The sequence below is a fragment of the Manacus vitellinus genome, unplaced genomic scaffold, assembly GCF_001715985.3.
Source record: "Manacus vitellinus isolate BGI_N305 unplaced genomic scaffold, ASM171598v3 scaffold_8_pilon, whole genome shotgun sequence".
NCBI lineage: Eukaryota > Metazoa > Chordata > Aves > Passeriformes > Pipridae > Manacus > Manacus vitellinus.
Window position 1 is genome coordinate 1,906,038 of NW_021940864.1, and position 129,190 is coordinate 2,035,227.

At 39.7% G+C, this 129,190-nt stretch overlaps 1 protein-coding gene across 1 annotated transcript; it reads left to right on the top strand.

Moving 5' to 3' along the window:
* Positions 1 to 36,398: 36,398 nt before the first annotated feature.
* LOC103767611 (follicle-stimulating hormone receptor) lies at positions 36,399 to 121,636 on the top strand. Its single transcript, XM_008934785.2, has 10 exons — positions 36,399 to 36,583; positions 69,345 to 69,416; positions 94,771 to 94,845; positions 95,236 to 95,310; positions 102,893 to 102,964; positions 105,119 to 105,196; positions 108,928 to 108,996; positions 109,115 to 109,189; positions 113,750 to 113,935; positions 119,930 to 121,636. The coding sequence occupies exons 1-10, from the start codon at positions 36,399 to 36,401 to the stop codon at positions 121,155 to 121,157; spliced, it is 2,115 nt and encodes a 704-aa protein (XP_008933033.2). The 3' UTR covers positions 121,158 to 121,636.
* Positions 121,637 to 129,190: the final 7,554 nt, after the last annotated feature.

The window sequence follows — 129,190 nt, forward strand, 5'->3', positions numbered from 1 at the left end:
TTGGACTCTAATTAATCTCTGTTGAGGTTAGCTGTCAGGTGACTTTTTAACATACTGCCTAAGTTTACTCACACAGATGTATTGCTTTTCAGAATATTCCCCTCCTGTCACTCCGGTAACGCAGATGGTGAATGGTGGCCCATACGCTTTATGTCCCAGATTTTTCAAGCCATTAAAACCTCACACCCATAACTGTTGCAGGATCTAAACGAGTTCAAACACTGAATCTCTTCAAAAATTGGTTTAGACCATGAGGAGCCTCTGAATGGGCTTGCATTGCTAGGCAGGGCTGCTTTCAGCGTGTTTCTCTTCCTGGTGAATGTTGATATGTCAATAAGTATTTTCATTCTGTTTAAAATAAATAAGAAAAGCAAATCATTAAAACTTCACATGAAGCGCATTGCCCAGCCCACCCCCGCCAAAAAAAAGAACAACAAAGCAGAGATTCTGAAATATGGAAATTTCCTGCACTATTTCATGGCATATCACTCTGAGTATAGACACCATGCATTACCTCAACAGGGTAAAAGTAACAATTTTCTTTCAGGTTTTGTTTTAATATCATTAAGGACGCTGCAGCTGCAGCTATTAGGGAGGATTCACTGTGATTTTGGTTTGGGGAATCAGAGGTTTGGGGTTTTTATGTTAAGTTGTCTCTACCTGTGCTGTATGTTTGAGATTTTAAATACTTGCTATTTGAACATTTCTAAAGTAGAAGATAAAAAATTCATATTACTAGTCTGAGTTTGATATAACTTTGGCATATGCATAATAATGTAAAAGTAAACAGAAAATATGTGAACCAGCATCTATAAATTTGAAATAATTTCCAAAGGAATTTGTTAACAGGCATTTTAAAATGTTCAAGGTAAAGAAGATATATTCTAGTGGCAGAGTTTGACCAAAAAACACAGTCCCTCTCAATCTAAGCATCTGGCACATAATTCATAACAAGGTATGTCATCATGATCAAAGACACCTCAGAATTTTTCTCTGCTTCATACTGAAGAATAAATTAACTTTGTGTATGTTTTAAAAGTAGGTCTTTGGGTGTATTTCATCAGCAAGAAACAGATGAAAATATAGTTTGCAGAGCATCTCTTTTAGTTTACCCTAATAGTTTACAAACAGCATGTGAACAGCATGCTTTTGAGTTAAGTTTTCCTTTTCTAATGGGAGATGTGCTCTTAGAAAATGACAATTCATTTGCATGCAATTTGCACTCTGCATTTTTGCAAGAATAAATTTGATATTTTGCACTTTTCTCTGGTGGTTGCATTTAATTTTCTTAGTGCAGAATAGAAGTGTTAAGATCAGATTTTAAAAGACAGACCCTACATAGACAAGAACATTATTTGCAAAGAAGGCAGGGCGCTCTTTCCAGCTCTCTTCTGCATGTTGTGTAAAATCTAATAATTTTTTTTTCTGTTATCAAATCATGTATGTGTTTCTTTCTCCTTTGTACCATCCACCAGACACTGTTGAATCTTCCATAAAGTTCTTGTATCATTATTGAGAGGTAGGGAAAGCAGAGCTATTTCTGAGGCAATAATCCTTGCTTTTATGGTCTATTCTCCTTCACATTGATTGCTTGAATTTGAAACTCTCATGACATTTTGCAGGCAATAAAAACCAGAGAAAGAATGTGTTTCTTTTCGGTAGTGTATTATTATTAAGCCAGGCAGAGCTGCTTACAAACTTGGTGCAGTCATTGTCACCAAATTCAGGAAAATGAAGAAAAAGAGCAATTTCCATGAAGGATGGAGCTGGAGCTTCCTTCATCTGTTTCACAGGTATCCTTTGCTTTTTTTTCAGCTCAATTTGGCTTCATTCTGTTTGAAATTTCAATGAACTTGAATAGATGAAATTCACTTGGGAGAAAAAATACCATCATTCTCGTCTCTCAAACTAGGCACTAAACAAATATTCTAAAGCCTACTGCAGTTTACAAAGGTACTGGGATAACTAAAGACTCTCTGCCCCTCCATGTGTATCAGGATATGTTACACTCTAATGGACATTTTTGAGGTCCTGCTGGACCTACGACATTTCTTCACACTAAAATAGTCAAGTAAAAAGTGCAGAATGTTGTGTATTGATAAGAGGAGCAGAGTCAAACTTATGATTCAATTTTCAGGCATATTTCTTCAACAGGGTTAAGATCCTTGTTGCATGTAGCATATTCATTCAATTTCTTTCTATACATTATGTATATAAATATACATCTATATATATATACATTGTAGATTCAGGTAAATATAGCAACATGCAGAGGATCTTATAGGTGAGCACCACTATGACATCTTCTTTTCATCAAACCTGAATCATTATTTTAGTTACATTTAGAGGTTCCAGTCAGCATTTCAATCCCTCTGGTTCTTGCATTGTGAAATCATACTTTAAATAGACTACTCAACTTATTTAGCCTTTCTCAACTGGGAAAGGGAAGATCTCAGTGTGAGCAAAGTGATCAAGGCTTATTAAGAAGAAGCAGTTGGGTTTATGACACCATGACAGGCTGGGAATGTCAGAAATTTCAGACCCTGAATCACCACCAAACTGAGCAATTTTGATTAGATTTATATAATCCTGAGAGATGGCCCGTTAAAAACTCTTACTTACTAGGAGACCTTTTTCTTCAATACCATATCCAGCTGTCCAGAGCACTTAGCATAAGAAGGTGCTACTTATTCATAAGCATGAGGTCTAAATAGAATAGGAAAACCATCACAACATGGATGAAAGTGACAAAGAAGTGCAGTGTTATATGTGATAGATCCAAAGTACCAAATGAACGAGATATAAATGCCTTAATAGACAGGAGACAAAACCAAGGAAAGTTAGTAAAAATAAAATTAAGATATCCAAACCAAGACCTGATTGTTCTTTTGTTAAGTCTATGCCTGTTCTCTTGGTGTTCCTCATGGCCAACCATTTTGCAGACAAGGAACACAAGAATGTCTCTTACTGGGAGTGACCAGTGGTCCATGTAGCTCTTTGTCTTGTTTCTAATATTGATCAGGAGAAGATATTTATGAAAAGAACATGAGAGCAGAGAGAGTACATGGTTGCACTTCTCCCAGCACTTCCCCAACTTCTGTCAATCTGTGCCTACAGATAAAGCTCGCTGCTTTAGTCACACTTCTCAGGCTGTTACAGGTTATTCCTTCCATTAATTTATGTATTGTTTATGTGGTGGTGGGTTGTTTCTTTTTTTTTTTACACCTGTTTAGATGGTGGCTCCTACAGTGTCCTTGGCAATTAATTTTGATATTTGAGTTATAGATTGTGGTTAAAAAAGATAAATTTGCTTCCTTTTCCTAGTTTTAATCTGCTGCATGATAATACAGAAATTAAGAAGCGTCAAATCAAACTGGGGAATAATGAATAACTTGTTCCCTAAACTCTTTGCAACGATATTCCTTATTTTTTCATGATTCTATCCTATCTTTCCTTGATCATTATTTTCCAAGTTTAGAAAACCTTAGTTTGTATGATCTTTCTTTGTATGGATACTGTATTTTTTCCTTGGATCATTTGGTTGTCTTAATCTCTTTTATTCTGCTGTTCTATCCTTTTAGAGGTGGGGTGCCTAGAAAGTATCCTAACTGTGGAGACACCATGGGTTTATAAAGTGGCATAATGATGTTTTTGATGTTGTTTTTCATCCTTCATTAATGATTCTTGCCATTCTGTTTTCCTTGCTTACTGCTCCTGTGCCGTGAACTGATGTTTTCAAAGAACTATCCATCATGACTCCAAGATATTTCCTGAATGTTGAGAGGTAATTTAGAGTACATTAATATATATATTTAGATCATTTTTCCCTCAAATGCTATACTTTAAATTTCACCTGACATTGATTGATTGTGTCTTCATTCAGTACTGTGAGATCACTCTGCTACTTCTTGTAATCAGTTTTCATTTTTAGTACCCTGAATAATTTTGAATCATAAAGACACTCTGTTACCTATTTATTCCTTTCCTGAGCTTTAAGTACATTGAGGAGGACTCATATGGGCCCACAGTTTAACTTCCCTATGTTATAAAACATGACTATTCTTATGTTTTACATTTTATCTTTTAATAAACCATTTATCCTGTAAAGGACTTTCCTTGTACTTCCATAAAATTAAATCTTTTAAGACCCTTTGGTGAGAAACCCTGTCAAAGCCTCATTGGAAATCCAAGTATAGAAGATCAATCGAAATGGCCTCATACCCATTTATCATCTCTTTCCTGAATACCCTCATGAGACATGGCTTTGTGTCTTGGCTTTCCTATGCTATATCTGTTTGTCTGTGTTCTACTTCTTTCTTTATTACAATTTTTATCATTGGTATAAAAAGTTATATTTGATGGTCTGAACTTGCCCTAGTTTTTCATTGATCCATTAAAGAAAAACACAGAATTCCATATGTCTCTACTGAAACCTGTTTAAGTGATAAGTGTTCCATGTATAATTCATTTTAGGATTCTTACTGGAATACTACTGCTTACTCTTTTCTGATCTTAAACCTTTCTTATTTACATTTCAGTTTGAGGCACTTGCTCTGGCTTTTTTCCTGTAGAGAAACTATATGTCACCTCTCAATTATTTCCTAACAAACACTGAATGCATTGATTTCACTTCTCTAATAAAGCACAATCCTTTTGACTAATTGTTGCTCCTAGACACTCTTTGGCAGACACTCTACTATTGATATATTATTTTGGAAAAAATCTTTGCTTTTTATAAATTGATCCTTAAAATCTCTTTTGCCTGTCCATAATATGATTTTCAGATTTGACTTCCTAACATACCCTTTACCATTTTCTTCAGCTAAGTACAGCTTCCAGTTCTTGATTTGCTGAGTTTGCTGGAAGCTAGAAAGTAGATTCCAATGTGATTTGTTATCCTCCTTCCCTTCCTTCGTAAGAAAAAATGAAATGGTTAACAGTATTGACGTGTGAATTATCTCTGCAAGGCACTCAAATCAATTCTGTGCTGAGGGATTTCGTATCCCCCACTGCTCCAGAGACTGATGAAACATGAGGATAAATGAAGACACAGCAGTGTGGGCTTCAGTATGTTGCTAATGCGTTGCTGGCTGAAGTCAGTGCTGCTGTACCTTCAGTGCTAACACTGCTGGAGAAGGGTAGATTAAAGCTCAGTAGCTTTGCAGTGCAGTCATTACTCAAGCATTGCCTGCAACAGCACTTTTTGCCACCTCAGGTGTCCGAGACATGTCACCTTAGACGGACACCAATTTCAAACCCAAACACAGTGTTCATAGTTCACTTTGTGTACCTGGTTTGCACCAAATATCTGCTTTATGTTCTGAAGTCACTGTACCATGAAAGCAACTCCATGAAGACACTTGTTTCTAATGTGCCTTGTTCGTTCTGCTGTTAATATGCCCAGTGTTGCTACTGACATCAGTAAAATGTCTTGCAAAGGAGATGCTTCTTTAAAAGGAGGTTCTGCATGCTGGTTCATCTTGGAAATGCCAAGGAGGAAAGCTGTAGGTACAATCTCTAACTGTACAGAGGTCTTGTTCTTCAATTCTGAGGTGGGGGAAGGGAATATCTTGGTCAGAGCAAGGGCAACAACAGGTGGGGGAAGGGAAGTGAGGGAATGTTTCTAAAGCAGAAGGCTTTGTTGGCGGGAAGCAGATTTGAGTTTGCACTTACAGCTGGTTTATGAAAAAAAAACCCAACACCAAAACCTAAAAAACTCCTCCCCAAACCAGGCTTCATCTTGAAGATATCTAAGGATATAAAAAATATTGAGCTTCTCTGATTGGGGTACTCTCTCTGCATGTATTTAAGGTTTGCTTCATCTACTCTAAGAGCTAGCAAGTGCTTTTTAGATAGATCATTCTGCTGGATGTTGTAACATCTTTCTGAGGAGGTACCCTGCTGCCTACCGAGTCAGCAAACCCGGACCTTAGAGCATTTAAACTTCAGTTTCATATTCTAAGTACAGAGACTATCTCTACATAGCTTAATTTGCCTCTGATTTAGAAAACACAGGAGTTGCTAAGTTCATGAAGAAACATATATGTTATTCAGGCAAACTAAACTTTGTGAAAAAAGCCTTTCCATAAAGACATCTAGTTTAAGAATCTTGCAATGCTGAACAAGGCATTTAGGCAACAATATTGTAAAACTTTTAAAAATATGGTGTCTGACTAAATTCGGACTTTGTGCTAGTGAAATCGTGCATAACTGCCACGATGCTTGTAAGAGCAGTATTTCAGTTTTCAAGATCTTGTTCTCTGAAAATACTCTTTATTTAATGACTGTGAATTTGAAGTTTTCCAAAGCTTTTTAGGAACTTGTCCTGTACTTCTGTCTGACAATAAGGCCAGTTGTTTTTAAAATGGTTAAACAATCCTTACTAATGAGTTCTGGTAGTCTTGGTTTTGCATCAGCATTGATATCTTTCCTTTTTACACTAATGACATTTGTTAGCCTATGTATCAGTCTTTATCAGTTCTTCCTATTCACTTCAGTTTCATTTTTACATGTGAAATACTATTAGGGTTGGAAGAAATCTCTAATAGCTTATTTAATCTCCTTTTAACTCTAATAAAAGTAATTTCCCTACTGTAGACCATCTCTAATCCATGGATATCTCAGTCTAGGATATTACCAGGATATCACTAAGATGCATGATACGTTATTCCTAATGCTGTGTGTTGCTGTCCTTATTTCACTGTATCCCTTCACAATTTTGACAACATGGTGACTATGGGTGCTTATACGTCTGGTCATATACTTTCTCCTGAACGAACAGGTTGGAATTTAATATTTTTCATAGTGCTTTAAGCACCTTTTTGGGGTTTTTTTTGGCACATCAGACAGTTTTAGTCTAGTCTTTGGACTGGAACACTGGCTTGTGTTTACTGTTGGCCTTGAAGATAACTTTTATTCCTTATCCTATTTGCACCTTCAAAAGTTGGTCCACCTCTTCTCAAAATGTATTCATTTCTCATAGTTTCAATATTTATAGGCCAAACATTAAGTATGGAGTAAGAAAAAGGGGATTATTCTTACTTTAAATATTCTTTTCAAATATCTTTTCTTTCAACTTCATTTCTGCAGGTCTCTTACATATTTATACACAATAATCAAATATGTTTTTGAAATGTAAAATACTTTCACATAACTTTGAAATGATTTCCTATTACATTAAGGTATGTGGAACAGCTATCACTTGTGTTTTACTCAGCCAGGGTCTTTCTCACATCTGAAAGGCAGAACTTTGATACTCTTCTTTTGCTACATCTAAAGTAGCTCTCTGTCCATACACCAGTAGAGCAGTAGAAGAATATAAATGTAGAGATCTGTGATGCAAATGTCAGAGAAAAATTTGCACTAAAAGCTAGTAAAAAGCTACAGGAGCTCTAGAAATTTTCCAGTAATATATATTAATAATCTACCTTTGTGGGTAATTAAGCAGTTATCCTGTCATTTTGATATAAAAATTCTTCAGCAATTTGCGTCTTGTCCCTTATCCATAAGAAACATAATACAAACAATGATTTAAAGGCTTATCTTAGGATGGTAATGTTTCTAGTATTGTACCGTTTTCCACAAAGTTAGCAGGAACTTTTCTGAATCTGGAGTTCTCCACAATTAATTTAATCACTATACAAATAAGCATTATGATTCAACCCCATTCAGGAAAAGAAAAGCAGACAGGCTATGCTTGCTTTTTTTTTCTCTGTCGGGAATACAGAGCAGGTTGGTTGCCCTTCTTTTTTCTAAAATAAGCCCAAATTTCTGTGTAATGCTGAATTCAAGGTTTGCTGAGAGCATTCACATACAGCAGAACAAGCATTGTGTATTTCAGAAAGCTGTAAATCCTGGTGCTGGACTGAAAAGCATCCCAGGGGAATGTGGCCTTGGCAGTGTCTCTTCAGGCTGACAGTTCCTCTTCTCAGAGAGGAGAAAGCAGCTTCCCATGTTTCTCCTCTGATTGTAAACTGTGGAGTTAGTTAGCATGCTGCAACTGTGCAGATTTTCATTTCTGATAAAACTTAGCCTGAGAGGTATTTGTTGATGATTGTCAACAATCAGATGAATTATAGATGATGTTGGTAAACAAAATGCTGCCTTGATGAATGATGAGTTGGCTATACTATGACATGACTGCTAAGTCATTCAAAGCACTGATTAAACCCATTACAGTAAAATAATCACCATCCATTACCTTTAATGTCGTGAACTGACAACCTAGTTAAGGCAGCTGATGCTGTCAGCAAAATGATTTGTTGGTCCTCATGTCCAATGACAATAAATCACTTCAATAAATCAATGAACAGTAGCAATAAAACAATATATTTTCATTTTTCTTGACATTCAATTACAGAGTGTGTTTACAGACTTATTCTTAAACATTCAGTGATATGGCAGGATTCAGCATCCACCAGCAACTAATACATACAGTTGTTGAGATCTTGTTTGTCCAATCACATCTTACCCTTGGTTTTGCTTTTTGCTGCATCTGCTGTTGTGATGCATGACTTGTCTTACAGAACTAGAATCATTCTCAGGTATAAAGGCAGAATTTTTATTATATGGTTTTTTTTACTTCATCTGAAGAAGTTTATTCTTCTAAATAGGTTTCTATAGGTATGGTATTTTTTGCAAGGATAATGGTCACATTCCTGTTTTTTCACTTTTCTAGTATCACCTCTAGGCTAATAAAGTCTATAATTTGGCTTTTACAGTAAATAAAAAGTGAACTTGAGCATTTGATCAGCCAGAACTGAGCCAAGGCTCCTGTGCTGCTCAGGAATGAGCAGTCAATGACACTGCTAAAACCCAACTCAGCCAATAGGCATCATCTTTTGTCTGTTCTGGTGTTATCTGGACTGTGCTGAATAACAGCCCTGACAGACAAACAACAGGTTTGGGAGCGCTGGATTTTGTTTTAGAAGTATACATCTGTATCTACCTTTTTCTCTCTCTTGTCATAGATATGTTCATCTGTGGGTGTGTAGTTATCAAATTTTGGGCATGCATAGAATTACCAGTCCCTAGAAATCAATCCTTGGAAATTATGAAAGGCAAGGCAAGACACCTCCCAAATACTTGAAATTATAACGTATTTTTTTAATTTAAGGTCTTAAACTTTTTATCCAAAGATTAGCCACCTCAAAATCTTTTTTTTTCTTTTCTTTTGGCTAAAGAAAAAGTTCAGAATATTAAAACATTTTTCTCTGTATTCTTTCCTCTGCCCCACCCATGTGCACACATTTCCCCAGACTCTTAAAATAGTCTGAGGAATTCACAGGGCATAGTTTTTTTAACGTAATTCAGGTTACCTATTATCCACATGGGTAAGAAGAAGACAGAGATGGAAACCAGATCACTGTGGATTCTCTGTACTGCACCTTCTTACCATTTGTGTGCCCCAAGTACCTATTTGCTTGGACTTGATTTGTTTGTGTCACACTTGCATTGTAAGAAGTTTACCATCAGCGGGAACAGGTATCTTCCACATATATGTAAAGAGAAGAAGAAGGATCTGTGGTGGTTTTTTCCCAGTACAGTCCCAGAGGTTGAAAGGAAGAGCTCTGGCTGAGGAAGGGAGTAACACACGTCACATCTGCATTGACTGATGCTGACAGCTACACCATAAGTGACTTCAGCATATAGAGCCTTGCCTTTAATGGCTATGTTAACTAAAGTAAGAAGTTTTAAATATATGCATCAACTGTTACATTGCTAATCTTTTTTTTACTGATCCAAGTTTGAAAATCATGTCCAGTGGGTTTTTCTGCACCACTAGCCTGAGAGGTCACCAGCCAGGCACATGGGGTTGGATGGGTTCCCAGTGCCAGCTCCTGTGCAGAACACCACCAAGCCTCCTCTGAAAATAACATTCAGTTTTGGTTTGCTCCTGGTAGTGACTTTACCTGGGATCCATTTCCTTGAGCACTTGCCTGCTGGAGACAGAAAGACTGTCACTGAGATGAAACTTTTTCCATGTGGCTACATTGCATGGCGTATGAAAGATTTTCTCATTTCTTTCTAAAAATGGATCTGTCAGTAGAGAATGATGGGTCTCACTGGACATATGGGCAGTTAGAACTAGGAAAGCTGAATGTCACTAAGGGATGGTAAAAATGAAATGTTTGACTATAAATTATTTTTTATGTCATATTTAGATTACAATATAGAAAATGCAAGTAGTCAATATGAGTTATGTAGCAGACACCAGAATGTGTCAAGAAATGCTCCATTTTTGATGAAAATAAACTATGATGGAGACTCACAGTGACTTTGCAGGAGACATAAGTTGTTGATCCTTATTCCAAAAGTAATATCTGCAGCAAATACTTCTGAAATGACGACTTTCAGAACATTTTGAGGTATTTGCTGTGTAAGGGTTATTAAGAGGTCATTTGAGATAAAAATCTTCAATTTGGTTCTGCAAAACCTCAGCAATTGCTCAGAAGACAGGCAGTAAAGCAGACTACTGTCCTGTATCGAATCGTCTGCCTGTGAGATCTGTGCAAGCAGTTATAGTTTGTAAAAGGAGGAATGCACAGAGCTTTTATGAAAAAAGTTGAGTATGTTCGGTTTGTATTAAATGCAAGGGATTATTTGTGTTATCATCAGTGAGAACTGGATTCTTTCTTGTAGCAGTGATTCATTTAGCTGATTATATCTCACCCTCCAAACTCTGTGCGTTCAACCTCATGGCCTTTTCCAGGAACTTCTTGGCACGTTGGTTCTTGCCTTGCAAAGTAGAACCTGTGCCTTTAATCATCAGGTGTGATTTTGCCTAGGAATTTCTATCTTTCAGCCCTATTTAGCTGGTTCATACTTCATCTTAGTTTATTGAGTCAGCTTCAAAATGGTCAGAATGGGGCTGGGAGCATGGCCTGGAGACTGAGCTTCCTTCCCTGCTGGCACTGGATCACATCCTCCCCGCATCATGATGCTGTCACTCCTGCTGTTGAAAGGAGAGGAGGGGAACAGGCTTTCCACCAGCGCTTTCTTCTGTTGACTAAAGTTTGGACCAAATCCCCTGTGAGAGGAGGCTCAGGTGTTCTTCATTCCAGCATTACCTGAAACACAATGCCAGTGGCCTCTGGCAAGGTAGTTCCTATTCAAGTCAGGGCTGCAATCAAAAGATTCTACAAGTGTTGAGACGAGCTTTAGAGTCCTCACCAGAGGCTGACAGTGCCGGTTTCCTCAGTTCTGGAGCAAAGAGGGAATTTCATTATAATCTGAATCAGTCTGGCCATCTCTAACTTTGATTAGGCTATGTGGAATTTTGGTTGGTAGAGACACAGACTATTTATTAGGCAGTCTGCCTGTGGAGAATGAGAGCACCTATAAAGCATTTTTCAGGATACGCTGTTCCGTACTTTGCTAAAACTGCAAAGGACAATAAGAAAATGGGTGATGCACAGTAGATGAACCTTAAAAATAACATTCAGCTCATAATTCTTTATAGGGCCCTGACTCTGAGGGGTTGTGTAATTCTTTTTTTTTTTTAAATGATGCAGTTATTTTTTCTATTTTCAATAGCTAAATTATGAGATTCTTGTACTATAGTATACTTACTGAACCTTTGGAAAGCATTCAACACTGGGTACTGGCAGCATCTGAGAACATATACCTGAAATGATGGCTTGAATGAGGCAAAGAGACAAGTTGTTATGAAATTTGCTCTTCTACTTTCATTTTAAAATTTCTGGTGAACACACTTCAATATTCCTGTTATCATTGCCTCAAGATTAACAGGAATATGACACAAAATATTGATTTAAAATGTGTATTTTTACTTAGGTATTAGCATTTTATATAGTTTTAAAGTTTTCTATAAAATTACTTTTATTCAGTATATATGAGGAGATCCTATTACATGATAGTCTGTGGTCCTCCTTGGCTCAGAATAAGATGAATGCATTAACCTTTTTCAAATGTCATCTATAAAATCTATGCAATGAAATAGTTAAGCACATAAGCTCCAACCCAATCAATATTTATTTCTTGGAGAAAACGGACTCTGCAGCATATCTTTTCCATCTCTATAAACATTTATACAGCAACCTTAACAATTGTGTCTGTTTCCTTTCAAAGCTGATGTCAAATTTCTGAAGGTGTCCTAATTTGATAATGGCATAAATATTGGAAGTTGACCCTAAAGTTTCTTTCTCAAAGTCCTTCTGTGCTTGCTTATGGTGGCAGGAAATGAAAAATTAAAGACTGAGAACACACAGATCCTGCAAAATCCTTGAAAGCTATAACAAACCCTGGCAACACCTGCAATGCATCATTCAGTACTGCTGCATGGGGCACAGAGAAAACTGGGCAGATTCAGTTCATTCTGGCAAGTACAATTTGAAGGAATGCTCTGAAATGGGGAGAGAAAAAGGAAATAATGCAAGCACCATCAGCAGGTGGGTAGATGATTAAAAAAAAAAAAGGCAGTGGAGAGCTTCTGAAATTTAGCTAGTATTACCTTTTTGGTCACATTTTATCTCTACATGGCCCACTGTCACCATCAGAGCAGCAGCGTGTGGGGTGACTTGTGCCACAGCTGGCAGTCAGCAGTGCCTCAGGGCTCAGGCCAGCAGGGACATTGGATACTGAAGCATCCTCTGCTCCTCAGAGAACGTGCATCTCCATGGCCCAGGATAAAGATCAGTATAAGGGCAGAGAGGAGAGAGAAAGGTGGGAGAGGAGGAGTACAAGCATATCCAATTTTTATAACTCTCACAGTGCTTCCCCTTTGTCTTTGACACCTGCCCTGGAGCACATGAAGCACACTGCTAAATAACACCTTGTCTCAAGGACCAAAGCCATGATTACACTATGACGAGGTTAATAAGGCAATTTTATTTCACACTAGTAAATTACACTAAGAAACCACATGGCAAAGATGATCTTCTGGGAGGAAGAGAAAGAGAGGTTTTTTAAATTGTCCATTTTTTTTAATACCTTGCCACTGAAACCACCAGAGTGCCATACTATATTCATATAATAAAAAAAAAACCAAACCAAAAAAACAACCCAAAAAGCAAAACAGCTAAAAAGCCCTAAACATAGCAATAAAAAAGCCCCCACCTTTCTCTTTTCTACTTTGTCAGCCCAGCGTAAGATGTTCAGAACCTGATTTGTTTGCTTGTTTTGGTAGGGGCTGTGATAGCAGGGTGTAAACAGCTATTAAAAGCATGCTTCCCATGACTTGCTGGGAAAAAGAAGTAAAACTTATATTTCATCATTAACTTTGCTGTTTCGATTAAAATGTAAAAGTTGTTCACTTTATTACCTTGTAAGGCTCCCCCAATTGCCAATAATCTCAATTTATGCCTTCATTTCTCCCTAAGAAGAATGTATTTAGGACTTGGAATTCGATATATAATGAGACTATAGTTGTATTTGAATTTTATATTGGAAAATTACAAAAAATTTACCAAAATATTATCAAGATTCAGAGCAAATCAATGACAAAGTGAAAATACTGGGTTAAGCAAATACATGTATATGTACACCGTGTCTTGCAGAATGTCCTCCAGAATAGCTTTTAGATTAGATCTCTATTGGAATATCTCTATTAATGGAGCTTAAGAGTACATTTACCTTTCTCACAGCTGTAGCCAGTAGTCTCTGTGAAGTAAATTACATTCTCATTATTTGCACTAGTTCTGGCAGCAAGACACCACTTACTTTGAAGGCAGAAGAGGGGAAAAGGAGTGAGCTCTCTGAAAAACATCCTCCAGCAAATCCATCTGTATCTGTGCAAGATGCTCCTGGCATCGCCTGATCCTGAGTAGCTGTGTGCCTGGCCAATGTGACTTAGACATCTCAAACTTGCATTTCATGCATCTCTTGACCTTTGTTGTTGTTGTGAATTTAAACTCATCAGTAAGTTAATAAACCAGTGCTGCTGTGGCACAGACACGTGTCCCACTGAGCCACCTTGTTTCTGGTTATTCGCTTTGGTAGGAGAGACACTTGTGTGGAATCTTCAGCCAGTCAGGTTCATTTAGCAGAGCCTGGAGCCTGTCGTAACTCTGGCTCAGTCCTCAGGAATATGATTTCTGTGGCAGAGTATAATGAACAGCTGTTACCAGTGTGGTTGCACCACAAGGCTCTGCTTACAACCTGTGGTTACAGAAAACATTTTGCTGACTTTAAACAAATTGACGAAAGAAAAAGACTGACAACTATTTTGTTGTCTGAGGAAGGAATCTGGTTTCCCTTGTCTGAAAAAGACTGTGATCAGCAGAAGATTCTGTCAATATAAAGAAGTGCATCGGTAATTTCTTTATTTTTATGTTAACCAGAAAACAAAAATATCGTTTGGTTTATTGAGGTTTTTTTCCTGACAACTGAATTTCCAGTAGTTTTTACCTAAATAATCAGCATGAGTTACAGTATTTGTGTTATTACATCATTCCTTGCATGGCCTTGTCCAGTTGAAAGATTTGCAAATGTTATCAAACACAGGGGCTCTCAAGGCAAAGGTTTATTTTTACAGGGAGCCACATTTTCTGTCTAAATTGGCACAGGTTATGTTTTCTTTTTCCTGGTGACCATTCTGTCATACCACTCCAACAACAGGAAGTAGCAGTCAAAGCAAATGGCTCACAGATTAAACACAGGTCCTCTTCTAATGTATTTTTTTCCAAGGTACCTGACAAATATTTGCAAACACACTCAAGGACAGTCAGGCTTGATTAGGAAAACTGGTGGTGTCCAGACTCTGACGTGCTGTGTTTGAGGGCTGGCAAATGCAATACAGATGTGGCTAGATATCCAGCAGGTGTGTTTGATGATCAAAATCTCTAGTCTTTTGCTTCTTTTTTTTTTGTTTTTGTTTAATGATTATGAACTGCATTAGCACAAAGAGAAGTTGATTGCAATCCCTTCACTTCATCTGATCTGTTTCTGCAATAAGAGAATTTTTCAGATAAGTATTTAAATGCATTCATGGCAGAAAAGAAGCATAGTGGTCGAGGAGAGTCAAAGAGTTTGATTGTTTTGTTTTGTTTTTATGGATAGCATGGATTATTCGTTATGTGCTTTGCTCTGGTGGTTAATGAGACATACTGAGCTCCAAGGAGCATCATGGGAGTAAACTGATTTGTCAATGGCATCCTTAGTTCTCATGAGCCAGGAGTAGTCCTTAGGTCTCCATGCAGAACACCTCCCCAGGCAATAGAATTTCATTTTTCTTCATATATATTTGTTTCATATTGTTGTGTCATATACATTTGAATTCCTCATTGTGCTAATACTCGATTATTGAGGGTTACTGTGTTCAGCTAGGAAGGAGAGCTCTTGGGAACTGAATTTTAAAGATGTTTCTGTTGCAACTGCTAGGAACAAGTCACTGCATGGTAATGAGAGTGGCAGGTTACACCACGAGGAGGAGTTCAAAGTCAGTGAGGAGCAAAGCAGATTCCTGCAAGACTCTCGGCTTCACATAGTTCTCTGAAATCTCTCCTGCCACACAAAAGAGACGGTGTGATACCCAGGCAGCACTGCTTCATTGTGTTGATGTAATGATTTAAAACAGGAGTCTGTGATCTGGTAAACTAGTTTAAACCAATCTGTAGTGTGCAAACATAAAATGTGATGTAAAGCCAAAGTAAAATGGATTTTAATTCAAACACATACCCTCAAAGCAAACTCATGAATATTGTGATTGAAGGTGTTTATCTTGCTATCTTGAAAGACACCTTAGAGTTTATGAACTATCACAATAGTGACACTAGAATGGGCTGAATCCTACTTCAGAAATTGCAAAGGTGCTGGAGCAAACTGGTAGCATTATTTATGCTTGTACATACTAGATTGTGGTTACACATACTGTCTTTATCATTACTTTTAAGTTTTGTAGTCTCTTTGATCTAAGTAAATCAGTGAAGTACTTTCACCATGCTCCTTCTATGCCTCCACACTAGGTCCCATTTGCATTTGAAATCTAATGAGTGGTCCCCTTAATTAATCATTCTGTGAAAGGCCTGTAGCTTAGTTGTTTCTTATGCATACGGTTCCTGTGGTTCTCAATCAACTAAGAGATAAATCTGAAAATAAATAAATAAATAAAATGAAAAAGAAAAAATTTTCTGCAATTATAATTTGTAAGTGAGGCAGTCAAAAAGACAATGAATACTAGAAGAAACTTTATTATGTATTGTCAATAAATACAACAATAAAACTTTTAAATCTCTGGAATCCAACTAAGATTACATCCTCTTCCATAATAAAAGGGATTTATTATCAGTGTACATCCTGTATACATTGCAAAATGATGCTGCCTTCATGCAAGATGGATGTGCAGTATCAGCAGTGAGCACTCCCACACTATTTAGGAGTCACATGGTTTGTAGGCTTGTAAAACTAAACGACTTGTTTGTGAAGAAATCTCTTTGTAAAGGTGCCACAACTGTAGTAAGTCAGCCTACCAGTGGCTCTGATGCCTCTTCTGGTTCCTCCAGGAAACCCCTACAGCAAACTGTTGCAACATGCTCCTTACTCTGCTACATCTTTTCTTTTTCCCCATAGGAATCTTTGTAAATTTGGGGTCAGCTTTTCCCTGCCTTTTCCTAATTGCTGATGTGAGCATTACTAGTTCCTAGGCTGTGCTATGGACACAGCCTTTTTGGCACACCTTTACATGCCAATATCTCTTAATCCTGTGATGTCAGCAGGTACTTCTGCACAGCAAACGAGTAGGAACACTGCCTTGTCCTTTGGCAGTGTCTTTTTGGTCCTCTGGATTGTTCACATCCTTTTGTAGTAATTCCTATATCCAGGTTTAAGCTTTTCCATGTTTTCTTGCCACTGGTGACATTTGTTTAAATATTTAGGGAGACTGCAGTTCTAAAGCCTCCACTCTGCTCGAAGTCCATACCTGCCTTATACAGACCAGTCCCATGGTAGTTTACCTTTTACCTTTGTTTCTAGCAGCTATTTGGATCAGACCTGAGCTCTTTGCAGTGTCCCCAGTCATTGACACCTCTATAGCAAGCTGCTTGCTTTATACCATACTCCTGTAAACTAGTGTAAACTCTAAACATGATCAGATTTCGTTTTGTGCAGCTTTTAGCCCCAGCCTGCTGCTGCCAGCTGGCCGCGGAAGACTTATTTTCGATCACCTGCAGTTGGTCACACTTGCCCAGTCTAAGATTGCTGCTTATCATTGTTGTTTTAACGATATTGCATCTGGCACCACAACCCAGCTGGAATTATAACATTCATTCAATAGTACAGCTGCAAATATGGCAGCTGAGTGACAGGTGACTGGCTTTGGCTGTGCATAAACTTTAAGAGTCCTTGCTTTTACTGGAATTGCACTACAGACATCAGCCTCTGAACGACAGCCCTCTGCATCCTTTGACTGTGTACACACTGCTCACTCCTTTCTTCCCGAAATAGCTGCAGCACTGGGGATTACAGATGGCTCTATTTCATATTCTCCTTGTACCTCTTCTTTTCTCACTCTTCATGGCTGTCTTTAGTTTAAACCTATTTCTTTGTGTGTGTGTGTGTGGAGGTTGTGGGTTTGATTCTATTTGGTTGGGTGGGTGGGGTTTTGTTGTTGTTTTTGGGTAGGGGGGGTTGTCTTGTTGGGGTTTTTTTGGGATTTGGTTATTTTTCTTTTTAAGTTTGGGATTTATTTTTTTGGTTGGTTGGTTGGTTGGTTTGGTTTTGGCGTGGGTTTTTTGGAGGTTTTTTGTTCCCCAGATGTGATTTTGCTGGTTTTTTTCAATTCACTTGAGTGGCCCAAGTGGTTTGGTCATATTTGGAGGTGCCTGTCTGGAGAGAAAGCAATGCTCTCTCAGCAAAATCTCCTGTCGCTGGGATCCTAGGCTAGTAGTGAGTCATCTCCAAAACTATAAGTAAATGAGAAAGTTTTCACTTCTAAATTTAAAATTCTTGCTACTTGTTTTTGTGTAAGTACATGGTAGGTCTCTTTTGGCTAAATTTGTTTGGGATCACAGTGCTTATGCAACACTTCTATTGGGCCTCTGGTGTTTCAGTTATTGTTCTTGGCAATGGTATTATTCTACTTTTCCTTTTTTTTTTTCCCAGTGTGATGGATAATATCCCCCTCCTTCCAGTTCTTCGTCTTTTAGCAGCTGTCACTAGTTGGGTGTACAGACTTTGTTTTCCTCGAATTTATGCTTGTGCCAGATTCTTTGTTAGAAATTCAGCATGGCCAATGATCTGAGTCACTCTATGCTAATCACCTTCTCTGCCTTGCTGTGTATCTCACTAGACTGCCTTCACCACACTTCACATACCACACGTTGGCTCATAAAACTGGAGGGTTTCATGCTGGTAAATCTAAGTTGCTCTGTATTTAGCAGCTTACTTCAGAGGTGCTGCAAATGTAGCATAAACTCCTCCTACAATATATAGGTGGATGTCATGGTTCTTCCTGCAGATCCTTCCTCCTTTTGCATTTTATGCACTTCTGGTCTGAACAGGGAGGATATGTCTAGGACAGAGACAGTAGTTTAAGCTCTGTTTTCCATGAATGTTTAGTACTTTTTCAAACAGCATTCTTCCTCTTTCTAGGAAAGGCAGTTTGCTATGCACCCAGACAACAGTCTGAAGCTATGCCAGACAGGCTGTCTTCTAGAGTTGTCTTTGTATCATTTCTCTGTTCTGGGAAAAAATTTCTCTTTTTTTCACCTACTGAAAAAAACTCCATCTTTTTGACAGGAATGGGATTTTAAAGTCTGTTTGGTAAGAGGAAGTTGGGATGCTGGTCTGGGATGTAGAATGCCTGGGTTTAGTCCCCAGAGCTGCTGCAGAACTTCAGTGACCTAGTCCAAGACATGTATAATCACCACTTACCAGTGTAATGTGATTTCTACACCTCATTATCCATCACCTATCATAAGTAGTTTGGATTAGATGTTATTATTCTTTGGGTACTAGAGTAGCAAAGTCTCAATACGGATCCTTCCAGCTTGGTGTAAAATGTGCCCATGTCAATAAAAAGTCAACCCAGACTGAGGAGGGAACAGGTTTTTCAGGTGGAGTTGGAGTTTAATAGAACTCAAGGGACTGAGCTTGCCCCACGGAGAAATTTTCTGTAGCCACAGGTTGTGAAAAAATGATGACTGCTCATTTGACCTTGTTTACTTTTACGCATCAGTGCAGCTTTCCTCAGCTTCGAAGGTGAATGCAGAAAATATAGAACTGTATTTTCAAAATGCACTTTTAATATCAGAGAATATAGCAAAGCTTGAGAGATCCACAAGGCCAAAAATGTTTGAATAATTTAACGTATTGAACTTCTAAGCCACAAGTTTCAAGAGTGCAGTTAATACACAATTTTGATATTTACTTTATGTATGAGATGTAATATTCACTGATCTCAGGGCTTCAATAAATGAGTGTCACACAATCAAAAAATCTATTTTGTGGTAGTCCTGTGAATTAGCAGTACTTTTCTCACCATTTTAAGGCACTTAAGGAAGTTAAGGTACATGTGCATGTGGAGGTTATGCAGAAAGTCTGTGACAGATTTATTATTCTGCACCTGACTCAGAAATCTAAGCCAAAAGGAAGGAAAGGGAGAAACAAAAACACAATATGATGGCTTGAGAACTGTTAATAGAAACCAAATACTTAAAAATTTCTTTTTTTTTTTAGTCTAAATGGGGAATTTAGTTTCATTACCTGAACATTTTTTTTAATTGTATTTGTAGAGTTTATGTATACTTTAAAGTGAGAAATTTAAAAGAGGATGGACCAAAATGGCAGAGTTGTTGACTTTTTGACTATATATATTTTGTATTCAGTTAAGTTGTCTGTGTTTAGTTATTTGCATCTTTTATTTGATTGCCTGGAGAATTCTCATATCTTATTCAACCTTTTACTCTGGGTTGTTTTTCTTTTTTGTTTTGACTATTAAAAAACTTTTGATACTGCTATCACAGAAATAGATGTAATATAACAATATATAAAATTACAAATTGTACCAAAGTAGCACAAAATGTCAGGCTGGGAATAGGTCTGACAAAAAAGAGGAGGAGTGGGTGTAGCCATATGTAGAGAGCTGCTCAGAATTCATCATCTTCAGCAATCCAAATCATTATTCCTCATTGTGGATAATCAAGGGGGGGGGGGAATTAAATATGCAGTTTTATTTAACAGAAATGTTTTGAAGATGTATGGAATTCTTTGTGAATAATTCATGTTCTTTAAGATCAGAAACGCTGAAACAAAAAAAAAGGTGGGCACTTCTGCTGGGATGTGCCAGTTTAGAAACAAAGCAGCACTCTTGCCACATGTAAATACAGCTGAAACAGGATGGCTGTAACATAATGGAAAAAAAATTCTTTGCTAAAAAGTCTGCAGCGATATAGATGATCTCTTCTTCAGAAAGTAAATTATTCATTTTGTCCTTGATCAATTCCAGTTAACATGTATTTGTGGCTCACAACTCTTTTCTCTAAAACATAAAAGTGACTCACAGGGGGAAAAAAGTCATACTTGGGGAAAAGAGCATCAAGGAAACCATGCCACAATGTAGCCTTCTCCATCTTACGCCCCTACCAGGCATCTCTGATTAAATAACCCTTTCAATGACTTTGGCACTAACAAGTTATTTAAATTTTTCTTGCCTCTTCCAGTACATTGTTCTACTTATTTTTCTACAAGGTTAGACACAAAATTGAAATTAAAAAGGAAAAGAAATATTGGAATGTGCTTTCAGTTTGGGGCAGTTGAACAGCAGCAGGTGTAGTGTGGGCTGTAGGATGAAGCCTGTGAGGGACAGGTGACAGCTCTGTCACCTCATGTAAACTTTCGTGTGTTCCCTTCTGTGAGCCTGCACCAGCACAGTAATATAGGTATTAACCTTTTTTTCTGTGTCTGCACGTAGAATCCCTAGTTTTGCAGTCCAAAGTAAAGTAATGGGAATCTGCTGGTGCTTAAAAATCGTTGCTTCTTGTTTGAAGAAAGCTGTGACTTTGTGGCATATGCAAATTGACTGCCCCATGCTCCCTGCAGGGTATGCTGAGCAGCTGAGTCACTACTGGGGAGCCCCTATCAGTGGACAACCTTTGAGCCTTCTTCAATTCATCACATTCTGGCAACACATTCTGTCCTTCCCATTGCAGGGGATGCATGAAGCAAAGCGTTCTCCGGGGTTGATATTTCTGTTTGTTTTTGTCAGTACTTTGGTGCCTTCTGGATGATCTGTAGATCTATTTTATCTAACATTTTAAACTTCTTGGAAAACTGGATGCAAACTGTTTGTGTTCAGCATTCAAAAGCTGAAATACTTCTGAAAATGTTCCTATATACAAGCAGAGTCCTTCTTACCACACGTGTGCAGGCTGTTAGCATATCTCCTCTTGTTTTCAGTGATGAGCACCTTTGAACACTCAGGACAGGACAATTTTGGCTACAAAGACATGGGTTAGGTAGAAGCATAGTGTGTCCAGTCCTAATGCCAGTACATTTTCACTACCTAGGTTACAAAATGATACTTGTCTGGAGAAACCAAACAGAACAGAAATGTGCCAGTCTTTTAAAATGTTGGTTTAGCACCTCTTTGCTACTTTTTCCAGACATAGATAAATAGAACTATAGTTTGGTGGTAAGGTTCCTCCAAATCAAACTGAACAATGAGTCATTTTCAGAACTGTCACAGGGTACCCTGTACCACTTCTTTTCCATTTTACATGCATGCAGAGAAGGTCAAGCAGTGAATTAGCAGACACCTTTGATGGTGCCAAAGACAACAACCTGCTTCAATACATTATCAAATAATAGACTATAAATTATGTAAGCACTGAAATGCCAAGCAGCAAGCAGCATTTTCACTGCTAAATAGAATCACTGAATTCATTAGAAACTGCCAACCTGATGATGTAATTTTTTGAGGAGTCTGAATGTTAACTCTTTGTCACCAACCTTCCTTTTCTTTCTGCCTCTCTATCAAATGCAGTCTTTTTTTATCACATTCCCTTATTATAGGATCCTCCATCAAGCCCTGCCTCCAGTATGCAGACACTGTGTTTCAATTCATGTTCAGAGCAACTGCATAAGTTCAGCGCTGGAGGGGCACCACATAGGAATAAAATATTGAGTATGAAAAGCTAGGGAGTAAAGTGCCTGAAAATGGAGCTGGCAACACAGAGCTCCGATCCTTTGTGTGCTACTGAGCTCAACACTTTCCATAAGCAGATGATGGAGACGTGACAAATCCAAAGGCTGTGCATGCATCAGTGTGGTACCTCCTGAGACAGGTCCTGTAGCCTCTGGGAGATGGAAACCACAGCTGACCAGGGCTTTAAGCATCCATGGTAGTGAGAAGGTCTCAAAGGAAATGGAAAACAAAAAAAAATTGAAGATGTAAAAGGCAGATTTTATTAAAAATTGAACTATGATTTTTTTATTATTATTTCTTTTAAATAGAGAAACATCAGCATTAATAGGATAGACAGAAAAGTATTGAGCACCTTGGTTTCAGGGAACAAAACCACCTCGTTGGTAAGAGTTTGATGTATCCAAATCAAGGGAGTCTTCTAAAAGCTAAAGCATCCTTGGGAAGGGAAGTAAAAATTAGGCTAAAACAAAACAAAAAAAAAACCAAGATAAATATTAATGAACAGAAAGTCCATAGTCTAGCATGATACTTGGTCCCTATTGAAGTTCAACAAAAGACATGATCACTGGGTACATAGCGGGACTCACAGGCAATTGCAGAGCTCTACAGGGAAATGTAGTAGTTCACATACTCTTTCAATACAGACTGCTGTCAGTGCATTATTTTGGGAAGCCACTAAAATTCGGTGAATCGTTAATGAAGGATAAATACATAACGTTAAAATACAGCAGAAGTACCAAATCAAGGCATTTGGCTCTGAACATTTTACTTGCTAAGTTCTTTTCTGTCAGGGAACTCTGTAGTTCCTAAAAACATCTCTCCCCTTTTCATGACTACATATAGCTCTTAGGGAAAAAAAAAAAAAAAAGACATCTTTCTTTTTGCATTTTATCTCACTATTTCACTGAACATTGAAATTTTGTTAAAGCCTCCAAAGCAAAGACAATTTGAAAATTAATTTCTCTACCACTCTGAAAAAAAGAAACCACCAAAAGACCATGCCATGTCCTATGGTACTGTGTTTCTGTGAGAAAGCCTAGGGGAGGGAACACATAGAATTATGTGTTTCAGAACTGAATTTTACTCTGATGATTTCCGTACTTGTGATAATTTGCTAGTAATACCACTTAAGTCAGAGCTGTAGTTGTTCTACATCTTAGTTCAGATGGTCTTTCTTCCTTTTGCAAGTAGACTTGAAGAAAGGATAAGAGAAACATTTTTTTCCCCTTGTTTACTCCTTGCACCAAAAGATCAGATGTTTCTTGGTGCTCAGAAGTTGATTAACTTAATAAAGGAGAAGCAAAAATAATTTACTTTGATGCATTTCTTCAGAACAGGGCAAGCTGTCCTTTGGCAGTGGAATTCCCTAACCAAGGAATATTTTCAAGCTAGTATCCAAGTTTAAGCATGAGTTGTGATTTTGGTATGCATGAAACAATTCAAATTCATAAAATTAGACATGTACTTGGCAAGAAATGATTTCAACTCTCTGTAATGAGCCACTGTCCTTACATGAATCTGGAGGCAGTAAGGATATATGACTCAAGAGCTCACTGCTAGGAAGTGTCTCCCATTTCCAGAATTATCAATACCGGTATATTTCAGTGCTATACTTCTATACAAGACAGTGAGTGTGTTGAAGAGAAAACGTCACAGATTAACATAAATAAAGTATTTCAATTAACATAGTAGAAGGTCTTCAGCTACTGTAGAAAGCTAATTCTCCTAAAGTCAGGATTGGCCATTGTAGGGTCTCAAATGCCTAAAGCTGGTGACAATATTCACACCAAGGTTTTGCTATTCTGTCTCCAGAAGTGGTCATAAATGGATACCTAAAGCAGTCAGACATGTAATACCTTCCCCTAGTATTCTGTCAGCCTCCAGCTTCATACATATCTGGAGATTTCCTAAGTCTCTTGTGTCTTGTTCATTTAGCAACCCAAAATCATCTCTCTTTGAGTTAATCATAGAATTTTTCCTTGAATCAGTGTCCGCTGTTGCAGCCCTAATATACCTTAAGAAGGAATTACACAGATCTGCTATCTGTTGTGTTAAACAACTCTCCTGACTTCATTTGATGACCCACAGTTCTTGGAATGAAAGAGATATTGAAAAAGTTCATTCCAAACCATCACTTCGATGCCATTCCTTATTTTGTAGACTTGTACCAAATTCTTCTAAATCAGCTATTTTTTTCAACATCTTCAGTGTGACCCCTGTGTCCTATCTATTTTTTGTTTTCCCCAAGTCAGAACTGTCCCTTTTCCCCCTGACCTATTAAACTTTGATAAAGAATTCTGTCAAAACCTTTTGGAGATACAAACAGGCTGTATCAATTAGATCCCCTTTTTTTGCAAGGATCTGTAAGGCAGGATTTCCCTCAGCAGTTTCTCACAAATCTGGCATTTATTCATGCTCTGTAGCTACATTCTTTGTTACAATTTCTGCTAATTTGCCCAGTGTTGTCATGATTACAGACTTGTGATTCCCCAGATCTCCCTGGAACCTTTTTTTAAGTATTGATATTACACCCATTCTTTAGATTGGAGGACATTTTAAGTAGTTAATATGCTTACATATCACCATTAGTAACTCAACTACCTGATTTGAGGTGTGTTAGACCTCCTAGGTGACTGGTTTTTGCAATAGGTTACTGCTCATCTGGAGCTGAAGTTGAACAGTGTAATTGTATTATCTGCCCTCACTGGCTCTCTGATTCCTCTCAGCACAGAGCAGTCCCTGTCACCAGCTTCCTAAGGGATATCCTTACCACTCGATGGATGTATCTCTGTGTGATCATGTGCCCCTCTTCCTGTTCTAATGATGTTTCTGGAGTTAATCATCCTCTACAAGCTTCCCCATCCTCTTCCTGGTGAGATGCACTGAAAAATAGATGGAAGAAAAGTTGAATGCTGGACCTTTCTCTGCATCCAGCCTGCTTCTGCCCTGTGCTGTGCCATAGTCAGTTCCTTTTGAAGGTGGCATCTGGCTTCAGAATTAGGTTGAGCTGAGAAGTCAAGTACGGTTGGGACTGTGGGATCTATTGTTTCAACCTTTTTGCAGAATGGGGTGGATTCAGAGTTTTGCATCTGGGAAATGCTTGATTTTTCTTTAATGAATCTGGAACTCTAATCTCACCATGGGATCTGAAGACTAAGCAGGATCAAATAGTATTTACTTCTCTGCCTCGGCCTGCTGTCAGAAATGTCAGTTGAAGACAAAGAAGAAAAGGGATGAAACAGAAGCTGTTTACAGATGCTTAACTTTGGTGCTGTCACCTTCATACATGGCAGAAATATGTCACCTTCTCCTACACACTTTGGAGAATGCTCCTTACAACAGCTGTGGTCTGTCAGCGATGCAAGTCAGAGTTTGTGGTAGGATGTGAAAGTGTGAATATTGGCCACAGTCAGCCTTGGGAATGTTTTCCTGCTGCAGCAGGCGTACTTTCTGCCCAGAAGCTGGATGACTTTCTGCTGCTCTGTCAGCTGACACTAGCTTTAGATTTGGCCGAATTTTCTATCTGAAGGGTATATTTGATCTGGGTTTCTGTTTCCCCCAAAACTTTATAGACCTTTACAGTGGATCATGTACCTTGACTATTACTCATCCTTTTTTTTCTTTAGCCATGGGATTATGGCAGTACAGTAAGGTTGCATAACAACATGCAGAGACTAAAGTTGTTAATTTCTTAATTTTTTTTCCTAAGAGAGTCTTTTTAGGTCATTTTATTCCTCATTCAAAATTCAATCCTTTTCCCACAGTTCAGTGTCACTGCTAGCATTTGGTAAAATCACTCCTATAATGAATTTGAATTGAGATCTATTAGGGTGACCAGTGGCTTAATGGCTCAACTGTAACTACTCCTTGAATCAGCTCCTGGGTAATAAGCGAGGCAAGAATAGCTCCTCATCTTGTGTGCTGCACTACCTGAGGTTCCTGCAGGCAATCATTATTACCTGCTACTTCATACACTGTTTGGCCAGATAATGTCTTGCAATTAGGCCTTAAGAGCAAGCGATGGAAAGCTCTCCATAAAAGCTGATTATATGGGAGCCCAGCAGCACATCCCTACCACCATTCTCTGAGATTTATTGCCTTTTTGATGTCTCGCTGTTGCTGCTCAGATCCAGAGACAAGCTGTTTATCCAGACTGCTGCAGTCCAAATCTTCAGCAGTGGTGCTCTGGCACTGCTGCACTGAAGCCAAGGACAATATGGACTATGTGCTTCTCTCTTATATCCCTTCATATCCCATAATGTTAGCTGTATCCTGTTGGTACTTTTCTGCTTCTTTTATTGTCACACTCATTTTCAGCTGGTATAAATAGCATGTTGACATTTACCGAATGGATCCATTGTTGGAATCAGGCTTGCTTCATGGTTTTTGCATAGATGTTGAAATGTTTATGAGGACTGCGGGAGCACAAACACAGAAATCCTTGAAAGTTTGGTGAATGTCAACACAGTTTGTGAATAAATCTTCACTGACCCTTATGGTTACACTGCCACGCACGGAAGGGTTGGACAGATTAAAATGGTCCCAAGAGTAGCACAATATCCTGAGTAGATACAAACTGCTTTGCTTGTGCAGAGCAGCAAACAAGCACAGCTGGCTCATGAGGACAGCACTGCAAGCACTGATTTAACAGATTATTCTGCAATCCAGAATCTATAAGGAAATTTTCAGCCTTCCTGCATTCTGAAGAGGGCATCCATATTTGGTCAAGGAGCCTTCTTTTCACTTCCCAGAGCTGCTGTGGTTTGGGAGGGTGTAAAGCACTATCCTCTAGCTTTGTATTTAGACAAGCAAGAGTGATCTCCCTGAGCCTGGCTACGTGGCACTCTTTCTCCAAGGGTACACCACACACTACTCTGCAAGCAGAGGCAAAGTCACTTTACCCACATGCCAGGCCAATCAGGAGTTAGAATGTGTAAGATTGGTTAGCACTGAGCATGAACTAATGAGCCGTAATGAGATTTCTGCTCAGCTTGGAACACACGCGAAACACACTTGCAAAATATCACAGAGATACTTTTTAATAGACAGTAAAAAAACCTCCCTTGAGAGCTCTTCAGTTTCCAGGTATTTTGAACTTCACATGGACAAGCAAAAATTAGCCAAGATGTGGTCTTCATTACTTTGGCACCATTTAACAGATTGTGCTTTGCCTTTGCACTCCACCTTAAAAACAGCAAAGAAAGGTGACCATGAAAGGTAAAATGCACCCTTCCACAGACAGTTTTGTTTGGGTTGTTATGCCCAAATTGTGGTCAGCTTAGTTCAAAAGATATTTGAGGTTGTAACACAACAGGATATGTCATTTCTTGATAAATTATATCATGCTAAACCCTGTCATGTGAGTCAAAAGGGTAAGGAAAATTGTAGTAGAGGTAGGAAAAATGAAATATGTTGGTGGAGCATGACTTTTCTTTCTGCTTTGAGTTTACAGTATTCAATAGATTTAAATCTTTTTTCAATATCTAAAATTTTTCTTCTCTAACCCATCAGTGAACCATATCCCAGCATCGTCACAAGGGTGGCAGCAGCCAGAAGAGCCTTTCTGAGTGAAAGACATGCAATCTGTCAGGGTGGGCAGGCTAACACAAATCTGTTAGCACTTTCTTTTCCTACGCAGGTCAGTCTTCTGGTACACTGGCCGGATTTCAATTTGGGTAGCTGTACATCTGTCGGGACTTCAACTGTGGCTTGTAAAGTTTGTTTGAATCCTTTGAATAGCAAGTAAGTCCTATGTAAATGTCAGGTGTGACAGAGGAATTTGAGGTCTTGACTGGGATGTGAGGGAGAACCACAGTGCATCTCTGTCCTTCCCCATGCTCGTTCTTATGGATGCCAGTGAGTTTCCTGGACTGCAGGCAGCAGTGATGCTTCTCCGTTGCCAGGTCACAGCTGGATGTGTAGAGAAGCACAGTGCAGATGCCAAAAGTGGCTGCAGCTGAGCCAGGGGAAGGTCAGAAGTCCTGTGTGTGGGTTTGAGTGTAGGGCCCATAAGCACAGCTTCCTGTCTTGGGCACATCACTATGGGGATATACTTGTGCACAAACCTGCATCTCCCTGGGGTTTCTGCTCTGCACCTCTGTGAATCTACCCACCACCAGGCTGCAGACATGCCATTAGTTTCCCTGACATCATCTGTAAAATGATGTTAGAGGTCTTTCTGTGCTATAGAAGTGGGGATAAAAATGAGCATTAGAACCACGAGGCACTTTGAGAACATGGTAATGAGGACTATAAAGCACCTGAGAGAGATGGACAAGCTTCTTTTTCATCATCTGCAGAATCTCATTAGTCTACCTGCCATTCCTTTCTTTGCCTTAAGAGCAATGTCAGGATCTTATTCTTCTCCTCCTTTTGCAGAGAACTGTGACTGACCTGCTCCCTCTGTGCTGAGAGCACTGGCAGGCAGATCAAGCATTGGAGGCTCCTCTTTGTCGCCTTCCATGCAATAACCTGCTTCCTGGCAGAAAAAGTGTCAAAGGAAAAATATTCCAAGGAGGAATATATCACTGGACAGTCTTATAGCACTAATTCGAGCTTGCTGAAGCAAGTTGGAGCTGCTCTTTTTCATTTTTCCAGGGCTCCAGCTGCATAAAGACTTAGACATGCCCAGCTTTCCTTTCAGTGCTCATTTGCTTACTTTTAAGTGCATGTGTCATTTTTCATTATTTTATATGCTAAGGGACAGATCCTGAATTTTTTAGTCATGTTTGGCAGAACCTTGTTCCATAAATAATCCTATTAACTGCAGTGGATCTGTTTGTGGCAAACAGTGCTGTTCAGCAGCAACTGAGGAGTCCCAGCAGGAAGCGCAGGGAAGAGTGGAAGAGGAAAATGACTGCTGGAGATCGGAACAGTATTTATGTTTTAATGTAGCTCCATATCAGTCACTGAATGAAATAAAATAATTTTTTTACTTTGCTGTAAAAGCTTCAGCAAAAGTAGGCAAAACCTCAAATGCCCTTTGAGGGACGCTTTAAAATGAACGTGCAATATTCATTCTCACTGTATTGTGCTAAAAAAAGACTCGGTGACTCTTGGGCTCCTAATTGTCACCTCAGGCAGCTTATTTAGCCTACCTGTCATGAAGGTAAGAAATATACAACACACTGTAACTCTTGCAAAGTAAATGAGCCACTTTTTTTAGCCTTCCTCTGTCAATATTAATAACCCACACTAATTGCACAATGCTTCTTTTTTTCTTTTCTCCTTTTTTTCTTCAATCTGCTACAGGGATTAGTTAGTTACTTGCATCTTCTTTAGAGATCTTAACAAATGTTAATTTGTCCTTCTTACCTTTATTTTTTTTTAAGTGTCAGAATGAAATTAATTTCCCGGAAGGATATTTAGTGTCTTTCATGTATCAATCACGGCTGAGTTCTTCCTTTTCTCATGCAGAGATGGTTTCTCCTAAGCTGTAGGAGGCCAAGAAAAGATACAGTTTTACACATTGCAGAGTATCTTGATAGTGTTTAGGGACCTATGGTATGCTGTAAAGGTATTTCCATTTCAGACCTCTTTTATGTATTCAATGCTGGAAATTCTCATCCAACCTGAGTGAATTTCAGCAAACTTAATTGCTCTGGCCAAACAACAGGTTAGCACTGTCTATGGGCTGATTGGAAGTACTAGAAGAATTAAGCAAGTTTTCTCTTTACAGAAATCTCAGTATTTCATCCTTTGAAATTCCTCACGTATGCTCTGCCAGGCAGCTCTCTTTCTTTAATATGAGACGATAATTATGGCATGTTGTGGAGGCATCATTAAAGTTTCTTTAACTCATTTTATGTCATAATAAATTGTACTTGAACGAATTAATAGCCTCTTGAATGTCAATGAGTAAGAAGTTCAGGTTTGTTGCTAAACTGCATAGCTTCCTGAATGGCAGGCTCATGAACTTTGAAATGGTGGACAGGAGGCATTGCTAGCCTATTTTTTTCATGCTGATGAACATTTTTCCTTTATTTATGGATTAAAGACTAATAGCTGAGTAGTATATTTTAACCATGCTCAAAAGCAATCAGACCAAGTAAGTCCCTGAACAATCCAGTTTGACCTCACACTGGTCCCATAAACCTCCATGACCTGTCTAGAAGTCTGTGCCACTGCTTGTCTTCTGTCCTTAAGGTGAAAAATTATCTCCTTGTAACCAACCTGAATGTCACTTGTTTCAACTTGTGTCTGTTACTTTTTCTTCTCCCACCCTACACTTTGAAATAAACCTGGTCCACTTCTTAATCACCATCCCGCTGGTGCTGGGGACTGCTTTTCTGAGTCCACAGGCCATCACTTCATAGGTAGCAGGGGCTACTTTTAGGTTCCCACAGGCCATCCCTCCCCTAGGCTGAACAAACCCTGGTCTTTCAGCTTCAGCTCACAAAGTGCTCCTACCCTGACCATCTTGGTGGCCTACCCTGAACTCCCTCCATTAAATGATGTCTTTCTTCTACTGGGCATCACAGAATGGATGCAGTGCTGCCAGTGTGGTCTAACAAGTCCTGAATAAAGGGGAATAATCACTTCTCTCAGTTTACTGGCAGATCTGCTCCCTGAACAGGCAAAGCCCACTCTGCCTCGCTGAGAGGAGTTTGTCCTCCGCAGGTTTGGGTCTTTGCATTTGTCCATGTTGGATTTCATGAGGTTCTACTGCTGCCAATGTGAACAGTGTATGGTTATTGATGTCTGTAGGCAGGTCTCCTTGACATTACAGTTAGGCAAGGTTTCTCCTGCCTCTCATCTCTGACCTTCAGATACCCTTTTCTGGCTGGGAAAGGTGGCAGGGAAGAATATATGATGCAAAGTGCGATTCTAGGCAGGCTTTGGTGTCTCTTGTGCATTATTTTGGTCTAGTCAAACCCACTCATGGACAGTGGAAAGAAAAAGTACTTCTATAACTGTGCTTCTACAGACATGTGATAGAAGCCTAGCAGATGGGCTGCGTCTTTTATTATCAACTGGGGATGAACAGACCTGAACCCGAGGAGCAGTACTAGATGGAGTGGCAAAGATTATTCTCTGATTTCACTGTTGTCTCTTGCATATGTCTCCTGTGGTCTGAAAATACATGAGGTGATATATCCTCAGATTGCCTCAGAAAAATCATATAGATAAAGGGCTGAGTGGGAGTTTGTCAGCCATCAAAGCCACGGAAGTATTGGGGCAGAGTGAAATAAAGAAAGTCAAAATTCCCCTGCACAAGCACATGCTCATTGCTGAGAAATGTCAGCAGAAGCATTAGAAGTGTCCAAGACCCTTCTGTGCTGGGCAGTGTCCTTCCTGTGCTAAACAAACAGGCAGGACCGTTTACAGCAGTTTCTAACTCGCTTTTAAGGAGGGGGAGGTGGCTAAGAGGAGCGAAGCAAGAGACACAGTGTAGTCGATTATTGCTGCTCCGCAGTCTGCAGAGGTACGATTTAATAAGGGGACAACTTATCACAGCCAAGTTTTGAAGTCAAGAGTCAGGCAGTCACAGGAAATCTGTGTGAGCATAATTCCACAAAACTTCTAATCCTCTCCTTACACTAGTGTGTGTTGTCTTCCCGAGTCAATGCACTCCCTCTGGTGGCAAATTTACTGTCTCAGTTTCACTCTTTTTTTGCAGTTAAGGTTGCATATGAGCAGATGGCTAAAAAAAACGAGAGAGCAAGAAGCTACTGCTTTTATTAGGCTACTTTATCGTTTTATATTCTCGACACTGAGGGCACAGATAAAGTCTGTCCATTCAAATGTATTTAAAAATAATCTTCATACGTAGAAAAAGAGGAAGCTAAAAATATTCTGTTCAGAAAGGCTAATTCTGGAAAGAGCCTAAAACATTATATTTTTATCAGGTCAACGGTCTGTTGGCCTCAGTGATCTGCTGTTTTAAAACCCATGTCGGTCATTCACAAAAGGTAAATCAATGATGTGTTGAAGTCCCTTTTAGTACTTTCCTCTAGTTTCTTCTTAGGTGTCTATCTGTTCAATCTCACACTGCAAGCTTTCCTAAATAAAAAACATCTTTTTCTGCTCATTGCATGGTAGTCAGGATAATAGGTGCTACTGCTGCCTGTAAAGTATAGAGAGAAACTATGTGATGGAAATCATCAAAAGAGCAAGAAATCTCCACTCTGACAGATGAACTTTTTTTGGGTGTGGTTTTTATATCATTTGTTCATACAAGTGATTTATTTGCCTACACATTTTTAGAGAACGCTTATTGTTAAGCAAAGCCAGTATTAAAGTGGTATTCGGTAATTAAACACTATTCTAAGACTGGGAAACATCAGTGGAAACAGTATTTACTTAATTAGCTGTCATGTTGTGTTTCGAAAGACAGAAACAAAAGCAGACACTGCTGTGAACTTGCTTGCCTGTAGGTTGATACACTCCAGCACCTGGTGAGCTTCCTGCCTTAAGAAGAAGAGCTGTTCGCACACCTCCGACAGCTGGATTTAGATGCTGAGCTGACCACGTCTGCACTGTAGTGGAAGGACTTAGAGTTGTATTTGGAGCAGGTTTATTGAGGGCAAGAGAGAGAGAGAGAGCGGGGATGGCTCATTTTAATTTCCACTGTAACCTCACTAATCTGGGTGACAGAGTGGCCTGGGACAGGCACTGCTGCTTGGGCAGAGTTTGTAGAACCCTTTTATTCCTCTGGCTTAGTGCTCACAGAATTAGACCAAAGCTAATTTTAGAGCCCAATGTTGATGTTAGAGGCCAGTCCTATCAACCAGACTCTATTATCACTGTCTTAAAAAAAGATTCCTTGGTGACTATATAACCTTGAATTAACTGTCTGTCCCAGATGCCATCTAATTTCATAATCTGTAATGTCATCATTGAATATCTGTCATAATTCACTTAATTGCATGTCTGTTGCTACAGTACTTCAATTTGGGCAAATTTCTGTTTTCTTACTCAGGAAAACAGTTTACACTCTCAAGACCAATTTGCCAGCTGGAGCACAGTTCTTCTGCAAATGGATGCAAAGATAAGGCTCTTGTAAATATCTGAAAGCACCATCATCTCTGCATTTACACATTCAACAGTAAGAATCTCAAAGACGGTGCATCCCAGCCATCTCCATGAGATAGGTCCTTGCTCCCAGCACATGATGCTCTGAAGGTGTCAACGTGTGTAGCTGGGGCAGGTATGAGTCTGCCACCTGCATTGCTTTCAAGAAGCTAATGAGGAAGAAGTATGAAACCCTGTGATGGCACAAGGATGTGGGGCATATTTAGGACTAGCTTTAAGTGACTGTCACGGATCATCTGCAACAGGTCCCTTGGGTTTTCAGGCATGGTTGTAGCTGCAATCATGACACTCAAGAAGGACTTGTGAGTGCAACCTCCCCAGAAAGAGACCAGGAAGTGGTTTTTTCCCCCTCTTTTACATGGATGTTCTTCCTGAGAGGACACAACTGTGCTCCTGAACTGGTAGTTAGAGAATCATCACCTGATTAATCCATCCAGGGGACTGTAATGATGTAACTGTGTGCCATTTGATAGTAGTGTAAAGAAATTAGGAGAGACATTCACAGGTCAAAACATTAATAGACACCAGAGTCTGTTCTTTAAGACCTTGGATCATATGTATAAAACAATTCAGACAACCTTCTGAATCTTCATTTATTCTCAGATAGTTTTAGTGTGGTGTTGAATTAGTGCTTGCTCCAGTATGAATGAAATGTCAGTTCTGTTTAGCATACTAGTCTGGTTTTATTGAATGTAATGATAACTACATATTTCCTTCAAAGTCTTATCTCCACAGTATTAAAAGAGAAACTTCTGGTCTGAGAGGGAGTTTTTTATGACTTAATAATTTTCATCTCATTCTTAACTGTTGTAAATGAAAATGTATATGTACTGTACTGATAAAATGGCCTCTCCAATCAAAAATGGGAAGGATTGAATTTTTTTTCATTAAGCTCATGATTTGCTACTGAACCTGACCTGATGTTTTAGAACATCTATGTTTTACTAGTTTTATTAAATTAAAGTATATTTGTTATAGTTTTGGAAGTCACTAATAATTGCAAAGACATCTTGTAGCCCCGGTGGTATTTTTTGATCTCCTTACTTTTGCATATGGAAGAATTATTACTATCATCTGAAACAAATTTTGTGGTTTGATATATAAAACCCAGAGTTAATCAAATTGCAATGTCTTCATATCAGTGAAAACTATTTTGACATTCAGAGAATGTTACCACTTTTTAAACTATGTCATAAATATTACTATCCATTTCATCAGTATAACATGACCATTTATATGGATGTATTTCAGGATGAAGAGATATGGCTTAAATTCCTCTGTAATTAAATATTCTTGTGCTTTGTACATTTCTCAGGCTTCACCTTTCATATTTTGGGGGGCGGCGGAGGGAATTCCAGTCTGCTTTTAGACTACAACTGTAGAAGCTAGAGACTTCTGTTGAAAAGACAAAACCCCAAAAGCCTCAAATGAATTGTCTTCCTGGCATTTGCTTAAATCCTGAAGTGTTCCAACTTGCTATGGGCTACAGCAAAATTTTACTAAATGGGAATTTGTTTGATCATAGGGTACAATTCTGCATTTTATATCATTTTGAGTATGAAGGCAACCAAGAATTTACTTATTTCAGAAGATCTTGTAGGTTTAAAATCTTTCAAAGGAAAGGGCATAGAGATATATGAGAAAAAAAGTCACTAATGTTTTAGAAATTCTTTTTTTTGGCAGTCACTGTCATTAGCAAAATGGACTGTTTTACACAGACAATTAAAGGAATACTATTACAATTCATTATAAGCTTACCATTGTTAAAAAGAGATTGTCATGATTTTGTCTTACTTTTTTTTTTTTGAATATTGCTCTTCTCATCTTGAGTAACTTTAAATGGCTGGGGGGAAAATAACAAATATTTAGTGATGTTTGGTAAAATTGGGATAGCTTTTAAGATAACTTGAAAAATTACTTTAATTCCTTTTAAAATCTTAATTAGCTCCCTTCAGAAACATCTACATTATGAGGCTTATTTTAAAGGTGAGAAGGATGGAATCTTTTGGTCAGCACGCTTCAGAGAAAAGGTGATGTCTTCTGTCTCATTACATGTGTTTATGCTTTTTGATTATGGAAGAAGAAAACAAAACCAGCCATTAAAAGAAAAAAAAAGAAAAAGAAAAAGAAAAACAAGTTAACAGCAGATTTTAACAAGATTAAGAAATGTGAGTCAAGCTCAGGAGAATCACCTGTGGCTCCCTCACTTACTTAAAATGCGTACGATTTATAAGAGCTGTGTATCTGAAACAGCTATTTACAGTTTAAAAGAAAAACAAACAAACCAAACCATGAAACCAAACAAACAAACCTCACTTTTCTGTCAAAATGCTCTCTTCAGGCATCTTGTAGAGTAACCCTGGTTCCAGACAATACCCTGGCGCAGCGACAGCAAAGAGTTCACAAGGTCCCTTTCTCAAGGATTAATATTTGTAACAAGATATTTTAGCTCAGTCAAATAGTAAACATAACAAATAAGGACTCAAAGAGTCCTTAGAATTCAACATGCGGGCCTTCTGATGATATTCTTGAAGCTGTTTTGCTCCTGTTGTGTTACAAATAGTCATTTGGCATATTTCTGGGATTTCTTTTCCAGATGATGAAATTAGTTTGCCAGTCCACAGAGATTATTGGGATTGTAACATCTTCTTCTGCTTGGGTTCCTATAAAGGTACCAAAGAAAAAAGGAGATGAATCAACAAGTGCATAAAGAATAATCACAGCTGAAAAAAAGGCATGTTATTTAGCTCTGGTTTGAGGATTGTAGAGCTTTTAATCTATGAAATAGATTATATGCCATGTAAAAAATAACACACATCTTTTGCCTAGGAGGAATACAAAAACAGGGGCTCTTGGATCCATGAAGGGGAGCAATAAATAGAGTGTTTCTCCTTCAGGGACAAAAGGGTCTGGGCTGTATAAAGTAAAAATGCTTTGTTGTCCCTTTTGTCCTTACCAAAAAATACATGTGGCTGAGGAGGAAGGACCTTTTCCCAGGGCAGATATCCACTGCATTAAAAGAGCCCTGGTTAATACAGCTGGGCCCCATGATTTCAACACTACTTTAAATATAAAATACTTGTGTCATGGAAAATCAGCATTCCTCATCCCTATTCCTACTCTAAGGGCACAAAGAATCTGGGGTCATGAAGTGAAACTTGCTGAGGATTCATCCCCCAAGAGCCACATGGTTTGTCCCAGCTTTTGAGGCGGATCTTCTATCCAGGGAGTTGGTCTGGGAGGTCTCTGCGTTCCTCCCTTTGATATGAAGGAGACGGGCACAGATGTGAAGGCAGAGATGTCTTCAGTCCTTGCCTGTTTGCTGTTTTTCCTGGCAGGCTGCTTGGGATGCCAGCACCACGCCTGTCACTGCATGGGAAGGGTCTTCATTTGTGAGGAAAGCAAGGTGGTCCATGTTCCCCGGGACATCCCTGCCAACATCACCGAACTGTAAGTAGGGAAAGGGGATGGTTCTCAGCAGCAGCCTTGTTGCTGGCTCACAAAACAAACTGCTGCTTAGCAAGCCAAAGGTCAGGTTTATAGGGAGTATCTTGGAAGACTTAATGCTGGATGTTTGCAAAGCAAAGCCCTTCCTTCAATGCTCAGTTAATTACATCTTGAAGCTCCTCTCCATTTCTCTGATTGTGCTCATTTTAAGAACTGTGTTAAGAAACAATATAGCATGTTATAATGCGAAGTGCAGACCAAATTTTGAACAAGCTTCCTTGGTGCTGTGACACTAATTTGAAGCATAAAGTCTAAGCTTTCTTTACAGCTTGCTTTAGTGTTGTCGGAACGTGTAGTGCAACTTGTCTGCCCTAAACAACTTGATGATGAGCGCTTGTGTTTGTACTGCAGGAGGTTTCTGAAGGTTTGTGCTCATTTACCAAGAAGAAACTTAATGTTTTCTTTTTGAAATCACAAAGGCATTGCAGAAAGGATTCTGATGAACAGAGAGCAATCCTCCTCCATCAGGAGCAGCACGACTGCAGTTGGAGGGAGTGAACAGTGTGAAGATACCATACTGAGTTACTTGAGAATGGGTTTTATCTATCTTAAAGTTGCTCTTTGTTTTCCATAAAGTAGTGTGAACAATAGTGTATGGCAGCTGTTTTCTGTGTAAGTAGCACAGGCGAGCAAACCCCTTTACAGAAAGGCAAATATGTAACAGTGCAAGCGACTGTTTTCACTTTAATTTTTTTTTAAAACAAATTATATCACCCCTTGCCTACACCCACAGCTGTCTTACATCGTTACGACCTAAAGCAAAAACAAAAGGATAGTCCTGGATAAAGCCTTTGATTAATGTCGAGTAGCAAGTTTGGAGGGAGGATACAATGAAGAATGACATGTCACTAGTTGGAAAAATATACCCCTCTCCCAATTTTACACATAGTTACTATGCCACAGTTTTCCTAGGGCAGAAGTTTTGTTTTATACAGAAGGAGGAGTCATTATGCTCATTGAGTAAGCAGACTGCAGTGAAAACTTGAGAGAAATGTCTGAGTTAACCACAAAAGGTCAGTAAAAGTTTAAATCATTCTCACAACTAGAGGGAAAAATAATCCATCTGTGATGCAGGTCATCTAAATCCTGAGTGAACTGTGCTCCAGGCATATACTGCTAATTTTGTTTAATTTTGCTTTGATTGTTTCTTTAGATTACGCAGTTAAGGTCTGCCTTCTAGGGATTAAGCAAAAGCATTTTTTTAATTATTTCTGCAAAGAAGTAGAGTATCACTGAATAGCACCTGTTAGCAAAATGGGGTTTGTTCTCTCCTTGTTAACTTCTCAAGGGTTTGTTGAGGATGCTAATTTGTGGGTTCTTCAGCATAAGTATGTATTCTCTGAAACAGGCAGACATTACTGTGACTGAAAACAGGAAACAAATGCTTTCTTCTGGCAGTGCTGTGCAAATATTGGAGTTAGAATCTCTCAACTTGGCTCTCTTCTCACTTTCTCACAAAATAAACCAGCTTTTGGTTCTTCAGGAAGCAATTCTGATCCCATTCAATCAGTATAGCCCTAGGACTGATTTCAGCATGGCTTAAAAATCTGAAAACTGCCTAGGGTTGCTTTGAATATACCAAACCTTAGAATTAGTAATACGTTCAGATACGTTACCTGAACAGCTAAGTGACAGATAAATGTTAGATTTTTCCTTCAGGATCAAAGTGGAACTCTAGAAAAGCGTTTTCCTCTGCATCTCTCTGTTGAGTGCCCAGTGGGGTGATTCAGGTGACTAAAATAGGTTTTACTGCTTCAGATGATGGTGAAGGCGCACTCTTGGTAACAGAAAAAGCTTGCTTTATGTTTCTTCAAAAAGTCTCAGTGACTGAAAAGGGTTTTAAAATCAGTGTAGCAAATTGAGCACAGAAGGCCACAGTGTCTAAGAACCCTGTACAGGGCACAAGCAGTGATTTCTTGGTACGTAGATCTCCTGCAAGGTACTTTTTTCACTTAAGAGATCATTGTGGAAGTGCTGAATGCAGTCTGTTTTTGTTTGATGTAAAGGAGAGGGGTTTCTTCAGCACACTAAAAGCTCCTCACCTTCCTCTACGTGACCTTGATAGCTTTCCTAAGTTATGCTAGAGTCCTTCCCTAGTGCCTTTAAAATGTTGAATAACATGCTGGTGAATACTTTGGACTGAGAACAGGAGCCTGATAAGCCTCACTTGTTGCTCTGTGTTTCTATTTCACTACAGCTGTTTCTGAAGTAGGGACACTGGCATGTGGCAGCCAGCTCTGTCACTTGCTAGGAAATCTAAGGAAACAGATAAAAATATGGCCCTCACTAACCATTGCTGATTTTTAATTGTTATTATTATCTTTTAGTGTTTGAGGGTTGGTCACTGTCATGTGCTGCTGTGATGGGTTTCTTTCTCCCATCAGTGAGAGCTCTACACTCCACAGTTATAGTTCACAACAGTGAACATGAGCTCTGCAGCGTGGTACATGAGACAGGGTTTTCCTCCTGGTTGGATTAGCATCTCCCTTAGCAAAGTTACTGCAAAGGGGAAGGCTGGTAGCCTCTTACAGTGAGTGATTTCGTTTTGTACTTACCATGTGGAAACAGAGCAGGGATCAGAATCCATAGGGTTTCATTACTCTTCTTGCTGCTGCATCTACTTTTTCACTTACGGGCCAAAATCTCATGAGGGGATAGTTACAACTTGGTTTGTACGTTACTTTTTGCAGACTTGCAAGCACTCTGCAGCCGGAGTGCTCTCAATGTTTGCAGAGGAGTCTGTGGTTATTAGCTGTTTTGCTTTTGTTCTATCTTTGGCTGGATAGAAGAATTTTTGGGGGGTTTCTTATAGATACCAAAATACCTAAGAGAATTGGAGTAAATCCATTAGAAACCAGAGGCCAAAGGTTCAGGTGGGAAATGTATGTTCCTCTGCGTCAAAGTACTGTTAATTGCCTCTGGGGAAGAGGGGAGGGATGATTCAGTAGTAACCGAAGGCAGTTTGCTCCTTGAAGATTTATACCAGTTTTAAAATGTAATGTCAAGCTTTGTAATCCGTCATCAGTATTCACTAAGATTTCATTTTAGTTATTAGAGGTTTTGCTTTGAGATTGTAGTGCAAACAAAAAACTGATTCTCAGAAGGGATCCTTCTTAAGATTTAACAAACTACTTTCAGCAGAAATATTTGAGTATCATCAAATAACAGGATAGGAGGAAATGACCTCAAGTTGTGCCAGGGGCATTTTGGACTGAATATTAGGAAAAATATCTTAACTGAAAGGGTGGTCAAGCACTGGAATACGCTGCCCAGGGAAGTGATGGAATCACCATCCCTATAAGTGTTCAAAAGACACTTGGATGTGGCACTTGGGGACATAATTTAGTGGTGAACATGATGGTGCTGGATTAATCTTTGGACTCAGGGATCTCAGAGTTCTTTTCCAACCTTAATGATTCCATGATTCTATGGTTCTGTGAGGCAGTTTAGCCACTGTCAGAGCAGTTTAGAAGTATATTATATAGAGTGTTTGCTCCCAAGCATCTGCAAACTATAAACAGCGGGGTTTTTACTTGCTTGCTGCATAGGTGTTTTTGTACAATTGCTCAAGGATATTTATTTTAGATTATCAAGTCAAGGCTGAGTAGGTGTCTGAGCACTAAAACATTGGCTGCCTTGAAATAGCAAGTTCTGTGTTATGTACGGGGTGAGTCAGATGTGCTTCCCAGCGACAGAAGCTGCAAATTATGTGAACAATACCTGCAGCACTGTCACTGACAGCTGCAATTAGGAATTTTTTTATTCTTTCACACTTAAAGTTGAAATTACACTGAAACCTGCGAACAACTATGGTTTTGCTCAGGTGTTTATATGGGCAGACTGAACTTAACCTAAGAAAGACAAGGTGCAGAGAGGATAAAGTAAGCTAAGGAAATGAAGACCCATGAAACTTTGAATTCCCTGTGTTATGGAGGTTAGTCATAGAGTTCATCAATAAATCCACATATTTTCAGAATGGGATGAGAATTTTTTCACAGCAGAGCATATGGAGAACATACTACATGCTAGCTAAAGCCTTTTTTAATTTTATTCGTTTTTAATTCAAACCAATTTTGCATCTCTTAGGGTTACATTCTTCTCACCCTGAATTTATGATCAATTCATACTTTGAAGCAGAAAGCTATAGCGGTGCTGTACAATTGCTGTCTGTATATCGGTGGAGTGATCCAACACTTACTCTGGACTCTGACATTTTAATTGGGAGGATAAAAAGAAATAAGCAGATCATAAAAGAGAAAAAGAAGAAAAGGAAGAAAATTACACAAAAGGATAATAAACTCTGCAGGACAGATCCTCACCTAGTATAAATGATGAAATATATATCTTTATAGAAACATTCAGTTCCTAAAGCTTCAGGAGCTTTTGAACATGAGGAGGTATGCTGCACACAATAGGAGCTGCTTTGCAGTGCAGTACTCTGCTGGCTTGCTCATGGTGCTATAAATAAATACATGCACATGACTGTCACCTTACTAGTATGGTCTGCAGCTTGATGCATGTATGTTCAAGTCTGAAGATGTATAGATGTCTGCATATACATATAATGTATCTTTGAAATGAAAACGCATTCACTTAAAACTTAATGGCAAGACATACTTGTTAAATCACTGAGCTCTTTGCAGGGAAACAGTGAAAGCCAAGACTTGATTTTGTTTTTATGCTGCATTGGGAGAGTACCGAGTTGAAGCCCTTCACTGGGTCCAGCTGCAGACAGATTCTCCCAGTGTATAATCCCTGGCTTTTCCAGCTCTTTCTGTCTCTCACAAACACACACACATACACACACACACATACAAACCAGCCTGTAACACATCCTCACACATCTGATACCAGGCAGAATGGGTTCCTAGACTGGTCATCTCCATGTCCTGAAACAAAGACTCCCTGTTAGATATTTTAGCTTTGATCTGCTTCGTTTCCTACAAAGAATCAAAACATGATTGTTGAATGGGATAATAATCAATATTTTTCTAAAGTGTTTGGAAGATTAAACTGATCATTTGTAGGTGTTACATTTTCTTGTCTCAAATGTGGTGTCTTCATTTGGATGTCTCCCCATTCAAGTCATGGATATAGCTAAAACCTAGGAGAGCTTGACAGTAATGTTATTCATGAGATGCGAGCTTGTTAATAGGAAGGTTTAGTGTAGAGGCACAGCAGGAAAGAAAAGCCCCAGTAAGATCTGAAATAAGTAGTTTTAAATGAAAATGTGGTCCAAATTGAGAAGTTAGTAAGCCTAGAGCACATTACAAAGTAGGATGGAGGTCTGTCTTTTACTTTTCCGACAACAACATGCATCACAAAGCAGATTTGAGGACTCATGAATTCACTGGTGTCATGCAGCAGTTAATTTCCTTTGCTCTGAATGGTATGTCAGGCTAAACACTTCAACACTATGGATGATTTCCTATCTTTATTTACTCCCCTTACAACAGTTTCTCGCAACTCATCAGTTTTCACTCCACAGAACTCAAACGCTGTATTTCAGACTTTGTTGCCTTTTCTTGTCTAGTATTAAAATGTATTAAATTCATCTGTCATTCCATGTAGGGACACTGGTACAGGAAATCCTATTGATACTCAAAGATGATTATGGCTAGCTGGGAGAGCAGAGCACAGACAGAGCTCTAGGGAAAAGTTTTGAAGGGTGCTTTTATGAGTTTGAATGACACTAAAGTGCTTATGTGTGTCTGCCTCAGCTTCACTGTTTCCTTCCCATCCCTTAAATAGGGAGCTCAGGGTATTCGTGCAGAGAGGGATGCAGAAAGGGGGATGTGTGTGTGTATTCCTCATGCTCTGGCCCAGCAGGGTACAAGCTCCTGTAGTGTAAGAGCCATCAAGCCAGGACAGCTCATCTGTTATCCCTGTATCTGCATTTGTCCATGCAATACGCTTTCAGCTTCTCACTCAGGTTTATAAATGGCAGCTTGGAAATTTGAATTAATCAGTTTCTGGATCAGGCCCTTAATGGATTCATATCAGAATTGCAGTCCTGAAGAATAAAGCTTATTATCTCCTTCAATATTCCAGGCCATGCCACTTTAAAAAAAATAAAATTTTTAAAAAGCTTCTCAAATACTTGATAATCCCAGAAATATTTCTGAGGTGATTTCTGGAGATCTCCAGTGGGAGGTATCTTGAAAAGCTCCAAATCACATTCCTCTGGAAGAGTATCAACCACAAAATGTTAAACCTGATAAGCCAGCAGGAGAAAGTCTGCTGTGCAGCTCCAGGGTTTCCTTTGCAGATGCCAAAGTGGTCTCATTGGGCTGACATGTCATTGAAAATACTGCTTATGTGAAAGTTTAACAAGAGTGAAAGAAGAGAGTGGTTGAGAAATACCGCAAAAACCGGGAAAAGAGTTGCACAGAGGAGAGATGCTAAGTGAATATACATCCTGAAGGGGACAGCAGTTTGTATGCAGGAGGGGGTCCTGCAAAGCCAAACAGAATTATTTGCCAAAGAAAAATAAACAAACCTGTTAGACATCCAACTGAGGAGCGAAAGAAATCCATGCAGTGTTCATGCCTCACTCTCTTCTGTCTTGATGGCATTTTAGTTAGTTCTGCTTAACTTTCCCAAGTTCTTGTGCAGGCAAGTTAAAAGATAATTGGGGTAGGTTCACAGTTAATTTAAATTGTCATAGCTTCATTAACTTCAGTGGAAAGAACTCGGTTCATTTTCACTGTCTGGCAATGGGGACCTCTGTCAGCCACGTGTTGTTCATCTTGGCAGCAGCTGATTGGTAACGACTGTGTGTGTGTGGTGTGTGTGTGTTTGGTAAACAAGATACTTTGGGCACAAAAGACAGGTATTATTTTTCATAGCAGTCTATTAGTTTTACACAGTGAGGGGCAAGCACTTTGGTAGGAAAAGTCACTTTTCTTTGTTTAAGACCTTGACCTTTTCAGACAAAACCTGTAAATTATTTCACACACTTTGTCTGTAGTTTGATTGGACTGCTCTTATTAGCAGTGAAATTTAAGTCATTAAAATGAAGCTTATTTCAAATTATAGGTCAGAGTCAAGCCTGGATTTCACATAAGAGCACAGAAAATTATTTCTTCTAATTGTCTTCTTCCACACACTATAATACGGAGACAAATTTCTGCCTTTTTCTCAGATGCAGTTTCTTAGCTTTTGAGGGTCTAGAGTCAGGAAATCTTGTGATTTGTTTACTTTTGCTCAGTGTTTTCCTCCAACTATCCTTAGGTGTTTCGGCTCAGCCTGGAAGGTATGGATGGTTCTTATCTCCCACTACCTTATCAAGCCACTCAGATGCATTTGCTCCTTGTTAGCTAGAGGAGAATTTACAGACTGTTATTATATGCAGAGAGAAATACATGTCTGAGTGGAATGAAAACAGCCTCTAACCCAACTCAGCTGAATGAGTCTTTGTTTTTCATAAGTATATTGAGCTTGCTGAGCCTCTGTCTTTGCCTGGACTAGCTGAATAATGCTGTATCCTTAAATGTAACGTATTTAGAGTGTGGTATGGACAAGACAGCCTCAATTTTAAATATATACCTGCTAGGTGAGCTGCAGGATGAAGCTTTCACCTCTGTCTGCTCTCTTATCTACTCAAGAATGAGTTTACTAGTCAGTATTTTAGCATATTTGCCTGGAAATCCTGTTTTGTGAACTTCCATGTAGCATTATTCCGGTAAAGGTCCTATTGACATAAAGTTTCCCCATATCTACATACATGAGGATGTACTTTCTGATATGAATCCTTGTCCAAATACAGTCAGTTAATTGGAATTAATTAGCAAATATTTGTTTGTCAGAAATCTGTGAATCTTCAGTGGTTTCCTAAAAACACTATGTGCATAAGCATGCAGTGGGGAAAACTTCCAAGTTTTCAATGTTTGATTCATCTTTTGTTTGAGAGCAGAGCAAAGAGGGAATATACATTCTTAATTTGAAATAGTAGCATGCAATGAAGAACTGGATTGACGGTGTGAAGACTGGAAAAGAAAGTGGCGCTTGTTTTCTCAGGAGAGTTTCTGGTGTACCGTATTTATGTTCTAATCATAAAATTTTAGGATGCAGTGGGATATTCACAAAGCTATCTTCCCTCATCCTTACCCCAAAACAAGATCCTAGCCCAAGAAGTGAACAGCATGTGTGCACACACCTGTGAATATGCACAGGGTGTCTGTGTTTAACTTCTTCCTCCATGAGTCTGGCTCCAGGCAAAGAATATGACATTGGAAAACAGTAGCACATATATATAGCTGCAACTGTTAAGGTGGCCCAGGCTTAGGTGGAAGAGAGTAACAATGGAAGGAAGGACTGTCTGCCTGTGCTTTTTTTACTAAAACCAGGAGCATGGGATGGAAAGAAGTGATATATAGTTATTTGAGGTTGATTTTCTTCACTGAAAAGGATTGTCACATAGGCAGACTAAGAATTATAATGGTATTCTTTACACACCTTCTGAAAGCCTTTCAATGGTTTACATTCTCTTCAACACCTTGTGCTTCGAAATGATCCCTGGTGTAACACCCCTGCCTATCCTTGGCTTTGAGAGGTTTGGAATTCAGTGCTTACCTTCAGAATGTCTTTCTTCACTTGTACCATCACATGATGTAAATATATTAGTCTATTGCCTTTACTAGCCCAACAGGCATTTTTGAGGACAGACCCTTTGTAAGTGAGCAATGAGAAGCACTCATGCCTGTGAGAGCCACAGACACTCACCAAGGTAGGAAAGCACATCTGTCTCCAGCAGTGGAAGCACCACCTGTGCTGCTTGCTCTGGCAGATCCAGTCTCTCCATGGGTTTTAAAAAAAGGAACACACATCAGCCAAGTCCATTTTTTCCTTCTTGATAACTTCTGGGAAGCAATCAATTCTGAAGAGTCTTTCCTTGGAGTCCAGTCTCCCAGCAAGAATATATATACACACACATAAATTTCTGAACAAGCAAGGTATAAGAAGAGAGGCTATAAACCCCACATGCTCTGGAAAGACAGCGTGTTGATGCTAAAAATCTTGTCTTGTCCCCAAGGTTTTCCTTGGCTTATGTGGAAATTTTTTGCTTTTCTTGTTTTGGCAAGCGGAGAGTCATAAAAGAAGTATAAACTGTGTCAGAAAATGACAGCAAACCCAGAAATGCCCTGGCAGAACAACTCTCTCTAGGTGGAATTACTGGTTGGGGGAAATACTCACTGTATCCGAATCCCATGAGCTGTAATTTCCTATCTGCAGTATATTGTTGCCATGGCAGATGAAGCCCAGACCTCATTCTTCAGTCCTTTGAAATCAGCGTTAGTAGCCCCTGTGAGGGAATACCCTGCAAGAAAATTCAGGGTTTGATTCCTCTGGCATCCATACACATCCTAATTGCTTGCCCACACAGCTCCACTGCCTCCCAGTGGGACAAATCGCAGGTGTGAAACTGCCCATCTGCACGTATTTGCAGATTCAGGACTTTGTGCTATCGTGGTAGACAGAAAACCACTGTGGGGAAAAATAAAGTGGATGTGGAAAGCACAAATGAAATAGGTAAACAACTGCTTAAATTTATTTAAAATTATTAGGGAAGACTTTAACTGTTTTAACAGACCACGTGGAAATGATAAGACTTTCTTAGGGCTCATGAAGTTTCCTATAAATACTAACAGACTTCACAACATTCCTGTTAAGTATATAAACATAATTTTAGCCATTACAGAAACAGCAAAGCTACGGGTTGGAAGAGACAAGCAATTTCCCAAGAGTGCAAGGTAACAAATCAGTGGCTTAGCCCCTTCAGGACATTTTTCATCACCAGACTGTACTCCTATGGCAGTGTGTTTCTTTTTTCCAAATAACAAATTTAAAAAAATTACCTCTTGCACATTCATATTTCTGTCTAATAGCTATTTCTCAGCAGATAAAGTCATAACTCTACTATTTTTTAATGTTCAAGTGATGCATATAGTTTCAGGGTTTTTTCTCTCAAATGCGTTTTTATTGACCTGGTTCCTCTGCATCATCACCTTTTCCACTTTCTCCATTTCTGTACTTTTTTTGTTTCAGTCTCTGTATTAGAAGAGCAGCATTTCACAGTAGTGTTACAGTCAGTAATTTAAAGATAGCTGAGGTGGAGATTTTTGTGGGCATTTCAATTATGGCTAACTGTTGGCTTAGTTATGGTCAGTAGGGCTGCTTATGGAGCACTAATTGGGAGGGTTTCACCCTTTATGAGTTTAATTATCTGTATATTTCTCCTTAGCTAAAGCCTTTTGCAAATACATGAATGTTGCACCTACAGGAATTTTTTATATATATACAATATTCATATAGAAAACCATATTACTTTCAATTCCTTCATTTCTCTATGTTATTGCTGTGTTATATCAGTGTGGCTGAGGGCACTGCATGGGCCCACAACCCAGAAATCAGGTTGGTTTTTGAACACTTTACCCCAGAAGTTGGAGCACGTCCATCCTGGGCTTTTAGGAGCACTGTATGGGTTGGATGTGGAGTCACGAGTCTCCACAAAGTTCCCATTGAAGAGTGCTTGCCCTTGCAGGCACTGATGCCCTGGTCTGGTGGGGACAGCAAGGGCTTTGCCATTTTGTTTGTCTGTCAAAAGCATGAACACTGTCTGGAAGAGACGCTCCAGCAGCACTGGAAACGGGGAGACTGTCTCTTTGTTCAAGGCTTTGAAAAACTTTATTTTTATTTCCCCCTCTGTGTCAGGCTGCCAAGGGGCAGCCTTGGTTCTAGGTATAGATTAATCTATTTAGTGCCCTCCAAGCTGAATGCACGTAGTAGTGGTTATCAGCTAAAGTAGGGAATGAGGCAGGGGGTGCTTCAGAAGTTCCTGCTTGCGTCTCCTTGAAGATTTTCTGCATTCCACAGAAAGCTTGTTAACGTCTGAGTTGGTTGGATGGCAGACTGCTATTTTTATTAGCAGTGCCTGACTTGCCAGTTAGAATACACCTCTACAGTGTTCATTGTATAAAGGAGTTTATACGTTTCTGTAAAGCACCACGTCCTAGTATCCTGCTTTTATGAACAACAGCTTTGGGCTTCAGCCTGTGTTGTGTAGCAGTGCTCAGGGCTTTGTTAGTCTGAACTCAAGTAATTCAGGTTTGTTCTCAATCTTACAAGCCCACGAGCCCCAGAAGCCTTAAGCTTCAGTATGATGTCAATTGCTTTTCTTAAAATGGTCCAAAGAAGGAAAAACCCAGAATTATATGGAGGTCTAAATTTCACCTTCATCACCAAGTATACCATCAGTGTAGGAGTTTCCGTGGCTTTGAGTTCCCCCTACTGGAAAGTCTTTTCAACCTCAGTGTCTGTATTTCAGCAGCTGCTGTAATAGAAGCTAATGCCCATGCTTCCTCTGCTAGCCTGCCTAAGAGCATGCTTCCAAGCTATTCTTGGCTTGCATGGTCATCTGAATGTTGTTCCCTCCTGTTGATCTTACTGAAAAAGCGATGATGGAAAATACTTTCCAGAAAAAAAACAGTGTCAAACCAATCACTAATCATGCCCTGCTATCTCAATGCTGAAATAGCAATACTCACTAAATCAGAGGCTACTTCTGCCAGATAAACGATAATCAGCTAAAACATCTGTGTGTTTTGAAAGATTACGCTTGAATGAAGGAGGCAGGAAAATCAAAAAGCATACACAGAGGCAGAAAGTATGTTAGTTGTGGCTTTCCATACTTTCATTGCATGTTATATAGAATGAGGAAAAGGCTGAGGTGCTTACTGCCTTCTTTGCCTCAGTCGTCAATAGTAAGACCAGTTACCCTCAGGGCAACCAGCCCCTGAGCTGGTAGACAGGGATGGAGAGCAGAATAGACCTCTTATAGTCCAGGAGGGGGTAGGTAGTGACCTACTGTGCCACTTAGAGGTTCACAAGTCCATGGCACCAGATTGGATCCATCCTGGGGTGCTGAGGGAGATGACAGAAGAGCTTGCTAAGCTGCTCTGTGTCATTTATTGTCAGTTCTGCTTAACCAGGGAGGTCCCAGATGAGTGGAGGCTGGCTAACGGGACATCCATCTACAAGAAGAGCTGGAAGAAGTATCTGGGGAACAACTAGGCCTGTCAGCCTAACCTCAGTGTCCAAGAAGGTTATGGAATCGATCATCTTGAGTGCAATCACTAGTGATCACAGTGTGAGCACATCCAAGACAACCAAGGAATCAGGCCCAGCCAGGATGGATTTAGGAATGGTATGTCCCATCTCATTAACCTGATCTCCTTTTATGGCCAGGTAACCCACCTAGTGGATGAGGGAAAGGGGGAAAGGCTGTGGATGCAGTCTACCTGGACTTCAGTAAAGCCTTTGACTCCATCTCCGACAGCATTCTCCTGGAAAAGCTGGCAGACCACGGCTTGGAGAGCTGCACTCTTTGCTGGGTTAAGAACTGACTGGATGACTGGGCCCAGAGAGTGGAGGTGAATGGTACCAGTGGGTGGCTGGTCACTAGATGTGTCCCCCAGGGATCGCTGTTGGGTCCAGTCCTGTTCAATATCTTCATTGATGATCTAGATGAGGGGATCAAGTGTACCCCCACTAAATTTGCAGACAGAACCAAGTTGGGTGGGAGTGTTGATCTGCTGGAGGCTAGGAAGGCTCTGCATAGGGATGTGGGCAGGCTGGATCAATGGACCAAGGCCAGTGCTATAAGGTTCAACAAGACCAAACTCCAGGTCCTACACTTTGACCACAACAACCCCAGGCAGTGCTATAGGCTGGGGGTTAGAGTGGCTGGAAAACCCCAGTGGGAAAGGACCTGGGGGTGCTGGTTTACAGCTGTCTGAATGTGAGCCGGCAGTGTGTCCAGGTGACTTGAATAAGCAATAGTGTGACCAGCAGGACTAGGGAAGTGATTGTCCCCTTGTACTCGGCACTGGTGAGGCCACACCTCCAGTGCTGTGTCCAGTTCTGGGCCCCTCACTACAGGAAAGATATTGAAGTGCTGGAGCGAGTCCAGAGATGGCCAACAGAGCTGGGTGAGGATTAGAGAGTAGGTCTTATGATGAGGGGCTGAGGGAGTCAGGGTTGTTTAGCCTGGAGAAGAGGAGGCTCAGAGGAGACCTTATCACTTTCTACAGCTACCTGAAAGGAGGCTGGAGCCAGGTGTGGTTTGATCTCTTCTCTCAGGCAATCAGTGACAGGACGAGAGGACATAGCCTCAAGCTGTGCCAGAAGAGGTTCAGGTTGGACATCATCACAGAAAGGGTGATTAGACATTGGAATGGACTGCCTAGGGAGGTGGTGGATTCACTGTCCCTGGAGGTGTTTAAGAAAAGACTGGACATGGCACTTAGTACCACAGTCTAGTTGATGTGGTGGTTCTGTCAAAGGTTGGACTCGATAATCTGGGAGGGTCCCTTCCAAGATCTCAGAGATCTTTTCCAACCTAATCAGTTCTGTGATTCTGTGATCTGCTCTTCAGTAACTCAATATGTGATCCCTTGGTACTGTGTTCAGTAACAGTAATAACAGTAGCACTTACACAGACTGCAACCTTTCCCAAAAGCAACACTACAGTCTTACAAACAAAGCCATGGAAAAAAAACATCCTTTACAACTGTCAGCTCAGAACAAATGTTCATTTTCTCATTGTCAAAAGAATTCCTTACTATGAGAAAGTGAGAGAGAATGACTGCTATCATACCTCCTCTTTGAACAATCTATTTGCAAGAATAGATATGGACATTACATTTTTTTAAAAAAAAGTGGTTGGCTAACGTGATGAAATAATCAAAAAGACTGACATATCAATCACTGCATCTAACCCAACAGCTCAAAGGGTATAAATTAGTGGCACATTTTCTTAACAAAGTAATCAGCTGCAAAATTCGTGCATTCTCTCATTTTTTTTGCAAAGCCATCTCACCTTTAAAACCTGAAAGACTTTTTGCCATGTAAAACAGAGAAAAAAGATAGGAGATCCTGCAAGGAAGCTACAATTAGAATAAAGTAACGATGCAGATTTTTGAAATAACTCTGATGGGAAAAACGTAATGATTCTGGAAGGGTATATGTGAAACTTCACAATGACATTTCAGGTTTGGTGGTTGATTCTGACTGTCATTTTTGCTTGTCCTTAAGCTAAACCAAACATGGTTAACCAAGCCTCTTGCAGCAAATTCTATCAGCTAGATAAGATGTGCAGCACTTAATGTACGGTACATTGGCTGATTGTGGATGTCGCCAGAGAAGAACATGAGGCCAACTTATTTTTTGTTACAAACTGTGATCAGGACAATTCCATCTCAGCATGTAGAGATTATCACTGTGGTGCTGATTGGTTAACCTCTGTTCCCATTATTCAGGCTTTTGCATGCAATAAAAGGTCTATCCAATACATATTGAAAAATCAGGGGAAGAATTCCTATTGATTTCCATTAGACTGTGCCATAATATTGGCCCAGTCTTTTATTCCATTGCTTTAGCACTTGGTCATCAGTACTAAGTGTCAGCTAGCAGAAACCGAGGAGTCATGGCAACTTTTTTCTCGTATGACTCATGAATAGGTGTTTATATAAAATGAGAGCATTAGGCAAAGCCAAGTTCTTGTACAATTTATACCCCTTTAATTATCTTCTGTCACAGCAAGTTATCATTGTTTTTAATTAAGCAGACATCCTCAGACTGGCAAGATGTGCTGTTTCATCCCTGCTGGAAATGTTTATTTCTGTTTTGAAATTTTAATATGGAATATCAAGGAGGTGGAAGGAGAACAGAGGTTTCAAGTACCCAGATATCCAGTACTACATCTTATGTTTCCCTAACTCTCTCTTCAAGGTGAGCAGTCAAGATAAGCCAGTGATCTGCAGCCCATCTAATTTGTTTTTCCGTCATTTTCTTAAGTTGTCTTATGTGCAATAATCATTACAGTGTAAGCGACACTGCTGGGAAAATCAATTCTTCCTCACTGAATAGAAAATAAATTACACTACACTTGAATCATAATTGGTATTTTCTTTATTTTGTTGGACTTGAAGTTAACCACTGAGTACTTTGCCCAAGAAAGTTCTGTGTCTTCTGGCAAAGGCACTGCTTGCTATAAAACATTAAGAAATCTAATTCTGATCAAAATGTAATAAAAAATGCTTATGGATCTACACTGAATTTTCTGTCAGATGTTCAATATTACGTCCTTGAAGACTATAAAGTCTCTGAATATTTATTAGCAAGATGGAAGTCTATTCCAGATAAGGCTTTGAACCATGCTCATCACTGGAACATGTGAATGACTTTCAGTAGTACATCTGTCATATATTCTATTATTACAAGATTACTATTCGTCTTCTGCTGTTTATCTATAATTCAACCACAGCAATGAAAAAGACTCTTCTGTGCTATATGTGAGCACAAAGCCCATGTAAGTGATGCCAGCTTTTCAGCCTGAGGATGAATGGGAGTTAGCAGAGGTTATCAGCACCAAGCATTGTTCTCACACCTCTAGAGTGTCACATGGTATGCCAAAAGCCTCTTCGGTTTTGCTGTATTTGAATGTATAAATTCAGGACTGGTAGTTTGTACTTGGCTTACATTCAACAAAAGGCTCTATTGGAGGGGTAGAAAAAAAGGGGGGGAGGGGTTTAAGTGCTTTAGTTTCCTGCATAGGGTTGGTTCTTCAGAGCTAGTGGTCAGGGCATGTAGGATAGAACCCCAGAGATGAAAGGGGAGCTCATGATGGCATCCTGGTGAGGAACAAAACATGCAGAACCAGGGCTGGTGACCTGGAGTTCAACCAAGACTTGAAAAGCTGTTTGGAGCTTCAATATGCTTTTCCTTGGTTTCATTACTGGGGGAGAAGTCCACTATTAATCAAAATGAGCTTGTCTGAAGCAGAGTCATCCCCATATTACCCTGAGTAAGGAACCGTGTAGGATTTTCTACTTTATCCTACCCCTGCAGGTGGTATGTGGTGTTGCAGACAGTTTGTGTGCAGTTCCCTTACATTGCTGTGACTGACCTAGAGCCCGGCTCTTGTCGTAACACCTGTCCAGCTGTGTGCCCTGGCAATGGTGTCCTGTGTAGAGTGAGGACTCAACTGCTGGCACATTCCTGCTCTGCTCCTTAGTGACCAGGCCCCCTGCTAGTAAGACACTGCAGCTTCCCCAGAGCAAATCCCTTTGGGGATGAAGAACCCAACAACACAAAGCATAAAGAGGTAAATGAGGTGCCTGTATGCAACTATCCCCTCCCATTGCCAAAAGCTTGATTGAAGTTAATGACATCCCCTTGCTCCCCTCCAGTGGATAATCCTTGACTGACTACTCGGGGTAGAGAGAAATTCTGAATGATCTCCAACACCCTTGCCTAACCTAATATGTGGAAAGACACTTTTCCAGTGATTTGACCAAGAATCTCTTCACCTGAGCATTAAATCCTATATATAATGCAGAATACTTTGTGTTTCTTCGTCTATTTAGTTCTGTCCTCTCTGTAAATTCCTGCATTTATCTTCAGGACAAAGGATTAGTTTTCTGATTTACTTATTATTCTTTTAGGATTATTTTTCCTTCTGGGGAATGGAAAAGGAGGGGAAGTCTGTGTTTGTGTTCGGATAACCAGGAGTATTTTCAGGCTCTCTGTCCAACTCTGTGTACAGCTGTTCTGGGAGAGATACTGAAAAGCTGCAAGTGGATTCTTGTGTCACCTTATCACATTCATACAAGAGAAGACACCCCTTGGCTTATAACGATAAGCTACAGCCTTGATCGATTTGATCTGTACTTTTGTTCTTTTTCATAATTTGAGCTATTGATTCTATTTATTAAAACTAATTTAAAAAACACAAGCCCTGAGTGCTCTGCTGTTCCAGATCAGGCTGCTCCGGGCAGTCTGATCTGAAGCTAATCCATTCATTGCTGATTTATTTTCACTCTGTTTTCAAGCAGAGTTCTGTTCTGTGTTTCATTTTTTTTGTTCCCTGTTTCTCTCAGGGAAAAATAAGGCATTTTATTTCACACCTCCAGTGCAAGCAGGGGGGTTTAGATTCCTTTTTCTGATATATGAAGTGAACTCAGGAAAGTTTACCTGACTAGTTTTCATGCAGGGTTTGTTCAGATTGTGGCCTACAGTGTATTGTTCTCTGTTGTCTTAAATCAAAGCACTACCTTTATGCTACGAAAGAAAGTATTTGCTTACATGTGCTCATCTTGCCATCCTGGAGTTAATGTGACTTGCTGTGTTCCTGAATTAAGGACCAGCAGAGGAAGTCCTTTCTCTACTACTTCCTGGCAAGCACAGGTTTGTCTAGGAGCTGGTTGATTGTTCTCTGAAAATAAATACTTTTATTCAGACTTAGATAAATCAAATCAAGTCTTTATACTAAAAATGGATTAAAAATAGAGCCTTAAGGAAGTAGACACCTTTTAGCACCAAGCTGAATTTGAGTTTCTGGGCAAGGATCAGCATTTATTGACTTAATGGTATTTATTTACTGTCAATACATGTTACCAGTGATACTACTGTAGCCTTCTTTCCCTCAGTTCAACAATATTATTGAAATCTTCAACCTCAAAATTCTTCAGCTGGTTAAAAGCTCTCTGTGTCCTGCTTGTGCAGGGACTGTGTATCACGGCTACTGCATCTTTCAGTGTTTGTGGCTGTATGTGTTCTTTCCACAATAAAAAAACTCGTAGTCTCTTCCTAATTTATCGTGAGGTCTGCTTGGTCATCCTCACAGTCTAAAGCCTGTGATTTCCTCTGCAATATGTCAGAACTATCTGCTGAACTCAATCAGGCAAAACATAAGCTTTGATATTGTCATGAAGGAAACAGGCATAGGGTAGTACAAAGTAATATCCTCCAGTGCCTTTGTCTGTTTTTAAAAACATTGTGCTTTACTTCAAAAACAATATGGTCACAGAAAGATGGAGTTGGTGTTACTGAATATTTCTTTGTAGGTTAGAAATGCTTTATGTGGTGCATTAGGAAGATATCTTGTTTTGACTTGAGAGTCACAGGTAGAATATTGATAGGATACTTGCTACAAGCAACATTTAAGCAAAACCACAGCTGTCCAGGTACAGTAAGAAAGCAAATCCATGCAGCTTGTTTATGATGTGATCTTGCCCCAAACCTTCACAGAGATGTTGTATATCCCAGAAATGATCTGCTGTGAGTGGTCAGCAGCTCAAATTTGACCCATCAGCACCAACTAAGGGCATGCTAGATCCAGTTTCAACGATCTGCTTCCTTGCCCCCAGGTGTCCAGGCAGAGTTATAGCCCAGCAAAGGTAGATTATGATAAGTTTTTCTTCTGTGGGAAGGGACCCTGTCTTTGTCTACTCTCTCTCTGCAATATAAGCTATGGCTATGGTAAACTGAATCAAGAATCCTATGCACAACAGGGATTATTGGGAGCTGCAAAGGGTAGCTTAAGAATAGTGCAACACAATACTTCTTCAACCTCCAAATAATTCCTGTCCGGAGGTTGCCTGAAATTCTTGTTTGTTTAGTAATCCTAATTTATCTGTCCTCAAATTACTTGTACATTTTATGTCAGTCCACATCACCTTAGCCCTGCACAGGACCATCCCCAAAAGTCAATCATGTGCCTGAGGGTATCATCCAAACACCTCTTAAACTCTGTCAGGCTTGGTGCTGTGACCACTTCCCTGGGAAGCCTGCTCTAGCACCTATCCACCTTCTGGGTGAAGTACCTCTTTCTAATATCTAAACCTCCTCTGACTTCTAGTCATTCCCTCAGGTCCTGTCAGTGGTCACCACAGAGAAAAGATCAGTGCCTGCCCCTTTTCCCCTCACAAGGAGGTTGTAACTGCAATGAGGTCTCCCCTCAGTCTCCTCTTCTCTAGGCTGAGCAGACCAAGGTACCTCAGCCACTCCTCATATGGCTTCCCCTCAAGGCCCTTCACCATCTTCATTGCCCTCCTTTGGACACTCTCTAATAGCTTAATATCCTTGTTATATTGTGATACCCAAAACTGCACACCATATTCAAGGTGGGGCCACACCAGTGCAGAGCTGAGCAGGACAATCCCCTCCCTTGACCAGCTGGCGATGCTTTGCCTGATGCCCCCCAGGACACAGTTGGCCCTCCTGGCTGCCAGGGCACTGCTGACTCATATTCAACTTGCCATTGACCAGGATCCACAGGTCCCTTTCCATGGCACTGCTTTCCAGCACCTCACTCCCCAGTCTGTACATACAGCCAGGACTTCCCCATCCCAGGTGCACAATCCAGGACTTTCCCTTGTTAAACTGCATCCAAGTCATTTAAGAAGATGTTGAAGAGCATTGGGCCCCAGACAGAGCCCTGAGGAACCCCACTAGTGACAGGTCACCAGTCTGATGTCCCCATTCACTATTACCCTCTGTGCTCGACCATGAGCCAATTGCTCACCCACCACATGATGTGTTTATCCAGCTGCGTGCTGGACATTTTGTCCAGAAAGATCCTGGGAGAGACAGTATTGAAAGCTTTACTGAAATCCAAAAAGGTTACATCAGTTGGCTTCTCTTGACCACCTAGTTGGCTTATCTTGTCATAAAAGGAAATCAGGTTTGATAAGCAAAACTTTCCTCTCATAAAGCTGTGCTGGCTTGACCAGTGACTGCATTGTCTTTTCACTGTGTTTCTCAATACTTCCAGAATAATCTTGTCCATAACCTTACCAGGCACTGAAGTGGACTGACAGGCCTGTAGTTGACAGGATGCTCCTTCTTGCCCTTCTTGAAAATCGAGACAATGTTCACCAGCTTCCAGTCAGCTGGGACCTCTTTGGATTCCCAAGACCACTCAAAAATCATTGAGAGAGGTTTTGTGATGATATCAGCTAGATCTTTGAGGATTCTGGGATGAATCCCATCAGGCCCCATAGCTTTTTATAAGGATCCAGCTGGAGCAGCAGATGCCTCACAATTTCAGGATTGACTGGAAGTTGATCGTTCTCACAGTCGTGGTCGTCCAGCTCAGGGCGCTGAGACCCCCTTGGTCTGTCATCCATGTGGAAGACAGAGGCAAAGAAAGTGTCAAACACCTCTGCCTTGTCTCTGTCTCCGTTTGTGAGGTGACCAGGCTGGTGTATTAGGAGCCTCAGTCTGCCCTATAGTCCACCTCCCAAAGAGAGAGCTGGGTGAAGAGTAAGGGACAACTCGAGACTTGCAGTGGGAGTGCAATTTGCCTGCTTTTACAAAGATTATCAAAATGACCTAGCAAAAGAATTCGTAGCGAGTCGAGACATTCTTTTAATATTTTTATTATTAAAGAATGCTGAAGTGTTCTTGTCACATTTATTTTTGGAAGTGTCTTGTAAAGCCAATTCTGCGTAATGAAATAGGAGTCTGAACAAGGTGCTGAAAATATTACCCCTGATTGAGTTGTACTCTTTAATCTTCTGCCTGAGGAGCAATCCCTTCTTTTGCAGCATAAGAAAACTTGCAGTAGCTCTAAATATTGAAGAACACTTCAACACTTCAATCCAGATACCACCTGTTTCAAAGAGTGCCAGAATAGGTGGTGTTTGGTCATGCTGATCTAGGTATGTCCCCCTATTTTGGCTGAACTGTCTCAGGCTGGCTGCAGTGCAGGTTCTTTGCCTCTCTGATGTGTATCTCAGCAGAGAGATGTGTACCTCTCTAGCTCTGCCTGGTTCAGGTATATCTTGAGTAAAGGGATATCTTGGTAGTCAACCCTCTTCACGTCTTTTGCTTTCATGTATTTATCCATTTCTATTGAATGTCTGCCATCCACAATGTCCTGTAGCAAGGAGGTCATAGTGTTGAACTACGTGCTGTGTGAAGACTGGACTCCTCCTTCTTTGCAAATCTTCTCACCCAGATCTTGTCTTACTACCCTGGTCATCACACATATTTGTCACCTTGCTCCTTACCCCCCTTTCAGATCACCTATAACTATTGTATCCAGGCCCCATGCTGGTCTCTGTGGGATGCCATTTATGACCTTCCTTCAATGAGATGGCTGTTAACATCTAATTCTTCCAGTGAGGTTTTCATGGAATTATAGAATCATTAAAGTTGGAAAAGACTTCCAAGGTCACTGAGTCCAAACGTTAATCTAGTACCACTGTGTTCACCACTAAATCATATCTCCAAGTGCCACATCCACATGCCTTTTTTTTATCCAATTTAATGCAAGGAGATGCCTATCACAGTCATTTAGAGCTGATGACACAGTCATCGTTCAAGGAAGATGGTGGAAGTGTGTGTAGGAAGGTAGCAGAAGCCTAGGTTTTATTCACTGTGGTTAGGTGTTGCAAAGAATATATTTTCACAGGCATAACTGCTAAGCTTTTTCTTAGAATTCTTCCGTAATCTGCAGCTGTGCCATGGTCAGGTCAATTTTCTCCCATTTCTATTTCACTCTTCTGTCGCCCTTTTTAAGAGGACTGTGTATGTTTATTAAGTGCTACATAGAGGGTTCATGTTTGAGAAGCACTGTGAAGGTGGAAGCATATCTTTATTCTGAACATAAGGTAGTATTTCAGTTGCCAGTGGGTCAAGCTGGCCTCTTTCCGAAACAATAATACTCACTTTCAAATGCAGTAAAGATCCATGCTTGACACCATTGCAAGCTTTGCCCTGTGTGTTACTGAGAAGAGACCCATTAGTCTTAAAAGACATAAAGTACAGTTAATATTTTTAAGGATACTGGTACACTCGCTACCATGTTATATTTAGTCAGGAACATCATTTTATTTTGTGAAAATAAATTCATGGCTAGTGGAAGGTAGATGGATAAATTCAGTAGTTGCAGTGGCAAAGTAATTCTTGCTGAAATAAAAGGAAAACATAATTATTTATTTATTTTTGCACAAGGAGAAGTAATGAGAATTCCTTGTTTTTTCATTCCCTGTCAAATTGGTGATGTCTGTGGGGGAGAGATCTCAATAACAGAGAAAGACTGCGAGAGAGAAGAGATGCTCTCAGGAGAGTGCAGGCTGAAATTGAAAGAGTCCAGGCACCTGCAGTTGATATCCCTGTGATTGTTTCCCTCAGCAATCTCTAATAGATGAGCTGAGAAAAGTTCTTGGCATGGAAACTCTGACTAGGAAGAGGACCAGTGATGTAGAATGTGTGGTGAGCAGTGGCAATAAGCAGAAGACTTGAATAAAACGTGCGAAGTGCACTACAGTGCAAGGACTATAATCTCTTTTACATATATGCATATAAGCTCTTTTACAAGTACCTGTTTCTCACAATAATCTCATAGGTACTTTCATTCTCAATGTGCTTTGTGGTTCATCCTCTTGCACAGCCAGCAGCAATTCCAGAACCCAGCTTCCATCCGCCTGAAGGAGTCAGAAGAAACATTCATATTAGAGGAAGACGTGACCAGAGGGAGATCCCTTTTTCACATGGTGAAAACTAAAGTTGTGGGGTTTTAACTTTTGTCACTTTTAGTGTTGTTTCAAGACCTAAGTATTTAAAATTTAAATGTGGGCTTCAGTACGTAAAAAGAAGTAAACACTCCACTCACCACTGTTGGGGAGAAGTGGGAATGTATGGCATAGGCCCAGCTCATTTCTGTATTTCAAGTTAGTTATGTTAGCACAAGTCTAGCTGGTGCCCTGAGAACAGCAGAGTACATGCTGTTTGCATCTGGGACCTCTCCTTCTGGAGATGCTGTTTTCCCGAGTCTGCCAGCTGAGTTAGCTGTGTTTGGCACTCACACTGCTTTTGGAAAATACAGCACGTATTAGATAGCAGAGAGAATATTTACTTTTACAAAGCTCATATTCAGATACAGAGGAAAAAAGAGTGCAATCAAATCTCCAAGTGCTGTTTCTTAAGCGGTTTCTGACTGCTCTGGGATCAGGAGTATCTGATATCTCATTACAACTTCAAACAAGCCTTTGGATGTATCCAAATTAATCCAAATATTTGGTGGGGACCTGTTACTTATTAGGCTGTGTGTGCTAATTAGGGAGTGTAACAGTGAGTGTCTTTCTTTTCATTTTATTAATATTCTGATATATTTCAGCTGTTTCCTGTTAAGCAGCATAGGTATAGTGCCTGTGAAGACATGGACGAGAAAGAAGATAAAAAGAACACTAGCTGTTTCTAGTGAATTTACCAAGCAAGATAAAGTGAGAGAAGTTATTTGGTGTTTTGCTGTACAGCAATGGTTCAGCAAAAAGTTTTGCAGAAAAGCTTTCTTTTTCTCTTTTACCTTTACTAAGGTGTCCAACCCAGAACTTAACAGATTTCATCCCTGGAGAATTTGTCTCACTCAATAAAAATAGCATCATGTATGGTGGGCCTGCCAACATAGAAAGTACCAAGGTCTTAGAGGTAGAAACACACAAAGAACACTTGTCCCCTTTCTGCTATGACCTCAGACAATGAATTGTTCTTTCCCTGCTGTGAAATAAGCTCTTTTTTGACACATTCTTGAGACAGGAAAAGAGTCTAAGTGACTGGCTGTGTGTGAGCAGGATGGCTATTCTTGCACTGAATCAAAAGAGGGGAAGAAAGTTCTGAAGACAATACCTAAAAAGCCTCCCATGTGGTTGGACTGTGGACATTTTCTAGAACCCTGTTTGCCTTGACAAGTTGCTCATGGGAAAGAACACAAAGTAAAACACTTTCTTTGCAAGAAGGAAATACCCAGTACTTGTACAATGCTCCTTTTGTTAAGAAAATATGCAGAGATATTAATATAAATAGATGCAAGACCATGATTGTGCTCGGAGTGAATGAAACTTTAATGTCTCCTTACCATAAAGATGGTTGCATATATCAAGGTCAGATTTTAAGGAAGTTGCACATTTATCACATGCTGTACATTTCTCAAAGGCCCGCCTGAGTAAGCTGTGAGGAACAAGGATGTGCTCTTCGAAAAGTAGTGTAGTGTCTTACAAGATAATCAATACTAATAAAAGTATAGCTATTTGTAAAAATAAAGTAATCACTATTTCCTGGTTCTCTGTAACCAAGATGGGATAACTTCATTCACTTGTGTTATTTATCTTACACAGAACACTTTTCACAGCATGCCTTTGACATTAATAGAAGCAATTTTAACTGTGCTTTCAAGCTTACTGCTGGCCTTTTTTGTGGGTAACTCATTCCAAGCAGTTAAACCCTTACCAGATGCGAACATGATAACTGTGATTCTGCTCATAGGCCTAAAGAAGACTTGTTTGTTGCAATTTGTACTCGGCAGCAAACCCTTTTTCTCCTTGTGTACTTAATATAGAGGAATCCAGAGCTCAAGCTTTGTTTTGCTCCAGCTCTGGGCAAGCTTAAAGGGAGATGATCCCTCCTGCCAAGACAGCATTGCTTTACCTGCTGCAAGAGTGCAGGATGCACATTTTGACCTTCGACTTGCAGCCACCTGGATCTACTGAAGTGACCAAGGTTCTTGTATGAGAGGGTGCTCTGCCCACGGCAGGTTTCATTTGCGTTTGTGGCATATCTTGTGCGTGGCTGCTACTTGCACATAAATCTTCAACAAAATTGTTTCTCAGAGACTTTCTGAGTTAACATACACAGACAGCTCATCTGAATAGTCACAACTCTGTTCCTCTCCACCTTCACCTTAATATAAAGTAACCCAACCTAAATTCACTGAAACAACTACACTAAGTGTAGAGCATTAAATATCTCAGAATGACTAAAAGTCCTAGTGTTGCATTTCTTTCTCTGACTGGGAATTTTGCTGTCTTCTCTTTTTCCCTTGTCCTCCATCTTGTTTTGTTCTTTTTTTTTTTTTTTTAATGCCCCATCTCTAGATTCATCCCACCTTATCCAAGCAGAGCTATTTAAAAGCATCTTGGAGATTTATTTTTAACTGCCTGCACGTGTGACCTCAGAAAGAAACTATCTGCAGCATCGTGGGGGGATATAGCAGTGTTACTGAGGACAGCCCGTGCTTTGTCCAGAAATGAAAAGGGTATCAGTGCTGAGACTAAACATGCCATGGTTTTGGAAAACTAAGGAAGGGAGGAGGGAGAGTAAGCTTTACAAGCGCATTGCTTGACCTATTTTACAATCTTTCAGATGCTTGCTTTTTTTTTTCCTCACGACAATTTTCTGTCCTTCCTTATCTCTCCTTATCAGCTGTTAGCTGCTGAGGGGCACTGTGTGCAACTTATTAGCTGACCTAAGCAAGGTCCTCTGGGAAAAACAAATCCCACAGCTAATTTGCTGTGTGCCTATGTGAGCACCATCACAGCTCTGACCGGGAAACAGGAATTTTGTTGTCCATATTATGATGTTGTGGGCACTCTGCAAGTGAAATGCCAACAGGACATTGGGTGGTGTTGAAATGCTTCCCTTCAGCTTTTTGTGGCTGGGAGGCATTATTACGCTGGGCAAGTGTTCACTAGATTTAGAATACGAATGCCATCAGTACTAATCATTATCCTTTTGATCTAATTCAAAAAGAAAAGGAAATTGATTTCTAAGGGAGACCACTGGTAAAGATTAAGGGGCGACCCTTCATGAGCTGCTGCACATATTGCCTTTTAGATTCAGACCTGTAAAGCAGATGAGCATCTTTATAAACACGTTTTTAATTGTATTTACTTTGTCTGTACATTACTTTTTTTATTAGCTCAGAAACCAAAATATTTTCTTTCTCATAGATGCTCTTTATATCACGCCCAGACCTGAAGGGATTCCCAGGTAGCATACCTGAAAGGAGGACGTGTGCCCTCCCAGATTAATCCTACATTTTTCAGTCATATAGAAGAATGGTTTCCCCTTGTGTTGCTGAGCATGATGGTATATGGTGTGGCATGATGTTATATGGTATGGAATATCTCCCTGCTTAGTTTGGGTCACATGCCAGATGTGTCCCCCCAGCCTTTAGCCTACCCCCCAAAGTCTTCATTGCAGGGGCAAAGTGAGAAACAAAGGCAGACTCAGTGCTGTGCACAGTTCAGCAAAAGCTGGAAGATTAGTGTGTTATCAGTACAGTTTTGGTTAAAGGTCTAAACCACAGCACCCTGTAAGCTGCTGTGAAGGAAATTCACTCTCTCCTAGTCACTCCCAGCACAACCTGAAAGACAGAAGGGTATTTCTGTCTTCTCCATAAAATGTATATTGTCTATGTTTTCCTTGGAATACTCACCTTTACCAGCTTTTATCATCCCACGAAAGGGAGAAACCAGCTGCACAGTCAAGATAACTTGTCCTTTTGCAAGCACTTGAAAGGGATGAGCAGCTGACTTAAGCACATTAGGTGGCTGCAGTGATCATATGCTTCAATCCAGATTGTGCATGTTAGCACGGGATTATGGTCTTTCTCTCATAAATCCATTTACATCTGTGTGACGTAAGGCCTCTAAGACTGGATCATATCTCAGTTGAACAAATGAATTGCAAAGCTCTTCCTCCATTATTGAAGTGTGCCTGTGCTATCAGGGTACACTTTTTGAAATGAATCTATACTTACATGGATAGTCATTATTAAAAAAATATTCTGCTTGGCTTTGGTTTTCTCTTAAGATAATGCCGTTGCTCTCTGGAAAGAGAAGCCAGCAGGATGGTGGGAGACATTTTTTGTCACTGCAGGTGCCAGTCCTCATGATCCCGTCAGCCTTACAAAGTCCCTACTTTGGCATCTCATGGAATTGAGGTGACTAATATAAATCTTTCTCTGTTCTTAAATTAAAGCCTCGTGAGTGTTGAAAATAGCTTTGCAGCATGATATGAATGCACTCTAAAGACTTTAAAGCCAAAAAAGCAAATTAAACCAAGCTTTTCGCATTTAGCTCGATGGTTTTTGAAACCTGATGTTTTAGTATCCGATTTACAACTTTTGTACTCCTCTCTTCCTGCTGTTAGGAAAGGGAAAACATAGCTATGACTGAAAGTAACTACAAGCTACTTAATAGATTACAGAGATTTTCCACCTAGGCAACTGATTAGGAAAAATACTTTCATGTTCGCGTATATCTACATATGCCCCTTCCCTTCTGGTTTGCTAGAACCAGACCCTAGTCATAGTGAAGTCATATGGCAATGTGAACCCATTCCAGTCAGCTGCAGGCTTACAAATGTTCTTCATAAATTTAAATTAAATTGCATTTAGCTCAAAGGAATCTCATGATTCATTCCAATGAGAATTAGGACAAAAGTTTAGGGCCAAGGTGACACAGCTCAACTGATTTACGCCATCTGGGATGTGGTCTGCAGTATCTATTTGTCTCCTATTATGGCATGAAAAGCAAAACAGTCCTTCACTGTTGCATTAACTAATCAAGCAAAAACTGAAAAAAAAAAACCCAGGGTGCAGGTTTGTGTTGATTTGTGCATTTAATCAAGAGCACATTAAATAGGTCATAGCATCATTTTGTCTTTTTCTGATGTAAAGCAAAGACTCATCTGTTGCTTGTGCTATAACCTCCAGTCCCTTTCCAAAGCAAGAAGCAAAAACAAAGAAACAACCAAAAAGAATTACAGATAGTAAGATAAATTTAATTGTTAATCTTTTTGTGACAAAATGCACATTGCTGCAGAGGATTAGAAGGTGATAGCATCAGTGTATTAGCTCAGAGATTAAAGTAAAATGTTCTTCAAAATCCTATCACATTTATTTCTTTGGAACCAAATTTGGTGATTTAGTATTATGGCCACTGAATCTTTTTATTTTATTTTCCTTTGGTCCTTAAGTTATAAAGTTTATAGTATCTGCTTGATATAGTTCATTTTAGCATCATGAATTTGCAATTTACATGAGCCAGGGAAGATAATTCTACAATGCACACACTTTTCTGATTAACTGTGTGTGACTTAAGTAGATCTGAGAAATGAGTTTTAAGGAGTGTTTTGAAAGACCTAAATTCAGCCAGGTTTTATGAAGCAGAAGTTATTTTATTTTTTTTAAGCAGTCTAATTTCTGATAATCAGTGCATTCCTTTGTTGTGCCAGATTATTGCCGGTGGTGGTGGGGAGGCGTCTGGCAAGGAAGGGGGCTGGGAGGAGGCAACACTAAAGCAGAGCAGGAGAAAGCTCTGATGGAAAATTTCTACCAAAAAGCATCTTAATAATTGTTCAAGAAAAACTTGTGTAACCAGGGTCTGAAAATTCATTTGCTGAATATGTAAAATACATAATTTTTCACTTAAATGGCTAACCTCACAAATACCACACAAATGTGTCTTTACATTGATTTGCTTAGTGTGCACACTTCACAGGTTTCCTATGCACTTATTTTCAGAGACATTTAGCAGAAACCTATATGGGCCCACTTTTTTAACTTCTAATTTACCAAGTTCTTTTCATCACCCATACCTTGGGCACCAGATACTTGACTAACGACATCCAGTCCTCCATCCTTTTATGATGAGGTCAATCTCTTTTCTGTCACTGGATTCATGTGGGGCTGGATAGGAGAACATTAATTTTTCTGGAGGGTTTTTTTTTTCCTTCATGTCTTATATTCTGCCTGTCTCAACTACTTCAGCTGAAGAAGACTATTTTAGGAAAAGATCAATAAATCTTTTCATAACTAGAAATGTTAGAGGTTTATTCAGGAACATTTTAGCAGTACCTGCTGATTTCTGTTCTTTGCATCATGTCCTCTATAGGCTTTAAGTGGCACTATGATATTTCTCTTATACTAGACACAACCATACAGAAACAAGATGTATTTGTGTTGTTTGCTCTTCATAGTGATATAAAGTGTATGTTATCTATGTTACTGGCTTCATATTAACTGAGACCCCACTGCTCTAAATAACCAGGTTTATGTGTCTCTGTATAAATAAACAAAACAGTAGGAGATAGTTCTGCCCTAGTCCTGACAGGTCTAGCTTTAAGTAGCAACATTTTTTTAGTAGCTTCATAATAGAGGAATTTACTCACACGCATTCATGAGACAAATAAAAATTATATAATAAACAGGCATAAAAAACACTTAAAAATTAAAAGTAGAAAAAGCTGTGGGAATTTTGCATGTTCAGTCCAGAGGAATATATAAAGTATAAGTGTGATTGTACAACTAGAGCAGACAGTATCTATCAACAAACTGTCTAAGAATCACTTTCAACAGATATATTTAAGTCAGGATTTAGAGACCTCTCCTGGATATCAGGGCATGTATAGGAGCAACGGGCCACATTTACATCTATATTATAGTTCTGTACATAGCGAATAACATTAGTTAATATTGTCATTCTTCTATTTCCAGCTATGTATATTGCCTTCACAAGATGTAGGATAACCATCTGATGTGTGACCAACTGGGGCTTGTTTCCTTTCCTCTGATTTCTGCTCTCGCGTTTGTTAAGTTTTTGGTGGGTCCTACACTGGAGTCCTTTCTAGGACTTCTGGGACCTACTGTAGCCCAAATAAGATTAGCATCACTAAACTCTGGACTTAAAAAGTGTAATTATCAATTTTATAATTTGTCTGAGGGAAACCAGCTCTAATTGTAGGGCCTCTAGAGAGGGTGGTAAGTTCCCCCTTGTCTTCTTTAGTGGCAGAAGAAGTCTAGCCCTGGCTGCATGATGCTTGAGCCTGGACAGGGAGAGGTCCCTTGGCCACTGAGCACCCTCCCGAGGCATGAAATTCAGATGGCTGTAGCACTCAGTGTAAGGGAAGACTTGAAGAGAGGACTCCCATTCCATATCTCTGCTCTGGCTGCCAGGGCTGCATTGAGGGACAACAACGCTTCCCTCATGGCAAAGCCTGATGCGAGTGGGGGTCCTTGTGTGTGATGAGGCTGGTGCTGAAAGCCCTGGGAGATGAGATTTGATGTTTCCTGGAAGCTAACTTTGCATATGGATTTTTGGGTCACCCAACCTTCAGTCTAACCTTTCTAATGCCTTATGTTGGGCACCTGGCTCTGGCTCTGGGTTTTTAATTCCACACCATTCACTGAAGAGAGCTTTTCACTGAGAGCTTTTCAGTGCTCTCCTTACTGGTGTCTAAGGGCTAACATAAATTTTTAGGACCAAATACTGCTTATCTCTCTTACATGCATGTTTTCCAAAGGAAACTTTTTTTTAACTGTTTGTTGTGACATGAAACATGCTTGAAAAAGGTGGGCTGTATTCATTTCTTTAACCCTAAAATAGTGCCAGCAACAAAACCAAGGAAAGGCTTTTCAATTATTTTCTCCATGTACTTCAGAAAGAGTTGCTACTGAACAGTCAGTATCTCAAGTTAAGTACAGATTGATTCTTGGAGACTAATTGGTGAGATTTATTGACAATACAGCATTTGGCTAGTTATAATAGACTCCTATTCATTATATAGTTGATAATTCAACAAATAGCTGATTCTAATTTTCAATGTTCGTTATACCATTAACGCTGACTTTATTAGCCTACTCAGAGATGTTTAAAAACAATTAACCTTAATTTTTTTAAGTGAAATGTGAGATTTCAGCTATTAAATTTCAATTCTATTTTAACTGCCTCAAGGCATTAGACACGTGGCTCCTGAATTCTGGTGCCTTATTAATGCAGGATATCAGGGTCTTCAACAAAGAAACTCAAGGTCTGATTTTTAATTCTATGCAGATGTGTCTTTTCTCATATAAGTAACCCCATCTATGAATGAGGTTCCCTTCCTTCCATTAGTTTCTGTATCAGAATGTAATTTCTTGTTGTGGTGAAGGATGGCATAGGCCAGTATTTAATTAAAAAATTGCAAATGTCCTGATGACCTAAGCATGCAGAGAGAGGATTCATTTTAGCACAGTGCCATAAAAAAATGATAGGTGGCTTTTCAGACAAAGCCTGCTTTCTAGGGCTCAGAAATTAGGCGTGCATTTCTACAAAGCAGAGTTTGAGAAAGATTTCAAAGCAGATCAAAGTTAAAGAGCTTCCTGATGGTTCAGCTTTGTAGCACTAAGCCTGCTGGGTGTTCTGCAAGGATCCATTGTGTCTAACTGCTCCGAAAGCACAGCCGAAAGCACAGCCGTAGCTTTGCATGCATTACACCAGCCCTGTTTTCAGTAGGGTTTTACAAATTGCCTAATCCTGGATAGGCCTTTTCTGGGAAGCTCTTTTATCCTTCTAACATTTGCATAATGATCTCAATACTGTAATTCTTGTGTGACAGTATGTTGAAGCTCTTTCTGATTTACATTAATGATAGTACAAGAATAATGAAATACCAAATTGACTTCATCGTCTTTCAGGACTGAGAATACCATAAATTTCAATGTTTAAAAAAAGTGTGGGGCCAAGTTCACTCCTGGTATAATCACAGTGACATCTCTAGAGCTAGGTGAGCTGTGCATTGACTTTGTCCTGCTTAAGTAAATGCTAACTCATGAGGGGGTAGATTCTACTAAAGACCTACAATTAAAAAATGGGAACCTTTCACATTGGTACTCTGTCAGAGTAATACTTTTTCCCCTAGAACTTTGATTAAAACTTGATAATTTCCCATGAAAATTCTAAGCTAATCATTTGAAATAAAACATAGATGAGGATTGCATGAATACTTTATGTGAACAGTAAGAAAGTCTCTTGTTTTGAGCATTGTGTTAAAATTTGCAGGACTGCACAGCAGGCTGTACCAGGCTCAGTTCCCCTTTCTGTCCTCCTGCAGACCTTACAATGAGGCAGCACAGACAGGAGATGAAAGGCAATCCCAAACAGCCATGCAAAAACAGTTCTGAGACAATAACAATTTGGAGTGATCTGGAAGATATGCTCACTGAAAAAAAGACTTCCATAGTAATTCAGAAAAAAAAATCATTTCCATTTCTGTGGGAAAATAGACTAAGAAGGTGAATCACAGAGTGTGATGTGTGTATGTATGTATGTATGTATGTAACGTGTTCATGTATGTAACAAAGGTGGGTTTGTTGGTTTTTTTAAGAAAAAAAACATTTTTTAACAACTGTCAGTCAATGCAACCAGTGTTATATGATGTCTTGCAATGAGCAGGTCATGTTAATATATACAATTGTTTGTCCTCACTACCTATGAATGATTAAATGTGTGAAAGAAGACAATTACCCAGATAACACCTTATTTCTTCGTAGAGTAGTAGAAACCCTACCTTTCATTTGTTAAGTGCCATCAGAAGTTTTCTAGTCCTCTTTGTTTACTGTCATTAAAGGAGATAAGTCCAATTTAACAAAAAGGTTTATATGATATTTTAAACGATTTTTCTTCATCAAGCATGTTATGTGACCTTTAAAAATGATAAAAATGTAGTCCTGGAGCATTTATGATCGAGTTGTGTACTCCAAAGTCCCAATTTTGGTGCACATTATCAACTAATTAGAAGAGAGACTGTGAGAAGCAATAAAGTTAATAAAGTTGCACTGATGGGAGATAGTAGCTGACTTCTTAAATTATCTGTGCAGCAGGTTAAGGTTCATCCTGCATGAGCGTGGATGTACCACCTTATAGTCTTGTAGGCAACTCACCTCCTTCTGGGTCCACAGGGAGCCTTCATCCTATGCTTGAGCATCACTCAAAAGAGCACTCGAGATGAGAAAGGCACTGTTCACTCCCAGCACACAGAGGAGCTGCAGGTCTGGATTTCTCACTGAAACAAACAGGGAAGTGGCAACTACTGATGGATGCTTTTTCCCCTGAGGAGCCCCAGTGGTCATCCAATTTCGGTCAGGGCAGCTGGGGTCCCACAGATGCTTTGAATGTTACAGCTGTATTTAGATGCCAAAGCTTTCAGCCCAGAGACTATCCTTGTACCAGTGATAAAGGCCTCCTGTGCTACCAAGGCTACTGTGCAGTCCTGTGCTGTGAATAGAGAATAATCACCCCATTTTCTCTGTTTTCAGGAGATTTGTCCTCACCAAGATGAGAGTCGTTCCAAAAGGAGCTTTTGCAGGACTTCTTGACCTAGAGAAAATGTACGTATTATGTCAACAACTATTTTACTCCAAGCAGCAGTTTCTGGTTGCAGCTCCCTATCTCTGAGCTTCATGTATTTCATCTTTGGGTTTAAAAAAAAAATAGAAACTTTTTCAATTAACACCACATATTTCAGAACAATGTTGTCATAAATACATTTTCATATCAGCAAATGGGCAGTCTTCAGTCAAAGGACTGGTTGAACATGGAGTGTCATTGCAGTTAATAAATACAGTACCATAACAGAAGTTCACAGGAAACTGATTATTTTGAGAGTTTTGGAATGAAACAGTGGAAAGATTAGGGAGGAAAGCACTCCTGTTAAGAACAGGTCAGCCAATTCCTTTTTCACTAATGAATAAATAAGATTGTTTTGTGCATGTTCAGAGTCAGCTGGCAAGATGTGTGAGAGAAATTTCTTATGGGTGATAGATCCAAAAATTTTAGCACACAAAGGGTGTAAGCACCTAATTTCTGTGAATTTTAGTGATAATCTTGGAGATACAATTATGAGCACCTCTGATGAGCCAGATGTATTGTACCTTCATTAGTACGCTACTGTGGATGTGTTGCAGCTCTACTACTAGAAGGATTATTACCTTATTTTTTAATATTATTACCCTTATTAATATGTTTTTTCCAGCTGTTCTTTAACAACAGAAAATCTATGGGTTATGTGGTGCTAGCACCAGAAATTATAACCATCACTGTCCAACCTGAACTATTCTTGGGCATGTATGATTTTTCTGAATTATTTCATATATGGGCAAATAACATTTTGCTTAGAAACAGAGCCAGTACTTGCACTGTGAGAGGAGAGGATCACAAACAGGCTGTTCACCCAAGAGGAGTCTGGGTGGGAGTGGGGCATATAAAATTCAGTGTCCTTTTCAGTGCTGTGTGTATAATGGCAAAGGTCAAAAGGACAGTTCTCTGCACCTTTTCTACCCTTTTCCCTCGTACTCTTGTATAAGTAAGGAATTTACCAAGAAAGTGAACACACCAGAAGGTATGGCCAAGAAAGTGAAAGGATTTTGAACTTGGAGAAGGATGGATGGATGGATGGATGGATGAATGGATGGAGGATGAACAAACAGTGAACATGCAAGGATTGAAGAGCTGCTATCAGTAGCAAGTAGTAAAGCTCAGATGGTATTTGGCCTTTTCTGAAATAGGAGATCCATTTCAGAGTATCACTGTAGGTTCAGGAGTCTTCTCTCAGCATGTACAAACTAAAAATCTTCCCACTTATGGATCCAGCCTCTCATAAACCCAGCAAGCACCACTGTAAAAGGTAATTTTTCTTGAAAAAAAAAAAAAGTCCTAGTTAGGGCTAAGATCACCTCTGTGTTGCCAGTTTTGTTGGCACTTGTTTCTCCCCAGTCCTGTGGAGTTCCTTTTAGCCCAGTCCTTATGGAAAATCATTGAGCTCTCTGGTGTATGAATTGAGTTGCAAAGTGCATTGTGAGCTGCTTCTGTTATCTTTAATTACTCAGAAACCATATGTCAGATAGGTATGAAGGCATTGAATAGATTGTCTCTAAGTGGTGATCTATTGTTAACCAAAAAATTTATATATGGTAATGGGCTCAATTTGAAAATACATCCACCTGCTAGTAGTACATGGAGGAGAAATGGGGACAGACAGTTTATAGCAAAACATCCTTGAAAATAAAATTGTGATAAATATGTAAATGAGACCAATCAACATCAACAAAGATGCAGTATTTGCAGATGATATGGCAAACAGATAAATTTGAAATAGCTCGCAAATCCTAAACCTAACCCATAAAACATTCATCAGAAATATTCATGATAATGTAGGGACAAAAAAGTGGGTAATCAAATAATAGATTTGCATATAAAAACGCAGCCTTTGTATGAAAGCCTTTTTACTCTTGCAAGATCATGCACAGAAAGAAAGATTAAGCAAACTGTAGCCTATTTAAGGAAAACAGATATTAATATTGTGGTACCTCCACGTGGTAAAATGTAGATAGCCTGATGTACACAAATTAGATACTTCAACATAGTATATGTATGTGCTCACCTAGAACTAAATAGAATAAAAATGAAGTGACAATATTTCATGAATGCATTACTGAAGAAACATTAATGAAGAAAAACCAGTATCTTGTGCAGTCCAACATATCTCTACACACAATTTTTTTTGCTAATAAATCATTCCTAAGTGTGTTTCTGAGAACAGGGTAGGTTTTAAAGCCCAGAATTTGGAGGGAAATGGTGGTCTTTGAAATCATTTTTTGGGGATGAGCTGGTTGATTACAAGTTGGAACATGGTAGTCAGAGGCTGTCCTGGGCATAGTGACCATGAAATTATAGAGTTTTCAATTTTCGGTGAAGCATGGAAGGAGGTGAACAAAACCACTACCTTGGACTTTGGGAGGGCAGAATTTGGCCTGTTTAGGACACTGGTTCAGAAAGTCCCTCAGGAAGCAGTCCTTAATAGCAAAGGGGTCCTGGAAGGCTGGACATACTTTAAGAAGGAAATCTTAAAGGCACAGGAGCAGACCATCCCTGTGGGTCAAAAGACAAGCTGTCAGGGAAGAAGACCTGCCTGGCTGAATAGGGAGCTTTCACAGGAACCCAGGGAAAAAACAGAGTTTGTGACCTCTGAAAGAAGGGGCAGGCAACTCAGGAAGAATACAAAGATGTTGTTAGGGCATGTAGAAAGAAAATTAGAAAGGTGAAAGCTCAGGTAGAACTCAATCTGGCTACTGCTATGAAAGACAATAAAAAGTATTTTTATAAATACATTAACAACAAAAGTAGGGCCAAGGAAAATCTCCATCCTTTATTGGATACAAGATGGGAACATTGTCACCAAGGATGAGGAAAACACTGACATACTTAATGCCTTCTTTGCCTCAGTCTTTAACTGAAAGACAGGTTATGCTCAGGGTAACCAGCCCTGAGGGGGTAGAAAGGGATGGGGAGCAAAATAAACTCCCTGAAATCCAGGAAGGAGTCATTAGTGACCGGCTGAGCCAGTCAGAAGTCAATGGGGACAGATGGTATTCACCTGAGGGTGCTGATGGAGCTGGTGGAAGAGCTTGAAAAGCCATTCTCCATCATTTATCATCAGCCCTGGTTAACCAGGGAGGTCTCAGGTGACTGAAAGTTGACCAGTGTGAGACCCATCAACAAAAAGAGTCAGAGGGAGGATCCAAGGAACTACAAACCTGTCAGCCTGACCTTGGAGCCCAGGAAGGTTATGGAACAGATTATCTTAAGTGCAATCACACAGCACATACAGGACAACCAGAGCATCAGACCCACTCAGGATGGGTTTAGGAAAGGCAGGTACTGCTTGACCAACCTAATCTATTTTTATGACCAAGTGACCAACCTAGTAGGAAAGGCTGTGGATATATAGTTTTCCTAGACTTCAGTAAAATCTTTAATACTGTCTCCCACAGCATTCTCCTGGAAAACTGGCATCCCATGGCTTGGAGAGCTGCACTCTGCTGGGTTAAGGACTGGCTGATGACTGGGCCCAGAGAGTAGAGGTGAATGGTACCAGAGGGTGGCTGGTCACTAGGGGTGTCCCCCAGGGATCAGCATTGGGGCCAGTCCTGTTCAACATCTTTATTGATGAGGAGATCGAGTGTACCCTCATTAAATTTGCGGACAGAACCAAGTTGGGTGGGAGTGTTGATCTGCTGGAGGGTAGGAAGGCTCTGCATAGGGATGTGGGCAGGCTGGATAGATGGGCCGAGACCAGCAGTATGACATTCCATACTTGGTGAAGTGCCAAGTCCTGCACTTGGGTCACAACAACCCCATGGAATGTGACAGGCTGGGGGATAGAGTGGCTGGAAAGCTGCCCGACAGAAAAAGACCTGGGGGTGCTGGCTTATAGCTGGCTGAACGTGAGCCAGCAGTGTGGCCCAGAAGGCCAATCTCATCCTGGCTTGTATAAGCAATAGTGTGGCCAGCAGGACTAGGGAAGTGATTGTCCCCTTGTACTTGGCACTGGTGAGGCCACATCTCCAGTGCTGTGTCCAGTTCTGGGCCCCTCACTACAGGAAAGATATTGAGGTGCTGGAGCGAGTCCAGAGATGGCCAACAGAGCTGGGTGAGGGTTAGAGAGTAGGTCTTATGATGAGGGGCTGAGGGAGTTGGGGTTGTTTTAGCCTGGAGAAGAGGAGGCTCAAGGGAAACCTTATCATTCGCTGTAACTACCTGAAAGGAGGCCCTAGTAAAGTGGGGTTCAACCTCTTCTCCCAGGCAACTGGTGACAGGATGAGAGAAAACGGCTTCAAGCTGCATCAGTGGAGGTTAAGGTTGGACATCACGAGGAATTTCTTCACAGAAAGGGTGATTAAACATTGGAATGGACTGCCCAGAGAGGTGGCACTTAGTGCTTTGGGCATGGCTTTTAGTGCTTTGGTTTAGTTGACACTATGGTGTTTGGTCAAAGGTTGGACTCGATGGTCTTGGAGGGTCCCTTCCAACTCAGAATACTCTGTGAAATATCTGTCTTCTCCAACCTAAATGATTCCATGATTCTATTCTATGATTCCAAGTTAAATTAGAGATGAGTTCTTCATAGGAATCCTAACTCTGTTGTATTTACCTTCAAAGTGAATTGAGGCTTTTGAACACATGCACCAAAAATTTCTGGTTTTCAATTAAAAATAATTCCATAATATTTTCCTGCTTTCTCTATGCATTTTAGTGTCTTCTCAAACACCCAAACTGCTGAGAGCTTTGAATAGATGTATTTTGCCAGAAAATATCAAATACTTTCAGTTAGGCTTCAGTCAGAGTACTCAGGCAAGATCTCCCTTGTTTGCCATTTGGACTCTCCAAGGACTTTCCAGAATGGACACTAGGGAGTATGACTCATCACAGAAAAAATAGTGTGACTGGGAAATGATGGCATGGAGCACTTGATCTGCTCTCCCTTATGCAGTTCTAATTTTAGTTACCAAGACAAAATCTTTTGTATTTCATCTGATTTTTAATTATTTTTTTTTTTATTTTGGCAATATTGTCATTGGAATACTTTTGTCATTTTTTAATTTTTTTAAAAAATGAGAGCCCTTTTGAACTCCCTCTGGCTTGCCATTGTCTTCTCACCCGTCTAAATTACTTCAGTTACTGAAAAAAACAGGAAATGTCCATTCTGTAGACTGTCATATGGTGCAACAACTTTCCCCAATTATGTTCTAGGAGAAAGATCTTCTTGTCTTCTTAGATAAAATGTTTAAATTTATGAAATAAACTGTCAGGCTCTAATTATCAGAGATTTCTCTTACTAAACATGCGACTTGAATTTTCATATAGAAAACTATTTCAGGGACACACAAGTCTGTGGAGCAGTGTTGCCATCTTGTTGCTAGCAGCTCTGACTTCTGCACAACACTGGTTTCATGTTAATTTAGCAAATAGGTGTTCAGGAAAGCAGATTAGTTATTCTCGGTACGTGTTTAGTCTACTCCTAAGTCTTAGACAACTGGTGTGTGGCAGTTTGTCTGGACTCCTGCTTAACCAACCTGTTTACACTCCCAGAACTAATTAACATTCCAGTTACTAAATTAAAAAGCAGTGCCATGCAGGCACATACCTGGCAAAATCAATTTGACATGCTCTGCAGCAGCTATGTCATCTTCAACCTGCACTAAAAGTGCTTAATTTGGAGACTGAAGCAATATTAAGTCTCACTTTTTCTTGTGCTGTTTCCTCCTGTTACTACAAGGTAGCAAAGTAGACTTGTGAATGTTGATCTAACAGGGCCTGATTCGGTCATCATATTTAGAGGAAATTTGGTCTGATTGCATTACCCTGTGCAAGCCAAAGAGGCCTCATGTCTGCACCCTGAGGCACAGTCCACTTGAAAATTCATTATCAGTTATTTGTTCTTTTTGAAGGGTTTAAGATAAAACATAATGCTTTGGTTCATCATTTGCTTTCAAATCCAACCAGTGTGCGGCCTAAGGAAATTCAGCTATGAGGATGAAATCCTTCTTGAACTAGAAAATATCACAGAGAAAAAAAACCACCATTGTTGGCCCTGTTTTGTTTTTTGGACTAATAGAAGGACATTTCTTTAACAGATTTTGGCAAAGGCACAGTTTAAGAACACAAACCGTGCTATGGATAACAGAGCTTGATGAGCTAAGTCCTTAATGAGCTCTGGAAATCCTGGAAAGCTAAAACTTTCAGGGTTGAGGGAATCTACAAAAGTTGATAGTCCTGGAACCTGAACTTTTCTGTCTATGGAAGACAGCAGGAATATATGCACCAACTATCTTCTGCTTCCCTATGAATTTGTAGAAAAAAGCAGCTCTTAATCATGTATTTACTTCATCACTTAGTGCATTCAAGCTTTTCTGTTTTGTTTTATTTTTTTTGTTTTGTTTTTCTGCTGAGAGTGTTGATCCAGTGATCATTCATAAGAACAAATGCTGCTGGTCTGTGACCTAGATACATGAGCACCAGCTTATTTCATCTACAACAACCAACACAATGTATGATGCTAAAATCTCTCCTGTTTGCCCCATAGGAAAAAAAGGCAAGTCACACTTTCCTTTGACTTAATTAGATCATACTGTGTTATCTTTTATGTTTCAGCCAAACTCAGGTGAGGTACTTGAGGACAGCAGAGAACAGAAGAGAGTATTTTGAATCAAGGGGTATCTCTTTTCCTGCAACTGATGAAGGAGCAGAGTTCTTGGCTTGACTGTAAAAGTCTCATCTGGAGAATCTGGCATACTGGAAGTCTTCACCTTATTTAGCAAGTTTTAAAAACCTGGTGGGTTGATGGATTCACTATCCAGACCTACTTCAGCGGTAGCCACTAAAGCTTCCTGGGCTAGCAAATGGCTAACCCAACCCATCCCCCGTGCTCCTGAAAAGAGCTTCAATAAGCTCCAGCATGTGATTCTGTAACACTTGTCAGCCCAAGTGAGGGGAGGGAAGGAGGGGAGGCAGGAACCACATGATCACCTAAGGTCGAGCAGTCTGTGTCTTCTGCTCCCAAGAAAGCTGTTCAGCATTTTGCAGCTTCTCCAGTTTTTCTTGCACAGTATATTGTGTGCTGCCTCATTTGGTATGCAAAGGCTGTGTTTAAATAAGATCATTAAAGCTATTTTGAGAAAATTGTGAGGATTCAGCGTAACCAAGACATTTGGAAATTGGTTCTAGGCAGGAGTTTCTTTCTATCTTTTGTTGCATCATTTGGATAAATCTGCTATTTATTATTTTACAAGCAGCAAAATATGGATTTTCAGGATCTGCTGTGATACAGAAGTTAAGTAGTGCATATTTACAAAAATATTTATTTACATCCCTAAGGTGAAAGGGGGACACAGTGCATTCTGCGTACCAGAGTACATACTGAATAAAGTAACAATCATATTTCGGTAATAAATAGTGCAGGGTATATTCCCAAGGTGCAACCCTACGGGTATTAAATTCCAATTTACATTTGAGGAAGTTATGTGAAACATTCTGCACCTTAAGGACAGGTCATGAAAATGAGTATGCCAGTTAATGCATTTAAATTAGTCTAAATATGCATTTTGTCTCAGGGAACAGAGGACTACTGTTCAAAAATGTTAAGATGAGTAACCAACATAGGCAAAGAAATTCAAAATTCGTACTGTCATCCCAAAGAATAAATGTTTTAATGGGGCCACTCTTATATGTGGGGCTTTCCCAGCTGTATGCCTGGTCTAGTCCTGTACGAGTCAGCAGGCAGGCTGCTGGTCAGGTAGGGAGGAATCACAGGAGGCTTCCTGACTCCTGCGGGTGGACTTGCAAGTCCCAGGTGCCCCCTTCCCAGCTGCTTAATGGTGATCGGTGGTTGTGAAGCAGGGCTTTTCTATAGTGGAGGGACTGCTTGCACTTCAGGCCTCTGATTCAGCAGCAAAGTGTAAGAAAGCTTTTCCTCTGCTGGATGTGCCATACACGTTTCATAGCCCAGCAGCATCCGGGGTGTCAATCTTCATTTGCCCATTGCAACACTGCCCTTTGAAATGGGTTCCCTCAAATGGGATTTGAAAGGTGAACAGCTGTGCAAGCTTCTTCCAGGGGTCCTGTAACACATCATTGGTGGAGGAGCTGGGCAGAGCTGTGCCTTGTGCCACTGTCTGTCTGTGTGGCTGTGAGTGGCTACAGTACCTTTTCTTCTCCAGGGAGTGCCATTGCTTCAGGTGACCCTCCTGCAGCCTTTGCAAATATCATCCCATGGATAGCAAATTTTTGTGTTTGGTATGAATACATAGGAAGCCTGGTGTTCTCAATTCAAATTATTTCATGGAAGTAGAAGCTATGCCTTGGGTTCTAAACATAATGAACAATGGATGAAGACCAGGTGGTTTTATTATAATCTATAAACATTTTGCTGCATCATCACCTGGCATTCCACTTCTCCCTGTCAAAGCTTATTTGTGGAAGAGGCCTTGCTCTTGCAGTTATTGTTGTCATCCCTTGCACAATTACAAAAAAGTGAAGTAGGAATTTATTATCCATGTCAGCAGCTCACTGCTGATGTCAAAGAGCTTTGCTATATTTCGGGGAAAGCATGATCTAATGTCAATCTTTTGCTAATACTTGGGGGAACAAAATTACAAATAAAGTAAAAACTCTTAGAAGAAGAAGCTAGGGAATGTAAAATCAATTAATAGTGTCCATATCAACATTTTCTAAATTTTCTATTCAAAAAGTCACAGAAAATCATGCTAATATTTGCATATTTTAATTGAAACACATTAGAGTACAAGAAAGGAAGTATTCAATAATTCTTTCTGTGTGGTTTAGTATCTTGATGCTTGCTGTCTCTGATATAATAAATTTAGAACAGAAAAAAAATAAATACATTTTGTTATTACTTCCTTTTTTTGAACAAGAATGAGCTTTGTGGTAATGAACAGTTAGCAGAATCTTTATTTGTAAACTGCATTGATGTGAAGCCAGTGTTAAAGACTGAAGTATTTAATGGGAGAATCATCTTGCACCTCATTTCTAGTCCCTGTTTTACAGATGTCTAGACAGAGAGAGAGAGAAAAAAGAGGAATCCACTTGTCTGAATGTATACTAAATGCTTTAATGCCTCTCCCCAGCGACACACTGTTCAGATTACCTGAATTCATAAAAGATGAAATATGGGCAAATGCTTGTGTGAGTTCCCACTCTTCTTTAGGGAGAAACTTTGATCCAATGTTCTTCCGCCTTCCTCCATGCAAACAAAACAGACAAAACTAAGTGCATGCTAAATTAAGATTTGCATATCTAAATGTAGGCTCTGCAGTAGCCACATTTGTTCAAAATGAGATTTGAGGGTGAAATGCACAGTTCTTAAGAAAAAGTCTCAGTCCAGTGTCAAAGAAAAAAAACAAAAAACCTCTGCAAATGAAAATGCTGTGAATTATTAAGATTTTTCCCTCAGTTAGTAAGATTATTTCTCAGTAAGCTTGCCCTGCATTTACACTGTGTTCTGAGTGTCCTTTGCTGCTTCTAGAGCAAGACACTGGGCCAGACGGGCTGCAGGTTTGGCATCACAGGGAGAAATTTGCTTCCTCTGAATCATTAAGTTTTGCAAGGCAGCCTCAGTCTAGGTCCTTGCATTAGAGGCATGAAGCTGATTACTGCGACTGGCAAACCTACCAAGGAGCCTCAGAATTGATGGTCATCCCGTGGTGCAGAATTAATACTATAATCTTTCTTCTTTTCTCCCATGGAAATGCTTGATGCATACTGACAAGGCTGGTATGTCTGCTCACTGGCCAGCTTTTTGAGATTCATCTCATGTGCTTTTGAGTGGGTTTTTTGTTTCAAGAGGGAAAGATGGATGATGGTAGAGTCAAAAATTATCCTCCAAAATGTGTCACTTCTTCAGTTTCCATCTCTTCCTTCCAGGAGCTTCATTCTATTTTGAAGTAAAGAAAGTTTCAAGTTGTATTTTCTTAACAGATTCTTGTACTTTCAAGGTAGAATAGATTACCACCTAAGCAACTTTGTAAATATAAAAATACATATATGCTAGGTAACATAAAATAATTCTTATGCTGGATGAGTGATACATTTATTAAACTTGCATATATATATCACAAAATGAAATGAGAACTCAGAATTGCTGTTTCTGTTTACATTCTACCTTCTCAGATATAATTCATTGATCATACATGACAAAAGATGGGTCCTCTCATATGATGTGTCAGAATTTGTTCCTGATTTAAATAATTATATTTTTCTTTATAAAATCAGTGTATTCATTCTAATATCCCTAAATAATTTGTTTTTTAAAACAAGAGTCAATTTTGTGTGTTAGTTACATATTAATACCCCAGTTTCTGGATAGAATTCAGAATTAAAATGTACTGACTTGAGACAAGTGTAAATACAAAATTAAGCTTAAAACAAAATTAAAGTAAGCAGCGTTAAAGTCGACAAACATTTTTTAAAGACTTGTAAAAGGATAATTATATAAAGGTTTCTTTCTATTAAAAAAAAAAAATAACAAGACAAACAAACCCCAACCAAACCTACATTCTTGTGCGAAATCAAACAAAAAAACAATTCTGAGAGAAAACACATGAATTGAAAAGAGGTTGCACCTCACCTGGTTGTTATGGCACCTTCATCTTCACCTGACAGACAGGCTGATGAGGGTCCATGGCTCCTGATGCATCATGGTGCTGTGCTGGTAGGAGTCTGTGGGAATTCAGGTGACAGCATATCCCAAGAGACATTGTAATGCCATCTCCTTCCAGGTATATCCAGCTTCTAGGTTTCCTTTAAAAATGTGGCTCTTAAAAAAAAAAAAAAGTACTAATTAGAAAAAAAAGGTTTTTAAAGGATTTTTTTTCTATTAATCTTATTGAGTGTATTGTAACTGTATCAGTGAGTGAGTGCAAAAGGTATGACTTCCTTGAAATTGTGCCCAATTTTCTCTAAATGGGATTTTCTTCAATGTTTATTGTTGCCACTACTAATGTTGTTTGTTAGAAAGAAGTCCAGCACCAGATAGGAAATGATAATTCAGTTTCAGGAGGATTTCAGAAACACCTTCACATATTAATTTTATCCAACTTTTCTGTTTATTTTAGAAATAATGTTAGTGGAATTGGCATCTTGCAATGAAGGAGGGTTTCCTGTTATACAAATGCTGATATAACCCTCAGCATTTATGGAAAAAAAATGTTGAGATGAAGTCAAGACATTTATTTTCCAAGCGGGAGATGTTGATTTTCTGACAACATTATATTGCATGGCCTTTATTTCTATTATGCCAAATGATTGATGTGGATTTAATCATTAGTTTGATGGCTGCTTTGCTAAGTGGAGAGGCAACTGAGCGTTTTATCGTTATTAGTGTGCTGCATTTTGATTTTTCTATCAAAGGCACTGCTGGCCCTAATTCATCCCAGGTGTAAAACCAGAGATTCATTGTGCCCACTGTTTGTTTTGCGACCAAGCCAAGAACAATTTGCTCTCAGAACACTGTGGATATTTGTTTTGATTTCTAGAGCAGGAACCTGGTTTTAATGAAGGCTTCCATATATGTGTTTGATTCTTTAAAAATAAGTAAGAGTAGTGTACCTTTTGTGACTAAACTACTCCCATATGGTAGAATATATATACTTATATACTTGAATACATGCATATGTGTGTATATATATATACATAAAGCAGTCTGGAAAAGATTTAATTTGCTAGGATTTAGGATGGTAGACAGATACTAAGCCAGAAAATATTTTGAATGCTTGGGGAGCCAACATCACAGATGGAAATAACAAATGATTGTGAGAGAAATGGAGAAAGCTGAAAAACTATTGGTGTCTGTGCATTTTCCAGTGTAGTTATCAGAAAACTAGGATTCGGGGACAGGGGCAGGCTTTTGACTTTCCAGGTCAGAACCTCATCTTTGAGAGCTGCTGATGCCACTTACTGAAGGAGGACATTCAAGAGAACGTTTCTGGAACAATTATGGAACAGTTCGTCCACATATGTTTTGTCCACCTCATAGGATGCTTTCTCCTCTGAGGAGAAGAAGCGCACAAACTCCAGGAGTGGTTTCTCTATGTTATCTCGTGCTGTGAAGTTTCTTCACTGAAAGGAGTAATGAGCAATTTCACATGAGAATAGAATTAAACTAGTTTTTTTTACTTGGAAGGAGTGTTTACTTCTGTCTTGCTTGTCTGGCCAAGAACACAAGGATTTACATCTTTATCTGTAATTATGAAGTTGGTCATTAGACCCCTCCAATCCTTTTGTCAAACTTATCTTTTATTTTGAATGAGATTTTATGTTGATATGTCTTTCATCTTCATTTTCCAAATCTTTAAGTCTTCTTGTGCTGGATTTTTAAGATTTTAGCTTTTCCATCTGTGCTGTGAGAAAGGCTGATCACAATACAGTGAAAAGGGCATGCTTATTTATTACTTCTGTTTCCAACTAGATAAGGCTCTTTAGGACAGCTGGCAGGAGGAAGGGATGATGGGTATTTTCTTTGTGGGCTAATGAGCATGTTTGGAGGGGAACAGCTTTGAGGTCCTTCAAGTGGCAGGAGGTATACAGGCCAGAGATGGGCATGTGCCACCCAAGGACTGCACTGGAGAGCAGGGAGAAGCCCCAGGGGTAATGAACAGGGTTTGAAAGATGTTTTGGCAGAGCTTAATGCCACTAGAAATGAGCCATTGAGGAACTTGGCCATTCAGTACTTAAAGGGAGACTATAAAAAAGATGGGGGAAAATGTTTTAGCAGGGTCTGTCACAATAGAAAAAGGGGTAATGGTTTCAAACTAAAAGAGGGTTGATTGAGATTACATATCAGGAAGAAGCTTTTTGCTTTTAGGGTGCTGAACCACTGGAACATGTTGCCCAGACAACTGGTGGATGCCCCACTCCTGGGAACATTCGAAGTCAGGTTGGATGGGGCTCTGAGTAACCTGGTCTAGTTGAAGGTGTCCCTCAGGGAAGTTGGACTAGATGACCTTTAAAGGTTCCTTACAGCCCAAATTAATCTGTGATTCTATGAACTCCAAACCTCCAAAGGCACTGGATGTAACGTTAGAGGAGGATATAAATTCTTCTCAGCTCTCTTCCAATATCCTATAAGGTTTTTCTGCTTTAAAGTTAATTATCCTCGTTGATATTCTAATAAAAGCTGCCTTTTTTGAGCTTAAAACACTTTCATTTTTCTTTTGGGCGTTCTATGCAGAGGAAGGTCAAGACATATTGCCTCAAAACTCATGGCTTGAAGTGCCATTGTACGGCACACATTGTACTACCCAGACCGTCTCATCACTTCATTTTCACTGTGTGCCATGTCTTGGCTCCTCCGTTCCCTGAGCTCAACCCTCTGCTCGGGGACCCAGTGCTGTGAGCTGGCATGAGCTGAGGCTGAAGGCACATTTACAGCAGAGGAGTAACCTCCAGAGAGGAACAGAGCAGAGAGACAAGTGGCAATGAATTTCTAGAGAGGAAAGCAAATGGATCACAGTTCATCTGCGACAGCCGTGTGCCTGGGCATAATTGACAACACGCACTGTTTATTTAAAAATAAGCATGGTTTTGCCTGGGTTTCTTGGTAGCAGACTTAAACACACTAACAAGTAAAGTGGCTTTTCATGAGCCTTCATCTGTCAGTATCAAGGATCCTGTTTTGTATTCCCAGGACCCAGAGTACCTCTGAATAGCACATTATGTTTTCATCCTACTGTGCTGCCAGGCACTGTGCTTTCAGGGTAACAGATAAGATGTTAACGACTGAAATAGGCTGTAAAAATGAAGGGGGAATTGTGTCAGCAATGGGAAATCACTCAAGTCTCTAGAGGGAGGGCTTCCTAATAGGATCTCAACCAAGCACTGCATAGGCTTAACTCCCAGGGAGCATATTCATGTGAACTGGACAGTGTCAACTTACTCCAGGCTTCAGCGATCTTTGCCATACAGGAAGATTGCTTTCAGATGTAGCTATGTTGATAAAAATCTATGACATATTTGTTCTTGATTTTGGTGGTGTGCAGTCAACATCAGTCCCAGCAATGTGACAGTAAGGTATCTTTTTATCTGCAGTTCTAAGGATGTTTCTGTTCTCCATATTTTGTGAATCTGTTGGCAGGCTAAAAGCTTTCTGCAGTCGAGTAACTGGCAAAACTCTGGTTTGCCGTGACTCCTTTCCTTCATAGGAGAGTGAGTAATAGCAGAAAAATGACCATTCTTCAGGAAAGATCACCATTCTTCGGTGAAGATCATCCAGGAGCCCGCTCCTCCTCTACCTGCCCTTACTCACTCTCAGTAGCCTTTTTAAAAATCTATACAGCTTACTCCAGTGCTGACCTTGTCTAATCATATTGATTGTTAGTAACTGAAGGCTAATTGGGAAGCAAGTTGCTATGGTAATTCTTGAGTCACACATATAAAGAGAAAATACTGCTAAAACCACTAGTGCATGGTGACTATTAGCATAGTTAAACAAATTAAAAAATATAATTCATTCAGATCTATGCTGGAATTCAAATGAAGATACAATATGCAGCAAGGAAGATTTTCCCTTGCTATCACATTTTCCTCTTTCGTAGTCATTTTGTTCTTTTATTTGTCCGTTGAAGGAGTTATGTATAATTTTAGGACTAAATGACAAAGTAGGCTTTGGGTTGTTCTCAGCCTCCCACCCCACAGCCCACGCAAAATATGTCACAACAAGTTTTGTGTGACAGGCGAATGACTCAAGCAGAGGGTAATAGGACTTGGAACCCCCCAGATTTCTGGGTCATTTGTTCATATCCAGTCCGCATGTGTGTGATGAACGCTTTATTTTCACATGGGTAGGCTGATGGCTTGCATACCATGAGAGGGTGATCTCAGCCTATGCCCTCAGGAGATGGTGATTCATTGCAAGCTAGGGCTGCTGCAGCTGGTTTTCAGCAGCACCAGCCTCTTTTGGCCAGACTTTGAAATGGCTCTGCAGCAGAGCTGGGGTCTCAGTGGGTGTCCACGGCCCTTTGTGGGGCACTGTGGGAAGGTTTGATTGCTTTGGCTGTGCTGTGCTTCGTCTGTGGATAAATGGAAGATTTTGCCAGTCACATCTATAGTCTTTTTACCTTATTTTTTACTAAATGTGAGCCAAAAGAAAATCAAGTGCATTCTTCCTTGTTTAATGAGGGCCTTCCTCCTCCTCCTCCTCCTTACTAACTAGTCATGTCACAGACAAATCTGAGCTCTCCTAACAGGTCTCCATCTGCACGTCTTTAAGGAGGAGAAGGATATGAGAGCATGCATCCTGTTGCTACCCTTCTGGACAGTTTGACTGATGAGGCAAAATGTATCTAGGAGAGTCACAAGTCTAGATAGGAGGCAGGAGTGTACTGAGTTCAGGTCATATCCTGAACTCCAGGGGAGTTTCTCTCCCCCTCTCAGTCTTCAGTGGATGAATGTCCTTAAATTGACTTTAGCAGCACATAGAGAAAAAAGTGACCAGAAATGGAGTCACTGTGTAGCATTAATCTCTTTTAACAGGTCTCATAAATAAATATTCTCTGTCTGGCTTCTTGGGACCTGTATGCTTACAGAGATTAATTCATTTAACTGAAAATAAGTTATAAAATTGATTAGAAGTGGGTACCACTTAAAAGAGAAAGAAACAAAACAACAACAACAAAGACAAAATCAAAACAAAACCAAACAAAACCAAACCAAACCAACAACAAAAACAACAAAAACACACAAAAATCAACCAAAAGATAAAGTATGTTTGAACTCATTAGGATCAACTAAATCCGACAAAGCATCTGATTTGAGGCTTTGTGTAGTCCTGAAGTTAAATAGGTGCAACTATAGAAACAAGTCCTGCAGTTTTGAAGTACCCACTACATGAATCCAGTAATTTAACCCCTAATTTAGTAATTTAGGGAAAAGACAAAAATTAAAAGCCCTTGTACTTACCTGCTAAATAATCTGTCCTCACCAAAGGCATGGGCATGGGGCACAAGGGATTCAGGTGGGGAATCTCTTAACCAGAGCCATACTACAAAGCCATCTAGGAACTGACAGAATATAAAGAAACCCTGTTACCTTTGTGTAGAAAAATGTGATGTGTGCTGGTACTGCTGGTTGCTGTGCCTTTCTGCATGCAAGAAAAATGCACTCCTGCCCAGGGATCTGGTCCAAATTTGGGTAACTTCAAGACAGAACATCTTTCATAGGGAACTCTAATCATGTTCCATGATATGTGTTATATTTGTTTCTTCATTTTCCTGTTAAAATAATTCAAAAATACATGTTTTGTTTTCAGTCTGATGGAAAAACAATATTGCATTTGCCTTTTGGTTTTAATTCAGTATTTAACATGCAAAAAAAATCCTTTAAGTCTGAGAGCTAATTTGCTCCCACAGGATTGCCTTTGAGTTTGTGTGCTTCTGTGTCCTTTTGTGTAATGAGCTGTGTGTTTTCTGGAGACAACACTTATTTAAAATTACAGGAAAATATGCACTCCTCTAAAATGTAGAATGTCAATGCAAATACAGATCCACTCTGTTAAAACCAATGGATCCATTCCTTCTGGTACAGAGTCTGAAATCTCCTTCAGTCTCAACTAAAATAATGATAATAATCAGAAATGATGGCTTTAATTCTCTTTATTTATTTTTTAAGCATGTTTCATCAACATGAATTTTCCAAATGGTAATTTTTGTGGTTTGGGATCTCTGCAGAAATTTTTTCCCCCCATGAGTAGTATTTCCTCAGAGGGTTTTACTGTAAACACAAAAAGGTTTTGCCAGGCTTGCGTGCTATGGAAACACTGTAAGTTCCATTTTGTTTACATCAATACAGGAAATCAGACAGAAAAAATATCATAAGTATATGCAATACATTTCAGCAAAGGAATAGACACAGTGACTTTTAAGGGAAACATAACTTTTTATTCAAACCACGTTTCTTGTTCAGCCTCCTTTTTTAGTGCTATGGCTAAGGAGGAAGATTCCTCTTACTCTTCCCTTGATGAAGAAGAGAGACCTAATTCCACAAGGCTTTTTGCATCATCTCTAGCTCAAACTTCTTTCTGTGCCCCCACTTAGATATGACCCAGGACAGGGTGGAGGAAAAGGGCTCCCAGGTAGATAAAAGTATTCATACACAGGAGAAAGAAATTGTTCCCAAATGGCCAAGAATTGCCTTTGGGTTCTCAAGGGTTTTGCCTCATTCCTACAGAGACTTCTCAGGAGGAATCAGTACTTAGAACTCCCCATCAAAGGGCTGAGTCCAGTCTGAGGACTTTTTTGTTAAAGCCCCACATCAGCAGATGATAACAGAAAGCCTTTCCTTGTCTGGCACTTCTACTAGCTTGGGTTACACAGCATAGATTTGGCAGCAACTCTTCGTGACACACATGAGCAACCTCTTCGTAAATGAGGTTAGATGTGCAGAAAGGCTGCTCTTGGCTGATTTTAGTGAGTAAGCACCATTGTGGGGCCATGTGTTTTATTATTTTTATTGCTTTTATTGGAATATTGTGCGTACACACACACAAACACAGAAATATGATATTATATTGAATTTTGGCCCAAGTTTTATGACATGTTCCCCCTTTTAAGACTTTCTTATCTTGTACAGTCTTACTGTGTACAGTCTTGCAGTGTTTGCTGATGAAGGCGGGTTATTTCTGCCAGAGAAGCTCAGGTGGAAGCATATGATTTTCCAAGGTTTCATACTGGACAGCTGTTCAGTTATTTGTAAAATAAGACTCTAAGTGTATTGAATCAGTCTCCTCTTGCCTGCCATCAGCCACTTGACAAAAGAGTTAGGGATTGTATGTAATTCCCGTGTTTGTATAATATGTCATCTCTGCCTCCTCTAATATAGAACCTGAAGATTTGGGGTTAATGCTAATTTTTGCTGCTCATGATAGTATCATAATCAGATGAATAACCCTCATTGCACACTTGTTTTGTAAATCTTTTGACTTAGCAGATTTGATGGTGTTTTCTCTGACAATCTGTTAGAAGGCAGAGGTTTGGATTTAACTTTTGAAGAGTTAAAGAATATCCTTTTCCTGGGTAGGTTATGTCTGAGGGTCACAATCATGCAGATATTTATGCAGTAGCATCTTGGCTGAGCCTGGTACCAAAGCTCAAGGAATAGAGTTTGTAGGGTCCAAGCCTCAGTTAGACACAAACCACAAATATAGCAAGTAGTTTTTATGGAAGAGAAGCACGAATGCAAATAGAAAAGAGGAGAGAAGGAAATATCTGTTCTGGAAAAATGTATTTCATGGGGAGACTGTAACACAATAAGAGAAACCCAAATCCTTTCAGGAAGACATTTGAAAGATGTAGTGCATGGTGTTAGCAGCTGTAGGATGATGTCTATATTCATAATTGGGTTTAACATTAGGCAAGGCTAATATTTTTCTCATGATGGGTCAAGTCATGGAGATTTATTTTCACTGAAAAATTTTCACTGTATTTATATACAGTGGGTGCATATACTACATTATTTGCTCTGGTGAATAATACTCAGTGTTCTCTCATAGGCCTGGGAGGATTTTTAATGCCAGAATTGAGGAGCAAGAGGGATTTTTTAGAATTGTCCCTTTTAGCTAAAATGTTTAATTGTGCCTATCTGAGGTACTTGCTATTCTGTATCTTTCTGTTTCTGTAATACATTGGATTTAGTAATCAACTGTCCTCCAGAGGCTTCTTGTGAATGTGTGTTTTCTTAAAGCATTTCAAAACTGTCTGTTGAAGTATCTGAAAACATCTTCAAGATGATCTGTTTGGAAAGGCTGTCACTAGACTTTGGGTCCTGGAAGCCACAGGTTCTCCCAGTCCAAGACAGTCTGTCTATTGATTTTCCCCAGAAATTATTTTCCCCACTTCCTTGTTCAGCTGTTCTCATGAATCTTAAATGTAGTCTCCTCATCTGCCCAGGTCATCTTAATGAGCTATTCATCATTAGCTGGCTATCAAAGCCAAGAGAGAAGTAATAAAAGATAAGTGGCAATAAATGCTGCTAGCCCATTTCCATAGAAGAAGTTACGATTTGGGCATGAAGCTTGTGTCAGCATCTCTGAACAAGGATGTTCCTTCCTCAGCTGGACAGCCATCCTTGTCTACCAGTGTGGTCTCAAGCCCATCATGTCTGAGAAAAAAAGTGTCATTGCCAGAGTGGGTATTTTTATTTTGGAGACATTTTTCTGTCTTCCCAACAAGCTTTCATAGTCAAAGATAAAATTTAGTGATACCAGAAGCAGGTGCAGCAGATATGTCTGTCCTAGTGGCTGGAGAGCACGTAGTTCTAAGCCCCATCCCTCTGGGTTGCCAGCCTTTCTGTGGAAAGCTAATGTTTCCTCCAAAGACCCTTGCTTATTTGACCCTGCAAAACTTCATGCACTTTCAACCTTGCTGGCAATAAACTAAAACTAGTATAGTACACCCCCATAGTGCTGGAGTATTGGAGTATGAGGAGATATCTATCTCCCCAAACTGTACTGATTATAAAATCAATTCCTGCAACGATGCGGCTTCTTCTGTTGGATCTGGTCGTTATCAGTTCCAATTCTGCAGACTAATCATGTGCTTTTTCAGATTAGAGAGACCAATTTAAAACTGTTACATGGACAATTAATTTGATGCAACCAAACTCTCAACAGACTTTCATCTGGATTGCTGGCATGGTGCTAAAACACCGATAGAAATAAAATCCCCTTTGCTTCAGTCTGCTGTGCGGAAATTTGCATTTTATTTTCTCCCATGCCTGCACTGATTTACTGGAGAATATGGTTTCATGCCCTTTGGAGAAGACAGGAAGACACAGCATTGGCACCTCCTGATAATCTCCTTCAAAGACCGATGTATACACTGTTTTGGTCGAATTGGAAGTTGCTAGTAAAGCTTAGTTGGTTAAATAGGTATCCCACTTATTTAATGAGGCGTGTGTGTACCTTCAGCAAAGTAAAGAGATCATGAGAAGAGTCAATGCTTGAATTCATTTTTGAAGCATCAATATCTGCTAAGAGATATTACTCTGCAACTCCCTGTTGTTCAATAAATCATGGTAGGGAGACAAGTTTTTCATGTTCACAAGGAAGGTGACAGGAGAGAGTGTCAACCATCTATTTTTGAAAGGTCAAAAGTCTCTAATACTTTTAAGAAAAATAGCTTTTCTTTCGTAACCTTTTTAAATCAATGCAGTAGCATTTTGCTGTCACTTTAGAGGGAAGTTTTCGAAAGGAGATTTCCGACCAGCTTGGTTCTGATCAGACTGAAAGAAATACGAGCTACTCTATCCATGACATGGAGACAAAGGTAGCCAGGTGTTTAATTCTGCAGTTCAGACACATTGCAGGCTGGTCCCATGGGGGCTCACCCAGTGAATACTGGGCAGGATTGCCTGGGCAACACCACACTACTGCTATTTACTTCTTAAGCTTGACATAAATTGTGGCATCAGTCAAACCACTGAGTAAAACTGACCTGGTAAATAGCTTTAAAGAGTATTTATATTTATGGAAAGGGGGAAAAAAATAAGCATTGTTGGCTTTTTTTTTTCTTCCTTTTTCCCTTAAATGAACACAATGCTATTGATTTGTAAAAGTGCAGAGAGCAGGGAGGCTGCCTGCTCTAGGAGTCAGTATCTGATACCTCCAGTATCACTGCTGATTGCAGGTGCCTACAGAGTGAAAAAAAGTGTTCACAGGAATCCACAGGATAGTTATGCCACAAGAAACTGCCTCAAAGGGTGAGGTTAAAAGGCCAAAAGACACAATTATAATGTATCACAGGAAATATAAGGTGAACAGGTCAGCTATTTAGCCCATGTATGTACCTGCTCTGGAAGGGAGTGTGAGGAAGACTACAGAAGTTTATAGAGAGTGGGTCACTTCCAGCACTACAGAGTAGGGCCTTGTGGCTGAAGAGGGGATATCCCTCCTTCACATCATGTGCCATGTCACTTTTGACACAAGTTACCACTTACTCATCTATGTTAACCTTCTGTATGTGTACATACACACACATAGATACACACTAAAATAGACATGTTTCCTAGAAGGGAAAAAAATTACTTTGTCTGTATGGTCTACTCTGATCCTGAAATGAATTCTTATCATAAAAGACATAAATTTCCCGTCTTTTATTCTTTCCTTACTTTGAAATATAAGAACACCTGGCTCCAAGATCATTAGTTTGTGAGTTTAATACAGTCTTGCTTTTGCTGTAAGACTTTGATTAGTCTAAGAGACTTTGTCTTTAGTGTACTACAAAGAAACTGCCAGGAACTATAAGTTCCTCACTAACAGGATTGTTTAAAAGGCCATTTCAATGTAACTTGATTTTTATGGGTCATGCTCTGAGTGCAGCTGGTTTGAAGAAGAGTACTTCCTATGTGTCACACAGGACTCTGTCAGAGATGCCATGAAAATGCATGCCCAGCCCAGCCTTATGGCAGATTTGCAGGCAGGTTAAACAATTTTCCATCTCTCTCCCTGCTGTCAGAGTCTCTGGCTGTCACACGGAAATGCTACACTGCAGTCAGTTGCTGGTGAATAGGTAACAATGATTCCAGTTTGCTAGTTAATGGTGAGCTAGGGGAGATCCCTTAGTCTGTGTGATATCACATCTTAGCCCTGCATCCTCTTTGCAGAAAAATAAAAACAATTGTCCTTTGTGCCTTTGTAAAATGTTTTTACTGAATACTTTTTTTCTCTTATAGGCCGTGTTTGAGTAAACAATTTATGCTTTCAAGGATCACTATTGATATCAATATGACTGTGGATGCAGTGAAAACTAAGCTCAGGCAGACGCCTAAGCACTTTGCAACCACTGGGTGGTTTGGAGATTTGGGTTTTTTTGAGAAATTACCCCTGATTGTTTTGCATACCATCCATTCAAAGGCTTGCCTGTATCAGAAATGATGCTCAAATTGCCGGCTGGATTTCCTGCGATAGCTAGCAGTAGAGCTAATAGTATCATTCATTACAAACAAACAACATAATAACAGTCCTATCTTCTCTCTTGATGGCATATAATAAGACATACATTATGAGCAATCATCTGTTTGTGTGTATTTATGCTGTAAGACAAATCACTTGCTCAAACACTAGACAGCAATCCCTTTTTTTCTCTTTGTAGCTGCTGTCACAGGTATTATTTGCTCTCCTCTGCAGAGAATCTGAGTCTGCTGACTTGGCTGTTTGATGTGAGCAGCAGTGGTTTGTACTCTTAGTGCCATAGATACCTGTATCCAAGGTGGTGTTCTTTGGGTTTTCCATGAGCAGATGGGCATTTTTTGCCAGGTATGAATAAACTGTTCGTGCAAATTGTGCAAACAAAACCCAGATTAGTGTTACCTATTGTCCACAGTGTGTGACTGATCTTCTAAACAGAATGGTTTTATTTTATTTTATTTATCCTTCTCACCTGAATGACAGCCTTGACAGATATATGTGCAGCCGAAAGGACAAGAATAGCAACGGCCTTCTGTCAGAAAACAGCACTTTACTGCTGTAAACTGGGATTCATCTGCAAAGAAAGATGATGAGTAAGGTCATCACCAACAGGATTTCCTAGGAAGAGTGTAGAAGAGGGTGCACAGTTCATTGCAGGGGTCAGAGAGTCTTGTCCTTTTCCTTCATCTCTGCAATTCCCTGAACACAAAGAATGAAGGCCAACACCAGAAGAATCACTACCTTCTGCCATTGACAAGTTTCCCTTTTGTTCCTTTTACTGATCTTGAGATCCTCATAACCTCAGCAGCTGCAGCAGTGATTTGCTTGAGGTGGAAGACAAAAAAAGTCATTGTAAATAGATGTATTTTCATTACCTGTTAAAAAAAAAAACCAAACTCTCACCTTTGTAACTGTGAATGAATGAAAGCCAAGTCATTTACCAAATCTCTGAAACAGCCCCCACATGGGAGTGCTATTTAATTCTGTTTAAATCTAATCTTTAAAAAACTTAATATTTAAAAAACCTTATCCTTCAAAAACAGTTTAGAGGTTCCTATCTTCCTAACTCTCTTCATTCTTTTCCTTAACCATGCATTCTCCAAGCCTTGCAAAGTGTCATGGCCTGCTTGTGCCCTACCTTAATCAGATCTGTATCTTCCATTTCTTGAACAGAAACAAAGCCAATAACCTGTCCAACTCTTAGGAAGCCGACACACTCTCCTGATGCAGAAACATTCATTTTTAAGCAGTCCATTAAAAGAGATATGTCATCCAAGTTGTTCCAAAGTTAGATAGCAGATTGGATCATAAAAAATTATTACCCTCAACAGCACTATCTGCTGGGTGAGGTCACTGCTGTATTATGGTTTCTTAATAACCTCTTTTTCCCTGTATAAGGCCAACAAATCTGCAACATTTTTCCCTGAACTGCTTAGTGGCGTGAAATCTCTTCTGGCTAAGTGAATTTGTTAGCATCAAATGTTCTACTTTTTCTGATGGTTTTCTTTTTTTTCAAGACAACTGATTTTTTGGATAGTGAGGAATGGCAAACATACTGCTGACCACCCAAAAAGAGCACAAGCAAAACCAAAACAATTCTTAAAAGTGCAAGACACCTGCCATGTTGTTACATCTTCTAGACTGTAGTTAGGCAAGTGAATTGTGTACTGCCATATCAATACATCCTAGGGGGTGAATGCTTCTATTCTATTCTTCTAGATATTCCTACAAATATTTTATAATGCATTATTTTTAAAGAAAACAGGAAGATAATAAAAAGTCTTTGAGATATCCCTTGCAATGGCTGTGTACCTCGCATGGTGTGAAGCAATCCCTGTCTCAGTTGAAGCATTTTGTTGCTGCTGAAAATTAAATAATAAAGAGGAACATATGCACATGTGAGCGGTGGTTCAGCACTGCTAAACAAATTCATTCTCACTGCACCCTACCAAGCACCTATTATCAGTCCTCATGTACTTTTATTATTTTATTCTCCAGTCAGTTTAGAGCTCCTGGAGCAGAAAAGAGATTGATTTCTTCCTTAAAAAAAACTTGAGGAAATAGGAGGGAAAGTTTCTTATTAAACTAAAAAAATATTATTAAACTAAAATATTAAACCACTGAGATGTTTTAAAATGGAACAGGTCAGATGAAAAGCTTATCTTCTTTTACAAGGTTTTTGTTTGTCTTAAATGGGCCAGTAATTTGCCAGGTATGGTTCAGTTGTTACTTAGAAGGGAGTAGAATACTTTTTATATCCTCATAATAATTTTTGTGATTATTTTTTGACCGTGCACTTGACATTACAATCTATTGTTTTACCTCAGGTCTATTTGAATCTATTTGCAACCATCATCATTTCGAAAGAACAAGATATCCAGGAACAAGTGTCGTCCAGTTTGCAATCTTACTATTTATCCAAGGTTTCATTCCTAAGATGTGCACAGTTACCTTGCCATTAAAATTCAGGAGGCCATCACACCACCACTAAATTACATCTGTATTACAAATTTTACTTCCTGCAGCTGACCTCAACCTGGGAAAATAGCATTTTTGCACCATTTCCAAAAAAACAGCAGTGGGGAATCTTCTGGCATAGCTGTCTTTACTTTGACCTTCCTGGTCAGTGCCAGCATAAGGGATGTAACTGGGACAGGTTGCACTGAAGTAATGCCCAGTTCTCCTGGTTCACCAGGAGAGCTCCTGAGCTCTAAATTACATCAGAGCCTGAGACCTCTCTTTGCCATCCCGCAGATTAAGGAAGCAAAGAAATGTGTACTCTGGACTAGCAGGAGATGCATTCTAGTGTGTTGATAGCAGTAAACTGACCATTTATAATCTGCAGTTCTGCGACTGTGAGTGGGCATTAACTCTGTACAGATGAGATCAAATAGTTTTTTCTCCAAGGTGTGAAAGAATTCTTCATGTCTGTGGTCTCCAGCTCCTGTTAATAAGGGCACATCTGCTCATGGCTTAGATTTAATCTCTGTACTTCATATTGGGTCTAGACAGCAGTGTCCTATTCCTGAAGTTGTGTCATATTTCTTGGGAACTTTTTAGCTGTCTTTATTTCAGTCACCTTCATCCCCTATTTTCTTCGCTGAGCTGAAAGGTTTCCTTAAATTTCTATTAGTATTTTGTAATTTCAGAGATCCAGAGGCCCATGGTGGATGGGACCTGATTTCTAATGCACAGGGAATGGTGGCAGCAGGAGGTGCAGGGCTGCCACTACAGATACAAACTTCAGTATCAGACGATGTCCATTCCTGAATATTGTTTTTTGACATGGCAGTACTCAGCAGTGTTTCTGGGGTCTGTTTTGTTATCTGATATCTAGCTTGGGTTTAAAAAATAAATTCCTATTGAATTTTTCACTTGTCCATTCTCTGCTTCACCATGGCTTGAAATATCTTGACTTCTAAATTATTTTTCAGAGAGATCTCACAGAATGATGCCTTGGAGGTCATAGAAGCAAATGCGTTTTCCGACCTTCCCAAACTACATGAAATGTAAGTAATGAGCAATCTAAATGCACAGGAGACAATTATAAAGATTCATTATAGGCATATCAAAGGTTTTGCAGTTTGGTTCAGGTAAGCACAGAAGAATTCATAGCGATATAGGAGCATTTGAAATCCGCCTTTGTCTTTTCCATCTTCTTATTGAACTGTCTTTTTTTTTTTTACCTGATCAACCTAAAACTTATCTTCAGATCACTGCCAGTATCAAACAGTGGTGGGGTCTGCCAGTCTGTGGTAGGCTGCTCTTTGAAATCATGCAGATCTTCTCAGGTCAAAAAGAAAATCTCGGCATATAATTCCACTACATCACAGGACAAACACAATTTTAACAACAATGTATTGATATATTTTCTCTGATGTTTCATTTCCTCTTTGCAGAAGAATTGAGAAAGCCAACAACCTTGTGTACATTGATGCAGATGCCTTCCAACACCTTCCAAGCCTCAGATATTTGTAAGATCTTTTGCTCCTTGCAAGTACTATGGTCACTTTGAATGGCACACATGTTTCTGTGCTGAGCACTTTCGGTGATAAGACAGGATAATGCTCTTTCCTTGCTGCTAGTTGCATATTGTCAACCCACATTTTCATGTCTGCAGTCCTCAGAAAAGCCGAATAGGTTCCAAGGAGTAGTCCCACACACAAATTCCTCGAGCCTTTCTAAGCAACAGGTTGGAACTGAGTGATGAGAAGAGGAGCTGGACCACTTTATGTCTATAGAAACAGATTAAAGTTGAAATTCCTCCCGAGAGCTTTGGGACAAAAAATATCTCTCATCTGTCTTTGCCATGTTACTGCCTTCTGTTATGTGTCATACACATGGTCTTAAGCATTCAAATCCCTATTTCTTTAACAAAGGCAGTGCTGTAGTAGCAGTTTTCATTAATGCTTGATGTGAAATGATTAAATCCCTAAAATACAAACATATTGATGTATAGTATAGCTTTATTTCATCAACCAGCCTCACTGAGTCATTTGCACAACTGCGGTTGCCACATCTGCTTCCATGGGGTTGCCATCAAAATTCAGTGCTAATTGAATGCATCCTTAAAATAAACTGTTACTCAAATATATTTTCACAGCTTTTGGTGCATGTTTTTAACATGACTAATAATCTCTCCTCTGCATTGAAACCCCAGTGAAGTCCAATGAACTCCATTTAATAGTAATGGTTTTTAATGGTCATAGCTTAAACAGCTTAAGTGGTGCTGTTTGGTGACCAAAGGCATATGCACCCAGCAGGATATCAACTTAACTTTTGTATGGCTGTCCACCTGACCACATACACCCCTTCATATTTTCCTGACTCACACAAGAAACTTTACTCATACAAGAAGCTTTATTTTCCTTACTCATCTAAGAAGCCTGGTCATGACTTCTACATTTCAGTACATAAAAATAAGTGTTTAATTGTCTGCTTAGAAGTATGAAATCAGGTCAGTGGTCTAATAAGCATAGCTCCCAGTAAGGTAATGAGTACATCAAGTCTTCGAAAATCACTAGTATCTGACAGGTTCTGGGCTCAAAAATGCCAAGAGGCATTGCTTTGAATTTGTACTATAAGATTTGAGATTTAAGATTTGGACTTTGGGAGATAAGGTGCATTTAGCACTACACGAACCACTATAGTTTAAACCCTCATTGAACCAGAATATGTGATTAGAGTTGTACTAGGATTGTCGCTCTCCCCAGAATTTTGACTGATTTCTGTTTTACCAAATTCATCAGGCACCTTGATTAACTTTTCTGTGTGCATAACTGAAACACAGATTTTTCTCTTGACAGTAGGGAAATAAAGCTTTAAGTTTGCATTTTCATGAGGAGAAATCATATGCCTATTTCATCTCATTTCAAGCCTGAGTCATTTAGCACTGACCACTGCCTTTGGGTAGCTCCATCCACCTATGAACAAAACCACAGCATTTGTTTGTTCCATGTAAAATGCCCAGAGCAAGCTGCTATGGGTAGTACAGTTGTTGGATGTACAGATGAGTAGGAAGAATGAGAATACATTTCTGTCATACAAAATTGAAGAAGAAAAAATGTGAACACACTAATGAACACACTAATCTCAGTGGTTGTTTAAATGTGGGACACAGAAATCATAGCTTGTGAGGAGAAGGTAAATTCCCTCCTTAAATACCTGAAGTAGTGAAAGTTTTTCTCTTGACTTTAGTGGATGTTGCCTCTTCTGAACATTTGTTATTCCACACTCCCATACACATTGACTCAAATATTCAGAGATTCTACCTGTATAAAAATTCAGCTGCAGCAGCAATACTATGGCCTACAGAAGCAACAGATTAAAAATACAGAGGATTGCTTGTCTGCCTGTCCATTCCCCTCTTCTCTTTAACTAGCTTTACTTGCTAGCTGTTATCAGAGGGAAATGTATTTTGAGTAGATTTTAAGCTTTTTTCTCTTGTGGGCATACAGGGCTGGAAGAGACTCTCCACACTACTGTATTCTATTTTGTCCTGGATCCACTTCATATATCCCAATAATTAAGTGCTATTTATTGACATTCTTGATGCTCTTCACTGTTCCCTGCTTTCTTCTTTTTTCTGGAAGAGGCTTTTCCAGAAACTCAATGATTTGGTGACTAAAACATTTCCTTTAATTTTATACATGACCACTTAATTCACATTCATTCTCATGCCAAAGCTTTTCTCTAATTTATGCTCAGAAAATTCATCTTTGGTGTTTACTCCACTAATGTATTTATGCTGCATTCCTGCTGTGCCTGCCTTTTAGGAGGCAAAACCCCCCAGTCTTCTATGACTATAAACAGTACAAAAGATGCAGGCTTCATGGCCCAGAGCTTCTGAGCAGATGAATGTAGGTGTTGTGCTAATTTGTGGAAGCTGTTCTGGGCATAGAAATCAGTGCAACACTGCTGGCTTCGGTGGAGCTACATCATTTTTCACCACAGGGACCAGGAGCAGGACACAAAGTCCCTTTTGGAGCCTTCTAGGTAGCAGTGGGCCCAGGTGTGATGCTGAGTTACATCATGCTCAGATCACTCTCTCTTTCTACAGCCACACCTTCATGTTCTCTCTTGGCACATTTCTGTAGGAAAGTCTGCCATTTTCTCCATCCCCTGGTTTCACTCACTAGTGCTTGCCCTTTTAGAAACTGAAAAGGCAGAAAGCTTTACTGTTTGAAAGAATAGGATAGTTAATTTAATGAGAAAGTAGAAACCTTGATGGAAGGCTGTAAAACAGCATCTGGTAAAGGTAACTCAGTCCTTGTAGTCACCTTCCTATGACACGCAAGGAAGGGTCAGTTAGTGAAAATACAAGGCAAGATGCTGAGGGAGTAAATGGATTGATGATTTTTCAGTTCAGTTAGTTTTTGTTTTGGTTTGAGTTGGGTTTTTTTGTGGTGGTTGGCTGGGGTTTTTATACAATGCAGAAGTAAAAGATTGTAAACGTGTGGGACTATAATTTAAAATAATTCAGAAACGAGTTAAGCATCTATGTGGATAGAAAAGCCATCAACAGCTATTGCAGAAATGATAAAAATTTTAAGGCCATGAAAGAAAACTTGTAAACCCTTGTATGTTACAGCCTAATTTTCACATTAATTGCTGGAAGTTAGGAGTAGGACATGATTTCATCAATATCTTGTCATAAAACAGATTAGGAGATTCTGTCTGACCATGTAAGGAGGTATAGTCAGACCCAGTTGCAACCAGCATGACAAAGCACGAAGACTTGAGTACCTGCCCATTGTTGGATCATTGTGATTCTTCTGAAGTGTCCAGCTATGATGTCTGTCTGGCAGGGTACAAGACACATGGTCTGATTCCTTACACAGTGCTGCGACTGTGAGAGAACTGTCAAAACACAACTGGGAAAAATCTTCCAGAAAAGTATATATTTACTGACAGTTTTCATATAAAAACACAGAGACTAAAACTAATCATTCTTAGTGCCAAGACTGAGCCCAAGTACCACAGCCCATCAGTTCCTTGCGTTGCTTGCAAGGCTTTCTCTGTGCTTCTTCAAAAATAATTGTATAGCCACTAGGCCTTATTTATGGACAGGCAAGAAGCTCAGGATAGCATTGTCATCCTCTCATCAGCTTCATGGGCTTGTTACAGCCACCAGCTGTTGAACATTAATATGCTTTTATCTCTGTCACCTTGGGTACAAATACATTTCCTGCTCACCCCACTCCCTTTGTCTCCTGCACCTCATCATTACTAGTATGGCAAAAACACTAAGAAGAGAAAAATACTGAAAAAATGCTATGCTGAATAGCCTAAACCTTCTAGAAACACACAACTTTAACTTTCTCACCAGTCTTTTAGAAGGAGTAAAGAGAATTGCTAATTGGTCTTCTAGGGTATATGCCAGAGGGACAGACTGCTTCAAAATGGTAACTTACTGACCTTTTCATTGGTACAAGATTATTTATCTGGCTCTCATTAAGGAGACCTGTAGCATTGTCTGTTTAATAATGTAGTGATGGCTTTTCAAACCCATTTTCTTTCCAAAATTAGTTCTCATATGTAATCTGTGTCCTTTGGTTCTTTTTTAGAGAGACATTGACGTTCTGTATTAAGCAATCTCAGTTTACAACAGAAAGACTTAAATGCAACACTCCTTTCAGGTGAATTTTGAGACCATACAGCTGAGTTGATGGGGTGGAGAGGAAATGTAGGTCGCCAAGGCATGTGTTTTGTCTGCAAAGGGAGCAGAGCCCTTTTGCAGAACCCTCCAAAGTCTTGCAGCTGCTTGTACCTGCCTGGTCTTATTTCATGGAGGATCTGACACACGTGTATCTGACACGCTTCCTAAACCCAAACCTGTGCTTGCTGCAGATGCAGCAAAGTCCACACAATTACTGATCCTTTGCATGGAGTTGACTCTTCAAAAAAGAGAAGTGAAGCTCCATTCCTCCCTTTTGCATGGCAGCTTCATGGTTAAAGACCTTCCACCAGAAGTGGATATTACAGATTTAAGAAGCCTGGGGTATGAGAGTCAGAGGAATGTCTTGCTGGAATCAGGCTCATATGCAGCATGAAGTAACCAGTGTGATTAAGAGACACAAAAATAATGCTTCCTGAGTGATGTTGTATTTATCTCTGCCTACCTTGAGTTTGCAATTTAGCAAATACCCACAGTAAATTGATGAGGTAAACTGTGTTCCCAGATTTGTCAGAACAGCTCCTACAATTTGGCATAAAAAAGAGCAGACGTGTTGCTATATCTGGAGATAAGCAACCAGAATCTTCCAGGAATTAGTTTCGGAAAGTTTTTTTTCCTCTGCTGATCGTGGTGCTGTGTTTTCTTAAGTGCTGACTCCGGTAAGCCTTTTCAGAAAGACAATTAATGCTTTGGAAAGCAGCCATCAGCCGCCTGAAAAAAAAATAGGTTCTTACAAAGCTGTTTATGCATGGCAAGGGGGGACTCAGTTGTAACACAGATTAAAGAGGACACTTGTTTAAAGTGAGGCTACTAAGGAGGTATACATTATATGGTAAATATATTGACAAAGCTGTCCTGCAGGAAAGATATTCAGTAAATTGTATTATCTGCATTCTAAAAAGATTATCCACTTAAAGGCCTCTGGAGATTTGCTGGTTGAATAAAAAGACAGGGAAGATCTAGGCTGCAGTCTAGCTAAATATTTTTTTAGTTCTTCTACTGCATTTAATTAAAAGAACATCCTCTCCTGCTCCTAATCACCATTCCGCACTTCTGTGCAATCAAGTGCCTTGTGCCACCTGTAGATTTACTTCAATATGTAATGATTTGACAAAGATGCTTTCTTCTTCATCTCATGCTGCTCAGTTGACACCAGTGAAAATTGAGCCCTGAACACTTTGGAAATACTGGAAAGATCAGAACTTAACCCAAGGCATTGAGGATATTTTTTTCACACATGTATGGTGAAAGCCCTGCTAACCAATTTGGAATTTTGATATGCTGGGAGGAAGTTGCCACTGGGAGCAGTGTTTGAATAGCATATGTTAGAATACTGTCACTTTTCATTGCTGCACCATGAGGACTGACATTTTCTTGGGAAAGCTTCTGATGTCTTTTCCTCTGTCCTGCAATAGCCACACACTACTTGATGGCATTTTCCTTCTTCATTTACCTACTAAAGGAAATGCATGCCGTGATTTGTATTTAAAAGGGCCTTTTAAAAGAATTGCATCAATTTTTAATGTATGACTCATTTAAAATTAAAGGCAGCTTTCAACTAAAATCTTGTATATCTCCAGTAATTTAAAGAATGTATTTTAAAGTACTGTAAGGAGGAGTTAGAGATTCTTCTTCTATTGCTTCTATTTATTTTTGTGAACCCCTTTTATAAAGTGTAAGTGCAGAAGTGCTTCAAGTAATAAGGGCCTTGTGTAATGCACCTGCTTCATTAATCATGCTTTCTATTTAACTGTATGTAATAGTTTTTCAAAGGCATTTTTGTAGAGCTTTCTTGGTCACATATGACAGCTGTTTTTTTTAAGCTAATGCAAAGTCAGACCATCCTGACTCCTGAGACGAAATAGTCATGACATTTCAGCAACTTTCCCAAATTGGCTTCTTGAATATTCACTATACTACTTTAATTTTTCCCTGCATGTAAAGTATTGCTTTCTGTTATAAGATGAGACAGATCAAAGTTGGCTTTTCAGCATCTGAAGATACCCAGATACCATCTCAGGGAGCTCAGAGCAGTACTTATGCCAGTGAATGACTATTTTATGGACCTATGTGTCATCCTGAGTTCCCAAATGTAGGATTTGGTTGTCACATGCAGGCGTTCAGTTTCAGTTCAGATTATGAAATCTGAAAGATTGCAACTCTCCTGAAATAATCTAGGTTCATAAAAACCATCAGATGAATGATGTTACATTTTTCCAGTCTCAGCCAGTCCTTTCTGTTACAATTCAACTATTTCAGGAATGATTCTGAAAAAAAAAAAAAACAGAAGTCACATCTATTAATGAAAAAATATTTTTTTTTAAGTGCCAGGATAAAAAATACCTTCTATATACTATCAATATATTCCTTAAAGAACCAATATTCTCAGTGGAAGGTCACCTTCTCTACCATCTCATATATTAAAACCACAAAGATATAATTAAACTTTCAAGAAACCAAATTTTTTCTTTGTTTAGTGGAGCAAACATGAGACTTTTTGGTGTCTGTGAAAAACTCCCAGATGGTCAGAGTCCAGCCTGGTCCAGCTCCTCCCTCCTGAACTCAGCCCTCCTTCCAGCCATCAGCAGTCACCAGTCATCTCCTGCTGCATGGCAATATCATGTTGGTCCTGCCCTTGTTACTGCTCTGGATAACAAAATTTGCTTAAATTAAACATGGTACATCTCTGTGAATACCTGTGACCATGTGTCCTCACTGACTGTGGGCAGAGGGTTATCCTTCAAAGTCAGCATTTCTGGGATGGTGTTTCACGGACAGGAACTGCAATGCAGAGGTCGTGATGCTCAGTGCAGTGGGAGGGTGGAGGTAGTCAAGAACAGAGTCTCAGGTCCATTTCCACTTGCACAAATTGCTGAAATGTTGCCATGTGTTTGGTTCCTCACTGTCAGAGGTGCTGGGGAATAAAGTGACATAATTCTTTCCTGATTTCATGAATTAATGGTATTTCCCATGGAATTAATGTATCCTCTATTAGAGTAGAAGGTTAAAATTGTGGTAATTGAGTTGATACTTTTGTCTTAAAACAGCTACTATGAAAATAATTATCCTGTGTCAGTGCAGTTGATTTCTTAGAATACAGTTGGGAAATTGATATGGAAAGTTTCCTGAGATCATCAGGAGGGACTGTGTAATTATCCAAGGTAGGGTTTCTCCTTTTAATTCAGTGGGGCAGAATTCAGCTTGCAGTTTGGAGAAAAACCTTTTTAAATTACAGTGTGAAGTTTCCTATTGGCAAACCCAACTTTTTGGCTAACCTCTGTCTTTTGTGGCTGCCATTTTAAAAGTCGAGTGTTCTTTATAAGTTATCAGTTTTTTCCTGTGGCAGAGCAAATAATCTTCGTCTGTTCTCCCCCCCTTAGGTTAATATCAAATACTGGCCTTCGGTTTTTACCTGCTGTCCATAAGGTTCAGTCTTTCCAGAAAGTTTTGCTGTAAGTTTGAACGTTTGCTTTTTAGTTTTCAAAAGCTCCCTTTGAAAGTTCTTCTGCTCCAACAAAGCCTTTCAAGACGTGATTCCCCTTGCGTTCATTTATTGGCTTCACGGTATCATTTTGGGCTGTAATTTTGCAGGCATTGATGATAATGTGGCTCCAAGGGTCTCAGTTCTCTCTAGGTCTCCCTTCTACAAAGCCTTGTAACTTGCACTTTACAGATCACTCTTCCTTAAACTACACTATGAGCATGTGTCTGGATGGCCCAGGGGACAGTAACAGCCTTTTACTGCTCTTTCACAAGTTGAAATCCAAATCAGGATGGTGGCAGTGGAAACTTGTTGCCACCTGGTGACAGTTTTCTGGCCAGCATGGGAAGAGTCACTGATCTCAGAGCCATGTTCCATGAAAGGTGGCCACATCACAGAAGAAAGGAAAAAAAAAAAAAAAAGAAAAAAACTCTAAACTCAGGGAATTATCTTTACCATGCCTTTTTCTCCCCTTGCAGTAAAACCGTCCAGAGAGTGAAAATTTTTTTCTGTAGAAAATTCAAGTGCCAAGAGGGAACAAAAATATTTGTGTAAAATTCTGTGTGAAAACAAGCTATTTTTCTGTTAAAGCACCTTTTATTCTGTTAAAAAATGTGTATCAGAAAAGGACTGATTTTTTTTTCACCAAAAAAATTTTGACATGCATTTTTCAATCAGTTCTTAGTATAATTCAAAGCATTCTTTTGGACAAGATTTATTGTTAATTCACATACAAAGTTCTGCATCTTCAGATATTAGATTGGAAGATTTCTAGCTGCAGAAACATTAATCCTGCAATTGTCTTAGTTGTAGCCATTAATATAAAGAAAAATGCATATAAAACATAGAGAGAGATGTCTGAATATAGTATACATACATATAAGACAAGAAATCTATTTCTGTAATACACTTGACATAGGTAATTCTGAGAACTTCACTCCTCAAAACCATCAAGCAAATGCATCAGAGCCTTCCACCTGTATCCCTTGGTATCCCTAGTCTTAACTAGAGTGGAATTACTGTGTCCTGCAGAGCAGGAGTTATTTGGTGTTTTTTTTCAGGTGAAACTCCTCACTTTCCTGTAAGAATAAGAAGACCTTGATACCATTTGAGTCCCAAACTAGGCCTTGGTTCAAACCCTGGTCCCATTGGAGTCAATAAGGAAAATTACCATTGGCTTCAATTGTGCCAATATTTAAGTCACAACAATAGGTTTGGATAGGACATTGATATTTATAAAGGGCTCGTGCAGATCCTTAGCAGAGGGATACAGTTTTCTTGTATGGGTGCCTTGCTCCCTCCCTATTCCTGCCTCTGCTGACCTCAGTTTGCAGAATGAAGCCTCTCTGTAAGTGTCACTTAATAAAGAGTTGTGGCTGCATGAGATAATTTTGGAACCACGCTTAATTTCAAGCTTTGCGGACAATTAATTTCGTTCTGTGCTTTCCAACAGGAACAGCATGGAAACAGCCATATCCCCAGTCTAAATTATGAGTAATACTATTTAACTTCTTTGAGGCCTATTTTGAGCCAGCAACAGAACGTTCCTTTTTTTATATCAACCACAACTGAGGAAAGGCGGAAATTCCTACTTGTCAGTTCAACCAACTGCATTGGCAGGGCTCTGTGTCTTAAGTTCTTAAGCATATACAAAGCTTATAAGCAACCCTGTTGACATCAGCAGGGGAATGATTCATGGGCTGGTAGGTACCCTGCTGAATCAGGCCAAAAAGGCTAATGGTTTTCCTTCTTCTGGCTGGGAGGCTGTGAGAAGGGGTGGCCTCAGAGCCCCTCAGATTGCATTTTCTGGGTAGTATGTTTGCTGGAGGAACTATTTCATCCACCTCGGGGTTATAGACCTGCACTTTTATGCATTTTAATGACTTCAGTCTGTTTGGGAGGAAAGTATGGGGGTGTTGGAAAGGTTTTGTTCCATCCTTTTTTATCAGGAAGATTTGTGCTCTGCAAAAAAAAAAAGTCTTGAAAACTTACATCATTACCCTCAGCCTATAGTACTTCCTCAGATTGAATATAAGGGAAAATACTGTGTTTGAAACAGCATATTGTATTGAAAGGCTCACAGAAGTACAAAAAGGTGTAGTTTCTAATGTATTTTATTTTTCAGAGATATTCAAGACAATATCAATATACGAGTAATTGAAAGAAACTCATTCATGGGCCTGAGTTCTGAAAGCGTGATTCTGTGAGTAGACATAGAAAATTCATTATTCTCCTTGTTACCTCATTTCTTTTCCAGAGCAGGGTCAGCAAAACCAGGAGTTGAGCACTATTTCATACACTTCCAAATTCAATTTGATGTTTTAGATTTCTCCCCTGCCCCTGAGATCTCTGTATTCTGTTTTCCTGACATGAAAAAATTAATGTTTTGGGGGTTTTTTGTTGTGTTCTAGTCCTACTCTTTATTTTAAAAGCGCAGCAGTGAGCAAATTTAGTAATTACTGATGCCAAGGTTAAACACCTACAGCAACAGTCCATGTGATACAAATTGTGTTCAAGAGGATGGCATGACTCATAAATATTTACAGGCAGACATACTATTCAAAGACATTTATTACTTGGACAAAACATATGTAGATGTTGTGAAAATATGGTATATTTGTATGCAATGTTAATGCATTGATACAGGCTGGTTCATAATGCAGTTTCAAGCTGCATGGTTAGATGACTCTACATTTGACTTGAACAGTCATGTATTTTAATGAACTAGCTGGCTTCTTTGATCCTTTCTGTCTGTATATCAAAACATACTGTTTCCTTGCTAACAAGCTGCCTTCATTTCACCTACGCAGTGGCCAGACTGGAAAAATTTCCCCCTCTGTGTGTGTGGTTTACCTCACATACTGAAGCAGACAAGCAAGATTTGAATTGACTGATTGGGCTCACGTTGATTTTGGTGGGAGCAAGGTCAGACCATCAATAATTGAAGACAGGCCAGTAGCAGGTCACTTAGCTTTATCTCTCCTTTTCCCCCATCAGTTATGCACAACCTCTGTCTACTTCAAGTTCTGAAGTTTTAAATACAGACACACAGACACATATACACAAAGGTTTCCCAAATATATATTCAAGTAATGACATTGCAAGTACACTGGTTCATCTTCTCTCCTGTAATGATAATATTAGCTGCTCAGGTGGGACTTTGTATTTTCAAAGCACTGCCCAACAAGTACTGTGTATTTCCATAATACCACTAAGGGATGAGATACATATCCCAGATTTTTGCTGTGCTTTGACCTCTCTTTGCCACTTGAGCAGATGGAATTGACTTCTCTTTTCTCCCCAGAATGTCTCATTGCCTATATCAGGAAGAAATTCTTTACTGTGAGGGTGGTGAGGCACTGGAACAGGTTGCCCAAAAAAGTTGTGTGTGCCCCATCCCTGGAAGTGTTCAAGGTATGGTTGGATGGGACTTTGAGCAACCTGGTCTAGTGGAAGGTGTCCCTGTCCACAGTAGGGAGTTCGGAACTAGGTGATCTTTAAGGTCCCTTCAGATCCAAACTATTCTGTGATACTATGCTGGAATTACTGACTGGGTATTGAAAGATAGTCCTTTCTGAGGACTTAAGGCTGCTGGTTTGTTAGCAAAATTGGCCTGGTGATGTATCATGTCCACTTCCAGCTGCTTTGCCCTGCCTCCTCAACAGCCCCATTGCCATGGGCTCCCAGCACCCACCAGTGTGTGCAAGAGCAGCAAGAGCTGTGCAAGCAGACCTGGCCACCACCACCCTGGTCAGGTGATGTCCTGACTTTGCTGTGGTTCTGCTCTGGGACAGAGGCCCTGCATGTGCCCTTTGAGAGTCCCTGATTAGGTTTTCCTTGTGCTGTGGTGAACTTAGCTCATTTTAGACCCATATTTGCTTATTTTCTATTCAAAACTGAAATCACAGCAACGCAACAGGAACTTTTGGTTGAACATCATTTAGTGAAACCTGACATGTCAAGATGATTAAAATTACCCAGAATCCATTGAACCCCCAGATTCTACAGAGAAACAATTTTAATAGGTTTAGCTGTGGCGGGCTCTGAACTTATTTAAGCCAGTAATTCGGATTGCATCTGAACTTATGCTATGCATGGGATCAGCTCAGATGGGAACTGAGGATACATATGATAATAATGTGCTAGAAATTTATGGAAGAAATTCACCTTGTTACCAGGTCTGCATAGGCTCTAAGATAGGTCTTTCCTGCCCTGAAATAGTGTGTAAATGGTACCTCAGGGGCAGTGACCTCCTGAACTGGGAGAATTTTAAAGCATGTTTTAAAAGCCTACTATAGCCATGAAATGGTAAGTAAAGGCCCCTATATCCAAGCTCTGGATCTTCTCCTCCATTGTCACCTGTTGCTAATATAAGATTTAGTGGAGTCAGTAAGAATGCTGGTTGAAGTGAGGAGAGAATTTGTCTCAAGAAAAACTTGTCTATAAGTACTATAATGAGGTCTTGGGATTTAGGTAAATTTTTTTTTGCCCTTTTTACTATTCCAGTGCTATTAGACAGGTGACAGGAGTGCATAGTCCACCCTGTATGGCAACAGTGACTCTTTTTTACGACCTTAGTATCTCATTGCATTAGCATCATGTTCAGCAAGAGAATGCAGCTAAGTGCTAATACTGTGATTAAAAACATATATATCAGCCTGGCAGCTACAAATGGATAGGATCAATTTAATATAATAAATGTTTAAATGCTGTAAGCAGGGACATGTCTCTCCTCTGTGCCTGCTCACTCATGTCTAATAGTGCTTGCAAGCGAAGGGGACGGTGACAGTTCTCCTGATCCGACCTGACAGACATTATAAACACAGAGCTGTGTACATCTGCCTGTCATGGTCAAAAGAGTAATCCTTTCGGCCAGACCCTTAACTGATTTTCATGCTGACCTTAGTTCACCACCTCAGACCTTAGATAAGTGGGTCACTTGCATGCTCAGCTTTCAAAGTGAGTTAGGAAAAAAATGTCCAAGTTTGCTGACAGTTTAATTAAATCAGGCCATTTCTGCCATCAATCAGACCTGTCATTGCCTGTTGGAGAGGGCGTGAGCTGCAAAGTGACGTTTAAAGTGAGATGAAAGATTGCACCATAAAGATGATAAATATAACTGACCCAAATGTAAATTTTTAGGACCGTGAAGGGACAGAGGGAAGGACGTTAAACGTTAATTAGGTAATGCACTGGAGTAAAAACTTGGCAGAAAGCCCCAGGAGCATCAATTCCCAATTTCATTACCTGTGTCTCCTTTTGGGGGAAGAAGCCTGGGGAGGTGGGACTGGGGCAACAGAGCAGGCAGGGAGTGTAATTTGTCAAGGAAGCAGACGCATCAGGAATCACCCACTTTCCACAGCAGTTTGGCACCACTGCCACCCCTCTTCTGCCCTCCAGCCTGGCTCAGTACAGTCAGTCCCCCTCCTCCACCTGCCTGGCTGAGCATGTGAGACCATGGCAAAAGCAGTCTTTTTTCTCTAATAGCTGGCAAAGATTAAGCCATGGCTCGGAGTTTCAAAAGTGTCTTGCTAAACAGTAAAACTAAACGGCACTGACAGCGCCAACAGGAAAGATCCTGGTCTCACCCCTCTTGGGATTAACCTGGAACAGCCACACCAGCTCCTCTGCAGCCTTCCCAGTGGAGCCATGAGCAGTGCAGCATCTTCACCAGCTCTGTCCTTACTTCAGAAACTTACTCTAGCTGTCATCTCTGATGGTAGCACTCATCTGCCCTATTTGTGTCTGTGCTCCCCTAAGTCTTTGTCCAAATATTGGGATCTTACCAGCTAGTATTCATAGACATTTCACCATTTTAATATCCATTTAACAATTTTATTTGCTTGAGATTCCTTTCACTGCTTTGAATTACATACATTTTAGTCATGAAGCATGAATAAGAACACAGCTCTCTTTTTCTTTTCTCTATTGCAGATGGCTAAATAAAAATGGAATTCGGGAAATTGAGAATCATGCATTTAATGGAACATATCTGGATGAGCTGTAACTATTTCTGTTGTTTACTATTCTGAAAAGTGATAATTAGAAGATAGTAACTGCTGCAAGATTTTTTATTTTTTTTTATCTTAGATTGTTTCAGCACAACTATTGTGTTTTTCAGAAATCTAAGTGATAATCACAACCTGGAAAAATTGCCAAATGAGGTCTTCCAGGGAGCCAATGGACCTGTTGTTTTGTAAGTAATATTTGGACAATACTTTTCTCATTGACTACCTAGAAAAGATCAGAGAAGAATATACGAGTGCCAGTATGGATTTCAACATCTCACAAACATTGAACTTCAAAACCAGACATGTAGTTCTGAATATATTAAAAAAAAATAAAAAAAATCAGTCTAGATCCTTGTTTTCACTTTGTCCTCAAGTTTTTGAAGTATTTCGAGTGAGAGATTTAGATTAAGATTCCTCTCCATGGTTGATTAAACTGTGTAAGAGAGTAGTACTTTTGCTTTTGGTTATTTTTGCAGAGAAAATGCAGTAGAGAATTCAGCAGAAGGATGCTCAGGAATCTCAGTTACCATTATTTCAAACCATGGTTTGCCATGGGGTCTGAAAATGCCTGTGATTGTGCAGAACTGCTTGTTTTCCTGAGCTCAAGCCACAACATGTAAGAGCTGCAACAGAGATGTAGGAGCCCTTTTTTGTCTCACCCATTTGTCAGAACATTTCTTTCTTCCCATCTATCCCGCTTATCCAGAGAGGACTAAAAGTCACCCAGAAAGAGTGAAAGGGGTCATTGGAGCTCTTGCAAGATTTTACACAGATGTTAGAGTGGTTAAAAATCTAAAATGGAAGGAGAAAAATGTCCGATTAACCCTGAGTTCAGTCCAGAGCTCTTCTGAAGGCATTTTGTTTCCACATTGTGATGGCCAGTGCACCTATGATATAAAGAGCTATGGTATGGGTTACTGTATTCTGTTTTACTTCCCTTACTTCCTAAAAGCATCTTCATTCTTTGGAAAAGACTGCCAGTGGAGCATCTTTTCATCAGTAATGTCAGAGATGTTTCTTAGGAAAATCATTGTTTCCTGTAGCAAAAAGTAACTGCATTTTCTTTGCAAGCTATAACTGATACAGTCATATTCTGGATGTTTATCAAATTGATTTGCCTGTGGTTGAGATTCATTTGATAGTTCAATTTCTAACACTGAGTTATTTGTGTAAAAAGTTTTCTGTTCCATTACCAATACATCCACTATTCCATGGATGGGAAATTACCTTTTTATCCTGGATGAGATCATGAAAGAAGAGCCTTCTTGCTCATCCATCAGCGTAGTGTACACCAGGGATGCACTTTCACTTGTGGAATGATTGACCCATAATCATATCTTTGCTGGGAGAAATAGTTTTGCTGCAATCAAATCCATGTTGCAGACCACAATGTTTTATTAGAATGAACATCGGGAGGTTTAACTCTTGACCTTCTTAAACCAGTGTTCCACAGTCAATTAGTTTCAACTTCTATTTTATAATTCAGCGTATTAAAATAATGTGAAAGGAACACAAATAATCAGAAAGCACCGATCTTAGCCCTTGTACAGACTACAGAGTTTCACAAATCAATTCCTCTCTCAGACTTACTGCTCTTAGCTGAATTAGAATATCTCTTTTGGATAGACATCAAGTTTTGAATTAAAAGATTTCAGTGCTGACAGTAGGCAAGTAAATCCAGCAGCTAATAAATCCCACACCTATACATATTGCTTCTATACAGAAATACACTGTATTTCCAGCTTGGAGTTTCATAGCTTCAGTTTTCGGCCATATTGTTTCATTTAATTGTTTTCTGCTGCTCTCAGAGCTGTAGTGGCTTACACCAGCTTTTGCTGGTGTCCTTAGTTCTCTGACTATGTCCTATGGGAAACCCACCTATGGGGGCTACAGGAGAGTTCCAGTAGATCCCCAGCTCAACAGCTGAGTCCCTGAAGCGCAGCCAGAGATCAGTTTAGATACACGGAGAAAATTCTCACCAACCGCTTTACCGCCCTCTGCTTTCTACTCCAGCAGCTATTTCCCACCATTTCTGTATGTGCCTTTCAAACCTCATCAGCTGGTCAGTATTTTTGCTAATCCAACAGAGACTCCCAGTGGGAAAGGGAAGTGATTGGAAGAGAAGTCAGATTCATTTTCCTGTTCCTGCACCAGCTGCTGTCAAGGCTGATGACTAACAGCCAAGCAGAAATAATACAGGAACACATATTCCAATTGGTGATGCCTTGTGGTTTGATTTCTTATTGCCACTTTATGATCTTGTTCATCATGATTATTTAACTTATCAAGCCTCTAACTAAAGAGCAACATCCCAAAGAACTTCTACACTGAGATCTGTGTGTGGTAACTCAGTGGAGTAAGTTACTAAACCACCCTCACAATGTCTATGTTTGCTGTTTGGGGGCATGCCAGTGATCTATTGATAACTGTCCCTCACAGACATACCAAAAAACCCCTGCAGGAGTTTGCAAATCAAATTCCCTAACTCAATTCTATTTATGTGCAATAATTAACATAAAAAGAAAAATTGTTAAAATAAGAATAAAATATTTTTGTGGGAAAAAAATTTAATATTTATGAAATTATTTAAAGATTTTGAGAGACACAGTAACCTTTTCGCTATTTTTAAGTCCAAGTGGTATTCCTATTCATATTTGCTCATTATTTCCACTCATTGTAATAACAGTTTGGATTTGGTAATGATTTTTAGCTAACAAGACAAAGAAAACATTTTCCATGTTCTTTTTCAGAATTATGAAGTTTCACATGCTCTTAATGATGCCATGAGTGATGCTGTCTGTGGATTTAGGCAGAAAACTGCTGTTTAGTTGTTGGCTCGTGAGCATATACTCTGGGTGACAGTTTTCATTAGGCAGTGCATTAAGGGCAATAGTCAGCCCATGTGAAAATCGAGACTGCTCATTGCAACCTAATTACCTCTTCAAGTGTCCAAGTCAGAAATGGATAGCCTAAAATTTCTCATTGGTTGCTGTTTTCAGCTCCTGTAAGAAACAGACCCAGGACCTCAGAACCCTCTCTGTGAGAAGTGTGGCTTCTCATTCTGCCCTGCAGAAGTTCATAGTATTTTTGAATACACTGGTCTATTTTCCCTTCCAGTAGAAATTATGGCCCTAGGTCAAGGCAGTGAAGGGGAGTCTGTGTTTGCTCCTCTGCTATCACAGTTCATGGTCCAGTTGTTGAAGGTGGTACATTCCTTCAGAGCCTGGATGTAGGCACAGCATGAACACATCATCTTTACCCAACACCAATTTTACAAACCACTTTATCAGCTGCCTGCGAATTTGTTAGGTTTGGCTGGAGTTCAAACAGAGCCCTTCCCTGGCATTAATTTTGTTTCTTAAACCAGAGAACAGAGATGCAAATGTGTGTATGGTACATAGCAACTGTCTAAACTTCATTACATGCTGCTAAAACCTGGTCTCCCCCTCACAAGACACCACTCTACTGTATTAAAACGATAATAAAAACAATTTGTGCAGTTGGGTAATAGAGATCAAATAACATATTGTCCTGACATCATATTGTTACAGATGAATTGAAAACTGTATCTTCAAGGGGGCATGGAGAAAACTACAAATATTGTCAGTTTAATTCCCCGATTAAGGAAAAATTCTGTCTTTTCTTGGAGAATTAAGAGCAGAGCAGCCTCAGCAAACACTGTAGCCTGGATCAGTCTCAGCCCATAAGAGCACAAAGGACTAAGGGAGGAGGACAGGGTGATTTTGTGCAGTTCATTTTTACCTTTTAAGAGAAAGAAGGGTGTTCTCATGCTGTCATGATCCAAGGGACAGTTTGTGCCCCAGTGAGGGAAAGCTGGAGACGTTTTGCCCCAGCTGTTATACCCTGAAGTTATGGGGAAGGATTCCCAAATATCTCAGCCTGGAGATGGAGTACACTTGGTCCTTCTTCCCTGCATGGCACAAGTCAAGATTTAGTGTTTGCAGAATGTGTTTCCTTTTAAAAGCCCCTCTAATGGTCTCTTTAATACATTCATGGGTGCTGGTTTCATCGCTGCCTCTGATAGCCTGTCCAACACAGTAATTGCCTTCCACATAAATACACCTCTCCTAACCTCCTGTAATCTTGTCCCATTCTTTGCTTCAGTCTGTGCTGTATTTGTTTTTTAAACCTCTGGGAATGTTTTGTTGGTTTGGTTTTTTTGTTGCTAACAGTCTGAACAATGTCACCCCTGTCTGTCTTTAATCTTCTTTTCTTTCTAATGAGCACAAAACCTGATATACTCAACCTGTCCTCACATTTGTACCCCCATGTGAGCTTCTTTCTTTGTGTTTATTGCTTTTTCCACAACAGCCTTCCCATGATGTGATGATCATACAGCAAACTTCTACTGCGATTTCATCAGCCTTTTTTATCCTGTAAGAGTATTTTGGGATGATTGTTGCATTTACTGGGTATTTACTAAACCCAGTATCATATGGCGCTAATGGTTTATGCCCCTGTTAATTCTTACCCAGATCATTATGGGACCTTTTTCTTTATTTCTCACAGACTAACATCGTTTGATTGTTGTTTGCAATGCATATTAGTTCAGTTTGCTGGAGGAGCACCTAATTTTTCACCGGATCCTCTTTTTAGTGTAGATTTCCAGGTGATCTGTTTCCAACCACTACTCTGAGAATGAGTAGGACAGTCTAAAACACATATCTCTTGTTGAGCAGAAGTAAATTTCCTTTTTACCAAGATTTCCATCTGTTTTCTTAAAGGGATATTTCAAGCACGAAAATCAGTTTCCTGCCAAGTCATGGATTAGAACTCATTAAGAAGCTAAGAGCAAGATCTACACACAATTTAAAAAAGCTTCCTGATCTAAGCAAATTTAGATCTTTGATTGAAGCAAACTTCACGTATCCTAGCCATTGCTGTGCATTTACAAACTGGAAAAGACAAAAGTAAGTGATTTAATTTGTTTTTCTTCTTGGCGCTTTTCAGCATTTGATAGTAAATTAAAGAAAATTCTTCAAAGTCTGGATAGAAAAGGTCTCTTTAGAGCAGGTAAGCAAATGGATAGAAATAAATAAATACACAATACATACAGATTTTTGCATGCTACACAGTGTACTGCCTCCACATTACAGGGAATTGTTAAATTCTAATAGCTGTGTTAGCTTACCATCAGGATTTTCCCCAGCTGCAGCTCTGTCCCCACCTATTGTAGGTCCATGTTTCACTGGATCTGCTGTCCTGGATCAACCTGGAGCCATGCTGAAAACATTAAACAGAAAAAGTTTGATAACTTTTCAGGAGGTAGCTGGAGAGAAAGCCGTGTTTGCAGAGAAGCTGGTCAATACTTGTCCATCGATTCAGGAGGGTAACAGGACCACTGAGTGATGCAAAATACTGTTCTCTCAGAAAGCCTCACTGATATTGGAACACTGTCAAGCCAAGCATCAGAGATACCTTATCTCTTGAGTTGACATCGACAATCTTTTTGGATGTGACTTCTGAAATGGTTAACCCAGAGCAGATCCATTTTACCCAAATCAACAGAGGGACTGTGGGAGGGTATGGTGTCTTTTTAGACTCCAGTTGTAATTCTCCATGCTTATCTTAATTTTCCATTAGTGAGTTGCAGTGAGACTTCAGGTATCAATGACTCTTTTTGAGTATTTTCACCTGCTCAGGCAGTCTTGAAACGTACACTTCAAGTAGTTAATGAGCCTCCTGAATTTGTGCCACTGGAAAACATGAGGAGCTGATACCTCTGGAAACCCCTGTTATTGTTTGAAGTTCTTCCTTTACTGGATGTCCTGAAAGACTTGAACTTTGCCATGGCAGAAAAAAAAAAAAGTCATGAACCATTGTCATAAATCAAGACATCATCTTCAGAAGTTGCATAAAACTTCAAAGAACAGTAAAACCATGCAGAAAAAGCATAAACTGTTAGTAGCTTCTATTTTAGCACTTAAAATAGCCATTTATTGTACTTTTAGCATTGTATTGTCACCAAACAATGGAAGATAACTGAGTTTGTTTGTGCTGATAGCTAATAAATATCACCTACATGTGTTTGCAAAACTGTCTGCGTAAAGAATGCAAGTGCAATGCCGGAGACTGCAGGGATAAGGGAAGTATCTGACAGAATCCATCTCCCATTGTCCATTTTTGTTCCAAAATGCTAAACTGTTCACTGGAACAATTTATCAGCAGGAGATGTTTTCACATACTTGTGCAGTCTTATGCAGACACAATGCTCGGTAACTTATATGTAGGAATGGGTCCAGTCCTTCCAGCCCTGATGACACAGTGGTGTATTCCAATGAGTCCAGTGAAAGCATGTTTAATCCTGAATCTGCAAAGGAGCGGTGATGTCACTACGATTCATATTTTTGAAGGTACTTGGCTTCTGGGCTGCTTGGGCCTAAACAGGACCCAAATCACAGAATCCACTCCTTAAATTAGGCAACTGGACTTTTCAAAAACAGAGTAAGAGTTGCTATTGAAGGAAGGCTACAGGAGGAAACAGTCCTGATCGTGTGGTAAGCTGCCAGTATCTAGTCCCCTCACTTGTGCTTTAAAATAACTTCCTTGTCACACACTCATCCCAGGGAGTTGAAGACCACAACACTCAGTTTTCCCCCTGTGTAGCCCCTCTTTTGGAGGCCTTTGCCCTGGCAGGCAAGAAGCCAAGGAGAACGTAAAACATCGCGCTTTCCACAGCTCGGGTAAGCGTAATTTTGCAAAGAAATGCCAACAAACCTGTGCAGAGCTCACACAATCTAGGTAAGGATGGCCAACAAGCTGGGCTGGAGTACTACGCAGTGGTGGGGCTGCTTCTGGAGAAGTTTGGTCACAACTTCAGTCTCCTATAATATCAGGTGTGATGCAATGGGGAGAAATAATATGTAAGTTGGAGATGCTCTTGTTTATGACACATGATATAAGACTACTTGAATGAATGTGGCCGCGAACTGTACAACCCTGGTCAACAGAACAAAATTGAATGTATTTATATATGTCTTTAATAGTTACCAGATGTATTTTTTACTAAATATTAAGTATAAATAGAAATTTACTAGAATTTTTCTGTTAGCTGCTTTTTAACATAATTAAAAATGGTAATTTCTTTCATACAGTCATGTGTCTTGTACTGAAATTGGTGGGAAACTAACATCCTTTCTCCACCTTAAAGAGAGAAAATGGATACATGTGTTCAGTTTGAATACTGAAGATATTACAATACACTTCAAAAGAGATGAGTCACACATAGAGTAGCTACACCAGCTTTCATTTCAAAGCAATTTTCATGACAGCTGGCACAAGTTGTGAGTGCATTGAAGGCTGCTCAGGCTGTTTAAAAGTTATTAATAGTTTGTATAGTTCTTGATCACACAACATGTAATATTTTTTTGGCAAGAGCTGTACTTGGTTCAGTGCTGCAGCATCACTTGTGGTGGTGGGAACCCTGATGTGTCCTGACTTGTCATGCCCCTTCACAGGAGACAATCATTATTCTGTGACTATCTGGCTCTCAGAATACTTCCAGGTAGTCCAGGGAGTATAAAAAGGATGCCTTATCAGCCCCAGAAGTGCATTTCTAAGGATCACAGCAGCAGCTGCTGTTCACATGGGAACTCTGGGAAGGAATTAAAACAAGGATGTGTGGCCCCTTTCTGGCTGCCAGTTTATGTTAGATTTTCCCTCTTTGACACTTTTGCAGCACTCAAACTCTTAGAAAAAAATAAATTGCCATAGCAAATCCTGGTTGGTCACCTCTCCGAAATCTGTCTGCGCCAGAGAACAGGTGCTGTTGTGATAATGGGAAGCTTAAACCTGTTACAGCGACAGTGCTTTCCAAATTTTGGAGAACGTCGAATCAAGCTCTGCCAGTCTGAGACACAAATTTTAAGATAATTTTTATGTTTTTCCCATTCTCGTAAGGACTATATGCTAAATATTGATCTGTGAATTGATCACGCTTGAATATTGTGATGCTGGCCTAACAGAAGGTAAGCTGCATTCTTAAGTCTGGTACAGTGTGTTGAACTCCCTCACATTTTTCTGTGACTGGAAAATAATATCCTTGAAGTGTGGATAGGGCAGAGGTTGGATGTTAAAACTCTCAACTTGACATATACCATTATGAACTTCAGTAAGCTTTTGGCTTTCTTTGACATAAAGATCGCCTTCTACCAAAAAGAATGACATTGATATGACTCTGTCCTTACACTTGATCGTTATTCTTCAGAGGACCTGTCACTTGAAATCCTACTTTTTCAAAAAATGTGGCAGAATCAGGAGTCATGTTTGGGCCTTGTCTCATGAGAACATACTATCAGTTGCTCACAACTCACCTGATGTCACCTTTTGGTGAGAATGATTGGTTTGAGATAGGGCTTAATACAGAACCTAGGTTAAGACTATTTGTTCTGCTGAGCATGTTTCTCAGCACACAAAATCCTGCTGTCACCAGTTCCAGACAAAGCACATAAAATAACAACTTGTACAAAGGTAGTAATTTTTGTTTATTTTTGTCAGAGCACTCTGTCAATTTCAATTTTATTCTCTAAGTTGTCCTTTCTCTAGTTTATTTTTCTAGTTTACTTGAGCAAAATAATGCTAAACAGTAACAGAGTTTTACAAAGTGAATAAGTGGAGTGTATTACAATACCCACAGCCTGAAAAGGAGGCAGGGACCCACCCGTCCCTTGGCAGACAAGGTTTTAACTTGTTGCTCTGAATGCACTGCACAGCCCAAGGAGTAAACATCACAGGGCAAAGATATGGTAAGGAGTCAGTATTGGAGGATGCCTCTTCCTTCCCGTGGGATTTCACAGCTGCCCCTCTTACCTGCTCACAGTACAGGTAACCATCTCACAGCAGCTAACTGCATGGGACCCTGGTTCTACATGGGACCACTGGCTGTAAAATAATTCAAGAATTAATAAATTGTAATAATCAGAAATATTTAATTGACCTCACATAGCAGTCTTGCCAGGGAATAGACTTAGGTCCAGGCAGTGCCTCCATAATTTGGGAGAAGGTTTACTTTTAACTAATGCTGAGAAATGATTGGATACAAACATTTCATTCAGTTCATTTACGAAGAACCACCAATTGCAGTACCCCGGGTGACTGCTGCACTAAAAATGAGTGACTTTCTGTCCCGTTATTGCTCCTTGGAAGCCTATATTCCCTTTCAGCTAGAGAACTGTTGATATATTGATCAATACAGTGGACCCCTCACTCATCCTTATGCGAGTAGAACACAGGGGAGCAAAATGTAATGCCTTGTTATTGCTGTTGTGACCTTCATAGTGCATATTTGACCTCACGGAAAATCAGTTTTCTGCCTCAGTTGACAGGCAAGATAAAAAATATTGATAATGGTAGAGGATGTTCAGAACCTCATAGGAAATGTCTCTCACCTTCTGGTGCTGGGCCTTCATTAGTTTTCCTTTCTTGCAGACCTTTTAAACTCAATTTTTGGAAGATATAGTGAGTGCACAAAGTCAAAGGGTAAAATTAGGTTACAAAGAAGAATTCTCCCTTTTAAGCCACTACCAGTTGTTCAAAATTTTCAACCTAACTTGTCTAGAAAGTTCTTGTCTTGACTGTACTGAAAGTCAGGGTGGAAGATAAGCTGGGGTCCTGTCCTAGAAATTTTACACCTAAATTGCAGTCTGAGGTATAGCTGAATGTAGGCAGAGCTGAACTGTGTTGGTTTTGCAACACATTTTCCCCTACTTTATTTCCTAACTCAGATTAGGTCTGCATGCAAAACTATGGATTATAAAATCCATAGTTATAAAACACAAGTTTATGGGACAGAAAACTTCAAAGCCTAGGAGAAGTTGTTGTAAAGTCTGACCCTTCATTTCATGTCTATACAGGAATATATCTTGATATTTCTTAACTTGATGGACCTAGTCATCTTTCTATCATCTCAGCCAAAATATTTTTTCTTTTGTTTGTCTAGGGATGGAGAAGGGCATAGAGCTAATACTCTATGAAATAAAACCAAACACAAAACTATCAAAAATACTAGTTTAACCTTCAAAGGCTTTTTTTTTTCCTTGAAACTCTTTTCCTTTATTTACTTGTGCTGCTAAAAATTCTTGGAGTGTTTAAAAAATACTTTCTGGCAGAAACAAAAGCAACTACTTCTTCCATTAAAATGTTGGTTTGGTTTGGCGTGGCTTGGCTTAGGTTTGCTTCGCTTGCTTTCTAATCCATTTTCTTTGAAGAACAGTTTTCAACAAAATGGTCTACCATGTCTTGTGTTCATGTTGGCATCTGGCTTCTAGGTATTATCTGGAAACCTGCATGAGCTTATTTGTGTTGTTTATTTATGTTACTGGCCAGTAATGTTATGAGATACTTAGAAATAAACAGCACAAACTGGAGGTGTTCTATGCCCTGATGGAGTTATAGAACTATGCCACAGTGATGGTCAAAACCTCTAGGAAAAAGGGAATTTGAGAATAATATTAAGGGATCATAGCATTATTGTGGTTCAACAGAGTCCTTATGAACACAGATGAATTGACTAATTCTTCAAAGCTCAGTCTTACATTGCTATTCATCATCATGTATTTCCCCCACGCACAAATCAGCTTATCAGTGACAGGCTACGTGAGAAACTCAGTTCAAATAAGGGAGGCTTCTTAGAGAGGCTGTTATCCAGGTGGATAACTCTATCATGGGTGTTAGGCAAACATTAGGCTTTTGTTTCCCTTACATTTTATGATGTTTCCAAATCACTTACCTGTTCTTGTAATATTTTATAAATAAGGACCAGCCAGACTATTAATTTCAAGCTCCAGGTAATCTATATAATTAGCTAAACAGAAAAACTGAGCTGTTAATGGAAACTGGATGATTTTGTGTTGTATGCCTCACACTGTGTCTCTTAGCTTCCAACTCCACTCTTTTTACAATTTCAGCACCGAATTACATCCGATATGTATCATGTCTCAGGCCAAGAAAGACCTTAAGGAGCAGCCTGGCGAAAAGCTACAGATACAATCCACAGCTGAAGATTATGTTTCAAGCTATGGCATAGGATTTGATCCAGCAGAGCATGACTTTGACTACGGTTTATGCAACGAAGTAGTTAACGTAGCTTGCTCACCAAAACCTGATGCTTTCAATCCATGTGAAGATATCATGGGATACAACATTCTAAGAGTCCTGATATGGTTTATCAGCATTTTAGCTGTCACTGGGAACACTGTTGTTCTCATTATTTTAATAAGCAGCCAATACAAGCTCACTGTACCTCGCTTCCTGATGTGCAATCTTGCATTTGCAGACCTGTGCATAGGCATCTATCTGTTGTTTATTGCATCTGTGGATATCCAGACCAAAAGCCAGTATTACAACTACGCCATAGACTGGCAAACTGGGGCAGGATGCAATACTGCAGGATTTTTCACTGTGTTTGCAAGTGAACTCTCAGTCTACACACTGACTGTGATCACCCTGGAGAGGTGGCACACCATCACCTATGCCATGCAGCTGCACCGCAAGGTTCGATTGCGTCACGCTGTGATTATAATGGTTTTTGGCTGGCTGTTTGCTTTCACAGTAGCACTTCTGCCCATATTTGGAGTCAGCAGCTACATGAAGGTCAGTATCTGTTTGCCCATGGATATAGAAACACCATTTTCTCAGGCTTATGTTGTATGCCTTTTAGTGTTGAACGTGCTTGCATTTGTGATTATATGCGTGTGCTACATCTGCATCTACTCCACTGTGAGGAACCCCAATGTGATCTCTTCCAACAGTGACACCAAGATTGCCAAGCGCATGGCCATACTCATCTTCACAGACTTCCTCTGCATGGCACCCATATCCTTTTTTGCAATATCAGCCTCACTCAAGGTTCCTCTCATCACAGTGTCCAAATCCAAGATCCTTCTGGTTTTGTTTTACCCCATCAACTCCTGTGCTAACCCTTTCCTCTACGCCATTTTCACCAAGACTTTCCGCAGGGATTTCTTCATTCTGTTGAGCAAGTTTGGTTGCTGTGAAATGCAAGCCCAGATTTACAGAACAGAGACCTCCTCATCTGCTCCTAATTTCCACACAAGAAATGGTCATTGCCCTCCTGCATCAAAAAACAGTGATGGCCCTATTTATTCATTGGTTCCTCTGAATCACTTGAACTGAAACACTTGCATGGATTTGTGTCTGAGGCAGTGTGATAATCACTTCCAACAGTGCATTTGAATAATGACTTCAGCATAGCATGTAAATTTATGTTTTATGAGGAAAGAAAAAATTAATTCCACTTTGCTATTTTTGTTCAATGAACAACCATCAGAGATGGCACATCATCTTCATCAGCTCTTGAAGACCAAAATGACAAAGTCTTCTCATAGAATTACCTTAAGAAAGAAATTAGATCATAAACCAGTATCTCCCACCATGTAGACCGAGATTCCCTTTATTCTAGGAAGATGTTAGCTGCTTATTGAGAATTAAGTAGTGTTTATATACAATTGAAAGAAAAAAATATGTAGAAATGATTTCTTTTCATGTGAAGTGTGTTATAACAATGACAAATAATTAGGTTTTTTTCATTAATTGTAATTCCTGGGCTTGCAGGAGACAGAAGGCCTGCTTAAGCCCTCCTTGAGCACAGACTTACTAGGAACGAGAGTATCCTGTGTTTCCATTTCTGTTGACCACTGCAGAAGGGTGGAAGACATCTCCAGCTATGCTGATGTTTTCTGTTCCACACTGCATGGACCTGCCTTACTCTGCACAGAAGTGTCACTTTGGGTGGGTTTTGTGTTGATGTAGATCAGCAGGCTCAGAGAAACATATTCCATCTAAGTTCGTCTCTAGAAGTTGGTTTGGTTTGGAGTTTATTTTCAAGGTAAGAAAGCGCAAGAACAAAGGCAGAGAAACCCCTTATAATAAGGAGGATGTTCTCTCAAGTTGTTCTCGCAGAGTTGGGTTGAATTCACTTTTGTGTGTCTGGGCCCCTTGGATATGGCAAGATGGGCCAACAGGCTGCCGTAAGATGATACAAGAGGCAGGTTTACAATACAATGATATTAGTGCATTAACCTGCCTGGCCTGTGTAAGGGACAATGGACCTAGGTATGGCTTTTGAAACCCTGAATAAAAGTATAAAAGTTTATGGGAAATCCTAATTTTTTTGTAAAATATTTGTAGGATTTCCCCTTCCCTTCAGAAAAAAAAAAAAACACCTTTGTGTGCACATTATCAGATGATGGTCAAGATTGGAAGATCTGAAATAAACCATAAGATGTGTATGTTGAATTAAAAAAAAAAAAAAAAAAACTTTTCATCCAGATTTCCTGATTTTAGAGGATTTTTTACTGAGATCTCAATGAATGTACAGACTTTTCACATGATTTGCATATCAAACTTTTTGAGGGTTAATCATTCCAAATTGCATCAAAGATTTAGGGATGGGTAGGATTTTCTCATGCTGATTGTGTGGATATGTGTGGATATGTGGGCATAAAGAAAACACCAAGAGAGGATTCTGGGCTTCATTTCCCCCTCGCAAACAGTTCACAGTTCTGCCCCATGAGGTTATAAATCTTTGGAATCTTCATGGTTAAATGTGATGTGCTTTAAATATTTCCTACCTACAACTCATAAAATTTCAGTAGCAAATCTCGATGCTTCTATCCATAATCTCCCATCATCAGCTTCACATTTCAGCATCTGAACCTGATGTGAATAACTACAGGAGGCGATTATTCATTCAGTCCTAGCCGGGGAAGGAACTATCAGCTCCCTAGTGCATAAAACAGGGGAGATCAAAAAGAGTGTGTTTTGGGGGTTGTTTTGGGATTACACAAGTAACACTCGACCCAAGATCCAGGGGAAGGAAGAACGAAAGAGAAGAGCAGGAAAGACAGTTCATCTCTGGGAAGATCTTCTGATTATTCAAAGGAATGATTTTTTTCACAAATACTTTATATCATATATAGTGTAATGGTGTGCAGCCATTAAAACCCATCCTGATGGAAATGACTGAATGATGATGTTCCAAAATGACAGATACCCTAGTTACATTTAAAAAAGGCTCCTGATTCTATTCTTGGGCCAAAAATGAGGGGTGTTATTTGACAAATACTACCCCATTTTTGTTGATAAATAGGGAAAATTCTTGTAGTGCATCACGTCATGCTTTTTTGCCTGGGCACTGTCCATTTGCCAAGGATGAGACCTGGCAGTTCAGGAAAGCACAGGCATCATAGTCTAGAAGCCAGTTTTGTAAGCAGTCTTGTGATATCGGTACATGGGCTTGATACATCTGATCTACTTCATGCAAACCCATTGCCCAGACATTTGCAGAATTAGGACGCAGTTAAATATGCTTTACAAATTAGCATCCCTAAAAAGAGACCTTGCAGGATTGTATCTTGTGTACAGAGTCAGATCAGCACCAAAGTGATGAAGCCACCTTAGCCCACAGCTCTTCCTCCAGAGGATGCTAGATTTGATACTTGAAGAGCAAGTAGAACCTGCATAATTGAACACCTTGCCTTGTCCCAGGCAAGAGGACATGTCATCCTGCCCACACTGCTCAGGAGCTCTGGTGGCAACTCAGGCTGTGGCAGCACCTCCAAAGCTGGGAGATTAACCGTGCAGTTGCCAAGACAAAAACCTCCTTCTTCTAGTCCTTAGAACCCCTTGGCTTTAACTTTTCTTTGGATTTTAATATTCTTAATTTTCCAGATTTTGAGACACATTGTGTGACCTGTGTCAATGTCCCTGTATGGGACATTGGTCTGCTTGTAGCAATTTTTTAAACAGTGTTTTTTGTTTGAAGAAAGCAGTATAAGAAAAAAATGCAAGATACATTTGTAATGTACAAAAAACCTGCTGGTGTCTGGTGTGGATTTTCTCAGCACTGAACAACATGTTTATGTTGTAATCTCTAAACTGTTTTACATTTCCCTTTTTGAAATCCATTTTAATAAAACCGATATCACAACAAAGTGCCTTGAGAACAAGTGTATGGCCAGAGATATGCTGACAAAGTATGCAATAAATGTTACTGCTTATCTGGAGAGCTCCATTTTTGCGGCACAGCCTCCACAATCAGGTCACTGTGACCTACAGATGAAGCTCAGCTGGTGAGAGACTGCACAGAAAACCCTCCTGTAGAGTCCTGGAGAGTTAACAAAGCACAGAAAGGTATTTTTGAAACCTCTTCAACAAATAACATACTAAGACTGTCCTGTTTTGGGGTTTTTTTTTACAAATCTCTTCTATTAATTCATATTTCTTATGAAATAAGATATTATCCATTGATAGAGCTCAGAAAGGTATTTTCCTCCTTTTCAATATATATAGATGGTTCTTGTTATGTGATACATTCTAATTTTTTTCCCCTCCTTTTTACACCCGGGGCTTGAAATTCTATTTTGTGGAGTATTCTGCTCCAACAAATAAGCATGTGTCTGTGTGTGCACACATGTAGGAGAGAGAGGCCACAGGTAACAAGAAAACTGAGTCAAAGCCTAACTCCAACTCACAGAAAAAACCTTGGAATTGTTTTGTTTTGGAGCCCATTGCTAGCTTGCTCCAAAGACCACTTGACAGTAGACAATATTGTAATACCTTCTGGTTTTCTTCACTGTCCTTATGTGGCCATCCATTGCATTTTAGACTTCACCAAGACCCCAAAAATGCCCAGTTAAAGAATTATGACTCTCTTTGCCCTTATGGTGCCACCACCAGTGATACAAAGAGACTGTGCTGGCAGTGAGAACATGATTAGCAACTTCTTCATCTGTTTGATAGAAGCATCATTTTTTCAGGCATGTACCTTGTGGGGAACCCAAACCTGACCTCCCTGAGAAACACTCATCTTGTGATGGGAAATGAGAAATGGGACCATTTCAGCTTGGCAGACTAAGGGTAGCATCACAGAAATTGTCACCATGGGTAAAGGTAATAGAAGCAGCTGGTCAAAGGCGTCAATAAAAGCAAAAACCTGACTCAGTAGAGAAAATGAACCATGATCCATTTTCTTTATAACTTTGCTCTGGGGGTTGCACAGATATGCCAAGCAGTTTGCTCATTAGAAGGCAGGTCTACATTTGAGCTTGTTAAGAATGCAAGATGAGATTTGCATCCCATTTAGCAAGTTTTCAAATCATTTGACCACATTTCTTTCCTGTAGATTCCCTCCTAATCATTCCACCGAGAACACAGCAGATAATCTTACATTTAATTTATGCAGCTTTGTTGTTAAGAAGAGTTAATAATATGAAATGATTTATCCTCAAGGAATAATTTAAACATCCCTCCCCCTCCCTGAATGAAAGAATAGAAAAGAAAGGTGGGTCTGGTTCAAACGGTCAAGTAAGCACATACAAACCTCCTCACAGATTTGCATCTTTAATGTGGGCATATGCAATCTCCCATTGTGTATGCAAATGTGAATGGCTCATACACACTCTTCTTCAGTGAGAGTTTTTGTCTAAGTACTCGGTTACAAGCACATATTTGAAAATGTGGGCCTTGTTGCTTTAAAATATTCAAGCACAGGAGTAGGATTTTATAGCTGTCATCTGGATAATTAAACTCTTCATTAACAGTTGTTCTCGAACCAGTGGGTGACCTTTAATTAGGGATGAAAGTACTCAGGAATGGATTTCAAGCATTAAGAAACTGCAGAGGAGCCCTTTGCCCCCCACTTTCCCAAGTCCATTGAAAATCTTTCATAAAGCACTGGTTTTCCAAGAGAAATGATGCTGTGTGAGACAAAAATATATTTCCAGGCCCAACTCATCAGATGTATGCTTCACTTAACCTTGTTGTAACTAAAATATTGTATTTTCTTTTTTCTGTCTTATACAGACTTTGCCATGTTTACCTGGGTCTTTGTTATCCCAATCTGGACATTTGTATCAAGTTGTACCCCCACCAATAAAAGAACAGGAAAATTAGCAAATTCACAATGAGACCAGAGCACAGATGGGGACACACTGTATTTATGAGTAGGTTGAAGATTGCAGGGCAAGATTGAGTAATATGGACATTTCTGTTGAGTTATCTGAATATCCAGTGCTAAAATTTTGCATTAAAGGGGATATTTTGGCTGCAGTATTGTTCCCGGGAACTAATAGAAATTTGCATGGGAAAATCCAATGGAGACATAAACTTTAAAGGAAGTTCAAGTCAGGATATTTTATTTCATTGTTGAAGAATTGTGCTAGGAAAAAAGCAAAAGATTGATAAAAAACAGCATGTGTACACTGTCTCTGAAAAAAAGTATAACAGCTCCTTTAGGGACCATCCAGGCACCACACTGGACCATCACCAGTCACCTTTGCATTGCAGTTATTTGTACTGCTTGTGAGCTACAAATGCCTGATTAGCTTTAGATAATCCCAGTTTCTTCTTTTCTTGACTATGTTGTATGGATAGGCATGTATCTCTTGAACATCTGTACTCTTCACTCTTCATTGCCTCAACTCCACCCCATCTTGGTCCTTTTCAAAATGATGGTTTATGCTGTCTGTGCTTAGAAGTGTGTTCTGTTTTACCTGCAATCATGTAGGAACAGAATCCTTAGAAATATTTCTTCAGAAATCAGCAGTTGGAAGATCATAAGCCTGCTCATAGCTCTCTGTACAAGCGTGCACATGTATTCTTATGCTGCCTTCCAGTTTCCCTCTCCCATTTTTGGTTATTTGTTTGAGTGACTGTGGCAAGGATTACTGGCCCTTTCCCAAGCTTAAGACATTCTGCTTTGAAATAGTCACTGTTTGAGCCAGCTGACTTCCATAAATCAGGATGATGAAAATAGATCCCTCTCCCTGACTCTACACATTCCCTGGATTTTGTTGGGGAGGAAAAAAATCTTATTTTTACATAGCATATATACACTTTTCCTTTCCCGCATTGTCATCTGCATTTTAGCCTTGTCATGGTGGCATAAGGCATCCCGAAGTACAGAAAGTGGGGAAGGAGGAGGGAGGAATCAGTCTCAATAAAGTGGGCCCATCAAAAGCTAGAAAAGCACAGCCAGATTAGAGCAGTTTTTAAAGGATCCCAACATGCTCTAAGGACTGTCAGAACCCATGTCGAGGAAAAGCCCAAAGCCATTCTCTTTTTTTCATTTCTGCACTGCAGTCTGCAGTAATACAGGATTCACTGTGCCTTGGGGTCTCTGCATAGGTCTATATGGCAGTAGGCTGCGCAAATACCAAGTTTAACAAGGGCACCAGAAACAGAGGTTTTCCCCAATGCTGTACCTGTGCTGAAATACTCTGTTTCTCAGCAGAGCCAAGTTGCCTGGACTAGGCGAAAAATTGAGTTGAATTAGCCTTTTTTTCTAGGAGAGGCATAGGCACGGCAGAGTGTTTTCAACCATGTTAAATTAACTAAGATTTGGGGGTTTTTTCCAGCAACTTCAGTTTCTCCTGCTACCCATCATTACCTTTCTTCTAGACTATTTGTTCTTCCTTCCTTCAACAGCCATTGCTGTCCACAATCACCACTTTTAGTATCAGTTTCCCTTCCTTTCATGGATGGTGGCATCTTTTTGGACCGAAGTCACAACTGAAGCACTCATTAGTCACTGAAAAAGCTTTCAAGGCATCAGTATTCTATTTTTTCACTTGGAGGTGGTGTTTACCTCATGGTAACACTCAGAATATTTTTCCACACATTTAACACCATCCTTACTATTTCTCAGCTTCAGCCTCTGTCCTACAACACACCATTAACGGAGGCACAGGCTTGATGGTGCCTTTGGTCTCAGTTCCAATGTCCCTTGTGCACCTGTGTAGACAAGTGCCATCATTCTCAGACCCTCAAAAGAGACCTCCCAGTTTGACTGCCCTGACTATAGGTGCTAGTCCTGTTTTAAGAGATCTGCTTTCCTCTGTGAGGAGGGCTACGTGTGAAGTCATAAGAAATCAGGGAGGAAACAGGTGACCTGCATTCACAACAGCCTTGTCATCACCCAAAGACCTCAAAGAGCAGTTGAAGGGCAGCCAAATCACAACATATGTAATTGCAATTTGTCATCTCTCCTTGTTGCTGTAGGTAAACCTGCATGTATCACACGGCATTAGGGGGCAGCACCACCAGGGCTAAGCTGCCCCAGAACTCAGGACGTTGGAGTTGCAGTTTGTAAAGCACCGTGGCACCTCTCCTGTAAAAAATGCATGCATGCATTTGATTCATGAGCCAAAAAAGATCACTAAGAGTTAACTAGCTGGGTAATCAGGCGATTAATTATGCAACTAATTAGGTCTGACCTAATTTCTGGAAAATAACTATCCAGGAATCCTTTTGTTTGTCTCCTCTCTCAGAATAATTCATCAGCAAATACATTTGTTTTCTTTCTGCAAAGGTCCCATGTGAGTTGTAGCCCAAGTGGCTTCTGGTTACTTTTTTTCCTAATTAAAGACCCTGTGTCCCTTTTTTCAAAAGGTGAGAAACAGCTCCAGTGGTGTCTGGTGTCCCCTTGCCTATTAGACACAGATGGTGATGCCTGAGGCTTCGAGTGAGCTGAGGCTGTTTGCATAATGCAATCTCCATGCTTTCCCCACTCCTGCAAAGCTCAGGTTAACAGCTGCATGTAGACAAGAGTGAACAATGCAAGCAGAGAACTATAGGTGTTAGGAATTAGGTGTCCACAATTCATGGACATTCACGGGGAGAACTCCTTTGAAGGCTTGATGTTTTAGCATCCCTTTAGTCTTGGAAAACTAAAGGGAACTGAGGGAAGAGGTTTTGGTTTTGCATGAGACAAGATGATCATCTACCCTATTTTAATTAATACTTGCTGACACAAAGGCTGGTCCCCAGCAGTGCTCTTCTTACCCTCATGGTTTTCTCCCCCTCCCAAAAAACTAAAAAGGCTTCTGAAGGGTAAGCCTGAAGAAGCACTCACTGCTAGCAGAGTGAGGAGAATTACAGTTGAGGGAAGGAGGGAGGGAGGGAGGGAGTGAGATCACAGAATCACAGAATCAACCAGGTCGGAAAAAACCTCCGAGATCATCAATCCAACCCTTGATCCAACACTGCCGTGGTTACTAGACCATGGCACTAAGTGCCACATCCACTCTCATCTTAAAAACCTCCAGGGATGGTGAATCCACCACCTCCCTGGGCAGCCCATTCCAATGGCTGATTACTCTCTTTGTAAAAAATGTTTTCCTAATATTCAACCTAAACCTCCCCTGGCA

Excerpts from the sequence above, each read along its gene's own strand:
- LOC103767611 (XM_008934785.2), top strand. The coding sequence starts at position 36,399 with ATGAAGGAGACGGGCACAGATGTGAAGGCAGAGATGTCTTCAGTCCTT. Across the intron at positions 95,311-102,892 it reads CTTCCAAGCCTCAGATATTT|GTTAATATCAAATACTGGCC; the intron begins GTAAGATCTTTT and ends TCCCCCCCTTAG. Across the intron at positions 105,197-108,927 it reads AGTTCTGAAAGCGTGATTCT|ATGGCTAAATAAAAATGGAA; the intron begins GTGAGTAGACAT and ends TCTCTATTGCAG.